The sequence below is a fragment of the Delphinapterus leucas genome, unplaced genomic scaffold (genome assembly GCF_059928025.1).
Source record: "Delphinapterus leucas isolate spDelLeu-1000000601 "Yukka" unplaced genomic scaffold, BTC_Dleu_Yukka2 spDelLeu_asBTCV2_sq25, whole genome shotgun sequence".
NCBI lineage: Eukaryota > Metazoa > Chordata > Mammalia > Artiodactyla > Monodontidae > Delphinapterus > Delphinapterus leucas.
In genome coordinates, this window is record NW_028322234.1 from 10,894,561 (window position 1) to 11,038,739 (window position 144,179).

A 144,179-nucleotide genomic window follows, 5' to 3' on the forward strand; every position below is an offset into this window, starting at 1 on the left:
GAAGGAAAGAAATCATAAAGATCAGAGCAGAAATAAAGGAAATAGAAACAAAGAAAACAATAGCAAAAATCAATAAAACCAAAAGCTGGTTCTTTGAGAAGACAAACAATATTGATAAACCATTAGCCAGACTCATCAAGAAAAAGAGGGAGAGGACTCAAATCAATAAAATTAGAAATGAAAAAGGAGAAGTTACAAGAGACACCGCAGAAATACAAAGAATCCTAAGAGACTACTACAAGCAACTTTATGCCAATAAAATGGACAATCTGGAAGAAATGAACAAATTCTTAGAAAGGTATAACCTTCTAAGACTGAACGAGGAAGAAATAGAAAATATGCACAGACCAATCACAAGTAATGAAATTGAAACTGTGATTAAAAATCTTCCAGCAAACAAAAATCCAGGATCAGATGGCTTCACAGGTGAATTCTATCAAACATTTAGAGAAGACCTAACGCCCATCCTTCTCAAATTCTTCCAAAAAATTGCGGAGGAAGGAATACTCCCAAACTCATTCCATGAGGCCACCATCACCCTGATACCAAAACCAGACAAAGATACTACAAAAAAAGAAAATTACAGACCAATAACACTGATGAATATAAATGCAAAAATCCTCAACAAAATACTCGCAAACAGAATCCAACAACACATTAAAAGGATCATACATCATGATCAAGTGGGATTTATCCCAGGGATGCAAGGATTCTTCAATGTATGCAAATCAATCAATGTGATACACAATATTAACAAACTGAAGGAGAAAAACCATATGATCATCTCAATCGATGCAGAAAAAGCTTTTGACAAAATTCAACACCCATTTATGATAAAAACTCTCCAGAAAGTGGGCATAGAGGGAACCTACCTCAACATAACAAAGGCCATATACGACACACCCACAGCAAACATCATTCTCAATGGTGAAAAACTGAAAGCACTTCCTCTAAGATCAGGAACAAGACAAGATGTCCACTCTCACCACTATTATTCAACATAGTTTTGGAAGTCCTAGCCATGGCAATCAGAGAAGAAAAAGAAATAAAAGGAATACAAATTGGAAAAGAAGAAGTAAAACTGTCACTGTTTGCAGATGACATGATACCATACATAGAGAATCCTAAAGATGCCACCAGAAAACTACTAGAGCTAATCAATGAATTTGGTAAAGTTGCAGTATACAAAATTAATGCACAGAAATCTCTTGCATTCCTATACACTAACGATGAAAAATCTGAAAGAGAAATTAAGGAAACACTCCCATTTACCACTGCAACAAAAAGAATAGAATACCTGGGAATAAACCTACCTAGAGAGACAAAAGACCTGTATGCAGAAAACTATAAGACACTGTTGAAAGAAATTAAAGATGATACCAACAGATGGAGAGATATACCATGTTCTTGGATTGGAAGAATCAATATTGTGAAAATGACTATACTACCCAAAGCAATCTATAGATTCAATGCAATCCCTATCAAATTACCAATGGCATTTTTTACGGAACTAGAACAAAAAATCTTAAAATCTGTATGGAGACACAAAAGACCCCGAATAGCCAAAGCAGTCTTGAGGGAAAAAAACGGAGCTGGAGGAATCAGACTCCCTGACTTCAGACTATACTACAGAGCTACAGTAAGCAAGACAATATGGTACTGGCACAAAACAGAAATATAGATCAATGGAACGAGATAGAAAGCCCAAAGATCAACTCACAAACCTATGGTCAACTGATCTATGACAAAGGAGGCAAGGATATACAATGGAGAAAAGACAGTCTCTTCAATAAGTGGTGCTGGGAAAACTGGACAGCTACATGTAAAAGAATGAAATCAGAACACTCCCTAACACCACACACAAAAATAAACTCAAAATGGATTCGAGACCTAAATGCAAGACCAGACACTATCAAACTCTTAGAGGAAAACATAGGAAGAACACTCTTTGACACAAATCACAGCAAGATCTTTTTTGATCCACCTCCTAGAGTAATGGAAATAAAAACAAAAATAAACAAATGGGACCTAATGAAACTTCAAAGCTTTTGCACAGGAAAGGAAACCATAAACAAGACAAAAAGACAACCCTCAGAATGGGAGAAAATATTTGCAAACAAATCAACGGACAAAGGATTAATCTCCAAAATATATAAACAGCTCATGCAGCTCAATATTAAAGAAACAAAAAACCCAGGCCAAAATTGGGCAGAAGACTTAAATAGACATTTCTCCAAAGAAGACATACAGATGGTCAAGAAGCACATGAAAAACTGTGCAACATCACTAATTATTAGAGAAATGAAAATCAAAACTACAATGAGGTATCACCTCACACCTGTTAGAATGGGCATCATTAGAAAATCTAGAAACAACAAATGCTGGAGAGGGTGTGGAGAAAAGGGAACCCTCTTGCACTGTTGGTGGGTATGTAAATTGATACAGCCACTATGGAGAACAGCATGGAGGTTCCTTAAAAAACTAAAAATAGAATTACCATATGATCCAGCAATCCCACTACTGGGCATATACCCAGAGAAAAGCATAATTCAAAAAGACACATGCACCCCAATATTCATTGAAGCACTATTTACAATAGCCAGGTCATGGTAGCAACCTAAATGTCCATCGACAGACGAATGGATAAAGAAGATGTGGTACATATATACAATGGAATATTACTCAGCCATAAAAAGGAACGAAATTGGGTCATTTGTAGAGATGTGGATGGATCTAGAGACTGTCATACAGAGTGAAGTCAGAAGGATAAAAACAAATATTGTATATTAACGCATATATGTGCAACCTAGAAAAATGGTACAGATGAACCGGTTTGCAGGGCAGAAATTGAGACACAGATGTAGAGAAGAAACGTTTAGGCACCAAGGGGGGGAAAGCGGTGGTGGTGGTGGTGGTGATGGTGGTGTGATGAATTGGGCTATTCGGATTGACATGTATACACTGATGTGTATAAAATTGATGACTAATAAGGACCTGCTGTATAAAAATAAATAAAATTAAGAAAAAAGAGAACTGGCTCAATCAACATACAAGAAACACACATGATAAACAGAAAACCTAAGATAAATGTAAAATAAGGTGGCAAAAGTACATTAAACATATCAATAATCACATTAAATGTAAGTGGATTAAGTTCCCCTGTTAGAAGAGAGTTACTTTCAGACTTCGTTAAAAAACAAAATCCAGCTACGTACTATTTCTTTTTTCTTTTGTTTCTTCAGCTATGTACTATTTATTAAAAAACATCAATTAAGAGAAAATGACAAAGAGGTTGAAAACAAGAGACATATCAGACAAATACTAACAACAAGAGCAAGAAGATGTTATGGCAATGTTAGACTAAAATTAAAGGCCAATTTTAAAAAGGGAACAGGGGGAGATTTTATACTGATATAAGGTTATGTCATCAAAAACTATAATGATAGTAGCCAATATTTATTGAGCACTTATAACATGTCAGGTATTATGATAAGTGTTTTGCATATAGGCATTATATCATCCAATCCTCAGTGCTATCTCATTATTGCCCCCACTCAACAGTTTAGGAAACTTGAGGCACAGAGAAATTAGGTAGGTCACAGGTTGGCTAGTTAAGTATTAAAAACCAGTACTCTTAACCATTGGGCTATGCAACTGATACCATACCTTTGAAAAATATAAAGCAAAATCTGTTAGGAATACTATTCCTATACTTTCATCTAATATCTTAAAGTTCTTTTTTACGTTTGAGTCAGTCTTCCTGGAATTTATTGTTGTGAATGATGTGAAATGGGGATCTAAGAACTTAATCCTTTAGCCAATTGTCCCACTGCCTCCTTCCCCCATTGATTTGAAATACTACCTCCTAACCCATACTAAAAGTCCATACATGCCTGAGTCTGCTTCTGAGCTATTGTTTCTTTGATCTATTTGTGTATTCCTGTGACAGTAACACACACAAAGAGCTTTAATCTCTAGCCATAACTCATTACTCAGTGTTCCCAGAACATGTATTTCCCCCTTGCCTCTTTTTGCTCACACTATATCCCCAAGTTGCAACATTTCTCACCCACTGCACTAACCATTCTCCATGACTTGATATTCATCCTTTGAGATCTACTTTCAACCAACTATGCCAAATTTCTTTATTTCTCTTCCACATCTCCTTATCAGTTAAAAAAATTCTGCTAATACATCACATATGACAATGTGTTGAGTTAGTTTTATTGGAATGGATCAATCTCATCTCTCTCTCCACATCTTCCCTCCAATCCTCCACTTGTAGCACGCTTGCAGGAAAGGGCTTTGTAACCTTAGCATGTAGCAATCAACTGATACTCTGTAGGTTACTTATTGAGAAAAATAATACACGCAGTACTTGAAATATAAACGATATCAGGGAACTGGTCACAGTGGTTGTTTCTGGGGAGGAAAACTTAGGGATGGAGGGAGATCCCCCATTTGAACTTTTCCTATATGTATGTATTATCTGTACGACATAACAAATACATAATTTTAAAAAGAACAGTCAGATCTATCTATTGTCTTGAATAGAGTTTCACATTTTATTTTTAGTGAGAAAGGCAAATTGTAGAAGAAGTAGAATATATAATCTTATTTTTAGAAGAAATCAGAAATTCTGAACAAAACAATCTTACTTATGAGTCTGTTTTTTCAGGGCATTGGGTTAAGGCAAAGGAGAAGGCAGGGCGGTGCAGGGTGGGGGGGAAGGAAGGGGGAGAGGAAAGTAGAACATCGAGCGTGCCAACGAGCCAGCAAGGCCCCGCCTCTATCCCGCCCACCAAGCCCTGGCCCTTCCCCAATCCCCGCCCATCGGGCTTCAGCTCTGTCCTTAGCCCCGACCAGTCGGCATACACTCCGCTCCAACCCCACTCTTTAGGCCCGGTCAGACCCCACCGCAGAGCTTAACCTCGCCCGCAGCCCTGGGGAAGGAAACTAGAATTTTTCCTCCAAGGTTGGATGAAGGAGTCAACCTTTCCGCCACTGCCCGGAAGTCCTCTGGCCCTGAGGGCCGGTGCCCCGGCCACTTCCGCTCCCGGCGGCCCTGACACCGGAAGCAGAAGTGCGCAGCGGCGGCGGATGGTGGCTGTTGTACGGGGCCGCACGGCGCGCTGCGGTGGGAGTGTCTCCGGCCGTTCTGCAGGTGCGGCCTGGCCCCTCGGGAGGGCGGGGAGGGCTCGGCGGGCGCGGGGAGAGGCCGGAGGGCCTAGGACGGCTGCCCGGGCCGAGGTGCTTCCTCCCCGCGGTAACCCCGGGGCCGGGATGGGAGCCCGCACAGCTCGGCTCTGCAGCCGGGCTCCCCCTGTTCGGTCTGTCGCTCTCAGGTACCCCTTGTTCGGGCCAACAGGACTGCCATCCGCCTATTGAAGGAGAAGTCAGGAAGTACAGCCCAGGTCCCGCAGCTAACAAGTGGTGACACCAGCCGGCCCCAGTACTCACCCGTCTTCCCCGATTTGTAGGCCTACCGTATCTCCCATATGTAGGATAACTGTTTATTAATAAATCACGTTTTATTTCATATTACGTTTCAGGTTATCTAGCTCTGCAAATGGAAATTTAGGTCTGAGTCTACATGTGCAAACTGGCTTGAGTGACTTGGCATGTGAATTTAAAAAATGGAATGTACCCTCTATCAAGGGATGAATTAGTTGGGTGACTGACAATTTGCACTTGCTTACCTTAGGGCCTGTTAACTTAGCTTTCTTTTCCTTTTCCTTTCCCCTCCCTCCCTCCCTCCCTTCTGACTTTTACTTTGTATCAGTTTTCTTAACTGTAAGGGGAGCATGTTCTAATAAAAGCTATTTCTCACTTATGTCACAAGTCTTATTAACATCAAAGAAAAGTAAGACTATTCAGTTCTTTTCAAGTTGGCTCCAGCCTGTAAATCGCCATAAGGCTTCAAAAGATGGGACTCCAGGAAAAAGAACATGAGCTTTGTTAGTACAGGGAATTGAAATTGAGTTGGCAGTAAATGGGATGTATTTTTTTTTTTGCGGTACGCGGGCCTCTCACTGTTGTGGCCTCTCCCGTTGCGGAGCATAGGCTCCGGACGCGCAGGCTCAGCAGCCATGGCTCACGGGCCCAGCCGCTCCGTGGCATATGGGATCTTCCCGGAACGGGGCACGAACCCGTGTCGCCTGCATCGGCAGGCGGACTCTCAACCACTGCGCCACCAGGGCAGCCCGGGATGTCTTTTTTAAATCATAGGGTTAAGACTCACTTCTAATGAGAAATGGAGAAAAAATTAATTCTGGAGGAAAATTAAGCATCAGATTTCAATTTGATGAGTGTGGTGTTTGTTTTTAGAGAGGATTCATGTCCCACCTTGTCTTTTTAGAAAGAGTTGACGTTTCTTAAAGACAGCTGAAATCTAGTGTTGTGATTTTTGTTATATGAACAGGCATTTTAAGTCATTTTTAGTTTTGACTTGTGGTGTTGTCTTTGTGTGTGTGTGTGTGTGAGTGTGTGAGTGTGCATGTGGGCACATGCCTTCTTAGTCTAACTATATTGAGTTATTCTTGAGGAGTGTTGATTGTTTGGCACATTTTCATTGGGGGTGCCCTCAATGAGCCGGGCCCTGTACAGGGGAAACAATGTGACTGAAATAGATTTAATGCTTGCCCCTGTGGACGTTATATTCTAGCTGGGAAGACAGATTTTAAATTAATAATGACAAGGGTGATGTAGAAACACAGAACAGGGGAACTTGAGGAGGAGATCAGCAAAAATATCTTAAACGGGACAAATGTTTGAACTTAAAAGATGAGTTTTATGTAGCTAGACAGGGGTCAGGCTGTGGAGTCGGAGTGGGGAGGAGATTTGAAAGAACGGTGGATGCGTAATCCGTCAGGCAGTACAAAGCCTGGTGTATTCCAGGAGCTGAGAAAATCTAAAACACAGAAGACAAAGTACCGAATGGAAAAGCCGGGAGGAGAGGAGGGCAGGGCCCTGAAGGCCATGGTAAACTTTGGACCTTGTTCTAAGGCCAGTGGGAAGCCACTGAATCAGAGTTTTAAGTAGGGAGTAATATGATTTTGTTTGTGATTTAAACAAACCACCAACTCCTGGGTTGAGCATGGTGTTTAGGATGGACAAGAATGAATGCAAAGTCCACACATATAGCAGCTTGGGTTATAGTTCAGGACTCAGAAGATTGTGGAGTTGGAAAAGTTGGGGCTTGGTGGTGATCGTGGAATTGAAAACGTTGGAATGTTTGCGATGCATAAGAGGTAGAACAGAGAATTTGGTGCTCGATGTATTCTCTCTACAACATGATATAGAGTAGGGCTTGGCAAACTGTGGCCTGTGGGCAAATCTGCCCCGGTGCTGGTTTCTATTAATAAGGTTTTATTGGAACACGTGTTTATGTGTTCCCTGTGGCTGTTTCTGTGCTATAACCACAGTTAAATAGCTGCCATACATGTGGCCCACAAATTTTAAGATTTTTACTGTCTGGCCTTTTACAGAAAGTTTGCCAACTTAGTACTTATCAAGTGCAGTTCTGGTAGCAGGATTTGGAGTCCTGAAAAAAGTGGACACAGGTCTGTACCTCGAGAGTTTACATCGTGGTTGGAGAGAGAGAGGCAAACTTACCTATACAAATACATATTAAAAAATCACAGCTTGATAAGGGCAGTGGAGGAAATGTAGAGGATGTTAGAGGTGTTTTGAGGGAGGATAAGAGGAGAAATGATCCTTTTATTAGGTGACTGGAGCCAGTAGAAACGGTCAGGGCCTGTGGTGTGAAAGGTGGCTCAGGGCCCAATATGTTCCTTATTGAGATAATTTCCGGGTAAGCATGTTTCGCTTGGCCGCCTTGCTGGTCCACGGAAATGGAATTATCTGGGCCAAACCCCTGCTTGGTGTTCTGCTTCCACTCTCATTTCTTCTTTTACCTCTGTCTCTCTTATTGCAGGAAGGACACCTACTGAAACTTTAAACCCTGGCGCTGGTGTCATGGTGAGGGGGAAGGAGGTGGTTAGGATGGTTGGGGGGGGGAATAATTATGTACTCTGGGCCCTGTCTCCTCTCTGCCTGCCTCCCAACTGAGGAAGAAAGAAGAGGGAAGTGTGGAGCATCTTTAGCCCCGTCCCCAGGACCTGGCAACCTCTTTCAGTACATGACCTCCGGAGGGAACTGCTTTGGGTGGAGGGTTCCCAAAGAGACCCTGGGGTTCTGTGCCTAATTCCAGAGGCTGACTGCAGTGCGGGGCTCATTTAGAGCCGGCAGCAGCAGAGCTCCAGGGCCATCCCTGCCATCACTCGTGAGACCTACCAAAAACAAATGGCTCTATACAGTAAAATTAAAATCCAACAAAATTAAAACCTCAGTTACTGTCACCCAAAGTACATTTCTCAAGTGCTTAGTAGCCACACGTGCCAGTGGCTGCCTTTTTGGAAAGTGCAGACATAGAACATTCCCATTGAGCTTTACCAGTCAGTGCTGTTGTAGAGAATTCTGAGATTAAAAGGCCATCAAGTTTCTCAGATGCAATGGAAGTCCTATTTTAACAAGCATAAAAAATGACTAAATGCTTATCTATGTCTTGGGTGGCGTCCTAGGGACTTCATGAAAATTAAAAGATCAAACCCAAACTTTTGATGTCTTAAATAAGGAGTTTAGGAAAAGCTCTATAAAGCTGAGAAGAACAGGCTCCGCCATCACTGGTTAGTGGAGTGACAGAGAGCCAAAGTTTATACTTTTGGATCTGTCCAAATGTTAAAAGAAAGTCAATATTTTCTGCTGGGTGTGCCATATGAGCTCTGTCCCAGCAACTCCTCAATTCTGCCCTTGTAGCACAAAAGCTGCCATAGAGATAAACAAACGGGTGTGGCTGTTTGCCAGTAAAACTTTATTCAGACAAACAGGAGGCAGGCCGGGTTTGCTAAGCCCTGCTTTGGAGAGAACACTCTCTGAATGTTCTTGCATTGGGTCTACCTTCCCCAGGGATAACCCCTCGTCCTGCAGAATGGTGAGGGTGGTCCTTTCTGAGCCAGAATATGTGTGCTGTCTTAGGAATCAGTCACCTTGGAGGATGTGGCAGTGGGGCTCATCCAGGAGTGGGCGTTGCTGGATGACACTCGGAGGAATCTGTACAGATACGTGCTGCTGGACAACTGCAGGACCCTGGCCCCCCGGGGTAAGGCTGGTGCTACTCCGGTCCTTCCTGTATGCAAATGCTTTTTAAGCGCCTGCCACATGACCACAGTGATGTAGTGTGGGTTTCCAGTTCATGGGCTTCCACAGGATAACAGCTCCATGCATTGCTTTTACTTAATTCTCTCCATAGTCACTTGTGTGGGTCTCACCGACCTTGACCTTGGGCTTTGGGACTTAGAGAACCTCAGTTCCATGGGGCAGAGAGGGAGCGTTTGTAGTTTGGGCCCTTGTGAAAGAACCTCACTGAGTTCATTAAAAACTGGATGTGATCACTTAGGTACCCCACATACTTGCTCGGGGTCAGGAGCTGAGGTCCAGGTGGAGGGCGGGCAGGCAGGGGAAGCATTTATTTTCCTCTGCAAGCCCTCCCTTCCCTCAGCACATATGTTTTTCTCCACCAGCAGGGACTCCATCCTGCAAAGCCTGTCTGGTCTCCCAGGTGGGGCCAAGAGAAGAGCTGATGACAGCAGAACAAGGCATTCTCTGTGCCACGGGTGTGGGTGAGTACCAGGGGGCGTAGCACATTGTGACCCATCCAGACCGGGGTTTGAGGGTGGGTGCTGCTGGGAAGTGTCAGTCTGAGGGCATTTTTAAGGTTCTTTATTCTGAGGGGAAATAAGGTTTTTTGGGGTGAGTTCCTTTAGCTCTTCTTTTTTCACTTTTTAATTCTCTTACTTTTTGTTGGTTTCAGAAAAAGATCTGTTCCAATTTCTCTTTTTTAAAAAAAAATTTGAGATACATACTGTAAAATTCACCCTTTTAAAGTGTACAATTCAGAGGTTTTTAGTATATTCACAGAATTGTGCAACCATCACCACTATCTATTTCCAGAACATTTCTATCACCTCCAAAAGAAACCCTGTACTTATTAGCAGTCCCCCCCATCCCCCTTCCTGCAGCCCCCAGCAACCACTAACTCACTTTCTGTCTCTGTGGATTTGCCTGTTCTGGACATCTCATATAAATGGAATCATACGTCTGTATCTGTCTTCTTTCACTCAGCATCATGTTTTTGAGGTTCTTCCATGTAGTAGCATGAAATGCTTCATTCCTTTTTAAGGCTGAGTGATATTCCATTGTGTGGATGCACCACATTCTGTTCATCCATTCATCAGATGATGGCCATCTGGCTGGTTTCCACTTTTCGGTGATTGGGAGTAGTACTACTCTGAACATTCATGTATAAGAATTTATGTGGAGCAAACATCATTCTCAATGGTGAAAAACTGAAAACATTTCCTCTAAGATCAGGAACAAGACAAGGATGTCCACTCTCACCACTATTATTCAACATGGTTTTGGAAGTCCTAGCCATGGCAATCAGAGAAGAAAAAGAAATAAAAGGAATACAAATTGGAAAAGAAGAAGTAAAACTGTCACTGTTTGCAGATGACATGATACTATACATAAAGAATCCTAAAGATGCCACCAGAAAACTACTAGAGCTGATCAATGAATTCGGTAAAGTTGCAGGATACAAAATTAATGCACAGAAATCTCTTGCATTCCTATACACTAATGATGAAAAATCTGAAAGAGAAATTAAGGAAACACTCCCATTTACCATTGCAACAAAAAGAACAAAATACCGAGGAATAAACCTACCTACGGAGACAAAAGACCTGTATGTAGAAAACTAAAAGACACTGATGAAAGAAATTAAAGATGATACCAACAGATGGAGAGATATACCATGTTCTTGGATTGGAAGAATCAATGTTGTGAAAATGACTCTACTACCCAAAGCAATCTACAGATTCAATGCAATCCCTATCAAATTACCAATGACATTTTTTACGGAACTAGAACAAAAAATCTTAAAATTTGTATGGAGACACAAAAGACCCCGAATAGCCAAAGCAGTCTTGAGGGAAAAAAACGGAGCTGGAGGAATCAGACTCCCTGACTTCAGACTATACTACAAAGCTGTAGTAATCAAGACAATATGGTACTGGCATAAAACAGAAACATAGATCGATGGAACAAGATAGAAAGCCCAGAGATCAACCCACAAACCTATGGTCAACTAATCTATGCCAAAGGAGGCAAGGATATACAATGGAGAAAAGACAGTCTCTTCAATAAGTGGTGCTGGGAAAACTGGACAGCTACATGTAAAAGAATGAAATTAGAACACTCCCTAACACCATACACAAAAATAAACTCAAAATGGATTAGAGACCTAAATGTAAGACCAGACACTATCAAACTCTTAGAGGAAAACATAGGAAGAACACTCTTGGACATAAATCACAGCAAGATCTTTTTTGATCCACCTCTTAGAGTAGTGGAAATAAAAACAAAAATAAACAAATGGGACCTAATGAAACTTCAAAGCTTTTGCACAGGAAAGGAAACCATAAAGAAGACGAAAAGACAACCCTCAGAATGGGAGAAAATATTTGCAAACAAATCAACGGACAAAGGATTAATCTCCAAAATATATAAACAGCTTATGCAGCTCAATATTAAAGAAACAAAAAACCCAATCCAAAACTGGGCAGAAGACCTAAATAGACATTTCTCCAAAGAAGACATACAGATGGTCAAGAAGCACATGAAAAACTGTGCAACATCACTAATTATTAGAGAAATGAAAATCAAAACTACAATGAGGTATCACCTCACACCAGTTAGAATGGATATCATCAGAAAATCTACGAACAGCAAATGCTGGAGAGGGTGTGGAGAAAAGGGAACCCTCTGGCACTGTTGGTGGGAATGTAAATTGATACAGCCACTGTGGAGAACAGTATGGAGGTTCCTTAAAAAACTAAAAATAGAATTACCATATGATCCAGCAATCCCACTACTGGGCATATACCCAGAGAAAACCATAATTCAAAAAGACACATGCACCCCAATGTTCATGGCAGCACTATTTACAATAGCCAGGTCATGGTAGCAACCTAAATGTCTATTGACAGATGAATGGATAAAGAAGATGTAGTACATATATACAATGGAATACTACTCAGCCATAAAAAGGAACGAAATTGAGTCATCTGTTGAGATGTGGATGCATCTAGAGACTGTCATACAGAGTGAAGTAAGTGAGAAAGAGAAAAACAAATATTGTATATTAACGCATGTATGTGGAACCTCGAAAAATGGTACAGATGAACCGCTTTGCAGGGCAGAAGTTGAGACACAGTTGTAGAGAGCAAACGTATGGACACCAAGGGGGGAAAGCCATGGTGGGGTGGTGGTTGTGGTGTGCTGAATTGGGCGATTGGGATTGACATGTATACCCTGATGTGTATAAAATTGGTGACTAATAAGAACCTGCTGTATAAAAAAATAAAATAAAGTTCAAAAAATAAAAAAAAAATCATGTGGATATGTTTTCATTTCTCTTGAGTATATACTTAGGTGTGGAATTGCTGGGTCATTTTTCAAACTTTTTGAAGAACCGCCAAACTGCTTTCTAGAATAGTCACACTATTTTACCTTCCCACCAGCGGTGCGTGAGGGTTCCAATTTCTCCATATCATACAAACAATTATTGTCCAATTCCTCTTTAAACCAAACATTTCTTTGTGTGTTCCTTGTCTAATTGCTTCTTACTTGTTTGCCTGATAACACTGTCTGATAACGTCACTTGCAATCTCCACGGATTCCTTTGCTGGGAAAAAAGTCTCTCATTTCCACCTCATTCCCATCACTGCCCAATTCCTACCCTTAGAGCCTCACTTTCTCACTGATACCTTCTTCCATTTTAGTACTGACCCAAGTTTAGGGTCAATATTAAAAAAAAAAACATGTTGTATGTGTCAATATCATGCCACTACTTCTTTCTGAAAGAAGGTAATTTTTTTTTTTCCAATTCATTTTAGACTGGGAATCTCAACTTAAACCCAAAGAGTCTACTCCTCTGCAGGATATTTTGGAGGAACATTCATCCCATGATTTGCAAATGGTAAGATTCACAGGTGATGATTCTTTACTTCCTCTCATAGAAGAAGTTGAGGAATACGTGAGTTGGACACGCACACCAGGGCCGGGCAGGTATTTGAGCCAGGGCTTTTCCTCAAGGACATGAAGCGTCTGGAGGGAGCATCCATGACCCATGAATTTGGGCAAATCCCACCTATCACTTAAGTTTCTTTCTTCTTAGAAAGTTCCCCTGAGTAAACATTTCCATCAGTGAGAGTCAGACATCGATTGTATGCAGTGTGATTTACTCTTCAACAGTGATCAGAAACACGCTGTCTGTTAGAGATGCCCCATGTAAGTTCAGGATGTGAGAAAGCCTAGTGGTGGAACCTGCAACACCCTGGAAGAACTTGACCTGTCTGAACAAGGCGCACCTTTGAAAATGCTGAAAACGTGCCCCTGACAAGGAGCATCCCTGGGTGACCTTTTTGTCATCATCCACTGCTTGTCAGGAGCAAACTCCTCCTGGAGAGAAGCCACCTGCTGATTTAACTGTGGTGAGAAAGGCTCCTGGAGGAATTATAACTTGGATCTGAACAAGAGGACCTGCAGGAGAGGGCCACTCTGATTGTAAAGAATGTGGGAAAGTTGTCAGGGGTCCCACAGCCCTAGGGAGACAAGTTGAGACCCCACACTGGAAGGAAGCCCTTGTCAAAGAGTGGAAAATCATTCAGAACCAGCTTGCACAGTATGGTGTGTGAGAAAATGCAGAGTCCTGCCATCCCCCCTTTGACCCTGAATTCCTGCCTTCCTAAACTACCGAGCCTCCACGTTTGAGTTCCCATTCTTGGGGTTTTGAAGCTTAGGGTTAGGGCTAAGATTTGGATAGAGGGACAGACAGAGCCCAGCTTCACCCCCAGGCTGGGCCTCTTTGTCCCAGAGCCAATGAGGTATCTAGCTTCCCTCAGTATGTGCCTCTCCACCTCTATCACGGATGGTGTCAGCCTCGGAGTGTCAGAGACACTGGCACAGTGCATGGGGTGGTGAGGCCGGGGTAGTAGAGACCCCTTTTCCATTCCTGTGCCCTGAGCACACGGAGCCTCAACCCTGCACAGCCTCGTGAGGAGTGGACTGCCAGGCAGCTGAAACTCTCGCCCCTGCATGGCTGGCATCAGACCCCAAGGCAGCTGAGCCCTCTCCTTAGTGCCCAGATCCTCCTTGTCCTTGGTTTACACTCTTGTTTCGGAAGAGAATGTCCTCCACTAGCTGCTTGGGAAAGGGCGCTGGCTTTTGAGACCTTAAGATCTGCAAATGTCTTACTGGAGCTGCTGGATCCCAGGGGATCCCCTCATCTGATGTTGTTGTTGCAGTAACCCCATTATAGAGTGTTCTGTGCGCCATTATGGAGCTCTCGATTGATGCCTGTTGAATGAAGGAGTGAACAGATGGGTGCTGGTAAAGACGGCTCCAGGCCCCTACCGGCACCATGCCTCCATCAGCAGATGGACCGTGTGAGGGAGGGAGTACGGGCCATGAGGGATGGGTGTCCTCTGTGGTTTCTGTGGGCTCTTTCCTCTCAGTATGGGGTTCCAGCACTTTCCACAGAACTTCACTGCCAGCTCAGTAGTGAGTACTGAGTGTGGGAGAGGAGGGGCTTCTGCTGCATCTGGAAACACAGGCAGTCACAGAATGTTCTGAGTGGGCATAAGTGGTCCACTTCCTTCTATATAGAGGAATCCCACTACAGTTCCTTCTGTGTAGAGGAATCAAGCAGTTCATCCCTGAATATGCCCCTAAGTGGTCCAGCATATGTGAGGTCGGGAGTCAAATGCAGGCCTGTCTCTAGAGACCGCGTCTTAGCCACCAGGGTCTTCTGCTTGAGGATCGCACATCCTGATACTTGGTCGATGTGGCTGAACCTTTGGTTATCCCTTCTAGGCCATGTGGGTGTCACTGAGCCTTGTCGCAATCACTGGGGCCCCTTATGGCAGCTCTGAGGTCACGTGTGAATAAGCGCTGGTGGCCAGGGACAGACCAAGGCCCTGTAGCCCCAAAGAATGGGCATCTCCAGGCTCAGCCTTCCTACTGTCCCAGAGCCACCCACGCCACCTCTCCTGCACAACACCCAGCTCCTCAAGGCTCTGGTTTCACCTCTTCTGTTTTCTGCTGGATCCACAGTGCCTGTACTAGCAGTGCTCAATAAGTACGTGTTGAGCAAATAGGCGGAACTCCTAAAAACCTTCAAGAAGAGTGATCTGTGTCAGAATTATTCTGATGAAAACATTTGTCTCAAAATGGTACCCCTGGGATTTCAGTTTACGGAGGTGACTGAGTGATGACATGGAGAGGCCAGTGACAGTGACTTACATTTCTTGAGAGGAGGGGGCTGGTCACGCCACACAGGGCCACACGAGGAAGCACCAGCATCAGTCAGGAGGCTGACAGGAGTGAGGAGAGACTCTAGGCCAGAGCCTTCACTGGTTTTCTGTAGGAAAGGCAAGGCAGGGCAGGGTAAACAGCTTAGGACTGGTGAGTTTGAGTAATAATTCTGGGGGATCTTGAGGCACAGGGGCTGTCCCCAGTTGTCTGGTACCTGGCCTTGGTGATCTAGGGCAGGGGGAATGTTGGCTTGGTGTGTGAGAACTAGATAAAGGAGGTGGTTCGGAGTACGAGCTGTGGATCACGGGGGAGATGTAAACAGCTGTGGCCATTAGTTTGGCCCTGTGATTGATGGATGCCAGGGGCATCCTCAAATATGGAATCTAAGAAAACATAGAATGAAGTTCATATTCAGAGCCAAGGGCTCCCAGCCTTTCTATAGAAACCTTTCTAGTTAAACGTCTTGTAGCGCCTCCAAGGGCTTGTGGCCTGACCTCCAGACAGGGCCTCTCCAGAACCAGAAAGGGGTCAGGTCTGTCTCCAAGTCTCTGGCATGATCAGTCCTCGTTGGTGGCAGGGGCCCACAGTGCAATGGGGGGAGTCACGAGGTCTGAAACTACCAGGCCCACGTTCCCCAGATTCTGATGGCACGAGCCCCAAACTTAGGGTCTCTGAGGGTGAGAACAGCCTCCATACCGCCTCTGTCCTGCTCAGCACCCTGCATGCCTTTTCCCAGGGGCTGGGGCTGGACCTGAGGATGCAGATCAAGCCCATGATGGGAGAGAGGGGGACACCTCTGACTCCAGGGGACCGGTCAGCTCTCCAGGAGTCACCTTGGTCTTCTGAGGACACAGTAAGCCTGGGAAGTGGTTTGCTGGGAGGGCCCCAGCCCCAGCCAGGAAAGCCTAGGGTTCAGGAGTTTTGTTAGGCGGGGAGGCAGGAGGGAGGGATGAATCTAGGGCCAACTGCCAACTGTTGGGGGAATTGGGAACATGGTGGAGGCCCAGGCTTACCTCCTGGTAGGAACTGCTGGACATGCCGTGGCGTTTCTGCGTTGAATGTAAATATCCCTAGTGTGATGTCAGGCCCAGAGCAGTCCTAGGGGAGGGGCTAGCACCTAGGGTTCAGGCCCTGCCTCTCTGGGCCAGCCTTTCTTTGTCCAGTCCTTCCACCCTCATTCCCACCCTGTCCATGGCCAGGAAACCTATAGGAATGAGTGGGTCCAAGGGCTGTGTGAAGAGTGTCCAGGCCGGTAACCAAGCTCTTGGCTCAGGGCCTTGTGTTTTGGTACTGAGGTGGACAGAGTTACAGAGAAGGACACTTTAAGGTGTGCTATGAGCCCCGCGCTGAGGAGGAGGGCCCTCCTCTCACCTGTCCCTGCCCGTCACCTGCCCTGAGGGACCTGCCACATTTACTTCCCATCCACCACCAAGTCCTACAAACTTTTCCTCCAAAATATAAACCTACCTCTGACTGCTCCTTCTGTTCCTGGTGCCACCACCCTGCCCAGAGCCACCGTTATTTCTCCTGGACCCCCGGGAACTGCTCCTGACAGGCTCCTGCTGCCACTGGGCATCACCCTGGACACCGAGGCCAGAGGCATCCCTTAGAAATGCAAGTCAGTTCAAATACCCTTCCCAAGGGAGTGGCTGGCGGTAGAGGAGAGTTCAGGTTCTTTCTCCCACAGCAGGGCTTCCCCTCCGGAATAGTTTACTAATGTCCCCTCATTTGCAGGGGTCCACCTCTGCATCCTCCCTCTACCCCTCAATCTGCTGGCTGTCCACTGCCCCTCTCTGCTCCAGCATTTCCCCCACTACCGGAGGCTGCTCAGAGGAGGCCTCCCTTACCCAGGCCCCCTCTCTCCATCCCATCTTGGAGTTGAAATTCCACGACAGTGGTTAACTTTATACTGAAGAATTGTAAACCTGGACAAGGGAACAGGGCCTGTGCCTGTATGTTCAGTGTGTTTCCCCAAAGCAGGGCCAGTCATGCCAATTCAGTCTGGGTGAGCAGGTGTGAGTGGATCCCACCGACTGTGTGACTAATATGTTCCTGTCACTCTGTCCAGGGGCTGAAGGTGGCTGTGCAGATTCAGAAGGTGGCCACGCCAGAGCCTGCGCTGCGCCTCCTCAACCTGTTGGGGGCTGGGGGTTCTGGTGAGTGAGAGCTGGGTGGAATTGACAGCCAGAGGGCCCCGCTGTGCTGTGTTGTGTCTGGGAACTTGCATCCGCCGCCTTTTCCTATGACTGCAGTCATTGCCATAGGGAGAGAATATATGAAGCAATCTCTCATTATTTACATATGCACGGGGAAAGGCACTTTCTAGGGATTGTGGGCTGGGATTCTTTTTTTGTTTTTTTTAGTCTCAGATCTTTCTGTTATGGAAGAGCAGTCCCCACTCAAAGGCCAGACCTCTCTTGGGGCACGGTTAAATTCTCCACTGCGCAAGCATGTCGATGCTGAAGGTTACAGTTGAATTTACTATAAGTGGCACATGTTTGAACTGAGCTTTTAAAAAATGAGGCTAAAAGCCATATCTCCTGAGAAGTGGGGGGAAAAATTAATTCTGGAGGACAAATAACATTGTAGCTTGTACTGCAAGGCGTTTGTTTCCTTCCATCTTACCTTATTGTAAGAATAATAAATTTTGTTTATTAATCATATCATCCAGTCTTGCATTTGGACTCTGTATTATGCCACTGACAGGAAGTAATTCTTAGATTTGGGTTATATGTTGTTGTTCTATAGATTTTTGGTACGCCTTCTGGGCCAGGCTCTGCCATAATGTACTCGTTTTATTTATTCATTTATTTTTAAAATTTTTATTAGAGTATAGTTGATTTACAATGTTGTGTTACTTTCTGCTGTACAGAAAAGTGAATCAGTTACATATATCCATATATCCACTCTTTTTTAGATTCTTTTCCCTTTTAGGTCATTACAGAGTATTGAATAGAGTTCCCTGTGCTATACAGTAGGTCCTTATTAGTTATCTGTTTTATATATAGTAGTGTGTATATGTCAATCCCAGTCTCCCAATTTATCCCTTCCCCCCTTTCCCTCCTGGTAACCATAAGATTGTTTTCTACATCTGTGACTCTATTTCTGTTTTGTCAATAACTTCATTTGTACCGTTTTTTTAGATTCCACATATAAATGATATCAATGATATTTGTCCTTCTCTGTCTGACTTACTTCACTGAGTATGACAATCCCTAGGTCAATCCATGTTGCTGCAAACGGCATTATTTCATTCATTTTTATGGCCGAGTAATATTCCATTGTATACATGTAGCACATCTTCTTTATCCATTCCTCTGTTGATGGACATTTAGGTTGGTTCCATGTCCTGGCTATTGTAAATAGTGCTGCAGTGAACATTGGGGTGCATGTATCTTTTCAAATTATAGTTTTCTTCGGGTATATGCCCAGGAGCAGGATTGCAGGATCATATGGTAGCTCTATTTTTAGCTTTTTAAGGAACCTCCATACTGTTCTCCATAGTGGCTGTACCAATTTACATTCCCACCAGCAGTGTAGGAGGGTTCCCTTTTCTCCACACCCTTTCCAGCATTTATCGTTTGTAGACTTTTTAATGGTGGCCATTCTGACCTGTGTGAAGTGATACCTCATTGTAGTTTTGATTTACATTTCTCTAATAATTAGTGATGTTGAGCATCTTTTCATGTGCTTTTTGGCCATCTGTGCCATAAAGTACTGTTGAAGTACTTGGTGTGCTCTGTGCTTTTGAAGTACTCTGGAAGGTACTCTTGAAGTACTCACCACTGTCATCCTGTGGTGAGATGGGCACTGGGAAACAATTGCAGACCAAACCCTGAGGCCCTCCCCCATGGAGTTCACAGTCTGGCTTGGTGGTCAGATTTTTCAATGGAGACTGGAATGCAATGGAAGCATATAACAGGAGGGCTTTATCTTGGGGGGCAGAGAGGAGCTCTGGGAAATTTAAGTTTAGACCAAGTTTCTCAACTGCAGCACTCCTGATACAGGGGCTGGATCTCTGTGGTGGGGGCCGTCCTGCATGTTGTAGGATGTTTAGCAGCATCCCTGGCCACCACTCACTAGCTGGCAGTACCACCTCCCCCTGTATTAGTTTGCTAGGGCTCCCATAACAAAGTACCACAGGCTGCGTGGCTTAAACAACAGAACTTTGTTTTCTCACAGTTTTGGAGGACAGAGGTCCAAGATCAAGAGGGCCGTGATCTGTTCTTTGGCTTGTTGATGTCCGTCTTCTTCCTGCATTTTCCCTCTGTATGTGTCCGTGTCCAAATTTCCACCAATTACATTGGATTAGGACCCATCCTACTGACCTCATTTTAATTTAATGACCTCTGAAAAGACCCTATGTCCAAATACAGTTATATTCTGAGATTCTAGGGGTTAGGACTTCAACATATGAATCTTTGGAGGGACACAATTCAGCCCATAACACCCTAGTCATGAGGACCAAAGACATCTTCAGGTGCTATGGATTGTCCCCCTCTAATGCATATGTTGATGCCGTAACCTCCCATGTGGCTGTATTGGAGACAGGGCCCTGAAGGAGGTTGTTAGGGTTAAATGAGGTCTTAAGGGTGGAGCCCTGATCCCATAGAACTGGTGTCCTTATAAGAACAGGAAGAGAAAAAGCAGAGTTCTCCACCATGTGAGGACACAGTGAGAAGGCAGATGTCTGCTAGCCAGGAAGAGCATTCTCACCAGAGCCGGACCATGGTGGCACCCTGATCTCAGACTTCTAGCCTCCAGAACTGTGAGAAAATAAATTTCTGTTGTTTAAGCCACCCAGTCTGTGGTATTTTGTTACAGCTGCCCGAGCTAAGATACTAGACACTGCCACCTGACCTCTGGGGACAGGGGTGGCTTAAGACCATAATAATTACTGTATCGTTTAGATGTTGGTCTGTTTGGAGGTTTGGGGAGAGGAGTTCAGGCCTAGGAATGGCATCTGTAAAATCCACTGGGCACCGGGGAAGAAGAGCCTGGTCTTTCAGCACCTGGGAGGAGGATGGGCCTCGGGAGGATATGAGTGGTGGGTGGAGGCAGTTAGGAAAAGGATGGTGGTGGCCTAGACTTGGGGGTGAGTGTGGAGTAGGTGTGTCAGGGGTCCTTAAGACCACTCCCAGGTTTGACGATTTGCTAGGAGGACTCAGGACTTAGCTTACAGTTGTACTCATGGCTATGATTTATTCCACTGAAGGGATGCAAAGCAAAATCAGCAAAGGGAAAAGGCTCATTTGGTGAAGTCTGGAGGAATTCAGGCACAAGTTTCTGGAGTCCTCTCCCAAGGGAGTCGCATGGGACACGCTTAATTCCCCCAGCAACAAGCTGTGACAACACGTGTGCAGTGTTATCTACAGGGAAGTTCATTAGAGACTCAGAGCCCAGGGTTTTCCCTGGGGGCTGGTCATGTAGGCACCCTCTGCCCAGCACATACCTAAATTCCAGACTTCCAGAAGGAGAACAGGCATTCAGCATAAACCGCACTGTTTGTACGAACAGTTTAAGCAGCGAGTGAGCCCCTCCTATCAGTTAGGGTGGTGGGAGCCCTCTCGAAATGCAAGTTCCCAGAGGCCAGCTAAGGGTCAGCCTTGCTGGCAGGCCTTGCTGAGGAGAGCAGTCAGGCCCGCTGTGTTAACTCTTATCTGCACAGCAGGTAAGCTAGGAACCATGTAAGATGTACACAGGAGGTCGAGTTGAGATAGTTTGGTGAGTCATGTGTGCATTCATTTACCAGACATTCCAGGGCGTTTTTTTTTTTTTTTTACATCTTGATTGCGGTATAATTGCTTTACAATGGTGTGTTAGTTTCTGCTTTATAACAAAGTGAATCAGTTATACATATACATATGTTCCCATATCTCTTCCCTCTTGCGTCTCCCTCCCTCCCACCCTCGCTATCCCACCCCTCCAGGCGGTCACAAAGCACCGATCTGATCTCCGTGTGCTATGAGGCTTCTTCCCACTAGCTATCTACCTTACGTTTGGTAGTGTATATATGTCCATGCCGCTCTCTTGCTTTGTCACAGCTTACCCTTCCCCCTCCCCAGGGCATTTTTATATGCCAAGCACAGTTGGGGGGTGAGGGTGTAGCAAAAGGAAAAGGACCCCAGGCTTTTTCTTCCGAAGCTGCCAGTCCATTGGGGGAGACGGAAGATAATCACCTAAGGAAGCAAAAAAAAAAAAGTAGCTGGTTATAGATAAGTAAGGGCTGTGAAGAAAGGAGAGGGTCTTTTTAGAGAAAAGAAGGGTATTGGGGAGGAGAGACTCTCCGAAGGAGTGACATTTAAGTGGGTCCAAATGAGAAGGTATGATATAGGCGTTCCCCATAGCAGGGACAGGGTGGGAGGAAGGGGAATGGGGTGGGTGGAGGTGGGGAGGTGGGTGTAGAAATGTCATCACTGATTTTTTTTTTTTTTGACTGTTGGGGTCAGAGGGGGAGGGATTGCTCATCTGAGATCAGGGACATTGGAAGAAGGACAGGCTTTGAGAAGAAGGTGATAAGTGCATTTTTTTTTTTTTTTTTTGGATGGAGTGGGTGAAACAACAGAAATTTATACCTCACAGTTCTGAGGTCAGAAGTCTGAAATCAAGGTGTCGGCAAGGCCATGCTTCCTGTGAAACCTGTAGGGAAATAATCTTTCTTGCCTCTTCCTAGCTTCTGGTGGTTGCTGTAAGCCTCGGTATTCCTTGGCTTGTGGATGCATCGCTCCCATCTCTGCCTGCCTTGCCACGTGGCTTTCTCCCCTCATTCGGTATCTCTTCTCCTCTTATAAGGACACCATTTGTATTGGATTAAGGGCCCTCTACTCCACCATAACTTTATCTTAACATCTACAAAAACCCTATTTCCAAGCAAGGTCATATTCTGAGGTACTGGGGGTTAGGACTTGTTATTTTTTGGGGGGACACAGTTCAACTCATAAAGTCTGCTCTCTGGACCCCCCAAATTCATATCCTCCTTACATGCAAAATACAGTCACATGATCCCAACATCCCCAAAGTTTTTACCCATTCCAGCATCAACTCTGTCTAAAATCTCATCTAGATATTGACTCAAAATATCCCAGATCTTGTCATCTAAATAATCTAAATCAGGTATGGTGAGACTGGGGGTGTGATCCATCCTGGGGGCATAATTCCTCTCCATTTGTAAATTGGTAGAACCAGAAAACAGGTTCTCTGCTTCCAAAATACAATGGTGGGGCAGGCATTGGATAGACATTCCCATTCCCAAAGGGAGAGGAAACAAGGGTCCCGGGTCTCACGTACGTTTGAAACCCAGCAGGGCAAGTTCAAAGCCTGAGAATGATCCTCTGTGGGTTGAATCTCTGTCCTCCACCTCCTGGGGCAACAGCTCCCCCCATCTAGCTCATTTTGGATGTTTCATTCGTATTCCCCCAGGTAGATGAGTGGAGATATCGGAGCCAATGGTTGTGTATATGGGTCTGGAGTGCAGATGTGAGAGTCAGCCTGGAGATTTGGGCCTTGTCAGGTAGTTGGGAATTGACACCCAGAGCCGGGGACGGTGCCTTCCGAGGCGGAGACTACAAGGTGAGAAGAGGAAGGTGTGCACCTTGGGGACACCAGCAAGTGATGGAGGAGGAGCCTATACAGGAAACCGGGAGGGAGGCTGCGGGGTGGGGGTGGGCACTGAAGCCCAGGGGGGTGGGTTTTAAGATGGAGGGATTGGATGACTGAACATGTCAACTAGATCCCCACTCTGGATGGAGGTCACAGGTGATCCTAGTGAGGTGCTGGTCCTTGGAATGGTGATGTTGGGAAGTGAGTAGGAGGTGAGAAAATGGATACAGAGATTGCCCACGATGGGGAACAGAGAGATAGAACAGTAGCTAGAGGGAAGTGTGGAGTATTACAGCTTGAATTATGACCACCCCCAAAAAAGCTATATTGAAGTCCTAACCCTCAGTACCTGTGAATGTGACCTTATTTGGGAATAGGGTCTTTGTAGATGCCATCAAGTTAAGATGAGGTCATGATGGTGGGCCCTAATCTAATATGAATGGTGCCCTCGTAAGAAGGGGAAAATGCCATGTGAAGACAGGAACACACAGGGGGGAGGACAGCCATGTGATGACAGAGGCAGAGATTGGAGGGACACGCAGTTACAAGCCCAGGATTGACCTTCACCACCAGAAGCCAAGAAGAGGCAAGGAAGGACTCTACCCAGAGTCTCAGAGAGAGTGTGACCCTGCCCACACCTTGATTTTGGGCTTCTGGCCTCCAGAACTCTGAGAGAATACATTTCTGTTGCTTTAAGCCACCCAGGTGTGGTATGTTTTTACACCAGCCCCGGGAAACTAATGACATGGGGTCAGGGATTGGATGTGATTCAGGTTTAATTACCAAGGGGAAAGGTCCCATCGAGAGGGGAGGTGAGGGTGCAGGGAGACAAGGCTTGGCTGGGGAATCACTTGCTCCTCTGTAACAGGCCAGAGTGAGGAGGCCTGGTGCGGATGAGGGATGTTATTGATTTGAAGGCAGGAAAGGAAGGATGCTTCCTTCTCAGGCACACTCACAGGGAGGTGGCAGTTTCTCTGTCCCCTACTTGTGGTAAGTCCTGGGGTGCTATCGGCCCTGCAGAGTTGGGGCAGAGGAAGGGGCCCAGCAGCTAAGGCAGGACAGCTGACCCAGGGCTGAATCAAGGGGGAGAAAGGGGTGCCCCAGAAACTTCAGAGTCTGTTGGTGAATTGAGACTGTGGCTCCAGAGATTTGGAACAGAGGAAACGTGTGTGTGCGTGCATGCGTGTGTGCATGCATGTGTGTATGTCTGTATATTTCTGTGTGTTTGTGCTTGTCAGTGTGGGTATGCGCATACTGGGTATGCGTGGTGTGTATATAAACATTTGTGTGAGTGTATGCATGCATGTGTACTGGTGTGTGTGAGTGTACATGTGTGCCCAAGCAGCTGGGAGTGTGTGCAAGCATATGTGCATGCATCTCTCTGTGTACATTACATGTGTGTGTCCCTGGGAGTGTGTGCATGTGTGTGTGCACATGCGGTCATTCACAGGGTGGGCAGCCCTTGGCCCTGCAAGTGGGGTCACTGGGCCAGGCCCAGACCCTAACGGCTCCCCTCTTCTCCTCCAGCAGTGCCTGCTCAGGACCCCACCTGGCTCCAGGAGGAGAGCACAGAGGAAGAAGCCGTGGCTCCTGGGACACTGAACACTTGTCTGCAGGTAAGTAACAAATACTTGTTCTTCTTGCTTTGCCTCCTTGTCCCCTTCCCCTGTCTGGGAGTTTCTTGACCCCAGAGGACTGGTCTCCAGGCTTCCAGGCACTGGGCCTCTAGTGGTGGGTGGGCAGTGACCCCACTCCCTCATTCAGGCCTTCCCCCAGTTATCAAGGGCCATGTTCAGCTGAATGTCAGGAGGGAAAGCAGGGCGAGGACGTGAGCTGTCCTTGTCTTATAGTCATCATGGTCTCCCAAGAGCAAACAGTTGTCATTTACCAAACATTTTTCTCTTGCCTGTAACGCGATCAGGTCTGCTGGACCCTGGGGCTAGAGGGGAAGGACTTCCCAGCTAGTTGTTAATAACTAAGTCCTGTCATGAAGTTTAGGTCCTTTTCTGCCACCCCTTGGGATGCTGTCATTTAGGGAGGGAAGAGTAGATGGAGAAGAGTTCTAGTTCTGAGGCCTGAGCAGAGAGACCTCAGAACTGTGTCTGAACATCTACACGTAAGTGTCCCTTTCCCAGGCCTGCAAGCCCCACACTGTCCTCTTGAGTATTGGTCGGGGTGGCCCCTGGCTGAGCAGGGACGGGTGTGCGTTTTAGGAACCAGTCACCTTTGCGGATGTGGCCGTGCTGTTCACACCAGAAGAATGGCTGTTTCTAGACTCTGCTCAGAGAAGCCTGTACAGAGACGTGATGCTGGAGAACTATAGGAACCTGGCCTCTGTGGGTAAGGCTGGCCTCGCTGTTTCATCCACACACTTGCGCAGCTACTGTGGTTTCCCGGAACTGTGCTGGTTTCGGAAATCGAGAGGTGAAGAGACAGGAAGGTCCTGCCTTTATTGTGCTTATAGTCTAGTGGTTTCTTCTTGGAAATGAAGATCTGTCCATTGTTTCTGGTCTTCTCAAGTTTGTCCCTGAGCCAGGCCCCGGGTTTTGGGGACTGGAGAGTCCCACTGTCCTTCGGGACCCAGTGAGGGAGCTTGTACTTTGGTTCCTTAGTGAAAGAGCTTGGCCATGCCATCAGAATATAGGTGCGCCCATTTTGCTATTCCTATCTCCTGTGACCCTAAAGACTTCAGAATATCGGCTCCTGTTGCATGGCAGGCACAGTTGCTCATACCCTGCATCTTTTCCCATGAGCAGGAGATCAACTCTGCAAAGCCAGTACATTTTCCCATTTGGAGCAAAGAGAAGAGCTGTGTGTCACTGAGAGAGGGATCTTCCCAGGAACCCACTTAGGTGAGCACCAGGCAGATTAGGGGTGCTTAGTGCCCTTGATGGGGAAGGCTGTTGGGTTGAGCTCCCTCAGTAAATTCCACTTTCTTTCCTCTTTCCCTTCCCTTTTTATCCCTAATGCTTTACTTTGGCTTCATAGAAATATTTATCCTACCTCCTTTTCACATTTAGCACGTCCATGTGTATATTTCATCCAGTTCCTCCCCACTGTATGTTCTTACTAATACTTTCTCTCAACATAGTCCCAATCTTCATAGAATCCCTTCTTAGTAAATTATCTACTATTTCCATTCCTTGTTCCTATGATTACGTGACTCCTCACATAGCCAAACACCTTAAAATTTTCCTTTACTCTCTGATACATTCCTCTTATTCATAGATTCTTCCCATATTTAGGATCAGTATCAAAAAAAAATCTGCACATGCCTAGCTTTTTTTGTCATCTTGATCCCACAGTTTCCTTCTCTGTGTGCTTAATATTTCCTCCCCTTAATTCATTCCAGAACCTCAACTTCAACCCCAAGACTCAATTCCTAACCAAGATATTTTTGCAGAGATTCCATCCATTGGCACGAAAAGGGTAAGGCATAAAGGGATTATTCTTGTTCCTCTACAGTAGGAAATGTCTGGGATTGCTGTAGGTGGGAAACACAAGAAACCCAGAGAGAGATTCAAGGCAAGTGGTACTCACCAAGAAGAAAGCAGTTTCTTGGGAGAGAGTCTGTGAATGTCATGAATTGGGGGAAAACTCTAAACGTAGATCAAGATGTGGCTTTACAGAGTTCCCAAAGCTAACCATTTTCATAAATCTGACACAGATGTAGAGCATTTAAAACTTAATATAGCCTTACATAATACAGAAAAAGTCTACATCTAAGAAGCCCCATGAAAGTAATGAAAATGATAGCTGTTTGTGGCAGAGTATCTGCTTGAAGGAACTCAGGGTAGAAATGGTATAAATACACCAAAATGGTAAAATTTTCAGCTATAGGAATGTCTCTTTCCTACACTCAGTTCACTTGGGGGAGAATATCTGTGAATGCAATAAAGCCTCTGGTCTTCCTATTTTCCTCAATTGACAGGAGCAACCTCAGACTGGAGAAAAACTCTATAAATGCAATGTACTAAGGAAACCTATTAACAGCATCAAACCACTTTTTCAGTACCAGAGAATTCCTGCAGGAGGGAACCCCTGTGAATACCGAGAGAGTGGAAAACCCTTCTTCCAGACCGCTCACCTAATCGTGTCTGAGAAAATCCATAGCGGGGATAAAACCTATGCATGTAACAAATGTGAAAAATCGTTCAGATACAGCTCCGATCTCATCAGGCACGAGAAGACTCACACTGTGGAGAAGTGCTTCGAGTGTCAGGAGTGCAGGCAGGCCTTCAAGTATTCCTCAAATCTGCGGCGGCACATGAGAACTCACACTGGAGAGAAACCCTTCGAGTGCAGTCAGTGTGGGAAAACCTTCACGAGGAACTTTAACCTGATCTTGCACCAGAGAAACCACACGGGCGAGAAGCCCTACGAATGTAAGGACTGTGGGAAAGCTTTCAACCAGCCGTCCTCTCTGAGGAGCCACGTGAGAACTCACACCGGAGAGAAGCCTTTTGAATGTGGCCAGTGTGGGAAAGCCTTCAGGGAACACTCATCGCTGAAGACACACCTGCGGACCCACACCAGAGAGAAACCATACGAATGTAACCAGTGTGGGAAGCCCTTCCGGACGAGCACTCACCTGAATGTACATAAGAGGATCCACACAGGGGAGAAGCTTTATGAGTGCGCCACCTGTGGGCAGGTCTTGAGTCGTCTCTCGACCCTTAAGAGTCACATGCGGACCCACACGGGAGAGAAGCCCTACGCATGTCAGGAGTGTGGGCGAGCCTTCAGTGAGCCCTCATCCCTCAGGAAACACTTGAGGACCCACACCGGCAAGAAGCCCTACGCGTGTCAGGAGTGTGGGCGAGCCTTCGGCCAGTCTTCACACCTTATCGTACATGTGAGAACCCACACTGCAGGGAGACCCTACGAATGTAATCAGTGTGAGAAAGCCTTCAGGCACAGCTCTTCACTTACCGTGCATAAAAGGACTCACGCCAGGAGAGAAAACGTCAGGACTGGCGGCCTGCCTTTATCAGTGTCTCTTGCATACGGTGGGCCCCATGCTGATTAACTTCCAATTTGTAAAAACATAAACATCCAAGGCTGTGATCATCTCTCATAGTACTCGTTAAGCGACATCCCAGGTTTTTTTTTTTTTTTTTTTTTTTTTGACATCCCAGGTTTTGATGTATAATATTTTCATTTTGGTTTAATTCTCCATATTGTCTTAGTTTCTTTTACCACTTATTCTTTGACACACGAGTTATATGGAATTAGGTTTTTAAATAAAAGTACATGGGTATATTTTTATAGAGGCATAATTGTAGTGAAATGCATAAATCTTAAGTGTACAGTTGGATGAGTTTGACAGATGTATACTTGTATGTAATCAATACTCCATTCAGGATATAGACTGTTTCTGTCGTCCTGGAAAGTTCCTGCATATATATGGGTGTTTCTTTTTAGTTGCCTTTTTGTTGTTGGTTTCTAATTTAATTACACTCTTAGCAGGGTGTGTGGTCTTTATGTTGTTGAATGTTAAGTATTTGTGGAGATTTGCTTTTAGGTCTAGTGTGGCGCGTCCTGTTAGTTGCCTACCAAAATTGCCCCTTCTTGCTTACCAAAGCACTTAGGTTTTTTTTTGTTCAGATTGGGTCTGTGCACTATTTTTTTTTTTTTTTGTGGCTTAAAACAACAGAATTTTATTCTCTCAGAGTTCTGGAGGGCAGAAGTTGAAATCAAGGTGTCTGCAGGACCACACTCCCTCTAAATGCTCTAGGGGAGGTTCCTTCCTTGCCTCTTCCAACTTTTGGTGGCTCCAGGTGTTCCTTGTCTTGTGGCAGCATCTCTCCCATCTCTGTCTCCGTTTTCAAATGGACTTCTCCTCTGTGTGTCTGTGTCTTCTCCTCTTCTGTCTCTTATAAGGACACTTGTCATTGGATTTAGGGTCCACCCAGATATCCAGGATGGTCTCATCTCGAGATCTTTAATTACATCTGCAAAGACCCTTTTCCAAATCAGATCACATCCATAGTTTCCAGGTGGACATATCTTTTGTGGGGGCATCATTCAAACCACAACACCATCAGGGAATGTGCACTATTAAAACACCTCCATCTTCCTGTCCTTGCTGCCAGGCGAGACCACATCCTCCAGTCCTGGCCAGTATGAGACATCGCTGGGTGTGAGTCCTGGGAAAGATGTTGCAAAGGAGTGGTTTCATTTAGCCAGATCCCTCTCCTTCTTCCGTACAAGCAGACACCGTGTCCAGGGCTAGAGGAGCCATCCAGGGCTCCTGGGCTAGTGAAAGCCACAGGCTAAAGAGAGTGTGGCCAGAAGTCACAACCATCCTGGTTCCCCAGTTGGTGTCCTTGTATGGCTGTACCAGCCCTGGATTGTTTATTTCTGGACATTCTGTTACACGAATAAGATGTACCTCTTGCTGGTACATGACATTGTCTTTTTTGGGGGGAGGCTGGGGGAAGGCAGGGATGGGTTTATTATGGCTGAATGCAGTCTCTAACTGGTGCACTTAGTATATGGTCAATTTTTATAAATGCTTCGTGGGTAGTTGAAATCAATGTATTCTACATATATTCACTAGATGGAGCATATTATTTGTGTTTAAAAGTCTTTTACACATTTTAAAATATTGGTCTCTGTCTTAGCTCAGGCTGCTATAACAAAAATACTGTTGACTGGGTAACTAATAAACAACAGAAATTTATTTCTCACAGTCCTGGAGGCTGGAAGTCCAAGATCAAGGCTGGTAGATTTGACGTCTGGTGAGGGCCCACTTCCTGGTTCATAGATGGCCATACTCTCGCTATGTCCTCATGTGGCAGAAGGGGAGCAAGAGAGCTCTCTGGGGTCTCTATATAAATAAGGGCACTGATCCCATTCATGAAGGCTACATCCCCATGACCTAGTTACCTCCCAAGGGCCCCACCTCTTAATACCATCCTCTTGGGGCTGAGGCTTCAGCATGTGAATTTTGGGGAGCACAAACATACAGTCCTTAGCAGTTTCTGATCTATCATATACTGAGAAGCCTCTCAGTATATGATACTCTCCAACCATAAGTATGGATTACTGAATAAGTCTTGTAATTCTGTCAATTTTAAGTTTCATATATTTTGAAGAAATGGAATTAAATGAAAATATTTTTGACATTTTATGTTTCCAGATAATTGTTCCTTTTATTCTTATAGTGACCATCTTTCTCCCTAGCAATGAATATTCAACCATTCATCATCATATTAGCAAATAATTATTTAGTGCTTATTATTACTAGATAGTAGCTACTACCCTAAACTTCGTATCTTTTAGGTTATTTAGTCCTCACAGACTTTCAGGAAGGTACTGGTTATTATCCCCAATTCACAGATGAGGAAACTGAGGCCTGGAAAGTTGAGGTGAGTTTACAGAGGTATGTAAGGTGGTAAGTGACAGAGTCTGGCTCTTTCTACAGAGCTTCACCCCAGGGGGCCATTCTCCATTTTAACCTGTACTCACATGATTCTATTTTTGTGTTTTAAAGTTCTTTAATTGAGGCATAAATTAGGTAAAATTTCATAAGTTTTAGTGTATACCTTAATGAATTTTATATATGTCTATACCACCCACATCAAATATAAAATATTTTATCTCCCCGGAAGTTTCCCTTGGTCCCTACCCCAGTCAATAAGTCCCATCATCAGAGATAACCAGTATTCTGACTTCTATCACCATAAATCTGTTTTTCCTGTTCAGAGAAATAGAACCACACAGTATGTGGTTCTATTTCTTGTGTCTGGTGCCTGGTGTCTGGTGTTTTCACTTAATATAGTACCCATGAAATTTATCTTTGTCACATTATCAGCAGTTTATTCTTTTTTTTTAAATTAAATTTTATTTTTTTTACATCTATATTGGAGTATAATTGCTTTACAATGTTGTGTTAGATTCTACTGTATAACAAAGTGAATCAGCTATATGTATACATATATCCCCATATCCCCTCTCGCTTACGTCTCCCTCCCAGCCTCCCTATCCCACCCGTCTAGGTGGTCACAAAGCACCGAGCTGATCTCCCTGTGCTATGCAGCTGCTTCCCACTAGCTAGCTATTTAACATTTGGTAGTATATATATGTCAATGCTATGCTCTCACTTCGTCCCAGCTTATGCTTCCCCCTCCCTGTGTCCACAAGTCCATTCTCTACATCTGTGTGTTTATTCCTGTCCTGCTCCTAGGTTCATCAGAACCTTTTTTTTTTTTTAGATTCCATATGTATGTATTACCATACAGTATTTGTTTGCTTTTTCTGACTTACTTCATTCTGTATGACAGACTCTAAATCCATCCCCCTCACTAAAAATAACTCAATTTCATTTCTTTTTACGGCTGAGTAAAATTCCATCGTACATGTGTGCCACATCTTCATTATCCATTCATCTGTTGATCGACACTTAGGTTGCTTCCATGTCCTGGCTATTGTAAACAGTACTGCAATGAACATTGTGGTACAGTCTCTTTTTGAATTATGGTTTTCTTGGGATATATGCCCAGGAGTGGGATTGCTGGGTCGTATAGTAGTTCTATTTATAGTTTTTTAAGGAACCTCCATACTGTTCTCATAGTGGCTGTATCAATTTACATTGCCTCCAACAGAGGGTTCCCTTTTCTTCACACCCTCTCTAGCATTTATTGTTTGTAGATTTTTTGATAATGGCCAGTCTGACCGGCGTGAGGTGATACCTCATTGCAGTTTTGATTTGCATTTCTCTAATGATTAGTGATGTTGAGCATCGTTTCATGTGTTTATTGGCAATCTGTATATCTTCTTGGAGAAATGTCTATTTAGGTCTTCTGCCCATTTTTTGGATTGGGTTGTTTGGTTTTTTGATATTGAGCTGCATGACCTGCTTGTATATTTTGGAGATTAATCCTTTGTCAGTTGCTTCATTTGCAAATATTTTCTCCCATTCTGAGGGTTGTCTCTTCGACTTGTTTATGGTTTCCTTTGCTGTGCAAGAGCTTTTAAGTTTCATTAGGTCCCATTTGTTTATTTTTGTTTTTATTTCCATTTCTTTAGGAGGTGGGTCAAAAAGGATCTTGCTGTGATTTATGTCATTGATTGTTCTGCCTATGTTTTCCTCTAAGAATTTTAGAGTGTCTGCCCTTACATTTCAGGTCTTTAATCCATTTTGAGTTTATTTTTGTATATGGTGTTAGGGAGCGTTCTAATTTCATACTTTTACCTGTAGCTGTCCAGTTTTCCCAGCACCACATATTGAAGAGGCTGTCTTTTCTCCATTGTATATTCTTGCCTCCTTTACCAAAGGTAAGGTGACCATATGTGCGTGGGTTTATCTCTGGGGTTGCTATCCTTTTACACTGATCTATATTTCTGTTTCTGTGCTAGTACCATATTATCTTCATTACTGGGGCTTTGTAGTAGAGTCTGATGTCAGGGCGCTGATTCTGCCAGCTCCGTTTTTTTTTTTTTTTTTCCCTCAAGATTGCTTTGGCTATTTGGGGTCTTTTGTGTCTCCATACAAATTGTGAAGCTTTTTGTTCTAGTTCTGGGAAAAATGCCATTGGTGGTTTGATAGGGATTGCATTGAATCTGTAGATTGCTTTGGGTGTATAGTCATCTTCACAATGTTGATTCTTCCAATCCAAGAACATGGTATATCTCTCCGTCTGTTTGTATCATCCTTAATTTCTTTCTTCAGTGTCTTATAGTTTTCTGCATACAGGTCTTTTTCCTCCTTAGGTAGGTTTATCCTTAGGTATTTTATTCTTTTTGTTGCAGTGGTAAATGGAAGTGTTTCCTTAATTTCTCTTTCAGATTTTTCATCATTAGTGTATATGAATGCAAGAGATTTCTGTACATTAATTTTGTATCCTGCTACTTTACCAAATTCATTGATTAGCTCTAGTAGTTTTCTGGTAGCATCTTTAGGATTTTCTGTGTATAGTATCATGTTACTGCAAACAGTGACAGCTTTACTTCTTTTCCAATTTGGATTCCTTTTGTTTCTTTTTCCTCTCTGATTGCTGTGGCTAAAACCTCCAAAACTATGTTGAATAATAGTAGTGACAGTGGGCAAGCTTGCCTTGTTCCTGATCTTAGAGGAAATGGTTTCAGCCTTTCACCATTGAGAACGATGTTGGCTATGGGTTTGTCATATATGGCTTTTATCTGTTGAGGTAGGTTCCCTCTATGCCTACTTTCTGTAGAGTTTTTATCATAAATGGGTGTTGGATTTTGTCAAAATCTTTTTCTGCACCTACTGAGATGATCATATGGTTTTTATTCATCAGTTTGATAATACGGTGTATCACATAGATTGATTTGCATATATTGAAGAATCCTTGCATTCCTGGGATAAACCCTACTTGATCATGGTGTACAGTCCTTTTAATGTGCTGTTGGATTCTGTTTGCTAGTATTTTGTTGAAGATTTTTGCATCTATGTTCATCAGTGATATTGTCCTGTAGTTTTCTTTTTTTTGTAAAATCTTTATTTGGTTTTGGTATCAGGGTGATGGTGGCTTCATAGAATGAGTTTGGGAATGTTCCTCCCTCTGCTATTTTTGGAAGAGTTTGAGAAGGATAGGTGTTGACTCTTCTCTAAATGTTTGATTGAATTCGCCTGTGAAGCCATATGGTTCTGGGCTTTGGTGTGTTGGAAGATTTTAATCACAGTTTCAATTTCATTACTTGTGATTGGTCTGTTCATATATTCCATTTCTTCCTGGTTCAGTCTTGGAAGGTTATACCTTTCTAAGAATTTGTCCATTTCTTCCAGGTTGTCCATTTTATTGGCATAAAGTTGCTTGTAGTAGTATCTTAGGATGCTTTGTATTTCTGCGGGGTCTGTTGTAACTTCTCCTTTTTCATTTCTAATTTTATTGATTTGAGTCCTCTCCCTCTTTTTCTTGATGAGTCTGGCTAATGGTTTATCAATTTTGTTTATCTTCTCAAAGAACCAGCTTTTAGTTTTATTCATCTTTGCTATTGTTTTCTTTGCTTCTATTTCATTTACTCCTGATCTGATCTTTATGATTTCTTTCCTTTTGCTAACTTTGGGTTTTGTTTGTTCTTCTTTCTCTAGTTCCTTTAGGTGTAAGGTTAGATTGTTTATTTGACATTTTTCTTGTTTCTTGAGGTAGGCTTGTATAGCTATAAACTTCCCTCTTAGAACTGCTTTTGCTGCATCCCATAGGTTTTGGGCCGTCGTGTTTTCATTGTCATTTGTCTCTAGGTATTTTTTGATTTCCTCTTTGATTTCTTCAGTGATCTCCTGGTTATTTAGTAACGTATTGTTTAGCCTCCATGTGTTTGTGTTTTTTACATTTTGTTCCCTGTTATTCATTTCTAATCTCATAGCGTTGTGGACAGAAAAGATGCTTGATATGATTTCAGTTTTCTTAAATTTACTGAGGCTTGATCTGTGACCCAAGATGTGATCTATCTTGGAGAATGTTCTGTGCACACTTGAGAAGAAAGTGTAATCTGCTGTTTTTGGTAGGAATGTCCTATAAACTTATTTTCATGATAGATGAATGTCTTCGGTGAGTCTAGATGTAAACCACTGTGAGCCATCATAGGGTATCACCTGCTTTATACCCAATTATTCAGCATGATAAGCATGTGCTGCTCAATGGATCTTTTAGTGAAGTGCTCTGGGAGCAGTACATGATCTTACCACACTGTGTTTAGAGGGATCCAACAAGGTCTTGCTGGAGAGTGTGTACTCCTCAGACTTGGCTTTGGTTTTCTTCATCCTTTTGAACCATGTCCTGTACTGCTCTTTGACCTGTAGATGCAAAACGTGCTCTGGGTCAGAACAGAGAGGAATGAGGATGGGAAGAGTTTTGAGTGGGAGTCAGACAGTGATACCTGATGGCTTAGGAGGCAGTACACCAGGAAGATGAAGACACCCAGCAGGCTGTTGATGATGGTGAAGAGGTAGGCCATGATGTGGGCAGCCGGTCCCACCTGCAGGATTCCCAGACACCATGTGCATCCCAAGATGAAGAGCTGAGCTGTGGCTTTAAATGTCAGCATCCTGGGTAGGAAGCGAAAGGAGGCTCGTGATGCACCCTGAGCAAAACAATCAAAGCCATTTCTTTTCTACACCATGGATGCCTCTGACTGAGTTGTGGCCACTCTGATATTTACTGTCAATGATTCTCAAAAAGAAATGCTTTTTCGATCCCGGATGGCATTTAGACTTGGACTGAAGTTGGTAGTGACACTTCATAATGTGGGTTTCAGTAATATGATGTTGCATGAATATCCCCAGTTTCAGTCAATTGATATTACTGTGGATGTTCTGTACACCTGGCTGTGTGTTGGACCCTGTACATTAAAAATAACAAGGGCAAGATTTTTGTTTTCACAAACCTTACAGTCTACTGGAAAGCCAAATACAAACGGTCAATGATTAATTTGTGAATGTTAGGTACCTCTGTCCTTGGTCCCTCCAATGCTGTTCCTATCCTTTTCCTCTCTATGAACTGACCCAGAGCATGCTTTGCCCAGATGATTCATTCTTTGTAAACTTGAGGAAAGCAAAGCACATCCCTAGCCTCTTAGAAGATGTGATATGTGGCTAATGAACCTGATTTCTTCAGGTAGCACAGTGTGGTTGAGGGTAGCAGGAGGAGCTTGAATAAAGGTATGGGCATGAAAGGGCATCCTGGGTTCTGGGTCAGGTATGTAATTTCCTAAGTGGTTTATAAGGATGTAAATGTTCTCAGGACCTTTCTCATAGGGCCATGGTAGTAATCCCTGTTTTTCAGAACAAAGTCAATTCTCTTTGTAGCTGAGGTAGTTTCATTCTTGGGTTATAGGCGAATGGAATGTTTTTGGCTTGGGTGTCAGCAGAAAAACACTGTATCTGAACGTCCAAGGTGTGTGGCTGTACATCTTCCCTCAAGTCTGCTTAGAATTCCTGTGAATGTACATCAGGAGCTTGGAACCGTATGGCCTCGCTCCCGGATCATGCTTTTTATGAGGAGCAATGTGTACCTCTGATCCATCTCACCTAGTGATCCAGAGAGTGGACGTCATCAGTGTTGAGTGAGGAGAGCTTGTTTTTCACAATCCAGAAGGTTATCAGGAAGAAAGCTAAATTAATCTGCAGAAACACCATAAGGCATATTGAATACATCCACACCTGCTAAATGTTCCTCCTGGCTCATCCAACACCTAAACCAGCAGGTAGGAAGGTTTTTTATTTCACTACAGTCATAGAACACCAGACCAAACACCCAGTAACTCAGTTTGCATGGGAATTTACATCTTTAAACACTGAAAGTCCTGTGTCTAAGGAAACAATCCTTCCTGGTTTTAAAATGGAAATTCCTGCATCCTGGAGGTCCACTCATTCCTGAACAAACTGGAAAAATTGGTCACTCTGCCTATACTCCTCTTTACACCTCTGCTTTTGATTCACGCTCAACCAGATAGGAAGGATGCTCTGATGTCATCCATTACTCACAGAGAAGATGGTGCAGACAGGGCCAAGAAAGGTCCATATAAATCCTTTGTCTGTGTGGAGCCAGCATCTATGAGAGAGGTGGAAGGAGATTCAAGAATATATTGGCCTTACCAGTCCCCTCCACCAGGAAGTCTACACAAGCCACTGAACCAACATTACTCACTGGGGGCAGACAGCAAAAACAATGGGAACTACAAACCTGCAGCCTGCAAAAAGGAGACGCCAAACACAGTAAGTTAAACAAAATGAGAAGACAGAGAAATATGCAGCAGATGAAGGGGCAAGGTGAAAACCCACCAGAGCAAACAAAAGAAGAGGAAATAGGCAGTCTACCTGAAAAAGAATTTAGAATAATGATACTAAAGATGATCCAAAATCTTGGAAATTGAATGGAGAAAATACAAGAAACGTGTAAAAAGGACTTAGAAGAAGTAAAGAGCAAACAAACAATGGTGAACAACACAATAAATTAAAAAACTTCTCTAGAAGGAACAATAGCAGAATAACTGAGGCAGAAGAATGGATAAGTGACCTGGAGATTAAATAGTGGAAATAACTACTGCAGAGCAGAATAAAGAAAAAAGAATGAAAAGAACTGAGGACAGTCTCAGAGACTTCTGGGACAACATTAAACGCACCAACAGTCGAATTATAGGGGTCCCAGAAGCTGAAGAGAAAAAGAAAGGGGCTGAGAAAATATTTGAACAGATTATAGTTGAAAACTTCCCTAACATGGAAAAGAAAAGAGTCAATCAAGTCCAGGAGGTGCAGAGGGTCCCATACAGGAAAAATCCAAGGAGAAACACACCAAGACACATACTAATCAAACTATCAAAAATTAAATACAAAGAAAAATTATGAAAAGCAGAAAGGGAAAAGCAATAGATAAAAAACAAGGGAATCCCCATAAGGTTAACAGCTGATCTTTCAGCAGAAACTCTGCAAGCCAGAAGGGAGTGGCAGGACATATTTAAAGTGATGAACGGGAAAAACCTACAACCAAGATTACCCAGCAAGGAACTCATTCAGATTAGACGGAGATATTAAAACCTTTCCAGACAAGCAAAAGCTAAGAGAATTCAGCATCACCAAAGCAGCTTTACAACAGCTGCTAAAGGAACTTCTCCAGGCAGGAAACACAAGAGAAGGAAAAAACCTACGAAAACAAACCCAAAACAATTAAGAAAATGGTAATAGGAACACACATATCGATAATTACCTTAAACATATATAAAATAAATGCTCCAACCAAAAGACATAGACTGGCTGAATGGATACAAAAACAAGGCCCGTATATATGCTATCCACAGAGACCTACTTCAGACTTAGGGACACATACAGACTGAAAGTGAGGGGATGGAAATAGATATTCCATGCAAATGGAAATCAAAAGAAAGCTGGAGTAGCAATTCTCACATCAGACAAAATTGACTTTAAAATAAAGACTATTACAAGAGACAAAGATGGACACTACATAATGATCAAGGGATCAGTCCATGAAGAAGATATAACAATTGTAAATATTTATGCACCCAACACAGGAACACCTCAATACATAAGGCAAATGCTCACAGCCATAAAAGGAGAAATTGACAGTAACACAATCATATTAGTGGACTTTAAACCCCACTTTCACCAATAGACATCATCCAAAATGAAAATAATAAGGAAACACAAGCTTTAAATGACACCTTAAACAAGATGAACTTAATTGATATTTATAGACATTCCACCCCAAAACAGCAGAGTACACTTTCTTCTCAAGTGCTCATGGAACATTCTATAGGACAGATCTCATCTTGGGTCACAAATAAACCTTGGTAAATTTAAATTGAAATCGTTTCAACTATGTTTTCCGACCACAACGCTATGAGACTAGATATCAATTAGAGGGAAAAAAATGTAAAAAATCAAAACACAGTGGATGCTAAAAAATATGCTGGGGCTTCCCTGGTGGTGCAGTGGTTGAGAGTCCGCCTGCTGATGCAGGGGACACGGGTCTGTGCCCTGGTCCAGGAAGATCCCACATGCCGCAGAGTGGCTGGACCCATGAGGCATGGCCGCTGAGCCTGTGCGTCTGGAGCCTGTGCTCCGCAACGGGAGAGGCCACAACAGTGAGAGGCCCATGTACCGCAAAAATATATATATGATATATATATATATACATATATGATATATATATATATATGCTACTAAATAACCAAGATATCACTGAAGAAATCAAACAGGACATCAAAAATACCTAGAAAAAAATGACAATGAAAACATGACGACCCAAAACCTAAAGGATGTAGCAAAAGCAGTTCTAAGAGGGAAGTTTGTAGCAATACAATCCTACCTCAAGAAACAAGAAAAATCTCAAATAAACAAACTAAACTTACACCTAGAGCAATTAGAGAAAGAAGAACAAACAAAACCCAAAGTTAGCAGAAGGAAAGAAATCATAAAGATCAGAGCAGAAATAAATGAAATAGAACAAAAAAAAAAACCAAAATAGCAAAGATCAATAAAACTAACAGCTTGTTCTTTGAGAAGATAAAGAAAATTGATCAACCATTGCCAGACTCATCAAGAAAAAAAGGGAGAAGACTCAAATCAAGAGAATTAGAAATGAAAAAGAATTAACAAATGACACTGCAGAAATACAAAGGATCACGAGAGATTACTACAAGCAACTATATGCCAATAAAATGGACAAACTGGAAGGAATGGACAAATTCTTAGAAATGCACAACACTCCGAGACTGAACCAGGAAGAAATAGAAAATATGAACAGACCAATCACAAGCACTGAAATTGAAACTGTGATTTAAAATCTTCCAACAAACAAAAGTCCAGGAACAGGAGGCTTCACAGGCGAATTTATCAAACATTTAGAGAAGAGCTAACACCTATCTTTCTCAAACTCTTCCAAAATATAGCAGAGGGAGGAACACACCCAAACTCATTCTACGAGACCACCATCACCCTGATACCAAAACCAGACAAAGGTGTCACAAAGAAAGGACTCTACAGGCCAATATCACTGATGAACATAGGCGGAAAAATCCTCAACAAAATACTAGCAGACAGAATCCAACAGCCCATTAAAAGGATCGTACACCATGATCACGTGGGGTTTATCCCAGGAATGCAAGGATTTTTCTATATACGGAAATCAATCAATGTGATACACCATATTAACAAAATTAAGGATAAAACCATATGGTCATCTCAATAGATGCAGAGAAAGCTTTCGAAAAAATTCAACACCCACTTATGATAAAACCCCTCCAGAAAGTAGGCATAGAGGGGACTTATCTCCACATAATAAAGACCATATATGAAAAACCCACAGCCAACATCATCCTCAATGGTGAAAAACTGAAACCATTTCCACTAAGATCAGGAACAAGACAAGGTTGCCCACTCTCACCACTATTATTCAACATAGTTTTGGAAGTTTTAGCCACAGCAATCAAAGAAGAAAAAGAAATAAAAGGAATCCAAACAGAAAAGAAGAAGTAAAGCTGTCACTGTTTGCAGATGACATGATACTATAGATAGAGAATCCTAAAGATGCTACTAGAAAACTACCAGAGCTAATCAATGAATTTGGTAAAGTAGCGGGATACAAAACTAATGCACAGAAATCTCTGGCATTCCTATACACTAATGATGAAAAATCCGAAAGTGAAATTAAGAAATCACTCCCTTTTACCATTGCAACAAAAAGAATAAAATACCTAGGAATAAACCTACTGAAGGAGATAAAATGTCTGTATACAGAAAATTAAAAGACACAGATGAAAGAAATTAAAGATGATACAAATAGATGGAGAGATATACCATGTTCTTGGATTGGAAGAATCAACATTGTGAAAATGACTCTACTACCCAAAGCAATCTACAGATTCAATGCAATCCCTATCAAACTACCACTGGCATTTTTCACAGAACTAGAACAAAAAATTTCACAATTTGTATGGAAACACAAAATACCCTGAATAGCCAAAACAATCTTGAGAAAGCAAAACGGAGCTGGAGGAATCAGGCTCCCTGACTTCAGACTATACTACAAAGCTACAGTAATCAAGACAGTATGGTACTGGCACAAAAACAGAAATATAAATCAATGGAACAGGATAGAAAGCCCAGAGATAAACCCACACACATATGGTCACCTTATCTTTGACAAGGGAGGCAAGAATATACAGTGGAGAAAAGACAGCTTCTTCAATAAGTGGTTCTGGGAAAACTGGACATCTACATGTAAAAGAATGAAATTAGAACACTCCCTAACACCATACACAAATATAAACTCAAAATGGATTAAAGACCTAAATGTAAGACCAGACACTGTCAAACTCTTAGAGGAAAACATAGGCAGAACAGTCTATGACATACATTACAGCAAGATCCTTTTTGACCTACCTCATAGAGAAATGGAAATAAAAACAAAAATAAACAAATGGGACCTAATGAAAGTTAAGAGCTTTGCACAGCAAAGGAAGCCATATACAAGGTGAAAAGACAACCCTCAGAATGGGAGAAAATATTTGCAGATGAAGCAAGTGACAAATGATTAATCTCCAAAATTTACAAGCAGCTCATGCAGCTCAATATCAAAAAAACAAACAACCCAATCCAAAAATGGGCAGAAGACCTAAATAGACATTTCTCCAAAGAAGACATACAGATTTCCAACAAGCACATGAAAGACTGTTCAATATCATTAATCATTAGAGAAATGCAAATCAAAACTACATTGAGATATCATCTCACACTGGTCAGAATGGCCATCATCAAAAAATCTAGAAACAATAAATGCTGGAGAGGGTGTGGTGAAAAGGGAACCCTCTCGCACTCTTGGTGGGAATGTAAATTGATACAACCACTATGGAGAACAGTACGGAGGTTCCTTAAAAATCTAAAAATAGAACTACCATACGACCCAGCAATCCCACTTTTGGCCATATACCCTGAGAAAACCATAATTCAAAAAGACTAATGTACCACAATGTTCATTGCAGCTCTATTTACAATAGCCAGGACATGGAAGCAACCTAAGTGTCCATCGACAGATGACAGGATGAAAAAGATGTGGCACATATATACAATGGAATACTACTTAGCCATAAAAAGAAACGAAAATGAGTTATTTTTAGTGAGGTGGATGGACCTTGAGTCTGTTATAGAGAGTGAAGTAAGTCAGAAAGAGAAAAATACCATATGCTAACACATATATATGGAATCTAAAGAAGAAAAATAATGGTTTTGACAAACCTAAGTGCAGGACAGGAATAACGATACAGACGTAGAGAATGGACTTGAGGACATGGGGTGTGGGAAATGTAGGTTGGGAGTAAGTTAGAGAGTAGCGCTGACATATATACACTACCAAATGTAAAATAGATAGCTACTGGGAAGCAGCCGCATAGCATAGGGTGATCAGCTCAGTGCTTTGTGCCCACGGAGAGGGGTGGGATATGGAGGATGGGAGGGAGACCCAAGAGGGTGGGGATATGGGGATATATGTATACATATAGCTGATTCACTTTGTTATACAGCAGAAACTAACACAACATTGTAAAGCAATTTTACTGTAATAAAGATGTTAAAAATAAAAGAATATATTGGCCTTTGTGGATAAAGAATTGATAAATAAACATATCCCTCATCCTCCAAAGTATTTTTCTGCCTCCGTTATTAATAATAATAATAAATATTATTATTGCTTTTTTTGGTAAGAATAGTTCACATAAGAGCTACACCCTTAGCAAATTTTAAATATACAACACACTATTATTAGCTATAGGCACTATGCTCTGTAGTAGAGCTCCTGAAGTTATTATTTTGCAGAATTGAAAGTTTGTGTATGCCCTTTAGTTTGGTAAGGGACATGGCTGTATACTTATTCCCAATTCATCAGGCTGTATACATGAATTATGTGCAGCTTTTTACATGTACAGCAAAGTTAAAAAGTGGTTTTAAAAAAAGAAAAAATTTTTTAAAAGGTGTTTTAAGTTTTGGTCTTCAGATACACTGGCAGAAAAATATACATGTTTTAAAGAAAAAAATGAATAGAGAAGATAATTTATGGTTTATTGGAGCAATATTGAGTGTCTCCTCCTGTATAAGGATTTGTACTTGGTTTTGAAGGCCCAGTTCTTGTTAAGATAGAGTGATGTCTGTCATCAGGGAGTTCCTAGCTAGGTGGGCACATCAACAATCAGAAAATAGAAACAATCAAAATGATGAAGTTTACAATCAAATATGAGGAGCTGTCTGAACATGTAGCTGGATCTATAACCTAGTCAGGGTTATAGGAGATTCAGATATTGGGAAGGATTCCCTGAGAGAATTGAACTGTGTTTATGCTGAGATGTGGATAATGAGTAGGTGTAGATAGGATAAAAACATTTGGGACAGCCAAGGAGAGAGAGAGCGAGAGAGTATGAGAGAGAGAAACAACAGTAAGCCTGACACTGCTATGGCAGGGTTCATGTGCATTATGTAATTTATACTTCATGACAACATAGGTAATCAATTGATCACAGGTCAGACATCTGAGGCATAAGGATACAAAGTCAGTAACTGAAGTTCACACTAATAGAAATGATCAAGTTGGTGTTTCATCCCAAGTAGGGAATTGTGAATGATTTGGGAGGTGTGAGGACCATGGAGAGGGTTAGCTGGATCCACCAGGAAGAACCTAAGAGAGAGCTACTAAGGCAGGAGTTAGCAAACTGCAGCCTGTGGTCCACGTTGGGCTGCTGTCTGATTTTGGAAATGTGTTTTACTGAGTCACAGTCACATTCATTTCTTATAGCTTTTCTGTGGCTGCTTTTGAGCTACAAGGATAGAGGTGAGTCATTACAACAGAGACCATATGACCCACAAAGCCAAAATACATACTATCTTGCCTTTCACAGAGAAAGTTTGCTGACATTTTTGCTAAGATATCTAGGAAGGCCGGCATGCCAGGGCCCATCTGATGCAGGTTAACATTTTTATCAGCATAGGACTTTGTTGTGGGTGACAGTCTGCACTTGCTCACATCTCTGCTACTGATAACCTGATTTAAAAATGGCAGGGGAGCTGAATAGACATTTTTCAAAGAAGACATAGAGATGGCCAGCAGGCACATGAAAGAATGTTCCACATCACTAATGTTAGGGAAATGTAAATCAAAACCACAATGAGATATCCCAGCACAGCTGTCTGAATGGCTCTTACCAAAAAGGCATGAAATAACAGTGAGGATGTGGAGAAAAGGGAACCCTTATATTACTGTTGGTAGGGATGTAAATTGGTGCAGCCACTATGGAAGACAGTATGGAGATCCTCAAAAAGAAATTAAGAATAGAACTGCCATCTGATCCAGGTATCTCACGTCTAGATACTTATCCAAAGACTACAAAAACACTAACTCAAAATGATATATGGACCTTTATGTTCACTGCAGCATTATTTACAATAGATAAGATATGGAAGCAACCTAAGTGCCCATCAACAGATAAAGAAGGCATGATACACACACACACACACACACACACACACACACACACACACACACACACAGCCACACCAGCCATGGAGTACTACCCAGCCATAAAACTGATGAAATCTTGCCATTTGTGACAACATGGATGGACATTGGGGGTATTGTGCTAAGTGAAATAAGTCAGGTGGAGAAAGACAAATACAGTCTGATTTCATACATATGTGGAATACAACAAACTATAAACCAACAAAAGAAATGAACAAACCAAACCAAACAAGCCTCCTCCCCCCGTAGATACAGAGAACAGAGTACTGGCTGTCACAGGGGAAGGGGCATGGTTGAGGGGAGGCAAAATGGGTAAAGTGGGTCAACTTTATGGTGATGGATGGAAACTCTATTTCTGGTGGTGAGCAAGTTGTAGGTATACAGAAGTAGAAATATAAAGTTGTATACATGAAACGTATATAGTGTTACAAAACAATGTTACTTCAATAAAAAATATATCTTAAAAAACTAAAGTGCTATGTTGGTTCTATGATGGCCATGGTCATGCTGGAGAAGATAAGTACAGTGGAGATTTGCTTTTACCGGGTGGGTATTCCATAAAGATGGGGCCTGGATGCTGCAGAAATGGCCACAATCACAGCCGAGACTCCGTAGCCCACTGGGAATGTGAGTTTCTTCATGAACTTGTTGACACTAGAGTAGTTGACCACTGTCAGGTTGTGTACAGTGAGGAAGAGGTGCAGGCCTTCCAGCAGCATCCAGGTGAAGGAGGCCAGGTAGAGATAGTGCAAGGCATCTGCGATGATGGCACATAGCACCTGGGGAAGGAGGAAGGTGTAACCAGGAGGGATTGTCAGGGTGTAGCATGACCCCAGGACCTCTTCTATACTTCATCACTGGGGAGAACTCTGACGTATATGAAGGAGTTGTCAGTGGAGTATTTGTCTTCTAATTGTGCCAGTCAATGCGAAATTGGCTACTTACATATCTAACTTTACCTGGAATGCCATTTTATTAAGGAGTCCAAGGTAGCATGGCTTCATGAACTCAGCGTCCCCTGGGGCAGAGCAGGGGTATTTTGGGACAGTATAAGTACCTTGATCTCAGTTCTATCGATGGCTGTTAGGAAGAGCAGGTGGGCCAGGAAGAGGCAGAGTGAGAGCTGCAGGTGGAGCGAAGTGCTGGTGTTCTGGATGGCTTTGCACAGCAGGAAGGTGAGGGCTGCCAGGAGGAGGCACAGCAGAGATAGGCTCAGCCCCATGTAGGTGATCACAGTCAGTGCAGGATCCTCCTCCTGGGACACATCAGAGAGGACATCACAGTCACCCTTTCCTGCTCTGGGGTAATGATGCTTCCACCATTTTTGTTTTTATCTTTAGGCATATAAAAACCAGGAATGGAGGAGCCAAGTAGATATGTGATGTTTATGGCTAACTTTCTACAGGTTCAGAATGTTAGAATTTTATGGGATCTGATATGATTAATTTTGTCTCTGGAAGGATTGAGGGACAGGAGAGTCCTTAGTCAAGACCAAGCCCTGGAACTTACAAGGGTTTATTTTCCTTTAGACTTTTGGGCGTGACTAAGCTTATGGGTCACCACAAGAGGGTCACATAGGCATGTAGTTCCATATTGAGCAAGCCTCCATCCCCATCATGTGGTGGTGTGTGACATAGTCTGTACCTGGAGTCATGATGTCCAGGTATAAACCGTGACCCTGAACTCCACACACCTCATCCTGTAATAATTGTTCCTGGCTCGTCACAAATCCTTACAGATTTAGAATTAAATCCTTGGTTAAAAGAGGAAAACTGATACATTTTGTTGACGGTGGTGGGTTAAAATTCATATTTTTCTGCCACTTTTTGGAATACATCCTAAAATCCCTGAGGACAAGGAAAAAAACCCTCACCAATTCCCTTTTAGTGTAAGTCAGGGAAGGAGAGAGATCGAGAGATGGAGAGAGGTGGAGAGAGAGAGACAAAGAGAGGAAAGGATAAAGGAGAAAATGAAGATTAAAACATTCAAAGTAGGTGCATCTGGATAAAGAGCAATTGAGTATTTTTAGCACAAATTTTATTTTGCAACATATCTCTAAGTTTGATTTTGTTTAGGAATAAAATGTTTAAAAATAAATATTGAGGCCACCAGATGATTTTGATGAACTATAAATTTTGAGAATATTTGGTTTATTGAATAAAACTAATTTTCCTACTGTATTAAGAGCTCCCCCAAATCCATAAGAAACTTACCAACAAGACAGTGGAAACATATACCAAGGATGTGAACAAATTGTTTCCAGAGACAGAAATACTAATAGCTCCTAAATGAAGATGTTACAGTCCATTAATAATAAAAAACACACACAGTTTTTCCTAGATACGATATTTACGTCTCAGATGGGTAAACATCCGAAAATTTGCTAGTAAACTTGTGGTAATGGTGTGAGGAATCACAAACTTTTACATAATACCTGTGTCCGTGTCCACAGGTGCGACCTCAAGATGTTGAAATACGGAAATATCTACCAACATGCAATTGTGAATTTGACCCAGTATCCATTCTAACTGCATATTCAAACATGAGATCAATGAGGTAAGTGTAAACAGTTACAACATTATGTGTATTAGTAAGTGATCTAATAAAAACGCCCATTATGAGAGGCCTTGATATAGAATTTACAGCACATTCACACAACAGAATGTATTTGGCCAGAAAATAATGAAGAATCCTTTGACGACTCAAGAGAATAATCTATCAGCTGTGTGAAAAAAGGAGAGCCAAAGAAGAAATACATATACTATATTTATATGTGTAAAATATCTATTGAAATTTGCAGGAGAAATTAACAACTTTGGTTGTTGAAGCAAGAGGAACTAAGTGTCTGGGGCTAAGATTGAGATGGAGAATCTCCAGTGTTTCCTCTCTTGTTCTGTTGGAATTCAAAACTCAACTATCTGAACTCTTCAATAAACAGGAAGCAGTATACAAGTAAAAGTATGAATATTGTGGTATTTAGGGACATGGCTGTAGGAAACATGGACTCGGAGTATCGTTCAAACTTCTGGGGGCTCCTATGAGGTCTGACCATGGTGCTGTGATCATTTCCATGCTTACTTTCATGTGAGTGCCACCTTTATTTCAGTAAATTCCCCATTACTTGAGATCACCAGAGAGTATTTGGTTTTGGTGAACCAGAGAAAGTAAGCGGCTCACCTGGCCAGGTGAGGAGGCAAAGATTTCTCCTGACCCACCTGTACTCACTGGCTCCCTTGGCCCCATCTGCTATCACCAAATCTTCCTTTATGCAGCCCCTGTGCGTCCCTGGTCTGAAGACCCCTGTGGTAAGCAGAATTCTAATTGGCAATCATATCCCATCCCCTGAGGTACACATAACCACTTCCAGGTTTGAAGTCAAATGCCAATGTAGGTTCTGCTGTGAAGGGATTTGCAAATGAAATTCATGTCCCACATTAACTGATGTTAAGAAAGTTTATCCTGCATGGGCTTGCCTTAATCATGTGAGCTCCTAAGAGATCTGGGCTTTTTATTGGAGAAAAGATTCAAAGTTTGAGAGAGTTTTGATGTGAGGAAGCTTCTCTTGCTGGCCTCCAGATAGGAACACTGATACACTGTGAGAGGGCCCAGGAGAGGTCCACATGCGAAGGAATTCAGGTAGCCCCTGAGAGCTAAACCTGGACCCCTGCTGATAGATAGGAGACAAGGAGACCTCAGTCCTACCATCACAAGGCACTGAATTGTACCCAGAATCAGAAGGTTAGAGGAGGACCCCAAGCCTCAGATGAGAGTGCAGTCCAGGCTGACAGAATGATTTCAGCCTTGTAAGAAGCTGAGCAGACAACCTAGCTATACCATGCCAGATTGCTGATCAGCAATAACTGTGAGATAATAATTCTTTCAGGTTTTACATATGGGGGAATTTGTTACACAGCGGTTGACATTGAATGCAGCCCTTCTCAGGGCTCTCACCTGCACATCGTATTGGGCCCTGAGGACAGCAAAGCTGCTGGGGTGGGTGCATTGGTAGATGGTGCTGTTGTCTCTGGTGCTGGCCATCCTGCAGCCTTTGGTGGCCCAATGACCAATTCCATTCTGGCCACACTCCCAGAAAACACAGCATATCTTCTCCCTTGGCCCAGGGATCACTGACTTTAGGAACAGGAAATAGGTGTGAGATGGTCGTTCTGTAACTCAGAAATGCTGACCCAAATCTGGCTCATGAAGGGCTTTCCTGGGGATATTATGTACCCATGGGGGAGCCCCCTGAAGCCCAAGGCTGTGCCCAGGACACAGGTGTCTTCCACCCCACAGGTCCATCCCACCTGGACTCACATGTTGGAAGACAAAGGTGACTGGGGAGCTGAGGTTCTGGGTGTTATTGCTGGTGATAAAGGTGGATACAACATCTGACAGCAGGATGTGGGAGATTTCTTGCAGCAAACCCTTGTGTGTCTCATGCAGAACTGCCTGTTCTTCAGTATCCAGGACCAGGGGGACTTTATCCAACAACTTCCCTATCCCCGGGGTGGAGACAAGGCCCACCACAATAGTACCTGCAGGATAAGAGCAAGGTTGACATCTTGGGGGTGCCCAACATGACCCCTCCTTTAGATGGACTCTTTCCTTGTGGCCCCACCATAACCCACAATTCCCTTTAAAGTTTAGTTTTCTGTTTGTCACTTCTTTGTGTATCTTTTCCCACTGTGAATCCTCAGGGACCGTTTCCCTGCCTCAACCATTACCTGAGTCATTAGATTCGTGCACTGTATCCCAGGTAGCATCATCTGTGTCTGATTCTGAATGAAGGTGATATTCCTGTCTTCTTCCTCCAACACCTTCAGGGAGAGTTCTAAGAGTTGTGGGGGTTATACAAGGAAGTTAGATTAGCAATTGTGCCTACAGTGGTAAACATAATACTATTATTTGTATATATAAGAAAATGTTTTACTATATTATATAAATATGTAAATACTTTATATATTACATAACATATATTATATATAATGGTATTATTTGTTATAATAACATTTGGTACACATAATAATGGTATATCTGTATATCTTTTGAACCTACAAAGGATTATAATAGAACACTATAAGAAATTTATTCCACAACAAGTTAGGCAACCTAGATGAAAAGGAGAAATTCCTAGAGACACACAAAATACCAAAAGTGACTTAAGAAAATGGAAAATCAGAATGATCTGGTAACAGGTAAGCAGGTTGAATCAGTATCCAAAACTTCCCCAAAAGAAAAGAACAGAACAGATGGCTTCTATGTTGAATTCTCCCAGCCATTCATGGAAGAATTAACACTAATCCTTTGTAAACCTCTCCATAGAATAGAAGAGAAAGGAACACTACCTAAATATTTCTATGAGACCATCATTACCCTATAAATAAAATAAGATAAAGACATCACAAAAACCCCATAGACCAATATCCGTTATGAACATGGATACACAAATAGTCAATAAAATATTAGGAAAAATTTTATCCAAGGAAACTCAAGACATATACTGAAAACTACAAAAGATTGTTGAAAGAAATTAGAAACCCTAAATATATCATAAGACATCCTATGTTCATGGATTGGAGAGTTCATATTGTTAAGGTTCATATTGTTAAGATGGCAGTAGTCCCCAAAGTGGTCTATAGATTCAGTGCAAGCCATATCAAAATTCTGACATCATTAAATTAATTTTTTGGCAGAAATGGAAAGCTCATCCTAAAATTCATAGGGAATTACGAGTGGCCTGGCTATGCAAAGCATCTTGAAAATGAAAAACAAATTCGGAGGAGTTACAATTCCTCATTTCAAAACTTACTACCAATCTATGTTGCAGCCACTCTGGGGTCCATGTGTTTGTGGTCAGCATACAGTTAACTTCTTCCACCTGGTGGGAGTTTTATTATCAGGAAAACAACTCAAAGATACAGCTCAGATTATTATATATACCCTCGAGGAGGAACTCAGGTCCTTGGCTTTGTTTTCTGGCTGAACTATTATTATTTTGTCTTGCTTGACCCTTTTCCTTTCTTTCAGCATTCTCCCCCTTCTCTTATTAAATTTGCTCTTTGGAACTCCGGGAAGGCCTAGGAGGCTAAAGATTTTCTACAATATAAGTATCAGGTGGGGGATACAGGGGTCTGTCCCCTGTAAAGTCCCCACAGGTTCTGCTTGGTTTGATATGGACTGAATATTAGATGATACCAAAATAGCCTTAACTTTTGAAGCGTGGTATTGGTATTATGGTTACATAGGACAATGTCCTGATTCTGGGTGATTCAAGCTGAAATATTTAATGGTGAAGTGTCATGATATTTTCAACTTTCAAATGGTTCAGAAAAAAATTATATCTACATCTACATGCAGTCAGTTCTGCTATAATGCTTGTTTTGAAAACATGATATTTTTCTGGGTATTGATAAATTTGGAAACAATTTGAGCATAATGTTAATTTCATGTTTGCTTATGTGCAATTTCATCTGCAAGGCACACAAGAGAAACAGGAGTTAACTGCAGAAAACTGCACCCAGGTGAACCTAGCTGCTCAGAAATACACAAAACACATGCTCACAGCTCAAGACACTGCCAGCGCATTCAGTGCCTCTCAGGTGTTATGAAGGATCCCAATATCCATCTGGGTTCTGACTTTGTCTGAATTTAGGTAACTCTCCTTCCACCTCTCACAAGTGTCAATCCTGATGATCACTTCTACAAGCAAAGGACAGGCCTCTTTCAAGGTAAAGTGCTCTGTTTCTTGTAGTGCTTTTGTATTTCTTAATTATTCAATATATGTAAGATGCTGTTTTCTTAGATTCCTTTTTTTTAAATGTCAGTGACAAGTTTTGAGTGTTGAACCCCACCCAATCCCATTTTTCCCATAAGCCCTGTGGCTTTCACTGTGTGATTATGCACAATATTGGTTAGGAACACCTATGAAAAAGTCTTGTTTAAAAGCAAACTTCCCTGGAGGGGGCAAGTTCCAGCCCACTGGCTGAAACTCATTATGTTCAACCACGTGACCTTCTGCCTTGTTGTCAATCAGGGAAAGGGGGTGGGTTCTCATGAACTGTCCAATCAGGGGCGCAGCACGGGAAGGTGGGTGGGGTAACACTTAGCCGACCACTTAAAGGCTCCTGTAGCAGCTCGGCGTCAAGTTTCATCTGCTCTCCCGGTGCCAGGTGTCTCTCTGTAGCGTATATGATCCTGTGAACTACAGAGGCGGCAGGAGTGGAACGGAGGACCCCAGGGGGACCCCAGAAGCCAGGAAATGGTGAGTTGAGGGGCCAGGTGTCCCAGGACAGGGAGGAGGGGTTGAGTCGGAACCTGCCACTGTGGGACCCGGACCCTGCTGCGGTCAACTCCGGAGTCTGCAGACCGAAGTCCGCCCGGGGCTCAGCTCAGACCTAAGCCCCCTCCAGCTCTCAGCGCGGGGGCTGGGCCAGCAGCCGAGACTTCGGGCGTCCTGTCCCATCACTGTGCGTGGTGACTTTGGCCCCGGAACCTCTCTGGGCAGCTCTGCACCCGCAACCCGTCTCTCCTCAGGTTGTGCATTGACCTCGGGTAGAGTCTTCAGACTCTGTGTCTGGTCTTTAAGTGTGGGTGGAGCTTTTGTCTGTGGGGACCCCTGTGCCAGTTTTCTCCCCAAGAGGACCCGTTTTCTCCTGAGTTTTCCAAATGTTTGGGGAAGCAGAGTCTCAAATGCACGAACCTGTCGCCCCAGCCTAGCTCTTCCTAGGGCTGGCATTAAATCCATAAATTCCAGGTCCCTCCCCGCCTTCCCAAAGCCAACTGCGTCTCTAATTCACAGTATCATTATCAACTATTTGTCCTCCGTGGTGCATGTCAAACAGACGCCGTATTTTTCTTTCCAGGGCAGAAAATTTGTGTGTTCATTTATTTAATAATAAAATCAGGGCTTCCCTGGTGGCGCAGTGGTTGGGAGTCCGCCTGCCGATGCAGGGGACGCGGGTTCGTGACCCGGTCTGGGAAGATCCCCCATGCCGCGGAGCGGCTGTGCCCTGTGAGCCATGGCCGCTGAACCTGCGCGTCCGGAGCCTGTTGCTCCGCAACGGGAGAGGCCACAACAGTGAGAGGCCCGCGTACCGCAAAACAAACAAAACAAAACAAAATAATAAAATCAATAGTATTATTAATGGAAATAAAAATTATTTAATGCTCACCATATATCAGGGACTGTGCAAACACCTTACACAGATCTCATTTAATCCTAACATGCAATAAATATTAAGCTCGCTTTTTAGAAGCAAACATTGAAGGATCCAAGAAGTTAAATCCTTACACAGGGTCCCACAGCCACTCTTTGGCAGAGGGGGATGCAGAATTTTGTCATTTTCCCACAGCCAATGAGTGGCTCATGTTTAAAGGTGTAGTTTTTGGTTTTCCTCTCTTTACCATGAGAGGAAAGCAGAGAATAACCACCTGTATCTAGGCTGTGTGAAACCCTTGGGTGTCTCCCCCCAGAGTCTTTGCTGGGCACAGACATCCTGTATCCTATGGGAAGCCCTTGGGTGTAGCTACCCCCTGAGAAATGTTTCTGCTCCTCCATGGGTTTGTCACCCTAAAAAGTTTTATTCACTTTTTAGTCACCGTTTTACAGTAATTGTAAACTAAAGAAAGAGGTGAATTTCAGAAAAGTATAATATAACATTAGTACATTGCCTGTGTTAAAATTTGTTTCCCTTTTTTCCTGCCCTTAGCGGGTGTTTCTGAAGTCTTTTGCTTACTTTTGGGTGCTTTCAAATGTATCAGTAATTCCAGGGCTTAGGCTTGCAGAGCAGAAGTGCTCAAGTATGATTGTTTACAAAAGTTCCTTGTCATGGAAATAAAACCAGCATCATTATTTTCTGGAGTCAATAGATACTCGTGGCTTTTCTTGTTGAGCTAGCAGAATGCCTTACAATCTTCTTTTTTTTTTCCTTCTTCATTTTTCATGAAGTGTTGTGTTGCTGTCTTTGCATTTGAAGAAACAGTCACCTCCTCCAGTTTTTGCTGACTGGCTTTGGGATAGAAACACCTTTACCATTCAACCCAGATGGATATTCTGAGCTTCTCTCAGGCTTTTTCTGTGGATGCCCACTTCATGCCTCTTGTTCCCTCTTTTGGACAGAATTCTTAAGATTCTATGCCTTTCCTTGATCCCTCACATCCAGGCTGGGTGCTGTGTTTGCTTCCCCTGAAATGCTCAGGTCTGTATGTCTTCCCAATCCCACCTAGTCATGTGTGTGCTTATGAGCTACATGTGTGTGCTTACTGTGCAGTCTTGCGCTCCTCATCTGGGGGTCATGTGAGGAACCAGACATAGGGTGGGGGTTGACGTATATGGAGCATTGGGTGTGCCCATGGCCAGTTGGAAGTGTCTGCAGGCAGAGTATCCCAAGCAGCTGGTGTGCAAGGCTCCTGATGGATTCAGTGAGCAATTAGTAGGGTCTGCAGCCCTTTTTTGGACTTCAAGCCCTGGTTGGTGTGAGTCCTCTTGACTTCCTGGTACCAGCCTTTCAGCCACTCATCCATGCTGACCCCCTTGGTATTCTTTTTTATTTATTTATTTTTGGCTGCGTTGGGTCTTCTTTGCTGCATACAGGCTTTCTCTAGTTGCGGTGAGTGGGGGCTACTCTTAGTTGCGGTGCATGAGCTTCTCATTGCGGTGGCTTCTCTTGCTGCGGAGCACTGGCTTTAGGGCACGTGGACTTCAGCAGTTGTGGCTCACGGGCTCTAGAGCGCAGGCTCAGTAGTTGTGGTGCACGGGCTTAGCTGCTCCATGACTTGTAGGATCTTCCCGGACCAGGGCTGGAACCCATGTCCCCTGCATTGGCAGGTGGATTCTTAACCACTGCGCCACCAGGGAAGCCCAGTTTTGTTTTGTTTTTTAATCTACTGTGACAGGTTTTTTTGGTTTCACTTATTGTATTTAGACCACTGATGTTTAAAGTGATTATTGATATAGCTGGATTAATACCTACCATATTTTAACATTTTTTATTTGTTGCCCTTGTTCTTTGTTTCTTTTTTGTCTTCCACTTCTCTTCTGTCTTCTCTACCTTTTAGGGGACATTTTACTTGATTCCATTTTTCCTCTTCTCTTAGCATATCATTATAACTTTTTTTTTTTTTTTTACATTTTTGGTCATTGCCCTTGAGTTTGTAGTATACATTTACAACTAACCCAACTCCTCTCTGAAGTAATACCATAGCATTTCACTGGATGTGCAAATTCTCTCCCTTGCCCCTTGTAACATTTCTGTCATTCATTTCACTCATCCAAAAGCTATAATTACTGAATATGTTGCTGCTATTATTATTTTCAACAAAATGTTATGTCAGATTAAGAATAACAAAAACAAATGATTTTATTATTACCTTCATTTGTTCCTTCTCTAACACTTAATCTTTATCATTTACCTTCTTCCTGATGAATTTCTTTTAAATTTTTTTGCAAAGCAGGGATTTTGGTGACAAATTCCCTCCATTTCTTTGGAAGTCTTTATTTCTCCCCCACTTGAAAGATAATTTTGCTTGACACAAAATTCTAGTTGGCAGGTTTCTCTTTCAATGCTGTGTTTCACAAAACTCTCTTCCTGCTTGCATGGTTTCTGAAAAGAAAAGTCCAATTTACTTCTTATCCTTGTTTCTCTGTAACTAAGGTTTTTTTTCCCCGACTTCTTTCAAGATTTTTTTTGTTTTTGATTTTTCTTGAGTTTGAATATATATTTCTAGGTGTGCATTTTTAGGGTTTTTATCCTGTTTGGTGACCTCTGAGCTGCCTACATCTGTATTTTGGTATCCATTATTAATTTGGGGGAAAATCTCATTATTATTTTATGTATCCTGTTTATTTCTTCTCCTTCATGTATTCCCATGTTGTATATGTTACACCTTTTTTAATTGTCCCAAAGCTCTTGGATTTCTGTTCTGTCTTATTACCCTTTTCTTATCTTTGCATTTCAGTTCAGAAGGTTCTAGTGACAGCTCCTCAAGGTTGCCGACTCTTTTTTCTCACACATTTCCACTCTAATGATAAGGTCCCCCAAAAAGGAATTCTTTACTTTTGTTCTGTTCTTTTGCTTTTTAAAAAAAATTTCTTTGATTTCCCTTTGGTTCTTTTTTAGAGTTTCCAGCTCTGCACATGTTACCTATCTGTTCTTGCAGGTCATCCATTATTTCCACTAGAGCACTTAGCATATGAATCATGGTTGCTTTAAATTACTGGTCTGATAATTCCAGCATATCTGCTACATCTGAATCAGGTTCTTTTGCTTGTCCTAATCCCAGAGATGTGTTGGGGTGGTTTTTTTTCTCTCTCCCCCCTTTTTGTTATTTTTTTAGGAGATGTGTTTTTTAAGTCTTTTATTGTGCCTTTTAATCTTTTGTTGAATACCAGACATGACGTACCGTGAAAAGGAACTGAGGTTTTTAGGCCTGTAGTATGAGATTTTAGGTTTATCTGACTAGGGTTTGGACTTATTATTTGCTGTGGCTGTCAGAGGCTAAAATATCTTCAGGTGTCCTTGCTTTTGTCTCCCATGTCATCTTTAGGAGTACTATAGAGACTTGTAAATGAGTTCTGAAACATACAGTTCTGTCAGTGTTTTATACTATTATTAGGTGTCTTCTTGATGTGGTGGTACGTTGAGGGTGGAAAGGAAATGTTTTATAGTCCCATGATTGGGTCTCAGTATGTGACCATGGACTGTGAACTTCTGTGGTATAAGAAGGATATTTGGCCTTTGTCCATGGTTCTTAACAAAGACCTCCTAAAGCCCTTGGAATTTCCCATGTGATAAGGGTGATAGTAGCATCTTATGTTCTAATGAGGCAACTGTTTCCAGACCCATAGATGATTTCATGATGGGGGATGGTTACCAGGAAGAACAAAGCTATGATTAGAGGCTTAGAACTTTCAGCCCAGCCCACCCTCAAGCCCCCAGTGTTGAAAACTCCATCAAAACCCCTAAACTTCGGGATTCAGAGATATCTGAGTTGGTGAACACATCACTGTGCTGGGAGGCTGTCATGCCAGGAGAGGGCATGGAACCTTCCTACCCCTGTTTGCCTACTTTGCTCTGTGCACCCTGTCCATTTGGCTGTTCCTGACTTGTATCTTTTCAAATAAACTGATAATAATAAGTAAAGCATTTTTCTTAGTTCTAATAGTCGTTCTATCAAATTAACAGACATGAGGGGTTATAGGGAACTTCCGAATTTGTAGTCAGCCATCCAGAAACGTGTGTGGCCTGGGCCTTGCATTTGTAGCTGGCATCTGACATGGGGGCAGTCTTGTGGTGTTGCAGGAAGGGGAACCCCTTCCAGGGCCTGAGAATGGGCTCTTGTCTAACACTCAGAAATGAATTGTCCAAGGAGGCACACATGCTGACAAAGCGAGAGATTTCACTGGGAAGGGGCGCCCAGCTGGAGAGCAGCAGGGTAAGGGAACCCAGAAGAACTGCTCTGCCACATGGCTCAAAGTCTCACATTTTATAGTAATGGGGTTCGTTTCTGGGTTGTCTCTGGCCGATCATTCTGACTCAGGGTCCTTCCTGGTGGCACGCCCATCGCTCAGCCAAGATGGAGAAGGATTCTGGGAGGTTGGTAAGATATACAGACTGACATCTCTTCTCTCCTTTTGACCTTTCTTGAATGCTTACGGTTGGTGGTAGCTTGTTAATTCTGCATTCCTTACCAGCACCTCCTGTTGTAAGATAACTCATTCAAGTGGTTACTATCGTGTCTGGCCAGGGTGGGCAGTTACGGTCAGTGGTTCCCCCAACAACAGGACTGGGCCCTTCAACTGTGGAATCTGATGTTAACTTTGGTTAGTGGTAGAATTGAGTTGTAAGACACTCAGTTGGAATTGGAGAGCTGGTGAAGTGGTTTCGGAAAACACGCCACGTGTTTGCTATTGGGGTTTAAACAAAACAAAACTCTCAACCTCACAAGTCTTTCTGAGGTCTCTCTCTCCCTCAGCTTAGGTCAGGCAGAAAGGCTAGAGGGGACTCAAGTTAGCAATTTCCCCTGTTGCCAAAAAATCTTGGCTGTCTGTGCACTGATGCTGAACAGGAATATGGAGACAGAGTCTTTGGAGGAAAAGAAAGATAGTTTTTAATTCTTTGCCAGGCAAAGGGGAAAACACAGCAGGCTAGCGCCTCAAGAACTGTGCCTTCACTTCCCGAGGAGTCAGAGGAGATCTTATAGGTGGGGCTCGAAGTCCGGGGGTGTATGATAAGGATCCAAGTCATGAAGGTCTTGCATTTTTCTTCTTCTTGCATTATTTCAAAACAGTCACAGCTGGCGTCAGGCGGCGCGGCCAGTAACTGGGCCTGTTTGTCTCTGGTTTATTGGCCTGTGCCCTTCTTTCTGAAATGCAAAGAGCGACAAGGGGTGACTTGTAACAAGGGAGTGCAGGGAGCTTAAACACCAGGTGCAGGATGTAATTTACATCACACAGAGTTAGGGGGTGATAGGTGCAGGATGTAATTCACATAGTGTCAGGTAGTGATAGGTTAGCTTTGTGAAGGACTAATCTAGTTACAGACACTACAGATTAGTACCAGTTAAAATATAGCTAGAAGTGATTAACTCTTTCAGACATGTTGGTTTCTTCTCTAGCCTGATCACTGTTCCCTTTACTTTCCTTGTTCTCAGGAGAGGGAAAACTTCATTTCTATTTTTGCTGCAACACACTCCCCACTGCTAGTTCATTCCCTCCATACCAGTGGAGGAAGGGAAACGGGCATCATTCTTGTCTGGCTGAGGACAAAACTTCAGTTTTGCTTCACTTGACAAACACCAGCTGTCTGGCCCAGGGGCCCATCTATCTCCTACTTCACCCTCCCACCATGTCAGTTAGGCACTGATAAAACAGAATCTTTTGAGGACAGGCATTGTTAAGAGCAGAATATTATGGGCATATTTCAAAATTGCTATTTTACTGTCTCTCCAATTTTGGAGACAGCAGTCAGCCCTGTGACTAATGGTTTGATAGATCTGAGTTGTTAATTTTAAGTTTGTTTGCTTTTTTCTGGTGAGGATTATAGGAATGTCCCCTTCTAAGCTCTTTGCATGCCAGATGAGAATTTAGAAGTCTGACTCCGTTTTTTTATGTTTGACTGCTGAAAACTTTTAAAGCCTCATCCTTCCTTCTCCTGGTGCCCCACATCTGTACAAGATGACAAGAAGCCCTGAGTGCTTACTTCTTTGGTGCTGGTAAGAGATTAAATCCTTGGTAGCCTCTGCCTTTATGTGCAAAATCTCACACTAGTCCACCTCCTAATCTCAATTTAAACAAACAAAAAAAAACCTCAGGCAAAAATTGCAGCAACATGGATGGACCTAGAGATTCTCATACTGAGTGAAGTAAGTCAGACAGAGAAAGACAAATATCATATTATATTGCTTATATGTGGAATCTAAAAAAATGGCACAACTGAACTTATTTATAAAACAGAAATAGAGTCACAGATGTGAAAAGCAAACATGGTTACTGGGGGGAAAGGGGGGTGGGGAAGGTTAAATTGGGAGATTGGGATTGACATATACACACAAACATATATAAAATAGAGGGACTTCCCTGGTGTCCAGTGGTTAAGACTCTCCACTTCCAATGCAGGAGGCACAGGTTCAATCCCTGGTCTGAGAACTAGACCCATGTGCTGCGTGGTGCGGCCAAAAATTTTGTTTTAATTAAAATAAATAAAATAGATAACTAATAGAGACCTACTGTATAGCACAGGGAGCCCTACTCAGGACTCTGTAATGACCTATATGGGAAAAGAATCTAAAAAAGAGTGGATATATGTTTATGTATAATTGATTCACTTTGCTGTACAGCAGAAACTAACACAACATTGTAAATCAACTATACTCCAATAAAAATTAAAAAAACAAAAAACTCAGGCCAGGCTCCTTTCCTTGTTCTGTCAAGGCACTTCCCACCTACTTAAGAGGCCTTCCCTGCCCTCCCCAGACACTTCCATTATGGAAGTAATAAACTCTTTCATACGTTCCTGGCAGTAATGTGTTGTCAATCAAACCTAGGGTAGGGACCCACCTAACACAGTCGGTTACCGTAACAGTTATAGAAGGGGTAAGGTATTGTCAACTGAAAAAAAAATATTCACAACCTGAAAGTTGAGGGTTATGTTTTCTTCAGTGGACATACTGAGGACTTCAAGTCCGGAGGCAGCATTTCAAGTAACCCTGAGAAAACTGCTCTGAGGAGGCGAGAGGGGAGCTAGGATATATAGGAGTTTTGCAACAAAGGGCAGGTAGTAGGAACAAAAGATTACTGTTAATAAAAGAAAACTAGGTACAGTAAGTCGCTACATAAGAACGAGTTCTGGTTCTGAGAGCACGTTCATCAGTCCGATTTGTTTGAAAGTCCAACAAAGTTAGTCTAGGTATCCAACTAACACCATCGGCTATATGGTACTGTACTGAAATAGGTTTATAATACTTTTCACACAAATAATACATAAAAAACAAAGAATAAATAAAACATTTTAAATCTTACAGTACAGTCCCTTGAAAAGTACACTAGTACAGTACAACAGCTGGCATACAGGGCTGGCATCGAGTGAACAGGCAAGAAGAGTTACTGGAGGAGAGGGAGGAGGTGGGAGATGGTAGAGCTGAAGGACCTCAGCAGTAGGAGGTGGAGGGCAAGCTGCAGTTTCACTCACGCCTAACGTTGATGGAACGCTCATTTGCATCTTTGAAAGTTCGCAACTTGAAGGGTCGTTTGCAGGGACTTACTGTATCTCAAGTTAAGGAATTTAGCACTTTTCTTTGTGTGGGAAGATGCAAGAGTCTGGGCTCACTGAAACCATTCCTTTGATATGCACCTCAGCTATCTGGGGTCAGTATCCTGTGTTTTCACATCCTGAGTTTCCTCCGGGCTCACTGGCTCACCTTTTCTGGCGCTGCAATCCCTGATGACTGTGACATCCTTTGCTTACTGATATGGCAGGCAATATTTTATTTCTCAGTATCTTTATGAATACACTTTGCTTAATTGTTCTATTGATAAATACTCCAGATTTTTACGTATCAATGCACGCCACCCTTTATTTTTAAAAGGTACAAATGATGATGAATTTATGTAATCCATTTTTTCTAAATATTGGGTTGGCCAAAATGTTCGTTTGGGTTTTTCCATAAGGTGGAAAAACCCAAACGAACTTTTTGACCAACCCAATAGATACATGGCTTGTTACTGTGGATGAAAAATGCTGCCTGCCATATCAATAAACAAAGGATGTTGCAGCCATCAAGTCATCAGCCATCAAGCCATCCCCAACTGTGCACCCTGAGGGGATTCAGGATGGAAAAAAGGATACTGGCCCTAGATAGTTAAGGTGCATATCAAAGGAATGTTTTCAGTGAGCCCAGACTCTCGCATCTTCCCACATGTAGAAAAGCGCTAAATTCATTAACTTGAGATATCTGGTTTTCTTTAATTAACAGTAATCTTTTGATGTTCCACTACCTGGTTTCTATCGCAAAACTCCTGTATATCCTGGCTTCTCCCTTACGTCTTTGGAGCAGTCCCTCAGAGCTACCTGAGAGATGGCCTCCCAAGCTTGAGTCCTCAGAAAGTCCGCCAAATAAAACATAATTCTCAACTTTTATCTTGTGCATTTTTTCAGTCGATATTACTAATTTTTGCTGCCAAAACCATGAACGAAAACTCAGATTGCCACCTGACAGGGCAAACAAACATATACAAATTATGTTACTTTCCAAACTGAATTTCTTCTTAAAATTTTTATCATAAAATATATTCAGGGAAAAATGTACAAAATGTTTTGTGGTAAGATTTAGTAATATACATATCCTTGGAATCATCATGAAGATTCTTAAATGGCCTGTGGGCAGTGGTGAGAGTGTCCTGATGTTCCCATTCCTGACTTATCTCCATCCTGCCCCATTCATGACCACTGTCCTGATTTTTTGTTTCTCTACATACCCTTACCATCTAAATATTATTTTTCACTCAGCAGTGGTCTCTCAGTTTTACCTGCTTTGACCTTTCGACAATCGAGTATTAATGGAATTCCACTGAAAAGGTTTTCCGGTGGTTTCTCTGCCTGTGTTTCACACATGCTAGTGTCTGAGGCTTCAGGGCTGGTCTAGGACTGTGGGGTTCATCCTCCCACCGGAGCCAAGTGCCCCTGAGGCAAGGGGACTTTTTAAAGTACCAAATGAGTGGGGGTGGGGAGGGAGGGACAGAATTCTCCTAAAGGAAATGGTGAAAAGATGAAAGTAGAACGGAGCAGTCTTTTTTTTGGTGGGGCGGGGGAGTGGGAGAGCTGCTCTGAGGGGCTTGCGGGACTTTGGTTGCCAGACCAGGGATCCAACCCATGCCCCCTGCAGTGGAAGCACGGAGCCCTAACCACTGGACGGCCAGGGAATTCCTGGAACAGCCTCATTATTACCGAATAGTGAGGACACAGAAGTGTCCATGTTTGTGAAGGGTCACAGTTCTGTGCCAGGCCTCAGTGGCCTTATGGTTTGACGCTGGGTCCTTGGAGAGAACATTTCCCACCCAGTGGCAGGACAAGGTCGGCTCAAAGACGCGACCTCCGACCTCCTGTCACTCAGGCACGGGAGGGTGGGGCCCTGTGAACTATCCAAACAGGGGAGTCACCAATTATTTTATGGGGCGGTGCTGCTACGATGACGGCGGAGGCGTGGACTGCATGCTCAGTGCCGCTGGCTCTGGCAGTGGCCGCATCAGCTCCTGCTGCCCTTAAAGGCTCCAGGTGGCTATGCCGCACTCTGTGTCGCTGTGACCGGCATGCCGCGGCGGTCATGGGGTGGACAATCGGAAACTGCAGAAACCGAAAAATGGTGAGTGTGCGGGGTCGGGTGTTGGGAGAGGGAGGCGGTGGGACTGATGGAACCGGGCCTCCTGCGCGGCCAACTCCAGAGTCTGCGGACCCGAGTCAGCCGGTGGCGTGCCACACAGCCTTAGGGGCTGCGTCGACAGCCGGAACCCCCGGGTGTCCTGTCCTGTCCCGCGAACCCGAGTCTCCCCCACACGGCGCGGTGGCCATAGGGAGGGACTCGGGGCATTCGGGACTCGGTCTCTGGGGTACACGTGTGGGAGCAGCTGTGGTCTGGGGGTGTCCGGTTCCCCGTTTCTCTCCAGGGGAATCATTTTACTCTCACTTTTTAAAATGTTTGAGGAACAGGATCTCAAATCCACGACCCTGTCCCCCCAGCCTAGCTCTTCCTAGGGCTGGCAATAAATCCCTAAATTTACAGATGTTTCCCCGCATTCCCAAATGCCATCTTCCCCTCTGCAGTTCATAGTGTCACTATTAACTGTTTTTCTCCGTGGTGCGTTTCAAACCGATGCAGTATTTTAATTGTTTAATCATTTATCAATAGAGCCATGGATGGCTCTTTAATTTAAAGATTTATTTTTATGCCTATTTTACTTGAGAGGAAAGCAGAGAACCACCACCTGGAATATGTTATATGGAATGCTTGCGCCTCTCCTCTCAAAATCTTCCTTGGTCACGGACATCCTATGGGAAGACCTTTGGGTGGAGGTCTTGAGAAACTTTCCTGGGTGATCTTTTTTCAGCACAGCCTCCGTTCCTGAGTTTCTCTCTTTGAAAAGATTTATTCACTTATTTGAGACTCAGTTTTTCAATAAGTGTAAATTTTATTTATTCAGTAGACCTGGGGAGACAGTATAAATTTTTTCCAAAGAGGCAAGAAAGGTGAATTTTGGAAAAGTATTTCATTATTACATTCTGTGTATGAAAATTTTGTTTCCCCCTTTTTTTTTCCCCACCCTGAGCGGATGTAGTAATATTCTGAGGTCCTTTGGGTGATTTCCAATGGCATATCAGGACTTAGACTTGCAAAATCTAGAAGTGTTCCAATATGATTGTTTACAAATCAGTTTCTCTTTTTGGAAATAAGTCATTGACATCTTCATTTTCCGACAGGAATAGATGTTTTGGGATTTTCCTGTTGAAAAAATAAAATTGCCTTACAGTCTTCTCTCTGCCTTTACACATAAACACTGGATTGAGTGATTTTTCTGGATTATTGAAACACTGGGTTTATGTCATTTAAATTATCAGTGGTGATCCAAAGTACTGTGACTGGAGCAGAGGCCTGAGGCCAGTGACTCCAAACTAAAGTTCCCATCTGGAGCTGGCAGTGTGGTGGTGGTGGGGGGTTTCTTTGGCCTAGAAGTTTTATGTTTGAGTTCTGCATCCATGATATAGGTGCACCCAGAGTGTATTTTGTGTATTAAAAAAGCCTGTGGTCAGGAGTTCTGTCTCCTGGACAAAAAGTTTATGAATTTGGGAGTTTGAGTCGGATGTTAAACTGAATCTGCCTGAGAGTTTCCTCACGTGAGAATGTGAGGAGAGCTCTCTCCGGTGACTGCTCGGGTGTCCCTACCCTCCTTCACCAGGGACTGACCCACCTTAGGGGCTGTATCTCAACCTGGGTATCTAGACCCCAAGCTTGGGAATGTGTTTAACTTTCTGAATGTGGGTTTTCGGTCTTAACTGTGGGTAAGCAGGCTTCTTACCTGAGCTGTTTTGAATATTTGTGTTTCTTTTCTTTAGATGCCTTTATCTATTGGATATTTCAGTCCTTTAACTCTAGGTTCCCTTAGCAGTTTGAAATTTTATTTCCTTGGTGAGTGTATATGATTTTTGATTTCTTGGACTTTGAAAAATATAAGTTGATTGAAAAATATGTGTTTAAGGCAAGAAAATCCTGGAACCAAACAGAATTTCTGCGCCTTTTAGGCAACAGAATCTTAAGCTGTGAGATGGGTATGTTTAGGTTCTCAGGCACATTTTTCATTTTTAGATCAGTTTTTGTATGTGCTTGTCCCTAGAGAACTTTGATATTTAAAAGGCCGTACAATTCTTAAGGCAAGTGAATTTCTACTTGTATTGATGAGTGAGAAAAACTATTGAATTTCTGTTTTAATTGATATGATAAAAACTACTCAAACTTAGGGGAATCTCTGAAAATCCTAGTAGGTTTCTTCATGGATTAAATGCAAACCCCTAATGCATTATAATACGATACTCATTCCTGACCATATCCTGAGTGTGAAATATAGTGGAGGGACAAACTATGATGTCATTTGTCCTTTTAGTTAGAAAGACATTTGAAGTCTTTCACTTTCTACAGTTTGCAGTTTTATACCCAATAGTGTTTAAAGAATTAAATTTAGAATGATTTCCTTTGTAGAAAAGTTAAAATTAATTTTAAAATAAATTTAAAGTAGCAAAAGGTAATTAAAAACAGACTACTAGGTAGGAAAGTATGGTGTATATAAATTTCTCTTAATTTTAAATAATGTTTATAAAGGATTTATAAAATTGTAAAATACGAAACAGTGAGATTTCCGGTTTTTTAGGACATTTTAGGCTTACAGAAAAATTGATCAGAAAGTACAGAGAGTTCCCACTTGACCCCTCTGCATCCACACAGTTTGTACTGTTTTTTTACATCTCATATTATTATGGTATATTTGTTACAATCGATGGACCAATATTGATGCTATAAAGTCCACTGTTTATATTAGCCTTGACTCTGTGTTATACAATGTAGGGGTTTTGGCAAAGGTATAATGACATGTATCCATCATTTCTGTATCATATAGAATAGTTTAATTTTGCTAAGGATACCCTGTGCTTCACCTATCCATTCATCCCTCCCTCAAACCCCCAAATCCTTCCCAAGCAAAGATCTTTTTACTGGCTCATAGTTTTATCTCTTCCAGAATGTCCTATACTTGGAATCATACAGTATGTAGCCTTGTCAGAGTGTCTTCTTTCACTTAGCGATATGCTTCTAAGTTTCCTGTTTCATTCAGGCAAATTATGCTCAGAGACTGAGACTGTCTTTGCCAGTAGTTTATTTAACACAGGTTCACTGCAGGAATTATAATTTATAATATTTCACAAGCCAATAGCAAATAGGATAATGTCTCTTAATAAGCCAGTAAAGAAATAACATACCCCAAACCAGTGATAGTTTAATTACACTGTTGTTCCAGACAAAGGGAAGATGAAAGAAATAAAGTCCAAATTTAGTTGAGTTGCACCTTTATATGAATTGGTTCTTGATAGCGTCAGTCCTTCCAACTAAAAGCTGGGTGTCAGATGCCCGCTTAGATCCCTCCCTGCTGGGCAAAGGCACTAGTGTTGTCAGGCAAGGTAGGCTGCTTGGTCCAGGGACCATTTCATGGCTTGCACCATTGCCTATGAGGAGTAGGCTCGCCAAGGCAGAAACAAATATGTCCCTTCTCTTCCTGAGACTGCTGCTTGGTTTAACTCCACTGCTGGAGTTAACTCCACTGCAACTCCACTGCAAGAGTAACCTGGCCACAGCAGGAGCAAGTGTCTCGTGATCCTCTGAGAGCTTTTTAGATTAACAAAGAGTAGCCTTACCCAGACTGAACACTCAACTTAAGTCCTCACAGATTCTTGGTGTTTAAAGTTTAAATGTCCATCACATGATTGTCACTCCTCCACATGTTCATAATGATAAGCACAATTTTGATGGCGTCATCCTGACATGGCTTCCCAAAGTAAACAAATTCACTCTTGGACCAAAACATCTTTACTTGAGCCATAAACAAGTAGATCAAAACAACTTCACTTAAGCCATAAATGCGTAAATTTAAAATTACAACAAACGAATACACAGCAGTTTCCTCCTTGTCTGTTCATGGCTTGATAGCTCATTTCTTTTTATCACTGAAAAATAGTTTATCATGTGGATATACCACTGGTTGTTTATTCATTCTACTATTGAAGGATATCTTGCTTAACTCTAAGTCTTGGCAATTATGCATAAAACACCTGTAAACACTAATTTGCATATTTCTGTGTGAAGACAAGTTTTCAACTCATTTGGGTAAATATAAATATACAAGGAGTATAATCTAGGAGCTAGATCCTGTGATAAGGGTATATTTAGTTTTGTGAAAAAACTGCCTGTCTTCCAAAGTAGGCATACCATTTTCCATTCCCATCAGCAATGAGTAAGGATTCCTGTAGCTTTATATCTTCATCAATATTTGGTATTCTGAGTGTTTTGTATTTTACCCGTTGTAATAACCGTTTAGTGGTATCTATTTGTTTTATTTGCAATTTCCTAATGACATTTGATGTTGAGTTTCTTTTCATATGCTTATTTAACATCTGTATATCTTTATTGATGTGTGTGAAAATCTTTTGCCCATTTTCTCCCCCATGTTTGGGACTTTATTTTTTTCCCCCAGGGACTCTTGTTTTATTTTCAATTTTGCCCCCTTTTTTTTTTTGGCTGTGCCACACAGCATGTGGGATCTTAGTTCCCCAACCAGGGATCAAACCCGCGCCCCCTGCATTGGAAGCGTGGAGTCTTAGCCACTGGACCACCAGGGAAGTGTCCCGAATTCTGCCCATTTTTTAACTGGATTGTTTGTCATCTTACTGTTCCATTTTAAGAGTTCTTTAGACATGTTGGATACCAGTCCTTTGTCAGATCAGTGTTCTGCAAAGATTTTTTTCCCAATCTGTGACTGTCTTTATATTCTCTTACCACTGTCTTTTGTAGCACAGGGGATTTTAATGAAGTGAAGCTTATTGTTTTCTTTCTTGGATCTTGCTTTTGGTGTTGTATCTTAAAATTCATCAATTAACACAAGGTAACCTTGATTTTCTCCTACGTTATCTTCTAAAAGTTTTTTACTTTTGCATTTTACATTTAGAGCTATGGTCTATTTTAAGTTTTGTGTAAGGTCTGTGTCTAGGTTTACTTATTTGTTTTTTGCATGTGGATATCCACTATTTCCAGCACTGTTTGTTGAAAAGACTTTCTTTTTTCCATTGAATTGCCTTTTAGTCCTTTATCAAAGATCAGTTGGCTATATTTCTCTGGTTCTATAAGAAAGCAGTTGACTTCTGTATTCTCAGTCTTTCTATACTCTCATTAATTCCTGGAGTGATCTCTGGTGTTACGGTTTCTTTCAGATAGTTTACATAGAAAATCATGTCATACACGACAAAGACAGTTTTCTTTCTTTCTTCCCAATCTGTATACATTTTATTTCCTTTTCTTGCCTTGTTGCATTAGGTAGGTCTTCCAGTACAGTGTTGAATAGGAGTGGTGAGAGGAGACTTCCTTACCTAGTATCTTATCTTACAAAACAAAAAAAGCATCTAGTTTCTCACCATTGTGATGTTGCCTACAAGTTTCATGAAGATGTTGTATCTCAAGAGCCTGAACTCCCCTCTGTCTCTAGTGTGTTATCATAAGTGGTTGTTAGATTCTATCAAATGCTTTTCCATTTTACTTAACACTCCTTTTATTCCTGATATTACTAACTTCTGTCTACCCTCTTTTCTCAGTTAGCTTGACTAGACCTTTATCAATTTTACTGATTATTTCAAAGCGCACCAGCTTTTGGTTTTGTTGATAGTCTGTATTCCTGCAATTTTTATGTCTTCCATACTTATTTCTTTTTTTGGTCATTTTACTTATTTTTATTGAGATATAATTGACATATAATATTGCTTTTAAGTGTACAACATAATGACTTGATATTTGTATACATTGTGAAGTATTACCACAATAAGTCTAGTTAACTAGACTAACATCATCACACATAGTTTTTTTCTTGTGATGAAAATTTTTGAAATTTCCTCTTTTCAACTTTCCAATATGCAATAAAGTATTATTAATTATAGTCACAATGCTGCACATTATATCCCCTGACTTATTTTATAACTGAAAGGTTGTAACTTTTGATCTGCCTTCACCTATTTCACCCACGCCTTGACACACACACCCCCACACACACCTTCACGTCCCACCTCTGGCAACCACCAATCTGTTCTCCATTTCTGTGAACTTGGGTTTTTTGGTTTATTTGTTTGTTTTGCTGCATGGCTTGCAGGATCTTAGTTCCCTGAACAGGGATTGAACCCAGGCCCATGGCCGTGAAAGCACCACGTCCTAATCACTGGACTGCCAGGGAATTCCCAGGGTTTTCTTTCTTTGTTTCAGATCCCATATATAGGTGAGAGCATATGGTATTTTTCTCTCTGACTTATTTCACTTAGCATAATACCCTTAAGGTATATCCATGTCACAAATGGCAAGATTTCCTTTTTTATGACTAATATTCCATTGTGTGTGTGTGTGTGTACATTTTAAAAATCCATTCATCCATCATTGGGCACTTAGGTTGTTTCCATGTCTTGGCAATTGTAAATAGTGTTGCAGAGAACATGGGGGTGCAAATATTGGGTTGGCCAAAAAGTTTGTTTGGATTTTTTGATTTTTTTGAGGAACCTCCACACTGGTTTCCATAGTGGCTTCATCAATTTACATTCCAACCAACAATGTGCAAAAGTTGCCTTCTCTGCACTTCCTCACCAACACTTGTCAGTTTTTGTCTTTTTGATAATAGTCATTCTAACAGGTGTGAGGTGATACCTCATTGTGGCAGTAATGTTGAGCACATTTCGTGTACCTACTGGCCATCTGTATGTCTTTGGATAAGTATCAGTTCAGATCCTCTGTTCACTTTTCTTAATCATATAGTTTATGTGCAGTTGAGTTGTATGAGTTCTTTATATATTTTGGATAGTAATTCCTTATCAGATATGATTGCAAGTATTTTCTCCCACTCAGTAGTTTGCTTTTTCATTTCATTGATGGTTTCCATTGCCGTGCAGAAGCTTTGTAGTTTGATGTAGTCCCACTTGTTCACTTTTGCTTTTGTTGCCTTTGTTTTTGGTGTCAAAACCAAAAAAATCATCTCCAAGACTGATGTCATAGAAGTTACTGCCTGTGTTTTCTTCTAGGATTCTTACGGTATTGAGGCTTATGTTCAATCCTGCCATTTAAAAATTTTTTTTAATTGGAGTATAGTTGATTTACCATGTTGTGTTAGTTTCAGGTGTATAGCAAAGTAAATCAGTTATAAACATATCCACTTTTCTTTAGATTCTCTTCCCATATAGGTCATTTCAGAGTATTGAGTAGAGTTGCCTGTGCTATACAGTAGGTCCTTATTATCTTTTTTTAAAAATAAATTTATTTTTCGCTGTGCTGGGTCTTCATTGCTGCATGTAGGCTTTCTCTAGTTGCAGCGAGCGGGGGCTACTCTTCGTTGTGGTGCACAGGCTTCTCATTGCAGTGGCTTCTCCTGTTGCGGAGCATGGGCTCTAGGCGTGCAGGCTTCAGTAGTTGTGGCACGTGGGCTCAGTAGTTGTGGCTCGTGGGCTCTAGAGAGCAGGCTCGGTAGTTGCGGTGCACAGGCTTAGTTGCTCTGTGGCATGTGGGATCTTCCCGGACCAGGGATGGAACCTGTGTCCCCTGCATTGGCAGGTGGATTCTTTTGAGTTGATTTTTGTGTATGGTGTAAGATAGTGGTCCAGTTTCATTTTTCTGCATGTAGCTGTCCAGTTTTCCCAGTCTGTTTATTGAAGAAACTGTCCTTTCCCCGTTGTAAATTCTGGGTTCCTTTGCCAAAAATTAATTAACCATATAAGCATGGGGTTTTTTCCTTAGACTCTTTATTCTGTTCCGCTAATCTATATATGTCTGTTTTACGCCAATATCATACTGTTTTGATTACTTTAGCTTTGTAATGTAGTTTGAAATCAGGACGCATTATGCTACCAGATTTGTTCTTTCTCAAGATTGCTTTGGCTATTCAGGGTCTTTGTGGTTCCATACAAGTTTTAGTATTGTTTGTTCTATTTTGGAAGGTGCCATTGAAATTTTGATAGGGATTGCATTGAATTGTTCATTGCGTTGGGTAGTATGGATATTTTTCCAATCCATGAGAGCAAAATATCTTATTTGTATCTCAATTTCTTTCATCAGCACCTTATAAATTTCAGTATACAAATCTTTCACGTCCTTGGTTAAATTTATTCTCAGGTATTTTATTCTTTTTAATGCAGTTGTAAATAGGATTGTTTTCTTTCTTTTTTTGTCATTGAAGTAGAGATTTTTTTGTTTTTTTGCAAAAGATAAAATTTAAATTTATACTGATGTTTCCACGGGACTACAGGATTTTAGTCTCTCTACTAAATGTGTATCTCTTTTTTCTCAGACTGAAATTCCTGGTTTTCAAGAGTTTGATCTAATCAGAATCTTATCTGATTTGCTAATTACTAATTTGCTTTTTTTAAAAAATTGAAGTATACTTGATTTACAATGTTGTGTTTCAGGTATACAGCAAAAGTGACTCAATTATATATAATCCTTTTTCACATTATTTCCCATCATAGGTTATTACAAGATATTGAATATAGCTCGTTGTGCTAAATAATAGGTCCTTATTTATCTATTTTCTGTATAGTAGTGTGTATCTGTTAATACCAAACTCCTAATTAGTATTGTTTTCTTAATTTCTTTTTTTGATAATTCATTGTTAGTGCATAGAGATAGATTTTTGTATACTGATATTATATCCTGCAGCTTTACTGAATTCGTTTATTGGTTCCAACAGCTATGATGGAGTCTTTAGAGCTTTCTATATATGATGTCATGTCATCTTCAAATAGTGACAGTTTTACTTCTTTCTTTCCAATTTGGATGCCTTTTGTTTCTTTTTCTTGCCTAATTGTTGTAGCTTATCATCAATACTATGTGGTGGGCATCTTTGTCTTGTTCCTGATCTTAGAGGAAAAACTTTCAGCTTTTCTGTATATTAATTTTGTATCCTGAAACTGTACCAAATTCATTAATGAGCCCTAGTAGTTTTTTTGGTGATATCTCTGGGATTTTCTATGTATAGTGTTATGTCATCTGCAAAAAGTGACAATTTTACTTCTTCCTTTCCAATTTGGATTCTCTCTCTCTCTCTCTGATTGCTGTGGCTAGGACTTCCAATACTATGTTGAATAAAAGTGGCAAGAGTGGGCATCCTTGCCTTGTTCCTGATCTTAGAGGGAATACTTTCAGCTTTTCACTGATGAGTATGATGTTAACTGTGGGCTTGTAATATATGGTCTTTATTATGTTGAGGTACATTACCTCTATTCTCACTTTATTGAGAATTTTAATCATAAATAGATGTTGGATTTTGTCAAACGCGTTTTCTGCATCTATCGAGATGACCATGTGATTATTATCCTTCATTTTGTTAATGTGGTGTATCACATTGATTGATACATAGCTGTTGAACCATCCTTGCATCCCTGGAATAAATCCCACATGAACATGGTGTGTGATCCCTTTAATTTGTTGTTGAACTTCGTATAATAATAGTTTCTTCAGGATTTTTATATCTATGTTCTTCCTGACCTGTAATTTTCTCATGGAGTCCTTGTCTGGTTTTGGTATGAGCAGAATGTTGGCCTTGTAAAATGAGTTTGGAAGTGTTCTGTCCTGTTTTTTTTGGAAGAGTTTGTAAAGGATTGATCATAGTTTTTCTCTAAATGTTTGTTAGAATTCACAAGTGAAGCCAGCTGGCCCTAGACTTTTCTTTGATGGGAGGTTTTAGATTACTGATTGAATCACCTTACTAGTAATTGGCCTGTTCAGATTTTCTATTTCTTCATGATTCAGCCTTGGTAGGATGTATGTTTCTAGGAATTTCTTCTAGGCTGTCCAATTTTGGGGGTGTGTAATTGCTCATAGAAGTATCTTCTGATCCTTTGTATTTCTGTGGTACCCATTGTTACATCTCTCATTTCTGATTTTATTTATTTGGATTTTCTCTTTTTTGTATTCGTGAGTCTAGCTAAAGCTTTTTCAGTTTATTTTATATCTTATTTTTTTAACATCTTTATTGGAGTATAATTGCTTTACAATGTTATGTTAGTTTCTACTGTATAACAGTGAATCAGCTATACATATACATATATTCCCATATCCCCTCCCTCTTGCAGCTCCCTCCCACTCTCCCTATCCCACCACTCTAGGTGGACACAAAGCATGGAGCTGATCTCCCTGTGCCATGTGGTTGCTTCCCACTAGCTATCTGTTTTACATTTTGTAGTGTATATACATCAATGCCACTCTCTCACTTCATCCCAGCTTACCGTGCCCCCTCCCCGTGTCCTCAAGTCGATTCTCTACGTCTGCTCTTTTATTCCTGTCCTGCCCCTAGGTTCATCAGAACCTTTTTAGATTCCATACATGTGTGTTAGCATACAGTATTTGTTTTTCTCCTTCTGACTTACTTCACTCTGTATGACAAACTCTAGGTCCATCCACCTCACGACAAATAACTCAATTTCGTTTCTTTTTATGGCTGAGTAATATTCCATTGTATATATGTGCCACATCTTCTTTTTCTACTCAACTATCAATGACACTTAGGTTGCTTCCATATCCTGGCTTTTGTAAATAGTGCGGCAGTAAATATTGTGGTACGTGACTTTTTTTGAATTATGTTTTCTCAGGGTATATGCCCAGTAGTGGGATTGCTGGGTCATATGGTAAAACTAAAAACTATTTTTAGTTTTTTAAGGATCTTGCATACTGTGTTCCATAGTGACTGTATCAATTTACATTCCCACCAACAGTGCAAGAGTGTTCCCCTTTCTCCACACCCTCTCCAGCATTTATTTTTTCCAGATTTTTTGATGATGGCTATTCTGAATGGTGTGAGGTGATACCTCATTGTAGTTTTGATTTGCATTTCTCTAATGATTAGTGATGTTGAGCATCCTTTCATGTGTTTGTTGGCAGTCTATCTTCTTTGGAGAAATGTCTATTTAGGTATTCTGCCCATTTTTGGATTGGGTTGTTTGTTATTTTGATATTGAGCTTCATGAGCTGCTTGTATATTTTGGAGATAAATCCTTTCTCCATTGCTTTGTTTGCAAATATTTTCTCCCATTCTCAAGGTTTGTCTTTTGGTCTTGTTTATGGTTTCCTTTGCTGTCCAAAGGCTTTTAAGTTTCATTAGGTCCCATTTGTTTATTTTTGTTTATATTTCCATTTCTCTAGGAGGTAGGTCAAAAAGGATCTTGCTGTGATTTATGTCATAGAGTGTTCTGCCTATGTTTTCCTCTAAGAGTTTGATAGTGTCTGGCCTTACATTTAGGTCTTTAATCCATTTTGAGCTTATTTTTGTGTATGGTGTTAGGGAGTGTACTAATTTCATACTTTTACATGTACCTGTCCAGTTTTCCTAGCTCCACTTTTTGAAGAGGGCTGTCTTTCCTCCATTGTATATTCTTGCTTTATCAAAGATAGGGTGACCATAGGTGTGTGGGTTTATCTCTGGGATTTCTATCCTGTCCCATTGATCTATATTTCTGTTTTTGTGTCAGTACCATATGTCAGTACCCCATAAAAAAGGGGTTTTTTTCCCCTTCTTTCTCTAATTGCTTTACGTGCAAGTTTAGGTTGTTTATATCAGATGTTTCTTTTTTCTTAAGGTAGGATTGCATTGCTATAAACTTCCTTCTTAGAACTGCTTTGCTGCATCCCGTAGGTTTTGGGTCGTCGTGTTTTCATTGTCATTTGTTTCTAGGTATTTTTTGATTTCCTCTTTGATTTCTTCAGTGATCACTTAGTTATTAAGTAGTGTATTGTTTAGCCTCCATGTGTTTGTATTTTTTAAAGACTTTTGGCTGTAATTGCCTGTATTGTAGCTTTGTAATATAGTCTGAAGTCAGGGAGCCTGATTCCTCCAGCTCCGTTTTTCGTTCTCAGGATTGCTTTGGCTATTCGGGGTCTTCTGTGTTTCCATACAAATTGTGAAATTTTTTGTTCTAGTTCTGTGAAAAATGCCAGTGGTAGTTTGAAAGGGATTGCATTGAATGTGTAGATTGCTTTGGGTAGTAGAGTCATTTTCACAATGTTGATTCTTCCAGTCGAAGAACATGGTATATCTCTCCATCTATTTGTATCATCTTTAATTTCTTTCATCATTGTCTTATAATTTTCTGCATACAGGTCTTTTGTCTCCTTAGGTAGGTTTATCCCTAGATATTTTATTCTTTTTCTTGCAGTGGTAAATGGGAGTGTTTTCTTGATTTCACTTTCAGATTTTTCATCATTAGTGTAGAGGAATGCCAGCGATTTCTGTGCATTAATTTTGTATCCTGCTACTTTACCAAATTCATTGATTAGTTCTAGTAGTTTTCTGGTAGCATCTTTAGGATTCTCTACGTATAGTAACATGTCATCTGCAAACAGTGAAAGCTTTACTTCTTTTCCGATTTGGATTCGTTTTATTTCCTTTTATTCTCTGATTGCTGTTGCTAAAACTTGCAAAACAATGTTGAATAATAGTGGTGAGAGTGGGCAACCTTGTCTTGTTCCTGATCTTAGTGGAAATGCTTTCAGTTTTTCACAATATAGGATGATGTTGGCTGTGGATTTGTCATATATGGCCTTTATTATGTTGAGGAAATTTCCCTGTATGCCTACTTTCTGCAGGGTTTTTATCATGAATGGGTGTTAAATTTTGTCGAAAGCTTTCTCTGCATCTATTGAGAAGATCATATGGTTTTTCTCCTTCAATTTGTTAATATGGTGTATCACGTTGATTGATTTGCATATATTGAAGAATCCTTGCATTCCTGGAATAAACCCCACTTGATCATGGTGTATGATCCTTTTAATGTGCTGTTGGATTCTGTTTGCTAGTATTTTGTTGAGGATTTTTGCATCTGTGTTCATCAGTGATATTGGCCTGTAGTTTTATTTCTTTGTGACATCCTTGTCTGGTTTTGGTATCAGCGTGGTATCAGCCTGTAGTTTTCTTTCTTTGTGACATCCTTGTCTGGTTTTGGTATCAGCGTGATGGTGGCCTTGTAGAATGAGTTTGGGAGAGTTCCTGCCTCTGCTATATTTTGGAAGAGTTTGAGAAGGATAGGTGTTAGCTCTTCTGTAATTGTTTGATAGAATTCGCCTGTGAAGCCATCTGGTCCTGGGCTTTTGTTTGTTGGAAGATTTTTAATCACAGTTTCAATTTCAGTGCTTGTGATTGGTCTGTTCGTATTTCCTATTTCTTTCTGGTTCAGTCTCGGCAGGTTTGCATTTCTAAGAATTTGTCCATTTCTTGCAGGTTGTCCATTTTATTGGCATAGAGTTTCTTGTAGTAATCTCTCATGATCCTTTGTATTTCTGCAGTGTCAGTTGTTACATCTCCTTTTTCATTTCTAATTCTATTGATTTGAGTCTTCTCCCTTTGTTTCTTAATCAGTCTGGCTAATGGTTTATCAGTTTTGTTTACCTTCTCAAAGAACCAGCTTTCAGTTTTATTGATCTTTGCTATCGTTTCCTTCATTTCTTTTTCATTTATTTCTGATCTGATCTTTATGATTTCTTTCCTTCTGCTAACTTAGGGTTTTTTTCCCCTTCTTTCTCTAATTGCTTTACATGCAAGTTTAGGTTGTTTATATCAGATGTTTCTTTTTTCTTAAGGTAGGATTGCATTGCTATAAACTTCCTTCTTAGAACTGCTTTTGCTGCATCCCGTTGGTTTTGGGTCGTCGTGTTTTCATTGTCATTTGTTTCTAGGTATTTTTTGATTTCCTCTTTGATTTCTTCAGTGATCACTTAGTTATTAAGTAGTGTATTGTTTAGCCTCCATGTGTTTGTATTTTTTACAGACTTTTGCCTGTAATTGACATCTAGTCTCATAGCGCTGTGCTCGCAAAAGATACTTGATACCATTTCAGTTTTCTTGAATTTACCAAGGCTTGATTTGTGACCCAAGATATGATCTATCCTGGAGAATGTTCCATGAGCACTTGAGAAGAATGTGTATTCTGTTGTTCTTGGATGAAATGTCTTATAAATATCAATTAAGTCCATCTTGTTTAATGTATCATTTAAAGCTTCTGTTTCCTTATTTATTTTCATTTTGGATGATCTGTCCATTGGTGAAAGTGGGGTGTTAAAGTCCCCTACTATGAATGTGTTACTGTTGATTTCCCCTTTTATGGCTGTTAGTATTTGCCTTATGTATTGAGGTGCTTCTGTGTTCAGTGCAGTTGTTGTCTCTTCTTCTTGGATCGATCCCTTGATCATTATGTAGTGTCCTTCTTTGTCTCTTATAATAGTCTTTATTTTAAAGTCTATTTTGTCTGATATGAGAATTGCTACTCCAGCTTTCTTTTCATTTCCATTTGCATGGAATATCTTTTTCCATCCCCTCACTTTCAGTCTGTATGTGTCCCTAGGTCTGAAGTGGGTTTCCTGTAGACAGCATACACACGGGTTTTGTTTTTGTATCCATTCAGCCAGTCTATCTATGTCTTTTGGTTGGATCCTGTAATCCATTTACGTTTAAGGTAATTACCAATATGTATGTTCCTATTCCCATTTTCTTAATTGTTTTGGGTTTGTTATTGTAGGTCTTTTCCTTCTCTTGTGTTTCCTGCCTAGAGAAGTTCCTTTAGCATTGTTGTAAAGCTGGTTTGGTGATGCTGAATTCTCTTAGCTTTTGCTTGTCTGTGAAGGTTTTAATTTCTCCATTAAATCTGAAAGAGATCCTTGCTGGGTAGAGTAATCTTGGTTGTAGGTTTTTCTCCTTCATCACTCTAAATATGTCCTGCCACTTCCTTCTGGCTTGCAGAGTTTCTGCTGAAAGATCAGCTGTTAACCTTATGGGGATTCCCTTGTGTGTTATTTGTTGTTTTTCCCTTGCTGCTTTTAATATTTTTTCTTTGTATTTAATTCCTGACAGTTTGATTAATATGTGTCTTGGCGTGTTGCTCCTTGGATGTATCCTGTATGGGAGTCTCTGTGCTTCCTGGACTTGATTAACTACTTCCTTTCCCATATTAGGGAAGTTTTCAACTATACTCTCTTCAAATATTTTCTCAGTCCCTTTCTTTATCTCTGCTTCTTCTGTGACCCCTGTAATTCGAATGTTGGTGCGTTTAATGTTGTCCCAGATGTCTCTGAGACTGTCCTCAATTCTTTTCATCCTTTTTCCTTTATTCTGCTCTGCAGTAGTTATTTCCACTATTTTATCTTCCAAGCCACTTATCCGTTCTGCCTCAGTTATTCTGGTATTGATCCCTTCTAGAGAGTTTTTAGTTTCATTTATTGTGTTCATCATTGTTTGGTTGCCTTTTAGTTCTTCTAGTTCCTTGTTAAACGTTTCTTGTGTTTTCTCTATTCTATTTCTAAGATTTTGGATCATCTTTACTGTCATTATTCTCAATTCTTATTCAGGTAGACTGCCTATTTCCTCTTCATTTGTTCGGTCTGGTGGGTTTTTACCTTGCTCCTTCATCTGTGATGTAGTTCTCTGTCTTCTCATTTTGCTTAACTTACTGTGTTTGGGGTCACCTTTTCACAGGCTGCAGGTTCATAGTTCCCGTTGTTTTTTGTGTGTGTCCCCAGTGGCTAAGGTTGGTTCAGTGGGTTGTGTAGGCTTCCTTGTGGAGGGGACTAGTGCCTGTGTTCTGGTGGATGAGGCTGGATCTTGTCTTTCTGGTGGGCAGGTCCACGTCTGGTGGTATGTTTTGGGGTGTCTGTGGCTTTATTATGATTTTAGGCAGCCTCTACGCTAATGGATGGGGTTGTGTTCCTGTCTTGCAAGTTGTTTGGCATAGTGTGTGCAGTGCTGTAGCTTGTTGGTCGTTGTGTGAAGCTGGGTCTTGGCATTGAGGTGGAGATCTCTGGGAGATTTTTGCCATTTGATACTACATGGAGCTGGGAGGTCTCTCGTGGACCAGTGTCCTGAAGTTGGATCTCGCACCTCAGAGGCACATCCCTGACTCCTGGCTGTAGCACCTAGACCCTTTCATCCACATGGCTCAGAATAAAAGGGAGAAAAAATAAGAATGAAAGAAAGAAGGAAAGAAGGAAAGAAAGAAAGAAGATAAAATAAAATAAATTTATTAAAATTAAAAATAATTATTAAGAAAAAAATTTTTTAAAGTAAAATCAAAAAACGGACGGACAGAACCCTAGGACAAATGGTAAAGGCAAAGCTATACAGACAAAATCATACACAGAAGCATACACGTACACACTCACAAAAAAGTGAAAAAGGGGAAAAAATATCTATTCTCCCCAAGTCCACTTCCTCAATTTGGATGATTTGTTGTGTATTCAGGTATTCCTCAGATGCAGGGCACATCAAGTTGATTGTGGAGATTTAATCCGCTGCTCCTTTGGCTGCTGGGAGATATTTCCCTTTCTCTTCTTTGTTCGCATGGCTCCCGGGGTTCAGCTTTTGATTTGGACCTGCCTCTGCGTGTAGGTCACCTGAAGGCGTCTCTTCTTTGCTCAGACAGGACAGGGTTAAAGGAGCAGCTACTTCAGGGACTCTGGCTCACTCAGGCCCGGGGGTGGGGAAGAGGGAGGGTCACGGAATCCAGGCTGAGCCTGCGTCAGCAGAGGCCTGTGTGACGTTGCAACAGCCTGAGGCATGCCTTGCATTCTCCCGGGGAAGTTGTCCCTGGATCACAGTACCCTGGCAGTGGCAGGCTGCACAGGCTCCCGGGAGGGGAGGTGTGGAGAGTGATCTGTGCTTGCACACAGGCTTCTTTATGGCTGCAGCAGCAGCCTTAGCATCCCATGCCTGTCTCTGGGGTCCACGCTGATGGCCGCAGCTCACTCCCATGTCTGGAGCTCCTTTAAGTGGCGCTCTTAATCCCCTCTTCTGGAGCAGCAGGAAACAAAGAGGGAACGAAAAGTCTGTTACCTTTTTGCCAGCTCGACTCTTTCCCAGACTCCCTCTCACCTAGTTGTGGTGCACTAGTCTCTTCAGGCTGTGTTCGCACAGCCAAACCCAGTCCTCTCCCTGGGATCCAAGTGAAGCCGAGCCTCAGCCTCCAGACCCGCCCGCCCTGGTGGGTGAGCAGACAAGCCTCTCGGGCTGGTAAGTGCTGGTCGACACCGTTCCTCTGTGCGGGAATCTCTCCGCTTTTCCCTCCGCACCCCTGTTGCTCCGCTGTCCTCTGTGGCTCCGAAGCTTCCCTCCTCCACCCCCCGCAGTCTCCGCCCACGAATTGGCTTCCTAGTGTGTGGAAACCTTTCCTCCTCCACAGCTCCCTCCCACTGGTGCAGGTCCCGTCCCTAATTTTTGTCTCTGGTTTTTCTTTTTTCTTTTGTCCTACCCAGGTACGTGGGGAGTTTCTTGCCTTTTGGGAGGTCTGAGGTCTTCTGCCATCATTCACAAGGTGTTCTATAGGAGCAGTTCCACGTGCAGATGTATTTCTGATGTAGTTGTGGGGAGGAAGGTGATCTCCGCGTCTTACTCTTCCGGCACCTTGAAGCTCCTCCCTTTCTTTGTTTCTTCTTCTTCTGGGACCCATATAATTCGAATGTTGGTACATTTAATGTTGTCCCAGAGTTCTCTGAGACTGTCCTCAATTCTTTTTTTTTTTATTCTGCTCTGCAGCAGTTATTTCCACTATTCTATCTTTCAGCTCATTTATCCTTTCTTCTGCCTCATTTATTCTGCTAATGACTCTTTCTGGGAATTTTTAATTTCATTTATTGTGTTGTTCATCATTGTTTGTTTGCTCTTAGTCCTTCTACATCTGTGTTACACATTTCTTGTGTTTTCTTCATTCTATTTCCAAGATATTTGGATCATCTTTTCTATCATTAGTCTGAATTCTTTTTCAGGTAGACTGCCTATTTCCTCTTCATTTGTTTTTACCTTGCTCCTTCACTTGCTGCATATTTCTCTGTCTTCTCATTTTGTTTAACTTACTGTGTTTGGTGTCTCTTTTTCGCAGGCTACAGGTTTGTACTTCCCGTTGTTTTTGGTGTCTGCCCCCGGTGGGTAAGGTTGGTTAAGGGGCTTGTGTAGGCTTCCTGGTAGAGAGGACTGGAGCCTGTGTTCTGATGGGTGGGGCTGGATCTTACTGGTGGGCAGGGCCGTGTCCAGTGGTGTGTTTTGGGGTGTCTGTGAACTTAGTATGATTTTAGGCAGTCTCTCTGCTAATGGGTCGGGTTGTGTTCCTGTCTTGCTAGTTGTTTGGCATGGGGTGTCCAACACTGGAGCTTGCTGGCCGTTGAGTCAGCTGGGTCTTAGGGTTGAGACACAGATCTCTTGGAGAGCCCTCGCAGATTGATATTACATGGGGCCCAGATGTCTCTGGTGGTCCAGTGTACTGAACTCAGCTCTCCCACCTCAGAGGCTCAGGCCTGACAGCAGGCCAGAGCACAAAGACCCTGTCAGCCACATGACCGGGTACATGGGGAGTTTCTTGCCCTCTGGGAAGTCTGAGGTCTTCTGCCTGCGTTTAGTAGGTGTTCTGTTGTTGTTCAACATGTAGATGTATTTGCGGTGTATTTGTGTGGCGGAGGGTGATCTCCACGTCTTATTCCTCTGCCATCTCTACTGGATATCTATCTCATATTTTAAAAGCTCTTAGTTTCATTGATTGTTTTTCTCCTCTCTTTTTAATCTTTTTCATTTATTTCCACTGTTATGTTTGTCATTTCCTTCATTTTACTAACTTTGACGTCTGCTCTTTCTTCTTTTCCTAGTTCCTTGATATGTAAAGTTAGGTTTTTTGAGATCTTGTTTGTTTCTTGATTTATCACTATCACTATGAACTTCCCTCTTGGAAATTCTTTTGCTGCATCCTGTAAGTTTCAGTATGTTGTACAATAGTCCCCCTTTATCTGCAGTTTTGCTTTTTACAGTTTCAGTTACCTGCAGTCAACTGTGGTCTGAAAATATTAAATGGAAAATTACAGAAGTAAACATTTTTTAAATACTTTAAAATAGAATTTTGAATTGTGCATTTTCCTGAGGAATGCAATAAAACTTTGTGCCACCCTTCTTCATCTTGCCTGGGATATGAATCATCCCTTTGTCCGTTGTATACACACTGTGTGTGCATGTGTATGTATAGGAAAAGACATAATATTTGTGGGTTAATTACTATTAATGGTTTCAGGCATCCACTCAGTGTCTTGGAATGTATCCCTCACAGATAATGGGGTTCTACTATATTTCCATTTCATTTCTCTCAAGGTACTTTTAAAATTTTCTTTTGATTTCTTTAACCTATTGGTTGTTCAGTATCATTTTTAACCTCCACATGGGAATTTTCCAGTTATCTTCTCATAATTGATTTCTAGTTTTATTACATTGTGGTTGGGAAACATGCTTAATATGACATTAATCTTTCAAAATTTATTAAGACTTGTATTGTGGCCTAACACATTCTGTCTCCTGGAGAATGTTCCATGTGCCCTTGAGAAGATTGTGTATGCTGTTGCTTTTGGATGGAATGACTGGCCTAATGTGTCACTGACGGCCAGTGTTTCTTTCTTTTTTTTTTTTAACATCTCTATTGGAGTATAATTGCTTTACAATGGTGTGTTAGTTTCTGCTTTATAACGAAGTGAATCACTTATACATATACATATGTTCCCATGTCTCTTCCCTCTTGTGTCTCCCTCCCTCGCACCCTCCCTATCCCACTTGTGTAGGTGGTCACAAAGCACCGAGCTGATCTCCCTGTGCTATGCGTCTGCTTCCCACTAGCTAACTATTTTACCTTTGCTAGTGTATATATGTCCATGCCACTCTCTGACTTTGTCACAGCTTACACTTCACCCTCCCTATATCCTGAAGTCCATTCTCTAGTAGGTCTGCGCCTTTATTGCCATCTTGCCCGTAGGTTCTTCATGACCTTTTTTCCCCTTAGATTCTATATATATGTGTTCGCATACAGTATTTGTTTTTCTCTTTCTGACTTAACTTCACTCTGTATGACAGACTCTAGGTCCATCCACCCCACTACAAATGACTCAATTTCATTTCTTTTTATGGTTGAGTAATATTCCATTGTATATATGTGCCACATCTTCTTTATCCATTCATCGGTTAATGGACACTTAGGTTGCTTCCATGTCCTGTCTACTCTAAATAGAGCTGCAATGAACATTTTGGTACATGATTCTTTTTTTTTTACATCTTTATTGGAGTATAATTGCTTTACAATGGTGTGTTAGTTTCTGCTTTATAACAGTGTGAATCAGTTATACATACATATGTTCCCTTATCGCTTCCCTCTTGCGTCTCCCTCCCTCCCACCCCTCTAGGTGGTCACAAAGCACCGAGCTGATCTCCCTGTGCTATGCGTCTGCTTCCCACTAGCTATCTGTTTTATGTTTGGTAGTGTATATATTTCCATGCCACTCTCTCACTTTGTCACAGCTTACCCTTACCCCTCCTCATATCCTCAAGTCCATTCTCTAGTAGGTCTTATTCTTTATTCCTGTCTTACCCTTAGGTTCTTCATGTCATTTTTTTCCGTAAATTCCATATATATGTGTTAGCATACGGTATATGTCTTTCTCTTTCTGACTTACTTCACTCTGTATGACAGAGCCTAGGTCCATCCACCTCACTACAAAGAACTCAATTTCGTTTATTTTATGGCTGAGTAATATTCCATTGTATATATGTGCCACATCTTCTTTATCCATTCATCCGATGATGGACACTTAGGTTGTTTCCATTGCCAGACTACTGTAAATAGAGCTGCATTGAACATTTTGGTACATGACTCTTTTTGAATTATGGTTTTCTCAGGGTATATGCCCAGTAGTGGGATTGCTGGGTCATATAGTACTTCTCTTTGTAGTTTTTTAAGGAACGTCTGTATTGTTCTCCATAGTGGCTGTACCAATTCACATTCCCACCAGAAGTGCAAGAGTGTTCCCTTTTCTCCACACCCTCTCCAGCATTTATTGTTTCTAGATTTTTTGATGATGGCCATTCTGACTGGTGTGAGATGATATCTCATTGTAGTTTTGATTTGCATTTCTCTAATGATTAATGATGTTGAGCATTCTCTCATGTGTTTGTTGGCAGTCTGTATATCTTCTTTGGAGAAATGTCTATTTAGGTCTTCTGCCCATTTTTGGATTGGGTTGTTTGTTCTTTTGTTATTGAGCTGCATGAGCTGCTTGTAAATTTTGGAGATTAATCCTTTGTCAGTTGCTTCATTTGCAAATATTTTCTCCCATTCTGAGGGTTGTCTTTTGGTCTTGTTTATGGTTTCCTTTGCTGTGCAAAAGCTTTGGAGTTTCATTAGGTCACATTTGTTTATATTTCCATTTCTCTGGGAGATGGGGCAAAAAGGATCTTGCTGTGATTTTTGTCATAGAGTCTTCTGCCTATGTTTTCCTCTAAGAGTTTGATAGTTTCTGGCCTTACATTCAGGTCTTTAATCCATTTTGAGCTTATTTTTGTGTATGGTGTTAGGGAGTGATCTAATCTCATACTTTTACATGTACCTGTCCAGTTTTCCTCACACCAGTTATTGAAGAGGCTGTCCTTTCTCCACTGTACATTCCTGCCTCCTTTATCAGAGATAAGGTGACCATATGTGCATGGGTTTATTTCTGGGCTTTCTATCCTGTTCCATTGATCTATCTTTCTGTTTTTGTGCCAGTACCATACTGTCTTGATTACTGTAGCTTTGTAGTATAGTCTGAAGTCAGGGAGCCTGATTCCTCCAGCTCCGTTTTTGTTTCTCAAGATTGCTTTGGCTATTCGGGGCCTTTTGTGCTTCCATACAAATTGTGAAATTTTTTGTTCTAATTCTGTGAAAAATGCCAGTGGTAGTTTGATAGGGATTGCATTGAATGTGTAGATTGCTTTGGGTAGTAGAGTCATTTTCACAATGTTGATTCTTCCAGTCGAAGAACATGGTATATCTCTCCATGTATTTGTATCGTCTTTAATTTCTTTCATCATTGTCTTATAATTTTCTGCATACAGGTCTTCTGTCTCGTTAGGTAGGTGTATCCCTAGATATTTTATTCTTTTTGTTTCAATGGTAAATGGGAGTGTTTTCTTAATTTCACTTTCAGATTTTTCATCATTAGTGTAGAGGAATGCCAGCGATTTCTGTGCATTAATTTTGTATCCTGCTACTTTGCCAAATTCATTGATTAGTTCTAGTAGTTTTCTGGTAGCATCTTTAGGATTCTCTATGTATAGTAACACGTCATCTGCAAACAGTGAAAGCTTTACTTCTTCTTTTCTGATCTGGGTTCGTTTTATTTCCTTTTATTCTCTTATTGCTGTTGCTGAAACTTGCAAAACAATGTGAATAATAGTGGTGAGAGTGGGCAACCTTGTCTTATTCCTGATCTTAGTGGAAATGCTTTCAGTTTTTCACAATATAGGATGATGTTGGCTGTGGATTTGTCATATATGGCCTTTATTATGTTGAGGAAATTTCCCTGTATGCCTACTTTCTGCAGGGTTTTTATCATAAATGGGTGTTGAATTTTGTCGAAAGCTTTCTCTGCATCTATTGAGAAGATCATATGGTTTTTCTCCTTCAATTTGTTAATATGGTGTATCACGTTGATTGATTTGCATATATTGAAGAATCCTTGCATTCCTGGAATAAACCCCACTTGATCATGGTGTATGATCCTTTTAATGTGCTGTTGGATTCTGTTTGCTAGTATTTTGTTGAGGATTTTTGCATCTGTGTTCATCAGTGATATTGGCCTGTAGTTTTATTTCTTTGTGACATCCTTGTCTGGTTTTGGTATCAGCGTGATGATGGCCTTGTAGAATGAGTTTGGGAGTGTTCCTGCCTCTGCTATATTTTGGAAGAGTTTGAGAAGGATAGGTGTTAGCTCTTCTGTAATTGTTTGATAGAATTCGCCTGTGAAGCCATCTGGTCCTGGGCTTTTGTTTGTTGGAAGATTTTTAATCACAGTTTCAATTTCAGTGCTTGTGATTGGTCTGTTCGTATTTCCTATTTCTTTCTGGTTCAGTCTCGGCAGGTTTGCATTTCTAAGAATTTGTCCATTTCTTGCAGGTTGTCCATTTTATTGGCATAGAGTTTCTTGTAGTAATCTCTCATGATCCTTTGTATTTCTGCATTGTCAGTTGTTACTTCTCCTTTTTCATTTCTAATTCTATTGATTTGAGTCTTCTCCCTTTGTTTCTTAATCAGTCTGGCTAATGATTTATCAGTTTTGTTTACCTTCTCAAAGAACCAGCTTTCAGTTTTATTGATCTTTGCTATCGTTTCCTTCATTTCTTTTTCATTTATTTCTGATCTGATCTTTATGATTTCTTTCCTTCTGGTAACTTAGGGTTTTTTTCCCCTTCTTTCTCTAATTGCTTTACGTGCAAGTTTAGGTTGTTTATATCAGATGTTTCTTTTTTCTTAAGGTAGGATTGTATTGCTATAAACTTCCTTCTTAGAACTGCTTTTGCTGCATCCCATAGGTTTTGGGTCGTCGTGTTTTCATTGTCATTTGTTTCTAGGTATTTTTTGATTTCCTCTTTGATTTCTTCAGTGATCACTTAGTTATTAAGTAGTGTATTGTTTAGCCTCCATGTGTTTGTATTTTTTACAGACTTTTGCCTGTAATTGACATCTAGTTTCATAGCGCTGTGCTTGCAAAAGGTACTTGATACCATTTCAATTTTCTTGAATTTACCAAGGCTTGATTTGTGACCCAAGATATGATCTATCCTGGAGAATATTCCATGAGCACTTGAGAAGAATGTGTATTCTGTTGTTCTTGGATGGAATGTCTTATAAATATCAATTAAGTCCATCTTGTTTAATGTATCATTTAAAGCTTCTGTTTCCTTATTTATTTTCATTTTGGATGATCTGTCCATTGGTGAAAGTGGGGTGTTAAAGTCCCCTACTATGAATGTGTTACTGTTGATTTCCCCTTTTATGGCTGTTAGTATTTGCCTTATGTATTGAGGTGCTTCTGTGTTCGGTGCAGTTGTTGTCTCTTCTTCTTGAATCAATCCCTTGATCATTATGTAGTGTCCTTCTTTGTCTCTTATAATAGTCTTTATTTTAAAGTCTATTTTGTCTGATATGAGGATTGCTACTCCAGCTTTCTTTTCATTTCCATTTGCATGGAATATCTTTTTCCATCCCCTCACTTTCAGTCTGTGTGTGTCCCTAGGTCTGAAGTGTGTCTCCTGTAGACAGCATATATACGGGTTTTGTTTTTGTATCCATTCAGCCAGTCTATGTCTTTTGGTTGGATCCTGTAATCCATTTACATTTATGGTAATTATCAATATGTATGTTCCTATTCCCATTTTCTTAATAGTTTTGGGTTTGTTATTGTAGGTCTTTTCCTTCTCTTGTGTTTCCTGCCTAGAGAAGTTCCTTTAGCATTGTTGTAAAGCTGGTTTGGTGATGCTGAATTCTCTTAGCTTTTGCTTGTCTGTGAAGGTTTTAATTTCTCCATTAAATCTGAAAGAGATCCTTGCTGGTTAGAGGAATCTTGGTTGTAGGTTTTTCTCCTTCATCACTCTAAATATGTCCTGCCACTTCCTTCTGGCTTGCAGAGTTTCTGCTGAAAGATCAGCTGTTAACCTTATGGGGATTCCCTTGTATTTTATTTGTTGTTTTTCCCTTGCTGCTTTTAATATTTTTTCTTTGTATTTAATTCCTGACAGTTTGATTAATATGTGTCTTGGCGTGTTGCTCCTTGGATGTATCGTGTATGGGACTCTCTGTGCTTTCTGGACTTGATTGACTACTTCCTTTCCCATATTAGGGAAGTTTTCAACTATACTCTCTTCAAATATTTTCTCAGTCCCTTTCTTTATCTCTGCTTCTTCTGTGAGCCCTATAATTGGAATGTTGGTGCGTTTAATGTTGTCCCAGATGTCTCTGAAACTGTCCTCAATTCTTTTCATTCTTTTTCCTTTATTCTGCTCTGCAGTAGTTACTTTCACTATTTTATGCTAATGTCACTTATCTGTTTTTCTTCCTCAGTTATTCTCCTATTGATCAGTTCTAGAGAATTTTTAATTTCATTTATTGTGTTGTTCATCATTGTTTCATTGCTTTAGTTTCAAAACTTTAGTTTTTCTAGGTCCTTGTTAAACGTTTGTGTTTTCTTTATTGTATTTCCAACATTCTGGATCATCTTTACTCTCATTATCTGAATTCTTTCCCAGGTAGACTGTCTATTTCCTTTTCATTTGTTTGGTCTGTTGGGTTTTTACCTTCCTCCTTCATCTGCTGGGTGTTTCTCTGTCCTCTTATTTTGCTTAACTTACTGTGTTTGGGATCGCCTTTTCAATGGCTGCAGGTTCATAGTTACCTTTTTTTTTTTGATGTGTGTCCCCAGTTGGTAAATTTGGTTCAGTGGATTGTGTAGGCTTCCTAATGGAGGGGACTAATGCCTGTGTTGTGTTGGATGATGCTGGATCTTGTTTTTCTGGTGGGCAGGTCCACGTCTGGTGGTGTGTTGTGGCGTGTCTGTGGCCTTATTGATTTTAGGCAGCCTCTCTGCTAATGGATGGGGTTGTGTTCCTGTCTTGCTAGTTGTTTGGCATAGGGTGTGTAGCACTGTAGCATGCTGGTCGTTTAGTGAATCTGGATCTTGGTGTTGAGATGGAGATCTCTGGGAGATTTTAGCCATTTGAAATTATGTAGAGCTGGTTGGTCTTTTGGGGACCAGTGTCCTGAAGTTCGATTTCCCAACTCAGAGGCACAGCCTTGAATCCTGGCTGGAGCACCTAGAGCCTTTCATTCACACAGCATAGAATAAAATGGAGAAAAAATAAGATAGAAAGAAAGAAAGAAGGAAAGAGGAAAAGAGAGAAAAAAAAGATGAAATAAAATAAATTTATTAAAAATAATTATGAAGAAAAATATTTTAAGAAGTAAAAGAAACAAAAAAAAGGACAGAGAGAACCCTAGGACAAATGGTAAAAGCAAATCTATACAGACAAAATCACACACAGGAGCATCCACATACACACTCACAAAAAGAGAAAAAGGGGAAAAATATGTATCTTTGCTCCCCAAGTCCACCTCCTCAGTTTGGGATGATTCGTTATGTATTAACGTATTCCACAGATGCAGCGTACATCAAGTTGATTGTGGAAATTTAATCTGCTGTTTCTTTGGCTTAAGGGAGAAATTTCCCTCTCTCTTCTTTGTTCGCACATCTCCCGGGGTTCAGCTTTGGCTTTGGACCCACCTCTGCATGTCAGTCGCGTGAAGGCATTTGTTCTGCACTCAGAAAGGACGGGGTTAAGGGCGCAACTACTTCAGGGGCTCTGGCTCACTGAGGCCGGGGGGAGGGAGGGGCACAGGAAGCGGGGATAGCCTGCTGCAGCAAAGGCCAGTGTGATGTTGCAACAGCCTGAGGCATGCCGTGCATTCTCCTGGGGAAGTTGTCCCTGGATCACAGGACCCTGGCAGTGGCGGGCTGCACAGGCTCCCAGGAAGGGAGGTGTGGAGAGTGACCTGTGCTTGCACAGAAGCTTCTTTATGGCTGCAGCAGCAGCCTTAGCGTCCTATGCCCGTCTGTGGGGTCTGCGCTGATAGCCGTGGCTCGCGCCCGTCTCTGGAGCTCCTTTAAGGGGCGCTCTTAATCCCCTCTTCTCGCGCACCAGGAAACAAAGAGGGAAGAAATAGTCTCTTGCCTCTTTGGCAGCTCCAGATATTTTCCCAGACTGCCTCCTGGCTAACTGTGGCTCACTAGTCCCTTCAGGCTGTGTTCCCACAGCCAACCCCAGTCCCCTCCCTGGGATCCAACCAAAGCCCGAACCTCAGCTCCCAGCCCCCGCCCACCCCGGCTGGTGAGCATACAAGCCTCTCGGGCTGGTGAGTGCTGATTGGCACCATTCCTCTGTGCAGGAATCTCTCCACTTTGCCCTCTGCACCCGTTGCTGCTCTCTCCTCCATGGCTCCCAAGTTTTCCCCCTCCGCCACCCACAGTCTCTGCTCACGAAGGGGCTTCCTAGTGTGTGGAAACCTTTCCTCCTTCACAGCTTCCTGCCACTGGTGCAGGTCCCGTCCCTATTCTTTTGTCTCTGGTTTTTCTTTTTTCTTTTGGCCTACCCAGGTAGGTGGGGAGTTTCTTGTGTTTTGGGAAGTCTGAGGTCTTCTGCCAGCGTTTAGTAGGTGTTCTATAGGAGCAGTTCCATGTGCTGATGTATTTCTGATGTAGTTGTGGGGAGCAAGTTGATCTCTGTGTCTTACTCTTCCGCCATCTTGAAGCTCCTCCCTTTCTTTTATTCTTCTTCTCATGGGACCCCTATAATTCGAATGTTGGTACATTTAATGTTGTCCCAGAAGTCTCTGAGACTGTCTTGAAATCTTTTCATTCTTTTTTCTGTATTCTTCTTTGCAGCAGTTATTTCCACTATTTTATCTTCCAGATCATTTATCCTTTCTTCTGCCTCATTTATTCTGCTCTTTATTCCATCTAGGGAATTTTAAATTTCATTTATTGTGTTGTTCATCGTTGTTTGTTTGCTCTTTAGTCCTTCTAGGTCCTTGTTAAACATTTCTTGTATTTTCTCCATTTTATTTCTAAGATTTTTGGATCATGTTTTCTATCATTACTCTGAATTCTTTTTCAGGTAGGCTGCCTACTTCCTCTTCATTTGTTTGGCTTGGTGAGTTTTTACTTGTGCTCCTTCATCTGCTGCATATTTCTCTGTCTTTTCATTTTGTTTAACTTACTGTGTTTGGTGTCTCTTTTTCACAGGCTACAGGTTCGTAGTTACCATTGCTTTTGGTGTCTGCCCCTGTTGGGTAAGATTGGTTAAGGGGCTTGTGTAGGCTTCCTGGTACAGAGGACTGGTGCCTGTGTTCTGGTGGGTGGGGCTGGATCTTTCTGGTGGGCAGGGCAGTGTCCATTGGTGTGTTTTGGTGTATGTGTGAACTTAGTATGATTTTATGCAGTCTCTCTGCTAATGGGTCGGGTTGTGTTCCTGTCTTGCTAGTTGTTTGGCATGGGGTGTCCAGCACTGGAGCTTGCTGGCTGTTTAGTGGAGCTGGGTCTTAGGGTTGAGACAGAGATCTCTGGGAGAGCCCTCACCGATAGATATTACATGGAGTCGGGAGGTCTCTGCTGCTCCAGGGTACTGAACTCAGCTCTCCCACCTCAGAGGCTCAGGCCTGACAGCAGGCCAGAGCACCAAGACCCTGTCAGCCACACAGCTGGGTACATGGGGAGTTTCTTGCCCTCTGAGAAGTCTGAGGTCTTCTGCCAGCGTTTAGTAGGTGTTCTGTAGTTGTTCCACATGTAGATGTATTTGCGGTGTATTTGTGTGGAGGAAGTTGATCTCCACATCTTATTCCTCCACCATCTCTACTGGATATCTATCTTATATTTTAAAAGTTCTTAGTTTCATTATTGTTTTTCTCCTCTCTTTTTAGTCTTTTTCATTTATTTGCACTGTGATCTTTGTTATTTCCTTCATTTTGCTAATTTTGGCATTTGCTTTTTCTCTTTCTACTTCCTTGATATGTAGTTAGGTTTTTTGAGATATTTTTTGTTTTATAACTATCACTATGAACTTCCCTCTTGGAAATGCTTTTGCTGCATCCTGTAAGTTTCAGTATGTTGCACAGTACTCCCCCTTTATCTGCAGTTTTGCTTTTTACAGTTTCAGTGACCTGCAGTCAACTGTGGTCTGAAAATATTAAATGGAAAATTACAAATATAAACATTTTTTAATACTTTAAGTATTTTTTAAAATAAAGAATTGTGCAGTGTCCTGAGGAGTGTGATAAAACTTTGTGCCATTCTGCTCCATCTTGCCTGAGATATGAATCATCCCTTTCTTCGTTGTATACACACTGTGTGTGCATATGTATGTATAGAAAAAAAGCATAGTATTTGTGGGGTTAATTACTATTCATGGTTTCAGGCATCCACTCAGTGTCTTGGCATGTATCCCTCACAGATAATGGGGTTCTACTATATTTCCATTTCATTTGTCTCAAGGTACTTTTAAAAATTTCTCTTTTGATTTCTTTAACCTATTGGTTGTTCTTGTATCATTTTTAATCTCCACATGGGAATTTTCCAGTTATCTTCTCATAATCGATTTCTAGTTATATTGCATTGTGGTCGGGAAAGACGCTTAATATGACTTTAATCTTCTTAAATTTATTAAGACTTATTTTGCGGCCTAACATATGCTCTGTCCTGGAAAATGTTCCATGTGCCCTTGTGAAGATTGTGTATACTGCTGCTTTGGGATGGAATGACTGGCCTCATGTGTCACTGAAGGCCAGTGTTTCTTTTTTTTTAAAACATCTGTATTAGAGAATAATTGATTTACAATGGTGAGTTCGTTTCTGCTTTATAACAAAGTGAATCAGTTAAGCATATACATATGTTCCCATATCTGTGTTCTCTTGTGTCTCCCTCCCTCCCACCCTTCCTATCCCACTCCTGTAGGTGGTCACAAAGCAGCGAGCTGATCTCCCTGTGCTATGCATCTGCTTCCCACTAGTGATCTATTTTACGTTTGCTAGTGTGTATATGTCCATGGCACTCTTTCACTTTGTCACAGCTTACTTTTCCTCCTCCCCATATCCTAACGTTCATTCTCTAGTAGGTCTGTGTCATTATTCCCATCGTGCCCCTAGGTTCTTCATGACAATTTTTATTTTTTCCATTTATATATGTTAGCATATGGTACTTGTTTTTTTCTTTCTGACTTACTTCACTCTGTATGACAGACACGAAGTCCATCCACCTCACTACAAATAACCAATTTCGTTTCTTTTTATGGCTGAGTAATATTCTATTGTATATATGTGCCACATTTTCTTTATCCATTCATCTGTTGATGGACTCTTAGGTTGCTTCCATGTCCGGGCTATTGTAAATAGTTCTGCAATGAACATTTTGGTACATGACTCGTTTTTTTTTTTTCTTCTTTTTCTTTATTGGGGTAAAATTGCTTTATAATGGTGTATTGGTTTCTGCTTTATAACAAATTAATAAATTATAAATATACATATGTTCCCATATCTCTTCCGTCTTGGGTCTCCCCCCCTCCACCCTCCCTATCCCACCCCTGTAGGTGGTCACAAAACACTGAGCTGATCTCCCTGTGCTATGCATCTGCTTCGCAGAAGCTACCTATTTTACATTTGGTAGTGTATATATGTCCATGCCACTGTCTCACTTTGTCACAGCTTACCCTTCCCCATCCCCATATCCTCAAGTCCATTCTCTAGTAGGTCTATGTCTTTATTCCCATGTTGCCCCTAGGTTCTTCATGACCTTTTTTCTTTTTTCCTTAGATACCATATATATGTGCTAGCATACGGTACTTGCTTTTCGCTTTCTGACTTACTTCACTCTGTATGACAGACTCTAAGTCCATCCACCTCACTACAAATAACTCAATTTTGTTTCTTTTTATGGCTGAGTAATATTCCATTGCATATATGTGCCACATCTTCTTTATCCATGCATCTGTTGATGGACACATACATTGCTTCCATGTCCTCGCTATTGTAAATAGAGCAGCAATGAACACTTTGCTACATGATTCTTTTTGAATTATGGTTTTCTCAGGGTATATGCCCAGTAGTGGGATTGCTGGGTCATATCGTAGTTCTATATTTAGTTTTTAAGGAACCTCCATACTGTTCTCCGTAGTGGCTGTATCAATTTACATTCCCACCAACAGTGCAAGAGTGTTCCCTTTTCTCCACACCCTCTCCAGCATTTATTCTTTCTAGATTTTTTGACGGTGGCCATTCTGACTGGTGTGAGATGATATCTCATTGTAGTTTTGATTTGCATTTCTCTAATGATTAATGATTTTGAGCATTCTTTCATGTGTTTGTTGGCAATCTGTATGTCTTCTTTGGAGAGATGTCTAAGTTTTCTTCCCATTTTTGGATTGGGTTTCTTGTTTTCTTGATATTGAGGTGCATGAGCTGCTTGTAAATTTTGGAGATTAATCCTTTGTCAGTTGCTTCATTTGCAAATATTTTCTCCCATTCTGAGGGTTTTATTTTGGCCTTGTTTATGGTTTCCTTTGCTGTGCAAAAGCTTTTAAGTTTCATTAGGTCCCATTTGTTTGTTTTTATTTCCATTTCTGTAGGAGGTGGGTCAAAAAGGATCTTGCTGTGATTTATGTCATAGAGTGTTCTGCCTATGTTTTCCTCTAAGAGTTTGATAGTGTCTGGCCTTACATTTAGGTCTTTAATCCAATTTGAGTTTATTTTTGTGTATGCTGTTAGGGACTGTTCTAATTTCATACTTTTACATGTACCTGTCCAGTTTTCCCAGCACCAATTATTGAGGAGGCTGTCTTTCCTCCACTGTATATTTTTGCTTTCTTTATCAAAGATAAGGTGACCATATGTGCGTGGGTTTATCTCTGGTCTTTCTATCCTGTTCCATTGATCTATATTTCTGTTTTTGTGCCAGTACCATACTGTCCTGATTTTGTAGCTTTGTAGTGTAGTCTGAAGTCAGGGAGCCCGATTCCTCCAGCTCCACTTTTCGTTCTCAAGATTCCTTTGACTATTCGGGGTTTTTTGTGTTTCCATATAAATTGTGAAATATTTTGTTCTAGTTCTGTGAAAAATGCCAATGATAATTTGATAGGGATTACATTAAACCTGCAGATTGCTTTGGGTAGTAGAGTCATTTTCAGAAGGTTGATTCTTCCAATCCAAGAACATGGTGTATCTCTGCATCTATTTGTATCATCTTTAATTTCTTCCATCAGTGTCTTATTATTTTCTGCACACAGGTCTTTTGTCTCCTTAGATAGGTTTATCCCTAGATATTTCATTCTTTTTCTTGCAATGGTAAATGGGAGTGTTTTCTTAATTTCCCTTTCAGATTTTTCATCATTAGTGTATAGGAACGCCAGAGATTTCTGTGCATTAATTTTGTATCCTGCTACTTTACCAAATTCATCCATTAGCTCTAGTAATTTTCTGGTAGCATCCTTAGGATTTATATGTATAGTATCATGACATTTGCAAACAGTGACAGCTTTACCTCTTCTTTTCCAATTTTGATTCCTTTTATTTCTTTTTCATCTCTGATTGCTGTGGCTAAAACTTCCAAAACTATGTTGAATAATAGTTGTGAGAGTGGGCAACCTTGTCTTGCTCCTGATCTTAGTGGAAATTTTTTCAGTTTTTCAACATTGAGCACGATGTTGGCTATGGGTTTGTCATATATGGCCTTTATTATGTTGAGGAAAGTTCCCTCTGTGCCTACCTTCTGCAGGGTTTTTATCATAAATGGGTGTTGAATTTTGTCAATAGCTTTCTGTGCATCGATTGAGATCATATGGTTTTTCTCCTTCAATTTGGTAATATGGTGTATCACATTGATTGATTTGCGTATGTTGAAGAATCCTTGCATTCCTGGAATAAACCCCACTTGATCATGGTGTATGATTCAATGTGCTGTTGGATTCTGTTTTCTAGTATTTTGTTGAGGATTTTTTCATCTATGTTCATCAGTGATAGTGGCCTGTAATTTTCCTTCTTTGTGACATCTTTGTCTGGTTTTGGTATCAGGGTGATGATGGCCTCGTTGAATGAGTTTGGCAGTGTTCCTCCCTCTGCTATGTTTTGAAAGAGTTTGAGAAGGATAGATGTTAGCTCTTCTGTAAATGTTTGATAGAATTCACCAGTGAAGCCATCTGGTCCTGGGCTTTTTTTTTGTTGGAAGATTTTTTTTTGTTAGTTTTTTGTTTTCTGGTACGTGGGCCTCTCACTGTTGTGGCCTCTCCTGTTGTGGAGCACAGGCTCCGGACGCACAGGCTCAGTGGCCATGGCCCACGGGCCCAGCCGTTCCGCAGCATGTGAGATCTTCCCAGACCAGGGCACAAACCCACGTCCCCTGCATTGGCAGGCAGACTCTCAACCACTGCGCCACCATGGAAGCCCTGTTGGAAGATTTTTAGTCACAGTTTCAATTTCAATGCTTGTGATTGGTCTGTTCAATTTTTCTATTCATGATTCAGTCTTGGCAGGTTGTGCATTTCCTAGATTTTTTCCATTTCTTCCACGTTGTCCATTTTATTGGCATAGAGTTGCTTGCAGTAATCTCTCATGATCTTTTGTATTTCTGCAGTGTCAGTTGTTACTTCTCCTTTTTCATTTCTAATTCTGTTGATTTGAGTCTTCTCCCTGTTTTTCTTGATGAGTCCTGCTAATGGTTTATCAATTTTGTTTATCTTCTCAAAGAACCAGATTTAATTTATTGATCTTTGCTATCGTTTCCTTCATTTCTTTCTGATCTGCTCTTTATGATTTCTTTCCTTCTGGTAACTTAGGGGTTTTTTCTGTTCTTCCTTCTCTAATTGCTTTAGATGCAAGGTTAGGTTGTTTATTCGAGATGTTTCCTGTTTCTTAAAGTAGGATTGTATTGCTATAAACTTCCCTCTTAGAAGTGCTTTTGCGGCATTACATAGGTTTTGGGTCGTCATGTCTCCATTGACATTTGTTTCTAGGTATTTTTGGATTTCCTCTTGGATTTCTTCAGTGATCACTTGGTTATTAAGTAGTGTATTGTTTAGCCTCCATGTGTTTATATTTTTTACAGATCTTCTCCTGAAATTGATATCTAGTCTCATAGCATTGTTGTCAGAAAAGATACTCTATACAATTTCAATTTTCTTGAATTTACCAAGACTTGATTTGTGACCCAAATGTGATCTATCCTGGAGAATGTTCCATGAGCACTTGAGAAAAATGTGTATTGTATTGTTTTTGGATGGACTGTCCTATAAATATCAATTAAGTCCATCTTGTTTAATGTATCATTTAAAGCTTCTGTTTCCTTATTTACTTCCATTTTGGATGATCTGTCCATTGGTGAAAGTGGGGTGTTAAAGTCCCCTACTATGAATGTGGTACTGTTGATTTCCCCTTTTATGGCTGTTAGTATTTGCCTTATGTATTGAGGTGCTCCTATGTTGGGTGCATAAATATTTACAGTTGTTATATCTTCTCCTTGGATCAATCCCTTGATCATTATGTAGTATCCTTCTTTGTCTCTTCTAATGGTCTTTATTTTAAAGTCTATTTTGTCTGATATGAGAATTGCTACTCCAGCTTTCCTTTGGTTTCCATTTGCATTGAATATCTTTTTCCATCCCCTTACTTTCAGTCTGTATGTGTCCCTAGGTCTGTAGTGGGTCTCCTGTGGACAGCATATATACAGGTTTTGTTTTTGTATCCATTCAGCCAGTCTATGTCTTTTGGTTGGAGCCTGTAATCCATTTACATTTAAGGTAATTATCCATATGTATGTTCCTATTCCCATTTTTAAATTGTTTTGGGTTTGTTATTGTAGGTCTTTTCCTTCTCTTGTGTTTCCTGCCTAGAGAAGTTCCTTTAGCATTTTTGTAAAGCTGGTTTGGTGATGCTGAATTCTCTTAGCTTTTGCTTGTCTGTGAAGGTTTTAATTTCTCCATTAAATCTGAAAGAGATCCTTGCTGGTTAGAGTAATCTTGGTTGTAGGTTTTTCTCCTTCATCACTCTAAATATGTCCTGCCAGTCCCTTCTGGCTTGCAGACTTTCTGCTGAAAGATCAGCTGTTAACCTTATGGGGATTCCCTTGTGTGTTATTTGTTGTTTTTCTCTTGCTGCTTTTAATATTTTTTCTTTGTATTTAATTCTTGATAGTTTGATTAGTATATGTCTTGCCATTTTTCTCCTTGGATTTATCCTGTATGGGGCTCTCTGTGCTTCCTGGACTTGATTAACTACTTCCTTTCCCATATTAGGGAAGTTTTCAACTATACTCTCTTCAAATATTTTCTCAGTCCCTTTCTTTATCTCTGCTTCTTCTGTGAGCCCTATAATTCGAATGTTGGTGCGTTTAATGTTGTCCCAGATGTCTCTGAGACTGTTCTCAATTCTTTTCATTCTTTTTCCTTTATTCTGCTCTGCAGTAGTTATTTCCACTATTTTATCTTCCAAGCCACTTATCCGTCCTGCCTCAGTTATTCTGCTATTGATCCCTTCTAGAGAGTTTTTAGTTCCATTTATTGTGTTGTTCATCATTGTTTGGTTGCCCTTTAGTTTTTGTAGTTCCTTGTTAAACGTTTCTTGTGTTTCCTCTATTCTATTTCCAAGATTTTGGATCATCTTTACTATCATTATTCTCAATTCTCAGGTAGACTGCGTATTTCCTCTTCATTTGTTCAGTCTGGTGGGTTTTTACCTTGCTCCTTCATCTGCTGTGTGTTCTCATTTTGCTTAGCTTACTGTGTTTGGGGTCTCCTTTTCACAGGCTGCAGGTTCACAGTTTCCGTTGTTTTTGGTGTGTGTCCCCAGTAGCTAAGGTTGGTTCAGTGGGTTGTGTAGGCTTCTTAGTGGAGGGGAGTAGTGCCTGCGTTCTGGTGGGTGAGGCTGGATCTTGTCCTTCTTGGGGGCAGATCCACGTCTGTTGGTGTGTTTTGGGATGTCTGTGGACATACTATGAATTTATGCAGCCTCTATGCTAATGGATGTGGTTGCATTTCTGTCTTGTAAGTTGTTTGGCATAGTGTGCCCAGCACTGTAGCTTGCTGGTCATTGAGTGAAGCTGGGTCTTGGTGTTGAGGTGGAGATCTCTGGGAGATTTTTGCCATTTGGTATTACATGGAGCTGGGAGGTCTCTCATGGACCAGTGTCCTGAATTTGGACCTCCCACCTCAGAGACACATCCCTGACCCCTGGCTGGAGCACCTAGCGCATTTCATCCACACGGCTCAGAATAAAAGGGAGAAAAAATAAGAAGGAAAGAAGGAAAGAAAGAAAGAAAGAAGATAAAATAAAATAAATTTATTAAAGTTAAAAATAATGACTACGAAAAAAATTTTTAAATTAAAAAAACAATAAAACAGAAGGAAAGAACCATAGGACCAATGGTAAAGGCAAAGCTATACAGACAAAATCACACAGAATAGCATACTCATACACACTCCCAAAAAAGTGAAAAAGGGGAAAAAATTATATATCTTTGCTCCCCAAGTCCAATTTGGATGATTCGTTATGTATTAATGTATTCCACAGATGCAGGGTACATCAAGTTGATTGTGGAGATTTAATCCACTGCTCCTTTGGCTGCTGGGAGAGATTTCCCTTTGTCTTCTTCGTTCACACAGTTCCCGGGGTTCAGTTTTGGATTTGGACCCGCCTCTGCGTGTAGGTCGCCTGAAGGCGTCTATTTTTGCTCAGACAGGACAGGCTTAGAGGAGCAGCTACTTCAGGGACTCTGGCTCACTCAGGCCTGGGAGGGGAAGGAAGGGCATGGAATGCAGGGCAAGCCTGCATCAGCAGAGGCCTGTGTGACGTTGCAACAGCCTGAGGCATGCTGTGCATTCTTCCAGGGAAGTTGTCCCTGGATCACGGGACCCTGGCAGTGGTGGGCTGCACAGGCTCCCGGGATAGGAGGGGTGGAGAGTGACCTGTGCTTGCACACGGTCTTCTTTATGGCTGCAGCAGCAGCCTTAGCGTCCCATGCCCGTCTCTGGGGTCCACGCTGATAGCCGCAGCTCGCTCCCGTGTCTGGAGCTCCTTTAAGTGGCGCTCTTAATCCCCTCTTCTGGAGCAGCAGGAAACAAAGAGGGAACGAAAAGTCTCTTACCTTTTTGCCAGCTCCAGACTCTTTCCCAGACTCCCTCTCATCTAGCTGTGGTGCACTAGTCTCTTCAGGCTGTGTTCGCACAGCCAACCCCAGTCCACTCCCTGGGATCTAAGTGAAGCCGAGTCTCAGCCTCCAGCCCCCACCCACCCTGGTGTGTGAGCAGACAAGTCTCTCAGGCTGATAAGTGCTGGTTGACACCATCCCTCTGTGCGGGAATCTCTCCGCTTTTCCCTCCGCACCCCTGTTGCTCCGCTTTCCTCTGTGGCTCCGAAACTTCCCCCCTCCACCCCCCGCAGTCTCTGCCCACACAGGGGCTTCCTAGTGTGTGGAAACCTTTCCTCCTCCACGTCTCCCTCCCATTGGTGCAGGTCCCGTCCCTATTTTTTTTTCTTTTTTCTTTTGGCCTACCCAGGTACGTGGGGAGTTTCTTGCCTTTTGGGTGGTCTGAGGTCTTCTGGCAGCGTTCAGTAGGTGTTCTATAGGAGCAGTTCCACGTGCAGATGTATTTCTCATGTAGTTGTGGGGAGGAATGTGATCTCCGCATCTTACTCTTCCACCATCTTGAAGCTCTTCCCTTTCTTTTTTTCTTCTTCTCCTTGGACCCCTATAATTCAAATGTTGGTACATTTAATGTTGTCTCAGAGGTCTCTGAGACTGTCCTCACTTCTTTCTTTCTTTTTTAATTCTGCTCTGCAGCAGTTATTTCCACTATTTTATCATCCAGGTCATTTATCCCTTCTTCTGCCTCATTTATTCTGCTAATGATTCTTTCTAGGGAATTTTTAATTTCATTTATTGTGTTGTTCATCGTTGTTTGTTTGCTCTTAGTCCTTCTACGTCCGTGTTAAACATTTCTTGTGTTTTCTCCATTCTATTTCCAAGATATTTGGATCATCTTTTCTATCATTAGTCTGAATTCTTTTTCAGGTAGGTTGCCTATTTCCTCTTCATTTGTTTGGTCTGGTGGGTTTTTACCTTGCACCTTCATCTGCTGCATATTTCTCTGTCTTCTCATTTTGTTTAACTTACTGTGTTTGGTGTCTATTTTTCACACGCTACATGGTCGTACTTCCCGTTGCTTTTGGTGTCTGCCCCCGGTGGGTAGGTTTCGTTAAGGGGCTTGTGTAGGCTTCCTGGTAGAGAGGACTGGAGCCTTGTTCTGGTGGGCGTGGGTGGATCTTATTGGTGGGCAGGGCCGTGTCCAGTGGTGTGTTTTGGGGTGTCTGTGAACTTAGTATGATTTTAGGCAGTCTCTCTGCTAATGGGTCGGGTTGTGTTCCTGTCTTGCTAGTTGTTTGGCATGGGGTGTCCAGCACTGGAGCTTGCTGGCTGTTGAGTCAGCTGGGTCTTAGGGTTGAGACACAGATCTCTTGGAGAGCCCTCACAGATTGAAATTACATGGGGCCTGGAGGTCTCTGGTGGTCCAGTGTACTGAACTCAGCTCTCCCACCTGAGAGGCTCAGGCCTGACAGCAGGCCAGAGCACCAAGACCCTGTCAGCCACACAGCCGGGTACATGGGGAGTTTCTTGCCCTCTGGGAAGTCTGAGGTCTTCTGCCTGCGTTTAGTAGGTGTTCTGCTGTTGTTCAACATGTAGATGTATTTGCGGTGTATTTGTGTGGTGGAGGGTGATCTCCACATCTTATTCCTCTGCCATCTCTACTGGATATCTATCTCATATTTTAAAAGCTCTTAGTTTCATTGATTGTTTTTCTCCTCTCTTTTTAATCTTTTTCATTTATTTCCACTGTTATGTTTGTCATTTCCTTCATTTTACTAACTTTGACGTCTGCTTTTTCTTCTTTTCCTAGTTCCTTGATATGTAAAGTTAGGTGTTTTGAGATCTTGTTTGTTTCTTGATTTATCACTATCACTGTGAACTTCCCTCTTGGAAATTCTTTTGCTCCATCCTGTAAATTTCAGTATATTGCACAATAGTCCCCCTTTATCTGCAGTTTTGCTTTTTACAGTTTCAGTTACCTGCAGTCAACTGTGGTCTGAAAATATTAAATGGAAAATTACACAAATAAGTATTTTTCAAATACTTTAAAATAGAGTTTTGAATTGTGCATTGTCCTGAGGAATGCAATAAAGCTTTGTGCCATCCTTCTCCATCTAGCCTGGGATATGAATCATCCCTTTTTGCATTTTATACACACGGTGTGTGCATGTGTGTATAGGAAAAAACATAATATTTGTGGGGTTAATTACTATTCATGGTTTCAGGCATCCACTCAGTGTCTTGGCATGTATCCCTCACAGATAATGGGGTTCTACTATATTTCCATTTCATTTGTCTTAAAGTAATTTTTTAAATTTCTCTTTTGATTTCTTTAGCCTATTGGTTGTTCAGTATCATTTTTAATCTCCACATGGGAATTTTCCAGTTATCTTCTCATAATCAATTTCTAGTTATATTGCATTGTGGTTGGGAAACATGCTTAATATGACATTAATCTTTTAAAATTTACTAAGACTTGTTTTGTGGCCTAACATATGCTCTCTCCTGGAGAATGTTCCATGTGCCCATGCAAAGATTGTGTATGCTGTTGCTTTTGGATGGAATGACTGGCCTAATGTGTCACTGAAGGCCAGTGTTTCTTTTTTTTTTTTTTAATCTTTATTGGAGTATAATTGCTTTACAATGGTGTGTTAGTTTCTGCTGTATAACAAAGTAAATCAGTTATACATATGTTCCCATGTCTCTTCCCTCTTCTGTCTCCCTCCCTCCCATGCTCCCTATCCCACCTGTGTAGGTGGTCAGAAAGCACAGAGCTGATCTCCCTGTGCTATGCGTCTGCTTCCCACTAGCTATTTATTTTACGTTTGCTAGTGTATATATGTCCATGCCACTGTTTCACTTTGTCACAGCTTACCCTTCACCCTCCCCATATCCTCAAGTCCATTCTCTAGTAGGTCTGTGTCTTTATTGCCATCTTGCCCATAGGTACTTCATGACCTTTTTTTTTCTTAGATTCAATATATATGTGTTCGCATACGGTATTTGTTTTTCTCTTTCTGACTTATTTCACTCTGTATGACAGACTCTAGTTCCACCCACCCCACTACAAATAACTCAATTTCATTTCTTTTTATGGCTGAGTAATATTCCATTGTATATATGTGCCACATCTTCTTTATCCATTCATTGGTTAATGGACACTTAGGTTGCTTCCGTGTCCTGTCTACTGTAAATAGAGCTGCAATGAACATTTTGGTACATGACGCTTTTCTCTGTTTTTACATCTTTGTTGGAGTATAATTGCTTTACAATGGTGTGTTAGTTTCTGCTTTATAACAAAGTGAATCAGTTATACATACATATGTTTGCTTACCTCTTTACTCTTGTGTCTCCCTCCCTCGCACACTCCCTATCCCACCCCTCTAGGTGGTCACAAAGCACCGAGCTGATCTCCCTGTGCTATGCATCTGCTTCCCACTAGCTATGTGTTTTACGTTTGGTAGTGTATATATGTCCGTGCCACTCTCTCGCTTTGTCACAGCTTACCCTTACCCCTCGTCATATCCTCAAGTCCATTCTCTAGTAGTTCTGTTTCTTTATTCCTGTCTTACCCTTAGGTTCTTCATGACATTTTTTTCCCTTAAATTCCATGTATATGTGTTAGTATACAGTATTTGTCTTTCTCTTTCTGACTTACTTCACTCTGTATGACAGAGTCTAGGTCCATCCACCTTGCAACAAAGAACTCAATTTTGTTTATTTTATAGCTGAGCAATATTCCATTGTATATATGTGCCACATCTTCTTTATCCATTCATCCGATGATGGACACTTAGGTTGTTTCCATTTCCGGGCTATTGTAAATAGAGCTGCAGTGAACATTTTGGTACATGACTCTTTTTGAATTTTGGTTTTCTCAGGGTATATGCCCAGTAGTGGGATTGCTGGGTCATATGGTAGTTCTCTTTGTGGTTTTTTAAGGAACCTCCATCCTCTTCTCCATAGTGGCTTTACCAATTCACATACCCACCAGAAGTGCAAGAGTGTTCCCTTTTCTCCACACCCTCTCCAGCATTTATTGTTTCTAGATTTTTTGATGACGACCATTCTGACTGGTGTGAGATGATGTCTCATTGTAGTTTTGATTTGCATTTCTCTAATGATTAATGATGTTGAGCATTCTTTCATGTGTTTGTTGTCAGTCTGTATATCTTCTTTGAAGAAATGTCTATTTAGGTCTTCTGCCGATTTTTGGATTGGGTTGTTTGTTCTTATATTCTTGAGCTGCATGCACTGCTTGTAACTTTTGGAGATTAATCCTTTGTCAGTTGCTTCATTTGGAAATATTTTCTCCCATCCTGAGGGTTGTCTTTTGGTCTTGTTTATGGTTTCTTTTTCTGTGCAAAAGCTTTGGAGTTTCAATAGGTCTCATTTGTTCATTTTTGTTTTATCTCCATTTCTCTGGGGGGTGGGTCAAAAAGCATCTTGCTGTGATTTTTGTCATAGAGTGTTCTGCCTATGTTTTCCTCTAAGAGTTTGATAGTTTCTGGCCTTACATTCAGGTCTTTAATCCATTTTGAGCTTAATTTTGTGTATGGTGTTAGGGAGTGATCTAATCTCATACTTTTACACGTACCTGTCCAGTTTTCCATGCACCAGTTATTGAAGAGTCTTTCCTTTCTCCACTGTACATTCCTGCCTTCTTTATCAGAGATAAGGTGACCATATGTGCATGGGTTTATCTCTGGGCTTTCTATCCTGTTCCATTGATCTATCTTTCTGTTTTTGTGCCAGTACCATACTGTCTTGATTACTGTAGCTTTGTAGTGTAGTCTGAAGTCAGGGAGCCTGCTTCCTCCAGCTCCGTTTTTCGTTCTCAAGATTGCTTTGGCTATTCAGGGTCGTCTGTGTTTCTATACTAATTGTGAAATGTTTTGTTCTACTTCTGTGAAAAATGCCAGTGGTGGTTTGATAGGGATTGCATTGAATCTGTAGATTGCTTTTGGTAGTAGAGTCATTTTCACAATATTGATTCTTCGAATCGAAGAACATGGTATATCTCTCCATCTATTTGTATCCTCTTTAATTTCTTTTATCAGTGTCTTATAATTTGCTGCATACAGGTCTTTTGTCTCCTTAGGTAGGTTTATCCCTAGATATTTTATTCTTTTTGTTGCAATGGTAAATGGGAGTGTTTTCTTAAGTTCCTTTTCTGATTTTTCATCATTAGTGTATAGGAATGCCAGAGATTTCTGTGCATTAGTTTTGTATCCTGCAACTTTACCAAATTCATTGATTAGCTCTAGTAGTTTTCTGGTAGCATCCTTAGGATTCTCTGTGTATAGTATCATGTCATCTGCAAACAGTGACAGCTTTACTTCTTCTTTTCTAATTTGGATTCCTTTTATTTCCTTTTCTTCTCTGATTGCTGTCACTAAACTTCCAGAACTATGTTGAATAGTAGTGGTGAGAGTGGGCAACCTTGTCTTTTTTCTGATCTTAGTGGAAATTGTTTCAGTTTTTCACCATTGATGATGATGTTGTCTGTGTGTTTGTCATATATGACCTTTATTATGTTGAGGAAAGTTCCCTCTATGCCTACTTTCCGCAGGGTTTTTATCACAAATGGGTGTTGAATTTGTCGAAAGCTTTCTCTGCATCAAATGAGATCGTCATATTGTTTTTCTCCTTCAGTTTTTTAATACAGTGTATCACATTGATTCATTTGCGTATACTGTAGAATCCTTACATTCCTGAAATAAACCCCACTTGATCGTGGTGTATGATCCTTTTAATGTGCTGTTGGCTTCTGTTTGCTAGTATTTTGTTTAGGATTTTTGCATCTATGTTCATCAATGATATTGGCCTTTAGTTTTCTTTCTTTGTGACATCTTTGTCTGGTTTTGGTATCAGGGTGATGGTGGCCTTGTAGAATGAGTTTGGGAGTGTTCTTCCCTTTGCTATATTTTGAAAGAGTTTGAGAAGAATAGGTGTTTGCTCTTTTCTAAATGTTTGTTAGAATTCGCCTGTGAAACCATCTGGTCCTGGGGTTTTGTTTGTTGGAAGATTTTTTTTTTCTTTTGCCGTACGTGGGCCTCTCACTGCTGTAGCCTCTCTTGTTTAGGAGCACAGTCTCTGGACGCACAGGCTCAACAGCCATGTCTCACGGACCTAGCTGCTCCACGGCATGTGGGATATTCCCAGACTGGGGCAAGAACACATTTCTGCTGCATCAGCCAGCAGACTCTCAACCACTGCGCCACCAGGGAAGCCCTGTTGGAAGACTATTAATCACAATTTCAATTTCAGTGCTTGTGAGTGGTCTGTTCATATTCTCTGTTTCTTCCTGGTTCAGTCTCGGCAGGTTATGCATTTCTAAGAATTTGTACATTTCTTCCAAATTGTCCATTTTATTGGCATAGAGTTGTTTGTAGTAATGTCTCATGACCCTTTGTATTTCTGCAGTGTCAGTTTTTACTTCTCCTTTTTCATTTCTAATTGTAGTGATTTGAGTCTTCTCTCTTTTTTTCTTGATGATTCTGGCTAATGGTTTATCAATTCTGTTTCTGTCTCAAAGAGCCAGCTTTTAGTTTTATTGATATTTGGTATTGTTTCCTTCATTTCTTTTTCATTTATTTCTGATCTGATCTTTATGATTTCTTTCCTTCTGCCAACTTTGGGGTATTTTTGTTCTTTCTCTAATTGCTTTACATGCAAGGTTAGGTTGTAATTTCAGATGTTTCTTTTTTCTTAAGGTAGGATTGCATTACTGTAAACTTCCCTCTTAGAACTGCTTTTGCTGCATCCCATAAGTTTTGGGTCATCGAGTTTTCATTGTGATCTGTTTCTAGGTATTGTTTGATTTCATCCTTGATTTCTTCATTGATCACTTTGTTATTAAGTAGTGTATTGTTTAGCCCCCATGAGTTTGAGCTTTTACAGATTTTTGCCTGTAATTGATATCTAGTCTCACAGTGCTGTGGTTGGAAAAGATACTTGATACGATTTCCATTTTCTTGAATTTACCAAGGCTTGATTTGTGACCCAAGATATGATCTATCCTGGAGAATGTTCCATGAGCACTTGAGAAGCATGTGTATTCTGTTGTTTTTGTATGGAATGTGCTATAAATATCAAGTCTATCTTGTTTAATGTATCATTTAAAGCTTGTGTTTCCTTATTTATTTTCATTTTGGATGGTATGTCCATTGGTGAAATTGGGGTGTTAAAGTCCCCTACTATGATTGTGTTACTGTCGATTTCCCCTTTTATGGCTGTTAGTATTTGCCTTACGTATTGAGGTGTTTCTGTGCTGGGTGCGTAAAAATTTACAATTTTTTTATCTTCTTCTTGTATTGATCCCTTGACCATTATTTGGTGTCCTTCTTTTTCTCTTGTAATAGTCTTTGCTTTAAAGTCTATTTTGTCTGATATGAGTACTGCTACTCCAGCTTTCTTTTGATTTCCATTTGCATGGAACATCTTTTTCCATCCCCCCACTTTCAGTCTGTATGTGCCCTTAAGTCTGAAGTAGGTGTCTTGTTGACAGCGTATATACGGGTCTTGTTTTTATATCCATTCAGCCAGCCTATGTCTTTTGGTTGGATCATGTAATCCGTTTACATTTAAGGTAATTATCAATATGTATGTTCCTATTCCCATTTTCTTAACTGTTTTGGCTTTGTTATTGTAGGTCTTTTCCTTCTCTTGTGTTTCCTGCCTAGAGAAGTTCCTTTGGCATTTATTGTAAAGCTGGTTTGGTGGTGCTGAATTCTCTTAGCTTTTGCATGTCTTTCAAGGTTTTCATTTCTCCTTTGAATCTGAATTTGATCCTTGCTGGGTAGAGTAATCTTGGTTGTAGGTTTTTTTTCTTAGTCACTTTAAATATGTCCTGCCAATTCCTTCTGGCTTGCAGAGTTTCTGCTGAAAGATTAGCTGTTAACCTTATGGCGCCTCCGTTGTGTGTTATTTGTTGTTTTTCCCTTGCTGCTTTTAATATTTTTCCTTTGTATTTAATTTTTGATAGTTTGATTAATATGAGTCTTGGCGTGTTTCTCCTTGGATTTATTCTCTGTGGGACTCTCTGTGCTTTCTGGACGTGATTAAATATTTCCTTTCCCATAATAGGGAAGTTTTCAACTATAATCTCTTCAAATATTTTCTCAGTCCCTTTCGTTTTCTCTTCTTCTTCTGTGACCCCTATAATTCGAATATTGGTGTGTTTAATATTGTCCCAGAGGTCTCTGAGACTGTCCTAAGTTCTTTTCATTCTTTTTTCTTTATTCTGCTCTGCAGTAGTTATTTCCACTATTTAATCTTCCAGGTCACTTATCTGTTTTTCTTCCCCAGTTATTCTGCTATTGATCCCTTCCAGAGAATTTTAAATTTCATTTATTATGTTGTTCATCAGTGTTTGGTTGCTCTTTAGTTCTTCTAGGTCCTTGTTAAACGTTTCTTGTGTTTTCTCTATTGTATTTCCAAGATTCTGGATTATCTTTACTATTATTATCTGAATTCTGTCCCAGGTAGACTGCCTATTTCCTCTTCATTTGTTCAGTCTGGTGGGTTTTTACCTTGTTCCTTCATCTGCTGTGTGTTTCTCTGTCTTCTCATTTTGCTTAACTTACTGTGTTTAGGGTCTGCTTTTCACAGGCTGCAGGTTCATAATTCCCATTGTTTTTCATGTGTGTCCCCAGTGGGTAAGGTTGGTTCAGTGGGCTGTGTAGGCTTCCTAATGGAGGGGACTAGTGCCTATGTTCTGTTGGATCATGCTGGATTTTGTCTTTCTGGTGGGCAGATCCATGTCTGGTGGTGTGTTGTGGGGTGTCTGTGGCCTTATTATGATTTTAGGCAGACTCTCTGATAATGGATGGGGTTGTGGTCCTGTCTTGCAAGTTGTTTGGCATAGGGTGTCTAGCACTGTAGCATGCTGGTTGTTGAGTGAATCTGGATCTTGGTGTTGAGATCGTAATCTCTTGGAGATTTTCGCCGTTTGATATTATGTGGAGCTGGGAGGTCTCTTGTGGAACAGTGTCCTTAAGTTTGCTCTCCCACCTCAGAGGCACAGCCCTGCCTACTGGGTGGAGCACCTAGGGACTTTTGTCCACATGGCTCAGAGTAAAAGGGGGAAAAATAAGAAAAAAAGAAAGAAGGAAAGAAGAAAAGAAAGAAAATGAAATGAAATAAATTTATTAAAATAAAAAAATTATGAAGAAAAATAATTTAAAACGTAAAAAAAAAACGGATGGACAGAACCCAAGAACAAATGGTAAAAGCACATCTATACAGACAAAATCACACACAGAAGCATACACACTCACAAAAAGAGAAAAAGGGGAAAATATGTATCTTGGCTCCCCAAGTCCACCTCCTCAATTTGGGATGATTTGATATGTATTCAGGTATTCCACAGATGCAGGGTACATCAAGTTGATTGTGGAGATTTAATCTGCTGCCTCTTTGGCTTCTGGGAGAAATTTCCCTTTCTCTTCTTGTTCACACAGCTCCTGGGGTTCAGCTTTGGATTTGGACTTGCCTCTTCATGTAGGTCGCCTGAAGGAGTTTGTTTTTGCTCAGAGAGGATGGGGTTAAAGGAGCAGCGACTTCAGGGGCTCTGGCTCACACAGGCCAGGGGAAGGGAATGGCATGGAAAGTGGGGATAGCCTGTGGTGGCAGAGGCTGGTGTGACATTGCAACAGCCTGAAGCATGCCATGCATTCTCCCGGGGACGTTGTCCCTGGATCACGGGACCCTGGCAGTGGTGGGCTGAACAGGCTCCCAGGAGGGGAGGTGTGGAGAGTGACCTGTGCTTGCACACAGACTTCTTGGTGGCTGCAGCAGCAGCCTTAGCGTCCCATGCCCATCTCTGGGGTCCGCACTCATACCCGCGGCTCACACACGTCTCTGGATCTCCTTTAAGCGGTGCTCTTAATCCCCTCTTCTCGCGCACTAGGAAACAGAGGGAAGAAATAGTCTCTTGCCTCTTTCGCAGCTCCAGATATTTTCCCAGACTCCCTCCCGGCTAAATGTAGCTCACTGGTCTCTTTAGGCTGTGTTCCCACAGCCAACCCCAGTCCTCTCCCTGTTATCCAACCGAAGCCCGAGCCTCAGTTCGCAGCCCCCACCCGTCCCAGCGGGTGGGCATACAAGCCTCTCAGGCTGGTGAGTGCTGATTGGCACCATTCCTCTGTGCAGGAATCTCTCCACTTTGCCCTCTGCACCCATTGCTGCTCTCTCCTCCATGGCTCCGAAGTTTCCCCCCTCTGCCACCCACAGTCTCTGCCCACGGAGTGGATTCCTAGTGTGTGGAAACCTTTCCTCCTTCACAGCTCCCTGTCACTGGTGCAGGTTCCATCCCTATTCTTTTGTCTCTTTTTTCTTTTAGCCTACCCAGGAGTAGGGTTTCTTGCCTTTTGGGAGGTCTCAAGATCTGAGATCTTGCCTTTTGGGAGGTCTGAGATCTTCTGCCAGCGTTTAGTAGGTGTTCTATAGGAGCAGTTCCATGTGCTGATGTATTTCTGATGTAGTTGTGGGAAGGAAGGTGATCTCCGCGTCTTATTCTTCCGCCATCTTGAAGCTCCTCGTGTTTTTTATTCTTCTTCTGGGACCTATATAATTCGAATGTTGGTAGATTTAATGTTGTCCCAGAGGTCTCTGAGACTGTCTTCAATTCTTTTCATTCTTTTTTCTGTATTCTTCTTTGCAGCAGTTATTTCCACTATTTTATCTTCCAGGTCATTTATCCTTTCTTCTGCCTCATTTATTCTGCTCTTTATTCCATTTAGGGAATTTTTAATTTCACTTATTCTGTTTTTCATCATTGTTTGTTTGCTCTTTAGTCCTTCTAGGTCCTTGTTAAACATTTCATGTATTTTCTCCATTCTATTTCCAAGATTTTTGGATCATGTTTTCTATCATTACCCTGAATTCTTTTTCAGGTAGGCTGCCTATTTCCTCTTCATTTGTTTGGTTTGGTGAGTTTTTACTTGTGCTCCTTCATCTGCTGCATATTTCTCTGTCTTTTCATTTTGTTTACCTTACTGTGTTTGGGGTCCCTTTTTCACAGGCTACAGTTTCATAGTTACCGTTGCTTTTGTTGTCTGCCCCTGGTGGGTACGATTGGATAAGGGGCTTGTGTAGGCTTCCTGGTAGAGAAAACTGGTGCCTATGTTCTTGTGGGTGGGGCTGGATCTTGTCTTTCTGGAGGGCAGGGCCATGTCCATTGGTGTGTTTTGGTGTATGTGTGAACTTAGTATGATTTTATGCAGTCTCTCTGCTAATGGGTCGGGTTGTGTTCCTGTCTTGCTAGCTGTTTGGCATGGGGTGTCCAGCACTGGAGCTTGCTGGCTGTTTAGTGGAGCTGGGTCTTAGGGTTGAGACAGAGATCTCTGGGAGATCCCTCGCCGATAGATATTACATGGGGTCGGGAAGTCTCTGGTGGTCCAGTGTACTGAACTCAGCTCTCCCACCTCAGAGGCTCAGGCCTGACAGCAGGCCAGAGCACCAAGACCCTGTCAGCCACACGGCCGGGTACATGGGGAGTTTGTTGCCCTCTGGGAAGTCTGAGGTCTTCTGCCAGCATTTAGTAGATGTTCTGTAGTTGTTCCACATGTAGATGTATTTGCAGTGTATTTGTGTGGAGGAAGGTGATCTCCACATCTTATTCCTCCACCATCTCTACTGGATATCTATCTTGTATTTTAAAAGCTCTTAGTTTCATCATTGTTTTTCTACTCTCTTTTTAGTTTTTTTCATTTATTTCCACTGTGATCTTTATTTCCTTCATTTTACTAATTTTGGCATTTGCTTTTTTTTTTCTACTTCCTTGATATGTAAAGTTAGGTTTTTTGAGATCTTTTTTCTTTTTTGATTTATCACTATCACTATGAACTTCCCTCTTGGAAATGCTTTTGCTGCATCCTGTAAGTTTCAGTGTGTTGCTCAACAGTCCCCCTTTATCTGCAGTTTTGCTTTTTACAGTTTCAATTACCTGCAGGCAACTGTGGTCTGAAAATATTAAATGGAAAATTACAGAAATAAAGTTTTTAAATACTTTAAACATTTTTTAAAATAAAGTTTTGAATTGTGCATTGTCCTGATGAGTGTGATAAAACTTTTTGCCATCCTGCTTCATCTTGCCTGGGATATGAATCATCCCTTTGTTCATTTTATACACACTGTGTGTGCATGTATATGTATAGGAAAAAAACATAATATTTGTGGTGTTAATTACTATTTATGGTTTCAAGCATCCCCTCAGTGTCGTGGCATGTATCCCTCACAGATAATGGGGTTCTACTATATTTCCATTTCATTTCTCTCAATGTAATTTTTCAAATTTCTTTTGATTACTTTAACCTATTGGTTGTTCTTGTATCATTTAATATCTCCACATGGGAATTTTCCAGTTATCTTCTCATAATCGATTTCTAGGTGTATTGCATTGTGGTCGGGAGAGATGCTTAATATGACTTCAATCTTCCTAAATTTATTAAGACTTGTTTTGTGGCCGAACATATGCTCTGTCCTGGATAATGTTCCATGTGCCCTTGTGAAGATCGTGTATACTGTTGCTTTTGGATGGAATGACTGGCCTCATGTGTCACTGAAGTGCAATGTTTGTGTTTTTTTTAAACATCTTTATTAGACTATAATTGATTTACAATGGTGTGTTAGTTTCTGCTTTATAACAAAGTGAATCAGTTATACATATACATATGTTCCCATATCTCTTCCCTCTTGCATCTCCCTGCCTACCACCCCTCCTATCCCTCTCCTGTAGGTGGTCACAAAGCACTGAGCTGATCTCCCTGTGCTATGTGTCTGTTTCCACTAGCTATCTATTTTACGTTTGCTAGTGTATATATGCCCATGTCACTGTCTCACTTTGTCACAGCTTACCCTTCCCCCTCCCCATATCCTCAAGTTTATCCTCTAGTAGGTCTGTGTCTTTATTCGCATCTTGCCCCTAGTTTCTTCATGACTGTTTTTATTTTTTCCATAGAACCATTTATATATGCTAGCATATGGTACTTGCTTTTTTCTTTCTGACTTACTTCACTCTGTATGACAGACTCTAAGTCCATCCACCTCACTACAAATGACTCAATTTCGTTTCTTTTTATGGCTGAGTAATATTCCATTGTATATATGTGCCACATCTTCTTTATCCATTCATCTGTCAGTGGACGCTTAGGTTGCTTCCATGTCCTGGCTATTGTAAATAGATATGCAGTGAACATTTTGGTACATAACTCTTTATTTTCCTTCTTTTTCTTTATTGCAGTATAATTGCTTTACAATGGTGTATTACTTTCTGCCTTATAACAAAGTAAATCATTTACAAATATACATATGTTCCCATATTTCTTCCCTCTTGGGTCTCCCTGCCACCCTCCCTATCTCACCCCTGTAGGTGGTCACAAAACACCGAGCTGTTTTCCCTGTGCTATTCATCTGCTTCCCACTAGCTATCTATTTTACGTTTGGTAGTGTATATATGTCCATGCCACTCTCTCACTTTGTCACAGCTTACCCTTACCCCTCCTCATATCCTCAAGTCCATTCTCTAGCAGGTCTATGTCTTTATTCCCATCTTGCCCCTACGTTCTTCATGACCTTTTTTCTTAGATTCCATATATATGTGCTAGCATATGGTACTTGCTTTTCTCTTTCTAACTTACTTCACTCTGTATGACAGACTCTAGGTCCATCCACCTCACTACAAATAACTCAGTTCCTTTCTTTTTATGGCTGAGTAATATTCCATTGCATATATGTGCCACATCTTCTTTATCCATGCATCTGTTGATGGACAGTTATGTTGCTTCCATGTCCTCACTATTGTAAATAGAGCAGCAATGAACATTTTGGTACATGATTCTTTTGATTTTGGTTTTCTCAGGGTATATGCCCAGTAGTGGGATTGTTGGGTCGTATGGTAGTCCTATATTTAGTTTTTAAGGAATCTCCATACTGTTCTCCATAGTGGCTGTATCAATTTACATTCCCACCAACAGTGCAAGAGTGTTCCCTTTTTTCCACACCCTCTCCAGCATTTATTCTAGATTTTTTGATGGTGGCCATTCTGACTGGTGTGAGATGATATCTCATTGTAGTTTGGATTTGCATTTCTGTAATGATTAATGATGTTGAGCATTCTTTCATGTGTTTGTTGACAATCTGTATATCTTCTTTGGAGAGATATTTATTTAGGTTTTCTGCCCATTTTTGGATTGGGTTGTTTGTTTTTTGATATTGAGCTGCATGTGCTGCTTGTAAATTTTGGAGATTAATCCTTTGTCAGTTGCATCATTTGCAAATATTTTTCTCCCATTTTGAGGGTTGTCTTTTGGCCTTGTTTAAGGTTTCCTTTGCTGTGCAAAAGCTTTTAAGTTTCATTACGTCCCATTTGTTTGTGTTTTTATTTCCATTTCCCTAGGAGGTGGGTCAAAAAGGGTCTTGCTGTGAATTATGACATAGAGTGTTCTGCCTATGTTTTCCTCTAAGAGTTTGATAGTGTCTGGTCTTACATTTAGCTGTTTAATCCAATTTGAGTTTATATTTGTGTATGGTGTTAGGGAGTGTTCTAATTTCATACTTTTACATATACCTGTATGGTTTTCCCAGCACCAATTATTAGGGAGGCTATCTTTCCTCCACTGTATATTCTTGCCTCCTTTATCAAAGATAAGGTGACTGTATGTGCGTGGGTTTATCTCTGGTCTTTCTATCCTGTTCCATTGATCTATATTTCTGTTTTTGTGCCAGTACCATACTGTCTTGATTTTGTAGCTTTGTAGTGTAGTCTGAAGTCAGGGAGTCCAATTCCTCCATCTCCGTTTTTCGTTCTCAAGATTCCTTTGGCTTTTCGAGGTCTTTAGTGTTTCCATACAAATTGTGAAATATTTTGTTCTAGTTCTGTGAAAAATGCCAATGGTAGTTTGATAGGGATTGCCTTATTAAACCTGAAGATTGCTTTGGGTAGTAGAGTAATTTTCAGAATGTTGATTCTTCCAATCCAAGAACATGGTATATCTCTGCATCTATTTGTATCATCTTTAATTTCTTTCATCATTTTCTTATAATTTGCTGCACACAGTTCTTTTGTCTCCTTAGGTAGGTTTATCTCTAGATATTCTATTCTTTTTGTTGCAATGGTAAATGGGAGTGTTTTCTTAATTTCCCTTGCAGATTTTTCATCATTAGTGTATAGGAATGCCAGAGATTTCTGTGCATTAATTTTGTATCCTGCTACTTTAACAAATTCATTGATTAGCTCTAGTGGTTTTCTGTTAGCATCTTTAGGATTCTCTATGTATAGTATCATGTCATCTGCAAATAGTGACAGCTTTACTTCTTCTTTTCCAATCTGGATTCCTTTTTTTTTTTTTTTTGTCTCTGATTGCTGTGGCTAAAACTTCCAAAACTATGTTGAATAATAGTGGTGAGAGTGAGCAACCTTGTCTTTTTCCTCATCTCAGTGTAAATTGTTTTAGTTTTTCACAATTGAGCACGATGTTGTCTATGGGTTTGTCATATGTGGCCTTTATTATGTTGAGCAAATTTCTCTATGCCTACCTTCTCCACTGTTTTTATCATAAATGGTGTTGAATTTTGTTGAAAGCTTTCTGTGCATTGATTGAGATCATATGGTTTTTCTCCTTCAATTTGGTAATATGGTGTATCACAATGATTGTTTTGCGTATGTTGAAGAATCCTTGCATTCCTGGAATATACCCAACTTGATCATGGTGTATGATCCTTTTAATGTGCTGTTGGATTCTGTTTGCTAGTATTTTGTTGAGGATTTTTTCATCTATGTTCATCAGTGATACTGGCCTGTAGTTTTCTTTCTTTGTGACATCTTTGTCTGGTTTTGGTATCTGGGTGATGGTGGCTTCGTAGAATGAGTTTGGCAGTGTTCCTCCCCCTGCTATATTTTGGAAGAATTTGAGAAGCAAAGGTGTTAGCTCTTCTGTAAATCTTTGATAGTATTTGCCTGTGAAGCCATCTAGTCCTGGGCTTTTGTTTGTTGGAAGATTTTTAATCAGTTTCAGTTTCAGTGCTTGTGATTGGTCTGTTCATATTCTCTATTTCTTCCTGGTTCAGTCTCAGCAGGTTGTGCATTTTTAAGAATTTATCCATTTCTTCCAGATTGTCCATTTTATTGGCATAGAGTTGCTTGTAGTAATCTCTCATGATCTTTTGTATTTCTGCAGCGTCAGTCGTTACTTTTCCTTTTTCATTTCTAATTCTATTGATTTGAGTCTTCTCCCTTTTTTTCTTGATGAGTCTGGCTAATGGTTTATCAATTTTGTTTATCTTCTCAAAGAACCAGCTTTTCGTTTTATTGATCTTTGCTATCGTTTCTTTCTTTTTCATTTGTTTCTGATCTGATTTTTATGATTTCTTTCCTTCTGCTGTCTTTGGGGTTTTTTTGTTCTTCTTTCTGTGATTGCTTTAGGTGCAAGGTTAGGTTGTTTATTCGAGACGTTTCCTGTTTCTTAAGGTAGGATTGTATTGCTATAGACTTCCCTCTTAGAACTGCTTTTGCTGCATCCCATAGGATTTGGGTCATCGTGTCTCCATTTTCATTTGTTTCTAGGTATTTTTTGAATTTCTCTTTGATTTCTTTAGTGATCACTTAGTTATTAAGTCGTGTATTGTTTAGCCTCCATGTGTTTGTATTTTTTACGTATCTTTTCTTGTAATTGATATCTAGTCTCACAGTGTTGTGGTCGGAAAAGATATTTGATACAATTTCAATTTTCTAAACTTTACCAAGGCTTGATTTGTGACCCAAGATATGATCTGGCCTGGAGAATGTTCCATGAGCACTTGAGAAAAATGTGTATTCTGTTGTTTTTGGATGGAATGTCCTATAAATGTCAATTAAGTCCATCTTGTTTAATGTATCATTGAAATCTTGTGTTTCCTTATTTTCATTTTGGATGATCCATCCATTGGTGAAAGTATGGTGTTAAAGTCCCCTACTATGATTGTGTTAGTGTCGATTTCCCTTTTCATGGCTGTTAGTATTTGCCTTGTGTATTGAGGTGCTCCAATGTTTGGTGCATAAATATTTACAATTGTTATATTTTCTTCTTGGATGGATCCCTTGATCATTATGTAGTGTCCTTCCTTATCTCTTGTAATAGTCTTTAAAGTCTACTTTTCTGATATGAAAACTGCAACTCCAGCTTTCTTTTCCTTTCCATTTGCATAGAATATCTTTTTCCATCCCCTCACTTTCAGTCTGTATGTGTCCCTAGGTCTGAAGTGGGTCTCTTGTAGACAGCATATATATGGGTCTTGTTTTTCTATCCATTCAGCAAGTCTGTGTCTTTTGGTGGGAGCATTTGATCCATTTACATTTAAGGTAATTATCGATATGTATGTTCCTATTCTCATTTTCTTAATTGTTTTGTGTTATTGTAGGTCTTTTCCTTCTCTTGTGTTTCTTGCCTAGTGAAGTTCCTTTAGCATTTTTTGTAAAGCTGGTTTGGTGGTGCTGAACTCTCTCAGCTTTTGCTTGTCTGTAAAGTTTTAATTTCTCCATCACATCTGAATGAGATCCTTGCTGGCTAGAGTAATCTTGGTTGTAGGTTTTTCTCCTTCATTACTTTAAATATGTCTTGCCACTCCCTTGTGGCTTGCAGAGTTTCTGCTGAAAGATCAGCTATTAACCTTATGGGGATTCTCTTCTGTGTTATTTGTTGTTTTTCCCTTGCTGCTTTTAATATTTTTTCTTTGTATTTAATTTTTGATAGTTTAATATGTGTCTTGGTGTGTTTCTCCTTGGATTTATCCTGTATGGGACTCTCTGTGCTTCCTGGACTTGATTATTTCCTTTCCCATATTAGGGAAGTTTTCAACTATAATCTCTTCAAATATTTTCTCAGTCCCTTTCTTTTTTCTTCTTCTGGGCCCACTATAATTCAAATGTTGGTGCATTTAATGTTGTCCCAGAGGTCTCTGAGACTGTCCTCAGTTCTTTTCATTCTTTTTTCTTATTTCTGCTCTGCAGTAGTTATTTCCACTATTTTATCTCCAGGTCACTTATCTATTTTTCTGCCTCAGTTAATCTGCTATTGATCCCTTCTAGAGTATTTTTTTCTTTTTTTGTTTTCTCTTTTTTTGCTGTACGCAGGCCTCTTACTGTTGTGGCCTCTCACGTTGTGGAGTAGAGGCTCCAGACACACAGGCTCCAGATATGCAGGCACAGCAGCCATGGCTCATGGGCCCAGCTGCTCCGCAGCATGTGGGATCTTCCCAGACTGGGGCATGAACCCGTGTTCCCCGCATTGACAGGCGGACTCTCGACCCCTGCGCAACCAGGGAAGCCCCTCTAGAGTATTATTAATTTCATTTATTGTGTTGTTCATTGTTTCCTCTTTCGTTCTTCTAGGTCCTTGTTAAGTGTTTCTTGCATTTTATCTATTCTATTTCCAATATTTTGGATTATCTTTACTATCATTCTGAATTCTTTTTCAGGTAGACTGCCTATTTACTCTTCATTTGTTCTGTCTGGTGGGTTTTTACCTTGCTTCTTCACCTGCTGTGTGTTTTTCTGTCTTCTCATTTTTCTTATCTTACGGTGTTTGGGGTCTCCTTTTTGCAGGCTGCAGGTTCGTAGTTCCCATTGTTTTTAGTGTGTGTCCCCAGTGGCTAAGGTTGCTTCAGTGGGTTGTGTAGATTTCCTGTTGGAGAGGACTAGTGCCTGTGTTTTGGTGGATGAGGCTGGATCTTGTCTTTCTGGTGGGCAGGTCCATGTCTGGTGGTGTGTTTTGGGTTGTCTGTGGCCTTATTATGATTTTTGGCAGCCTCTCTGCTAATGGGTGGGGTTGTGTTCCTGTCTTGCTAGTTCTTTGTTGTAGGGAATCCAGCACTGTAGCTTGCTGGTTTTTGAGTGAAGCTGGGTGTTGGCTTTGAGATGGAGATCTCTGGGAGATTTTCACGGTTTGATACTACGTGGAGCTGGGAGGTCTCTTGTGGACCAGTGTCCTGAATTAGGGTCTCCCACCTCAGAGGCAGAGCATTGACTCCTGGCTGGAGCACCAAGAGCCTTTCATCCACATGTCTCACAATAAAAGGGAGAAAATGTAGAAGGAAAAGAAAGAGGATAAAATAAAAATAAAATAAAGCAATATTTAAAAAATAAAGTTATTAAAATAAAAACTAATCATTGGGCTGCCCTGGATGTGCACTGGTTGAGGGTCCACCTGCTCATGCTGGGGACATGGGTTTGTGCTCCAGTCCAGGAAGATCCCACGTGCCATGGAGCGGCTAGGCCTGTTACCTGTGACCACTGAGCCTGTGCGTCTGGACCCTGTGCTCCACGATGGTAGAGGCCTCAACCGTCACAGACCCGTGTACCACAAATAAAAATTTTAAAAATTAAAAATTATTAAGAAAAAATGTTTTTTAAAAGTAAAAGAAAAAAGATGGGCATACAGAACCCTAGGACATATGGTGAAAGCAATGCTATACAGACAAAATCTCACACAGAAGCATACACATACACACTCACAAAAAGAGGAAAAGGGGAAAAAATCATAAATCTTGCTCTCAAAGTCCACCTCCTTATTTTGGGATGATTCATTGTCTATTCATGTATTCCACAGATGCAGGGTACATCAGTTTGACTGTGCAGCTTTAATCTGCTTCTGAAGCTGCTGGGAGAGATTTCCCTTTCTTTTCTTTGTTCTCACAGCTCCCAGGGTTCAGCTTTGGATTTGGCCCCGCCTCTGCCTGTAGGTTGCTTGAGGGTGTCTGTTCCTTGCTCAGAGAGTATGGGGTTAAAGGAGCCGCTGATTTGGGGGCTCTGGCTCTGGCCAGGGGGAGGGAGGGGTACAGATGCCCAGAGAGCCTGCGGCGGCAGAGGCTGGTGTGATGTTGCACCAGTCTGAGGCGTGCTGTGCGATCTCCCTGGGATGTTGTCCCTGGATCACGGGACTTTGGCAGTGGCAGCTACACAGGCTCCTGGGAGGGGAGGTGTGGAGAGTGACCTGTGCTTGCACACAGGCTTCTTGGTGGCTACAGCAGCAGCCTTAGCATCCCATGCCCATCTCTGGGGTCTGCGCTGATAGCTGCGGCTCGCGCCCATCTCTGGAGTTCCTTTAAGCGGTGCTCTTAATCCCCTCTTCTCATGCACCAAGAAACAAAGAGGGAAGAAAAAGTCTCTTGCCTCTGCATCAGCTCAAGACTTTTTCCCAGACTCCCTCCCAGGTAGCTGTGGTGCAGTAGTCCCTTCAGGCTGTGTTCACACAGCCAACCACAGTCCTCTCCCAGGGATCCAACTGAAGCCCGAGCCTCAGCTCCCAGCCCCCGCCAGCCAGAGCAGGTGAGCATACAAGCCTCTCGGGCTGGTGAGTGCCGGTTGGCACCATTCGTCTGTGTGGGAATCTCTCTGCTTTGCTCTCCACACCCCTGTTTCAGCGCTCTCCTCTGTGTCTCTGAAGCTTCCCCCCTCAGCCACCGGCAGTCTCTGCCCACGAAGTGGCTTCCTAGTGTGTGGAAACCTTTCCTCCTTCACAGCTCCCTCCCACTGGTGCAGGTCCCGTCCCTATTCTTTTGTCTCTGTTTTTTCTTTTTCCCTACCCAGGTACGTGGGGAGTTTCTTGCCTTTTGGGAGGTCTGAGGTCTTCTGCCAGTGTTCAGTAGGTGTTCTATAGGAGCAGTTCCACATGCAGATGTATTTGTGATGTAGTTGTGGAGAGGATGGTGATCTCCACGTCTTACTGTTCCGTGATCTTGAAGCTCCTCCCTTTCTTGTTTTCTTCTTCTGGGACGCCTATAATTCGAATGTTGGTACATTTAATGTTGTCCCAGAAGTCTCTGAGACTGTCCTCAATTTTTTTCATTCTTTTTTCTGCTCTGTAGCAGTTATTTCCAATATTTTATCTTCCAGGTAATTTATCCTTTCTTCTGCCTCATTTATTCTGCTATTGATTCTTTCTAGGGAATTTTAAATTTCGTTTATTGTGTTGTTCATTGTTGCTTCTTTGCTCTTTAGTCCTTCTAGGTCTTGTTAAACATTTCTCGTATTTTCTCCATTCTATTTCCAAGGTTTTTGGATCATCTTTTCTGTCATTACTCTGAATTCTTTTTCAGTTATGCTGCCTATTTCCTCTTCATTTGTTTGGTCTGGTGAGTTTTTCCTTGTGCTCCTTCATCTGTAGCATATTACACTGTCATCTCATTTTGTTTAACTTACTGTGTTTGCTGTCTCTTTTTCACAGGCTACAGGTTTATAGTTCCTGTTGCTTTTGGTGTCTGCCCCTGGGGGGAATGTTGGTTAAGGGGCTTGTGTAGGCTTCCTGGTAGAGAGGACTGGTGCCTGTGTTTTGGTGGGTGGGACTGAATATTGTCTTTCTGGTGGGCAGGGCTGTGTCCAGTGGTGTGTTTTGGGGTGTCTGTGAACTTAGTATGATTTTAGGCAGTCTCTCTGCTACTGGATTGGGTTGTGTTCCTGTCTTGCTAGTTGTTTGGCATGGGGTGTCCAGCACTGGAGCTTGCTGGCCATTGAGTGGAGCTCGGTCTTAGGGTTGAGACAGAGATCGCTGGGAGACCCCTCGCTGATAGATATTACATAGGGTCGGGAGGTCTCTGGTGGTCCGGTGTACTGAACTCGGCTCTCCCACCTCAGAGGCTCAGTCCTGACAGCAGGCTGGAGCACCAAGACCCTGTCAGCCACACAGCCAGGTATGTGGGGAGTTTCTGCCCTCTGGGAAGTCTGACGTCCTCTGCCTGCATTTAGTAGGTGTTCTGTAGTTTCTCCACATGTAGATGTATTTGCGGTGTATTTGTGAGGAGGAAGGTGATCTCCACGTCTTACTCCTCCACCATCTCTATTGGATATCTATCTTATATTTTAAAAGCTCCTAGTTTCATTGCTTGTTTTTCTACTCTCTTTTTAGTCTTTTTCACTTATTTCTACTGTGATCTTTTTTATTTCTTTCATTTTACTAACTTTGCATTTGCTTTATCTTCTTTTTCTAGTTCCTTGATATGTAAAGTTAGGTTTTTTGAGATCTTTTTTGTTTCTTGACTTATCACTATCACTGTGAACTTCCCTCTTGGAAATGCTTTTGATGCATAATGTAAGTTTCAGTTTGTTGCACAATAGTCCCCCTTTATCTGCAGTTTTGGTTTTTACAGTTTCAGTTACCTGCAGTCAACAGTGGTCTGAAAATATTAAATGGAAAATTACAGAAATAGACATTTTTTAAATACTTTAAACATTTTTTAAAGTACAGTTTTGAATTGTGCATTGTCCTGAGGAGTGTGATAAAACTTTGTGCCATACTGCTCCATCTTGTCTGGTATATGAATCATCCCTTTGTTCATTGTATACACACTGTGTGTGCATGTGTATGCATAGGAGAAAACATAATATTTGTGGGGTTAATTACTATTCATGGTTTCAGGCATCCACTCAGTGTCTTGGAATGTATCCCTCACAGATAATGGGGTTCTACTATATTTCCTTTTGATTTGTTTAACCTAACCTATTGGTTGTTCAGTATCATTTTTAATCTCCACGTGTGAATTTTCCAGTTATCTTCTCATAATGGATTTCTAGTTGTGTTGCATTGTGGTTGGGAAAGATGCTTAATATGACTTTAATCTTCTTAAATTTATGAACACTTGTTTTGTGGCCTAACATATGCTCTGTCCTGGAAAATGTTCCACGTGCCTTTGAAAAGATTGTGTATTCTGTTGCTTTTGGATGGAATGACTGGCCTAATGTGTCACTGAAGGCCAGTGTTCCTTTCATTTTTTTTTAACATCTTTATTGGAGTATAATTGCTTTACAGTGGTGTGTTAGCTTCTGCTTTGTAACAAAGTGAATCAGTTATACATATGTTCTCATATCTCCTCCCTCGTGCGTCTCTCTCCCTCCCCCCTCTGTAGGTGGTCACAAGCACCAAGCTGATCTCCCTGTGCTATGCAGCTGTTTCCCACTAGCTATTTATTTTACGTTTGGTAGTATATATATGTCCATGCCACTCTCTCACTTTGTCACTGCTTATCGTTCCCCATCCCCATATCCTCAAGCCCATCCTCTAGTAGGTCTGTGTCTTTATTCCCGTCTTGCCCCTAGGTTCTTCATGACCTTTTTTTTTTCCCTTAGATTCCATATATATGTGTTAGCATCTGGTATTTGTTTTTCTCTTTCTGACTTACTTCACTCTGTATGACAGACTCTAAGTCCATCCACCTCACTACAAATAACTCAATTTCGTTTCTTTTCATGGCTCAGTAATATTTCATTGTATATATGTGCCACATCTTCTTTATCCATTCATCCGATGATGGACACTTAGGTTGCTTCCATGTCCTGGCTATTGTAAATAGAGCTGCAATGAACATTTTCGTACATGTCTCTTTTTGAATTATGGTTTTCTCAGTGTATATGCCCAATAGTGGCATTGCTGGGTCGTATGGTAGTTCTATTTTTAGTTTTTTAAGGAACCTCCATACTGGTCTCCATAGTGGCTGTACCAATTCACATTCCCATCAGTAGTGCAAGAGTGTTCCCTTTCCTCCACACCTTCTCCAGCATTTATTGTTTCTAGAGATTTTGATGATGGCCATTCTGACTGGTGTGAGATGATATCTCATTGTAGTTTTGATTTGCATTTCTCTAATGATTAATGATGTTGAGCATTCTTTTAGGTGTTTGTTGGCAGTCTGTATATCTTCTTTGGAGAGATGTCTATTTAGGTCTTCTGCCCATTTTGGGGTTGGATTGTTTAGTTTTTTGATATTGAGCTGCATGTGCTACTTGTAAAATTTGCAGATTAATCCTTTGTCAGTTGCTTCATTTGCAAATATTTTCTCCCATTCTGAGGGTTGTCTTTTGGTCTTGTTTATGGTTTCCTTTGCTGTGCAAAAGGTTTGAAGTTCATTAGGTCCCATTTGTTTTTGTTTTTATTTCCATTTCTCTGGGAGGTGGGTCAAAAAGGATCTTGCTGTGATTTATGACATAGAGTATTCTGCCTATGTCTTCCTCTAAGAGTTTGATAGTTCTGGACTTACATTTAGGTCTTTAATCCATTTTGAGCTTATTTTTGTGTATGGTGTTAAGGAGTGATCAAATCTCATTCTTTTACATGTACCTGTCCAGTTTTCCCAGCACCAGTTATTGAAGAGGGTGTCCTTTCTCCACTGTACATTCCTGCCTCCTTTATCAAAGATAAGATGACCGTATGTGCATGCATTCATCTCGGCTTTCTATCCTGTTCCATTGATCTATCTTTCTGTTTTTGTGCCAGTACCATACTGTCTTGATTACTGTAGCTTTGTAATATAGTCTGAAGTCAGGGATTCTGATTCCTCCAGCTCCACTTTTCGTTCTGAAGATTGCTTTGGCTATTCTGGGTCCTTTGTGTTTCCATACGAATTGTGAAATTCTTTGTTCCTGTTCTGTGAAAAATGCCAGTGGTAGTTTGATAGGGATTGCATTAAGTCTGTAGATTGCTTAGGGTAGTAGAGTCATTTTCACAATGTTGATTCTTTGAATCCAAGAACATGGTATATCTCTCCATCTATTTGTATCATCTTTAATTTCTTTCATCAGTGTCTTATAATCTTCTTCATATTGGTCTTCTGTCTCCTCAGGTAGGTTTATTCCTAGATATTTTATTCTTTTTGTTGCACTGGTAAATGGGAGTGTTTTCTTAATTTCCCTTTCAGATTTTTCATCATTAGTGTATAGGAATGCCAGAGATTTCTGTGCATTAATTTTGTATCCTGCAACTTTACCAAATTCATTGATTAGCTCTAGAAGTTTTCTAGAGCTACTAGTTAGCTTCTAGGTAGCATCTTTAGGATGCTCTATGTATAGTATCATGTCATCTGCAAACAGTGACAGCTTTACTTTTTTTCCGATTTGGATTCCTTTTATTTCCTTTTCTTCTCTGATTGCTGTGGCTAGAACTTCCAAAACTATGTTGAATAAGAGTGGTGAGAGTGGGCAACCTTGTCTTGTTCCTGATCTTAGTGGAAATGCTTTCAGTATTTCACCATCGAGGATGTTGTTGGCTGTGGGCTTGTCATATATGGCCTTTATTATGTTGAGGAAAGTTCCCTCTGTGCCTACTTTCTGCAGGGTTTTTATCATAAATCGGTGTTGAGTTTTGTCGAACACTTCTTCTGCATCTATTGAGATGATCATGTGGTTTTTCTCCTTCAATTTGTTAATATGGTGTATCACATTGATTTATTTGCGTATATTGAAGAATCCTTGCATTCCTGAAATAAACCCCACTTGATCATGGTGTATGATCCTTTTAATGTGCTGTTGGCTTCTGTTTGCTAGTATTCTGTTGAGGATTTTTGCATCTGTGTTCATCAGTGATATTGGCCTGTAGTTTTATTTCTTTGTGACATCTTTGTCTGGTTTCGGTATCAGGGTGATGGTGGCCTCGTAGAATGAGTTTGGGAGTGTCCCTCCCTCTGCTACATTTTGGAAGAGTTTAAAAAGGATAGGTGTTAGCTCTTCTCTAAATGTTTGATAGAATTCGCCTGTGAAGCCATCTGGTCCTGGGCTTTTGTTTGTTGGAAGATTTTTCATCACAATTTCAATTTCAGTGCTTGTGATTGGTCTGTTCATATTTTCTATTTCTTCCTGGTTCAGTCTCGGCAGGTTGTGCATTTTTAAGAATATGTCCATTTCTTCCAGGTTGTCCATTTTATTGGCATAGAGTTGCTTGTAGTAATCTCTCATGATCCTTTGTATTTCTGCATTGTCAGTTGTTACTTCTCCTTTTTCATTTCTAATTCTATTGATTTGAGTCTTCTCCCTTTTTTTCTTGATGAGTCTGGCTAATGGTTTATCAATTTTGTTTATCTTCTCAAAGAGCGAACTTTTCGTTTTATTGATCTTTGCTATCCTTTCTTTCATTTGTTTTTCATTTATTTCTGATCTGATCTTTATGATTTCTTTCCTTCTGCTAACTTTGGGGGTTTTCTTGTTCTTCCTTCTCTAATTGCTTTAGGTGCAAGGTTAGGTTGTTTCCTTGAGATGTTTCTTGTTTCTTAAGGTAGGACTGTATTGGTATAAACTTCCCTCTCAGAACTGCTTTTGCTGCATCCCATAGGTTTTGGTTCGTCGTATTGTCATTGTCATTTGTTTCTAGGTATTTTTTGATTTTGATTTCTTCAGTGATCTCTTGGTTATTAAGTAGTGTACTGTTTGGCCTCCATGTGTTTGTATTTTATTACAGATTTTTGCCTGTAACTGATATCTAGTCTCATAGCGCTGTGGTCGGAAAAGATACTTGATATGATGTCAATTTTCTTGAATTTACCAAGGCTTGACTTGTGACCCAAGATATGATGTATCCTTGAGAAGTTTCCATGAGCACTTGAGAAGAAAGTGTATTCTGTTAAGTCCATCTTGTTTAATGTATCATTTGAAGCTCGTGTTTCCTTATTTGTTTTCATTTTGGGTGATCTGTGTACTGGTGAAAGTGGGGTGTTAGGGTCCCCTACTATGATTGTGTTACTGTTGATTTCCCCTTTTATGGCTGTTAATATTTGCCTTATGTATTGAGGTGCTCCTATGTTGGGTGCATAAATATTTACAATTGTTATATCTTCTTCTTGGATCGATTCCTTGATCCTTATGTAGTGTCCTTCTTTGTCCCTTCTAATAGTCTTTATTTTAAAGTCTATTTTGTCTGATATGAGAATTGCTTGTCCAGCTTTCTTTTGATTTCCATTTGCATGGAATATCTTTTTCCATCCCCTCACGTTCAGTCTGTATGTGCCCTTATGTCTGAGGTAGGTGCCTTGTAGACAGCGTATATACAGGTCTTGTTTTTGTATCCATTTAGCCAGTCTGTGTCTTTTGTTTTGGAGCATTTAATCCATTTACATTTAAGGTAATTATCAATATGTATGTTGCTATTCCCATTTTCTTAATTGTTTTGAGTTTGTTATTTTAGGTCTTTTCCTTCTGTCCTGTGTCCTTCCTAAAGAAATTCCTTTAGCATTTGTTGTAAAGCTGGTTTGGTGCTGCTGAATTCTCTTAGCATTTGCTTGTCTAAGAAAGTTTTAATTTTTCCATTAAATCTGAATGAGATCCTTCCTGGGTAGAATAATTTGGTTGTAGATATTTCTCCTTCATCACTTTAAATATGTCCTGCCACTTCCTTCTGGCTTGCAGACTTTCTGCTGAAAGATCAGCTGTTAACCTTATGGGGATTCCCTTGTGTGTTATTTGGTTTTTTTTCCCTTGCTGCTTTTAATATTTTTCTTTGTATTTAGTTTTTGATAGTTTGATTAATATGTGTCTTGTCGTTTTTCTCTCCTTGAATTTATCCTGTATGGGACTCTCTGTGCATTAAACTCTGTGCATCAACCCCACTCCTCTCCCTGGACTTGACTATTTCCTTTCCCATATTAGGGAAGTTTTCAAGTATACTCTCTTCAAATATTTTCTCAGTCCCTTTCTTTTGCTCTTCTTCTTCTGTGACCCCCATAATTCGAATGTTGTTGCGTTTAACGTTCTCCCAGAAGTCTCTGAGCCTAAGTTCTTTTCATTCTTTTCTCTTTATTGTGCTCTGCAGTAGTTATTTCCACTGTTTTATCTTCCAGGTCACTTATCCATTCTTCTGCCTCAGTTATTCTGCTATTGATCCCTGCTAGAGAGTTTTTACTTTCATTTATTGTGTTGTTCATCATTGTTTGGTTGCTCTTTAGTTCTTCTAGGTCCTTGTTAAACGTTTCTTGTGTTTATTCTATTTCCAAGAGTTTGGATCATCTTTACTATCATTATTCTGAATTCTTTCTCAGGTAGACTGCCTATTTCCTCTTCATTTGTTCGGTCTGGTGGGTTTTTACCTTGCTCCTTCATCTGTGATGTAGTTCTCTGTCTTCTCATTTTGCTTAACTTACTGTGTTTGGGGTCTCCTTTTCGCAGGTTGCAGGTTCGTAGTTCCCGTTGTTTTTGGTGTGTGTCCCCAGGGGCTAAGGTTGGTTCAGTGGGTTCTGTAGGCTTCCTAGTGGAGAGGACTAGTGCCTGTGTTCTGGTGGATGAGGCTGGATCTTGTCTTTCTGGTGGGCAGATCCACGTCTGGTGGTATGTTTTGGGGTGTTTGTGGCCTTATTATGATTTTAGGCAGCCTCTCTGCTAATGGATGGGATTGTGTTCCTCTCTTGCTACTTCTTTGGCATAGGGTGTCCAGCACTGTAGCTTGCTGGTCGTTGAGTGAAGCTGGGTCTTGGTGTTGAGATGGAGATCTCTGGGAGATTTTCACCATTTGATGTTATGTGGAGCTGGGAGGCCTCTTGTGACCAGTGTCCTGAAGTTGTCTCTCCCACCTCAGAGGCACAGCCCTGACTCCTGGCCGGAGCACCTAGAGCCTTTCATCCACACAGCTCAGAATAAGAGGAAGAAAAAATAAGAAAGAAAGAAGGAATGAAAGAAAGAAGATAAAATAAATTTATTAAAATAAAAAAATATTAAGAAAAATATTTTTGAAAGTAAAAAAAACGGGATGAACAGAATCCTTGGACAAATGGTAAAAGCAAAGCTATACAGACAAAATCACAGAAAGAAGAATACACATGCACACTCACAAAAAGAGGAAAAGGGGAAAAAATATATATCTTTGCTCCCCAACTCCACCTCTTCAATTTGGGATGATTCGTTGTCTATTCAGGTATTCCACCGATGCAGGGTACATCAAGTTGATTGTGGAGATTTAATCCGCTGCTCTTGAAGCTGCTGGGAGAAATTTCCCTTTCTCTTTTTTGCTCACACAGCTCCCGGGGTTCAGCTTTGGATTTGGACCTCCCCTGCGTGTAGGTCGCCTGAAGGCGTCTGTTCTTTGCTCAGACAGGACAGGCTTAAAGGAGCAGCTACTTCGGGGTCTCTGGCTCACTCAGGCCGGGGGGAGGCAGGGGCACGGAATCGGGGCTAGCCTGCATTGGCAGAGGCCTGTGTGACGTTGCAACAGCCTGAGGCATGCTGTGCGTTCTACCGGGGAAGTTGTCTCTGGATCGCAGGACCCTAGCAGTGGCGGGCTGCACAGCCTCCCGGGAGGCGAGGTGTGGAGAGTGACCTGTGCTTGCACACAGGCTTCTTGGTGGCTGCAGCAGCAGCCTTAGCATCCCATGCCCGTCTCTGGGGTCCGCGCTGATAGCCGCAGCTCACGCCCGTCTCTGGAGCTCCTTTAAGGGGCACTCTTAATCCCCTCTTCTAGAGCGCACCAAGAAGCAAAGAGGGAATAACAAGATTCTACCAGGGAATAACAAGATTCTACCCTCTGCGGCAGCTCCAGAGTTTTTCCCAGACTCCCTCCCGGCTACCCGTGGTGCACTAGTCCCTTCAGGCTGTGTTCTCACAGCCAACCCCACTCCTCTCCCTGGAATCCAGCCAAAGCCCGAGCCTCAGTTCCCAGCCCCCGCCAGCCCTGGCGGGTGAGCAGACAAGCCTCTCGGGCTGGTGAGTGCTAATCAGCACCGTTGCTCTGTGCGGGAATCTCTCTGCTTTGCCCTCCACACCCTTGTTGCTGCGCTCTCCTCCACGGCTCCAAAGCTTGCCCCCTCCGCCACCCACAGTCTCCACCCGCAAAGGGGCTTCCTAGTGTTTGGAAACCTTTCCTCCTTCACAGCTCCCTCCCACTGGTTCAGGTTCCATCCCTATTCTTTTGTCTGTTTTTTCTTTTGGCCTGCCCATGTATGTGGGGAGTTTCTTGCCTTTTGGGAGGTCTGCGGTCTTCTGCCAGCATTCAGTTTGTGTTCTATAGGAGCAGTTCCACGTGCAGATGTATTTCTGATGTAGTTGTGGGGAGGAAGGTGATCTCTGCGTCTTACTCTTCCACCATCTTGAAGCTCCACCCTTTCTTGTTTTCTTCTTCTTCTGGGACCCCTATATTTCGAGTGTTGGTGCATTTAATGTTGTCCCAGACGTCTCTGAGACTGTCCTCAATTCTCTTCATTTTTTCTTTATTCTGCTCTGCAGCAGTTATTTCCACAATTTTATCTTCCAGGTCATTTATCCTTTTTTCTGCCTCATTTATTCTGCCATTGATTCTTTCTAGGGAATTTTTAATTTCATTTATTGTGTTGTTCATTGTTGTTTCTTTGCTCTTTAGTCCTTCTAGGTCTTGTTAAACATTTCTCGTATTTCTCCATTCTATTTCCAAGATCTTTGGATCATCTTTTCTGTCATTACTCTGGATGTTTTTCAGGTAGTCTGCGTATTTCCTCTTCATTCGTTTGGTGTTCTGGGATTGTTTTTTTTTTTTTTTTTTGCGGTATGCGGGCCTGTCACTGTTGTGGCCTCTCCTGTTGCGGAGCAAAGGCTCCGGACGCACAGGCTCAGCAGCCATGGCTTATGGGTCCAGCCGCTCTGCGGCACGTGGGATCTTCCTGGACCGGGACACCAATCCGTGTCCTGTGCATGAGCAGGTTGACTCTCAACCACTGCGCAACCAGGGAAGCCCTGGTCTGGTGCGTTTTTATCTTGCTCCTTTATCTGCTGCATATTTCTCTGTCTTTTCATTTTGTTTAACTTACTGTGTTTGGTGTCTCTTTTTCACAGGCTACAGGTTCATAGATCCCGTTGCTTTTGGTGTCTGCCCCCAGTGGGTAAGGTTGGTTAAGGGGCTTGGGTAGGCTTCCTGGTAGAGAGGACTGGTGCCTGTGTTCTGCTGGGTGGGGCTGGATCTTGTCTTTCTGGTGGGTAGGGCCGTGTCCAGTGGTGTGTTTGGGGGTGTCTGTGAACTTAGTATGATTTTAGGCAGTCTCTCTGCTACTGGATTGGGTTGTGTTCCTGTCTTGCTAGTTGTTTGGCATGGGGTGTCCAGCACTGGAGCTTGCTGGCCATTGAGTGGAGCTCGGTCTTAGGGTTGAGACAGAGATCACTGGGAGACCCCTCGCTGATAGATATTACATAGGGTCGGGAGGTCTCTGGTGGTCCGGTGTACTGAACTCGGCTCTCCCACCTCAGAGGCTCAGTCCTGACAGCAGGCTGGAGCACCAAGACCCTGTCAGCCACACAGCCAGGTATGTGGGGAGTTTCTGCCCTCTGGGAAGTCTGACGTCCTCTGCCTGCATTTAGTAGGTGTTCTGTAGTTTCTCCACATGTAGATGTATTTGCGGTGTATTTGTGAGGAGGAAGGTGATCTCCACGTCTTACTCCTCCACCATCTCTATTGGATATCTATCTCATATTTTAAAAGCTCCTAGTTTCATTGCTTGTTTTTCTACTCTCTTTTTAGTCTTTTTCACTTATTTCTACTGTGATCTTTTTTATTTCTTTCATTTTACTAACTTTGCATTTGCTTTATCTTCTTTTTCTAGTTCCTTGATATGTAAAGTTAGGTTTTTTGAGATCTTTTTTGTTTCTTGACTTATCACTATCACTGTGAACTTCCCTCTTGGAAATGCTTTTGATGCATAATGTAAGTTTCAGTTTGTTGCACAATAGTCCCCCTTTATCTGCAGTTTTGGTTTTTACAGTTTCAGTTACCTGCAGTCAACAGTGGTCTGAAAATATTAAATGGAAAATTACAGAAATAGACATTTTTTAAATACTTTAAACATTTTTTAAAGTACAGTTTTGAATTGTGCATTGTCCTGAGGAGTGTGATAAAACTTTGTGCCATACTGCTCCATCTTGTCTGGTATATGAATCATCCCTTTGTTCATTGTATACACACTGTGTGTGCATGTGTATGCATAGGAGAAAACATAATATTTGTGGGGTTAATTACTATTCATGGTTTCAGGCATCCACTCAGTGTCTTGGAATGTATCCCTCACAGATAATGGGGTTCTACTATATTTCCTTTTGATTTGTTTAACCTAACCTATTGGTTGTTCAGTATCATTTTTAATCTCCACGTGTGAATTTTCCAGTTATCTTCTCATAATGGATTTCTAGTTGTGTTGCATTGTGGTTGGGAAAGATGCTTAATATGACTTTAATCTTCTTAAATTTATGAACACTTGTTTTGTGGCCTAACATATGCTCTGTCCTGGAAAATGTTCCACGTGCCTTTGAAAAGATTGTGTATTCTGTTGCTTTTGGATGGAATGACTGGCCTAATGTGTCACTGAAGGCCAGTGTTCCTTTCATTTTTTTTTAACATCTTTATTGGAGTATAATTGCTTTACAGTGGTGTGTTAGCTTCTGCTTTGTAACAAAGTGAATCAGTTATACATATGTTCTCATATCTCCTCCCTCGTGCGTCTCTCTCCCTCCCCCCTCTGTAGGTGGTCACAAGCACCAAGCTGATCTCCCTGTGCTATGCAGCTGTTTCCCACTAGCTATTTATTTTACGTTTGGTAGTATATATATGTCCATGCCACTCTCTCACTTTGTCACTGCTTATCGTTCCCCATCCCCATATCCTCAAGCCCATCCTCTAGTAGGTCTGTGTCTTTATTCCCGTCTTGCCCCTAGGTTCTTCATGACCTTTTTTTTTTCCCTTAGATTCCATATATATGTGTTAGCATCTGGTATTTGTTTTTCTCTTTCTGACTTACTTCACTCTGTATGACAGACTCTAAGTCCATCCACCTCACTACAAATAACTCAATTTCGTTTCTTTTCATGGCTCAGTAATATTTCATTGTATATATGTGCCACATCTTCTTTATCCATTCATCCGATGATGGACACTTAGGTTGCTTCCATGTCCTGGCTATTGTAAATAGAGCTGCAATGAACATTTTCGTACATGTCTCTTTTTGAATTATGGTTTTCTCAGTGTATATGCCCAATAGTGGCATTGCTGGGTCGTATGGTAGTTCTATTTTTAGTTTTTTAAGGAACCTCCATACTGGTCTCCATAGTGGCTGTACCAATTCACATTCCCATCAGTAGTGCAAGAGTGTTCCCTTTCCTCCACACCTTCTCCAGCATTTATTGTTTCTAGAGATTTTGATGATGGCTATTCTGACTGGTGTGAGATGATATCTCATTGTAGTTTTGATTTGCATTTCTCTAATGATTAATGATGTTGAGCATTCTTTTAGGTGTTTGTTGGTAGTCTGTATATCTTCTTTGGAGAGATGTCTATTTAGGTCTTCTGCCCATTTTGGGGTTGGATTGTTTAGTTTTTTGATATTGAGCTGCATGTGCTACTTGTAAAATTTGCAGATTAATCCTTTGTCAGTTGCTTCATTTGCAAATATTTTCTCCCATTCTGAGGGTTGTCTTTTGGTCTTGTTTATGGTTTCCTTTGCTGTGCAAAAGGTTTGAAGTTCATTAGGTCCCATTTGTTTTTGTTTTTATTTCCATTTCTCTGGGAGGTGGGTCAAAAAGGATCTTGCTGTGATTTATGACATAGAGTATTCTGCCTATGTCTTCCTCTAAGAGTTTGATAGTTCTGGACTTACATTTAGGTCTTTAATCCATTTTGAGCTTATTTTTGTGTATGGTGTTAAGGAGTGATCAAATCTCATTCTTTTACATGTACCTGTCCAGTTTTCCCAGCACCAGTTATTGAAGAGGGTGTCCTTTCTCCACTGTACATTCCTGCCTCCTTTATCAAAGATAAGATGACCGTATGTGCATGCATTCATCTCGGCTTTCTATCCTGTTCCATTGATCTATCTTTCTGTTTTTGTGCCAGTACCATACTGTCTTGATTACTGTAGCTTTGTAATATAGTCTGAAGTCAGGGATTCTGATTCCTCCAGCTCCACTTTTCGTTCTGAAGATTGCTTTGGCTATTCGGGGTCCTTTGTGTTTCCATACGAATTGTGAAATTCTTTGTTCCTGTTCTGTGAAAAATGCCAGTGGTAGTTTGATAGGGATTGCATTAAGTCTGTAGATTGCTTAGGGTAGTAGAGTCATTTTCACAATGTTGATTCTTTGAATCCAAGAACATGGTATATCTCTCCATCTATTTGTATCATCTTTAATTTCTTTCATCAGTGTCTTATAATCTTCTTCATATTGGTCTTCTGTCTCCTCAGGTAGGTTTATTCCTAGATATTTTATTCTTTTTGTTGCACTGGTAAATGGGAGTGTTTTCTTAATTTCCCTTTCAGATTTTTCATCATTAGTGTATAGGAATGCCAGAGATTTCTGTGCATTAATTTTGTATCCTGCAACTTTACCAAATTCATTGATTAGCTCTAGAAGTTTTCTAGAGCTACTAGTTAGCTTCTAGGTAGCATCTTTAGGATGCTCTATGTATAGTATCATGTCATCTGCAAACAGTGACAGCTTTACTTTTTTTCCGATTTGGATTCCTTTTATTTCCTTTTCTTCTCTGATTGCTGTGGCTAGAACTTCCAAAACTATGTTGAATAAGAGTGGTGAGAGTGGGCAACCTTGTCTTGTTCCTGATCTTAGTGGAAATGCTTTCAGTATTTCACCATCGAGGATGTTGTTGGCTGTGGGCTTGTCATATATGGCCTTTATTATGTTGAGGAAAGTTCCCTCTGTGCCTACTTTCTGCAGGGTTTTTATCATAAATCGGTGTTGAGTTTTGTCGAACACTTCTTCTGCATCTATTGAGATGATCATGTGGTTTTTCTCCTTCAATTTGTTAATATGGTGTATCACATTGATTTATTTGCGTATATTGAAGAATCCTTGCATTCCTGAAATAAACCCCACTTGATCATGGTGTATGATCCTTTTAATGTGCTGTTGGCTTCTGTTTGCTAGTATTCTGTTGAGGATTTTTGCATCTGTGTTCATCAGTGATATTGGCCTGTAGTTTTATTTCTTTGTGACATCTTTGTCTGGTTTCGGTATCAGGGTGATGGTGGCCTCGTAGAATGAGTTTGGGAGTGTCCCTCCCTCTGCTACATTTTGGAAGAGTTTAAAAAGGATAGGTGTTAGCTCTTCTCTAAATGTTTGATAGAATTCGCCTGTGAAGCCATCTGGTCCTGGGCTTTTGTTTGTTGGAAGATTTTTCATCACAATTTCAATTTCAGTGCTTGTGATTGGTCTGTTCATATTTTCTATTTCTTCCTGGTTCAGTCTCGGCAGGTTGTGCATTTTTAAGAATATGTCCATTTCTTCCAGGTTGTCCATTTTATTGGCATAGAGTTGCTTGTAGTAATCTCTCATGATCCTTTGTATTTCTGCATTGTCAGTTGTTACTTCTCCTTTTTCATTTCTAATTCTATTGATTTGAGTCTTCTCCCTTTTTTTCTTGATGAGTCTGGCTAATGGTTTATCAATTTTGTTTATCTTCTCAAAGAGCGAACTTTTCGTTTTATTGATCTTTGCTATCCTTTCTTTCATTTGTTTTTCATTTATTTCTGATCTGATCTTTATGATTTCTTTCCTTCTGCTAACTTTGGGGGTTTTCTTGTTCTTCCTTCTCTAATTGCTTTAGGTGCAAGGTTAGGTTGTTTCCTTGAGATGTTTCTTGTTTCTTAAGGTAGGACTGTATTGGTATAAACTTCCCTCTCAGAACTGCTTTTGCTGCATCCCATAGGTTTTGGTTCGTCGTATTGTCATTGTCATTTGTTTCTAGGTATTTTTTGATTTTGATTTCTTCAGTGATCTCTTGGTTATTAAGTAGTGTACTGTTTGGCCTCCATGTGTTTGTATTTTATTACAGATTTTTGCCTGTAACTGATATCTAGTCTCATAGCGCTGTGGTCGGAAAAGATACTTGATATGATGTCAATTTTCTTGAATTTACCAAGGCTTGACTTGTGACCCAAGATATGATGTATCCTTGAGAAGTTTCCATGAGCACTTGAGAAGAAAGTGTATTCTGTTAAGTCCATCTTGTTTAATGTATCATTTGAAGCTCGTGTTTCCTTATTTGTTTTCATTTTGGGTGATCTGTGTACTGGTGAAAGTGGGGTGTTAGGGTCCCCTACTATGATTGTGTTACTGTTGATTTCCCCTTTTATGGCTGTTAATATTTGCCTTATGTATTGAGGTGCTCCTATGTTGGGTGCATAAATATTTACAATTGTTATATCTTCTTCTTGGATCGATTCCTTGATCCTTATGTAGTGTCCTTCTTTGTCCCTTCTAATAGTCTTTATTTTAAAGTCTATTTTGTCTGATATGAGAATTGCTTGTCCAGCTTTCTTTTGATTTCCATTTGCATGGAATATCTTTTTCCATCCCCTCACGTTCAGTCTGTATGTGCCCTTATGTCTGAGGTAGGTGCCTTGTAGACAGCGTATATACAGGTCTTGTTTTTGTATCCATTTAGCCAGTCTGTGTCTTTTGTTTTGGAGCATTTAATCCATTTACATTTAAGGTAATTATCAATATGTATGTTGCTATTCCCATTTTCTTAATTGTTTTGAGTTTGTTATTTTAGGTCTTTTCCTTCTGTCCTGTGTCCTTCCTAAAGAAATTCCTTTAGCATTTGTTGTAAAGCTGGTTTGGTGCTGCTGAATTCTCTTAGCATTTGCTTGTCTAAGAAAGTTTTAATTTTTCCATTAAATCTGAATGAGATCCTTCCTGGGTAGAATAATTTGGTTGTAGATATTTCTCCTTCATCACTTTAAATATGTCCTGCCACTTCCTTCTGGCTTGCAGACTTTCTGCTGAAAGATCAGCTGTTAACCTTATGGGGATTCCCTTGTGTGTTATTTGGTTTTTTTTCCCTTGCTGCTTTTAATATTTTTCTTTGTATTTAGTTTTTGATAGTTTGATTAATATGTGTCTTGTCGTTTTTCTCTCCTTGAATTTATCCTGTATGGGACTCTCTGTGCATTAAACTCTGTGCATCAACCCCACTCCTCTCCCTGGACTTGACTATTTCCTTTCCCATATTAGGGAAGTTTTCAAGTATACTCTCTTCAAATATTTTCTCAGTCCCTTTCTTTTGCTCTTCTTCTTCTGTGACCCCCATAATTCGAATGTTGTTGCGTTTAACGTTCTCCCAGAAGTCTCTGAGCCTAAGTTCTTTTCATTCTTTTCTCTTTATTGTGCTCTGCAGTAGTTATTTCCACTGTTTTATCTTCCAGGTCACTTATCCATTCTTCTGCCTCAGTTATTCTGCTATTGATCCCTGCTAGAGAGTTTTTACTTTCATTTATTGTGTTGTTCATCATTGTTTGGTTGCTCTTTAGTTCTTCTAGGTCCTTGTTAAACGTTTCTTGTGTTTATTCTATTTCCAAGAGTTTGGATCATCTTTACTATCATTATTCTGAATTCTTTCTCAGGTAGACTGCCTATTTCCTCTTCATTTGTTCGGTCTGGTGGGTTTTTACCTTGCTCCTTCATCTGTGATGTAGTTCTCTGTCTTCTCATTTTGCTTAACTTACTGTGTTTGGGGTCTCCTTTTCGCAGGTTGCAGGTTCGTAGTTCCCGTTGTTTTTGGTGTGTGTCCCCAGGGGCTAAGGTTGGTTCAGTGGGTTCTGTAGGCTTCCTAGTGGAGAGGACTAGTGCCTGTGTTCTGGTGGATGAGGCTGGATCTTGTCTTTCTGGTGGGCAGATCCACGTCTGGTGGTATGTTTTGGGGTGTTTGTGGCCTTATTATGATTTTAGGCAGCCTCTCTGCTAATGGATGGGATTGTGTTCCTCTCTTGCTACTTCTTTGGCATAGGGTGTCCAGCACTGTAGCTTGCTGGTCGTTGAGTGAAGCTGGGTCTTGGTGTTGAGATGGAGATCTCTGGGAGATTTTCACCATTTGATGTTATGTGGAGCTGGGAGGCCTCTTGTGACCAGTGTCCTGAAGTTGTCTCTCCCACCTCAGAGGCACAGCCCTGACTCCTGGCCGGAGCACCTAGAGCCTTTCATCCACACAGCTCAGAATAAGAGGAAGAAAAAATAAGAAAGAAAGAAGGAATGAAAGAAAGAAGATAAAATAAATTTATTAAAATAAAAAAATATTAAGAAAAATATTTTTGAAAGTAAAAAAAACGGGATGAACAGAATCCTTGGACAAATGGTAAAAGCAAAGCTATACAGACAAAATCACAGAAAGAAGAATACACATGCACACTCACAAAAAGAGGAAAAGGGGAAAAAATATATATCTTTGCTCCCCAACTCCACCTCTTCAATTTGGGATGATTCGTTGTCTATTCAGGTATTCCACCGATGCAGGGTACATCAAGTTGATTGTGGAGATTTAATCCGCTGCTCTTGAAGCTGCTGGGAGAAATTTCCCTTTCTCTTTTTTGCTCACACAGCTCCCGGGGTTCAGCTTTGGATTTGGACCTCCCCTGCGTGTAGGTCGCCTGAAGGCGTCTGTTCTTTGCTCAGACAGGACAGGCTTAAAGGAGCAGCTACTTCGGGGTCTCTGGCTCACTCAGGCCGGGGGGAGGCAGGGGCACGGAATCGGGGCTAGCCTGCATTGGCAGAGGCCTGTGTGACGTTGCAACAGCCTGAGGCATGCTGTGCGTTCTACCGGGGAAGTTGTCTCTGGATCGCAGGACCCTAGCAGTGGCGGGCTGCACAGCCTCCCGGGAGGCGAGGTGTGGAGAGTGACCTGTGCTTGCACACAGGCTTCTTGGTGGCTGCAGCAGCAGCCTTAGCATCCCATGCCCGTCTCTGGGGTCCGCGCTGATAGCCGCAGCTCACGCCCGTCTCTGGAGCTCCTTTAAGGGGCACTCTTAATCCCCTCTTCTAGAGCGCACCAAGAAGCAAAGAGGGAATAACAAGATTCTACCAGGGAATAACAAGATTCTACCCTCTGCGGCAGCTCCAGAGTTTTTCCCAGACTCCCTCCCGGCTACCCGTGGTGCACTAGTCCCTTCAGGCTGTGTTCTCACAGCCAACCCCACTCCTCTCCCTGGAATCCAGCCAAAGCCCGAGCCTCAGTTCCCAGCCCCCGCCAGCCCTGGCGGGTGAGCAGACAAGCCTCTCGGGCTGGTGAGTGCTAATCAGCACCGTTGCTCTGTGCGGGAATCTCTCTGCTTTGCCCTCCACACCCTTGTTGCTGCGCTCTCCTCCACGGCTCCAAAGCTTGCCCCCTCCGCCACCCACAGTCTCCACCCGCAAAGGGGCTTCCTAGTGTTTGGAAACCTTTCCTCCTTCACAGCTCCCTCCCACTGGTTCAGGTTCCATCCCTATTCTTTTGTCTGTTTTTTCTTTTGGCCTGCCCATGTATGTGGGGAGTTTCTTGCCTTTTGGGAGGTCTGCGGTCTTCTGCCAGCATTCAGTTTGTGTTCTATAGGAGCAGTTCCACGTGCAGATGTATTTCTGATGTAGTTGTGGGGAGGAAGGTGATCTCTGCGTCTTACTCTTCCACCATCTTGAAGCTCCACCCTTTCTTGTTTTCTTCTTCTTCTGGGACCCCTATATTTCGAGTGTTGGTGCATTTAATGTTGTCCCAGACGTCTCTGAGACTGTCCTCAATTCTCTTCATTTTTTCTTTATTCTGCTCTGCAGCAGTTATTTCCACAATTTTATCTTCCAGGTCATTTATCCTTTTTTCTGCCTCATTTATTCTGCCATTGATTCTTTCTAGGGAATTTTTAATTTCATTTATTGTGTTGTTCATTGTTGTTTCTTTGCTCTTTAGTCCTTCTAGGTCTTGTTAAACATTTCTCGTATTTCTCCATTCTATTTCCAAGATTTTTGGATCATCTTTTCTGTCATTACTCTGGATGTTTTTCAGGTAGTCTGCCTATTTCCTCTTCATTTGTTTGGTGTTCTGGGATTGTTTTTTTTTTGTTTTTTTTTTTGCGGTATGCGGGCCTGTCACTGTTGTGGCCTCTCCTGTTGCGGAGCAAAGGCTCCGGACGCACAGGCTCAGCGGCCATGGCTTATGGGCCCAGCCGCTCTGCGGCACGTGGGATCTTCCTGGACCGGGACACCAATCCGTGTCCTGTGCATGAGCAGGTTGACTCTCAACCACTGCGCAATCAGGGAAGCCCTGGTCTGGTGCGTTTTTATCTTGCTCCTTTATCTGCTGCATATTTCTCTGTCTTTTCATTTTGTTTAACTTACTGTGTTTGGTGTCTCTTTTTCACAGGCTACAGGTTCGTAGATCCCGTTGCTTTTGGTGTCTGCCCCCAGTGGGTAAGGTTGGTTAAGGGGCTTGGGTAGGCTTCCTGGTAGAGAGGACTGGTGCCTGTGTTCTGCTGGGTGGGGCTGGATCTTGTCTTTCTGGTGGGTAGGGCCGTGTCCAGTGGTGTGTTTGGGGGTGTCTGTGAACTTAGTATGATTTTAGGCAGTCTCTCTGCTACTGGATTGGGTTGTGTTCCTGTCTTGCTAGTTGTTTGGCATGGGGTGTCCAGCACTGGAGCTTGCTGGCCATTGAGTGGAGCTCGGTCTTAGGGTTGAGACAGAGATCGCTGGGAGACCCCTCGCTGATAGATATTACATAGGGTCGGGAGGTCTCTGGTGGTCCGGTGTACTGAACTCGGCTCTCCCACCTCAGAGGCTCAGTCCTGACAGCAGGCTGGAGCACCAAGACCCTGTCAGCCACACAGCCAGGTATGTGGGGAGTTTCTGCCCTCTGGGAAGTCTGACGTCCTCTGCCTGCATTTAGTAGGTGTTCTGTAGTTTCTCCACATGTAGATGTATTTGCGGTGTATTTGTGAGGAGGAAGGTGATCTCCACGTCTTACTCCTCCACCATCTCTATTGGATATCTATCTCATATTTTAAAAGCTCCTAGTTTCATTGCTTGTTTTTCTACTCTCTTTTTAGTCTTTTTCACTTATTTCTACTGTGATCTTTTTTATTTCTTTCATTTTACTAACTTTGCATTTGCTTTATCTTCTTTTTCTAGTTCCTTGATATGTAAAGTTAGGTTTTTTGAGATCTTTTTTGTTTCTTGACTTATCACTATCACTGTGAACTTCCCTCTTGGAAATGCTTTTGATGCATAATGTAAGTTTCAGTTTGTTGCACAATAGTCCCCCTTTATCTGCAGTTTTGGTTTTTACAGTTTCAGTTACCTGCAGTCAACAGTGGTCTGAAAATATTAAATGGAAAATTACAGAAATAGACATTTTTTAAATACTTTAAACATTTTTTAAAGTACAGTTTTGAATTGTGCATTGTCCTGAGGAGTGTGATAAAACTTTGTGCCATACTGCTCCATCTTGTCTGGTATATGAGTCATCCCTTTGTTCATTGTATACACACTGTGTGTGCATGTGTATGCATAGGAGAAAACATAATATTTGTGGGGTTAATTACTATTCATGGTTTCAGGCATCCACTCAGTGTCTTGGAATGTATCCCTCACAGATAATGGGGTTCTACTATATTTCCTTTTGATTTGTTTAACCTAACCTATTGGTTGTTCAGTATCATTTTTAATCTCCACGTGTGAATTTTCCAGTTATCTTCTCATAATGGATTTCTAGTTGTGTTGCATTGTGGTTGGGAAAGATGCTTAATATGACTTTAATCTTCTTAAATTTATGAACACTTGTTTTGTGGCCTAACATATGCTCTGTCCTGGAAAATGTTCCACGTGCCTTTGAAAAGATTGTGTATTCTGTTGCTTTTGGATGGAATGACTGGCCTAATGTGTCACTGAAGGCCAGTGTTCCTTTCATTTTTTTTTAACATCTTTATTGGAGTATAATTGCTTTACAGTGGTGTGTTAGCTTCTGCTTTGTAACAAAGTGAATCAGTTATACATATGTTCTCATATCTCCTCCCTCGTGCGTCTCTCTCCCTCCCCCCTCTGTAGGTGGTCACAAGCACCAAGCTGATCTCCCTGTGCTATGCAGCTGTTTCCCACTAGCTATTTATTTTACGTTTGGTAGTATATATATGTCCATGCCACTCTCTCACTTTGTCACTGCTTATCGTTCCCCATCCCCATATCCTCAAGCCCATCCTCTAGTAGGTCTGTGTCTTTATTCCCGTCTTGCCCCTAGGTTCTTCATGACCTTTTTTTTTTTCCTTAGATTCCATATATATGTGTTAGCATCTGGTATTTGTTTTTCTCTTTCTGACTTACTTCACTCTGCATGACAGACTCTAAGTCCATCCACCTCACTACAAATAACTCAATTTCGTTTCTTTTCATGGCTCAGTAATATTTCATTGTATATATGTGCCACATCTTCTTTATCCATTCATCCGATGATGGACACTTAGGTTGCTTCCATGTCCTGGCTATTGTAAATAGAGCTGCAATGAACATTTTCGTACATGTCTCTTTTTGAATTATGGTTTTCTCAGTGTATATGCCCAATAGTGGCATTGCTGGGTCGTATGGTAGTTCTATTTTTAGTTTTTTAAGGAACCTCCATACTGGTCTCCATAGTGGCTGTACCAATTCACATTCCCATCAGTAGTGCAAGAGTGTTCCCTTTCCTCCACACCTTCTCCAGCATTTATTGTTTCTAGAGATTTTGATGATGGCTATTCTGACTGGTGTGAGATGATATCTCATTGTAGTTTTGATTTGCATTTCTCTAATGATTAATGATGTTGAGCATTCTTTTAGGTGTTTGTTGGTAGTCTGTATATCTTCTTTGGAGAGATGTCTATTTAGGTCTTCTGCCCATTTTGGGGTTGGATTGTTTAGTTTTTTGATATTGAGCTGCATGTGCTACTTGTAAAATTTGCAGATTAATCCTTTGTCAGTTGCTTCATTTGCAAATATTTTCTCCCATTCTGAGGGTTGTCTTTTGGTCTTGTTTATGGTTTCCTTTGCTGTGCAAAAGGTTTGAAGTTCATTAGGTCCCATTTGTTTTTGTTTTTATTTCCATTTCTCTGGGAGGTGGGTCAAAAAGGATCTTGCTGTGATTTATGACATAGAGTATTCTGCCTATGTCTTCCTCTAAGAGTTTGATAGTTCTGGACTTACATTTAGGTCTTTAATCCATTTTGAGCTTATTTTTGTGTATGGTGTTAAGGAGTGATCAAATCTCATTCTTTTACATGTACCTGTCCAGTTTTCCCAGCACCAGTTATTGAAGAGGGTGTCCTTTCTCCACTGTACATTCCTGCCTCCTTTATCAAAGATAAGATGACCGTATGTGCATGCATTCATCTCGGCTTTCTATCCTGTTCCATTGATCTATCTTTCTGTTTTTGTGCCAGTACCATACTGTCTTGATTACTGTAGCTTTGTAATATAGTCTGAAGTCAGGGATTCTGATTCCTCCAGCTCCACTTTTCGTTCTGAAGATTGCTTTGGCTATTCGGGGTCCTTTGTGTTTCCATACGAATTGTGAAATTCTTTGTTCCTGTTCTGTGAAAAATGCCAGTGGTAGTTTGATAGGGATTGCATTAAGTCTGTAGATTGCTTAGGGTAGTAGAGTCATTTTCACAATGTTGATTCTTTGAATCCAAGAACATGGTATATCTCTCCATCTATTTGTATCATCTTTAATTTCTTTCATCAGTGTCTTATAATCTTCTTCATATTGGTCTTCTGTCTCCTCAGGTAGGTTTATTCCTAGATATTTTATTCTTTTTGTTGCACTGGTAAATGGGAGTGTTTTCTTAATTTCCCTTTCAGATTTTTCATCATTAGTGTATAGGAATGCCAGAGATTTCTGTGCATTAATTTTGTATCCTGCAACTTTACCAAATTCATTGATTAGCTCTAGAAGTTTTCTAGAGCTACTAGTTAGCTTCTAGGTAGCATCTTTAGGATGCTCTATGTATAGTATCATGTCATCTGCAAACAGTGACAGCTTTACTTTTTTTCCGATTTGGATTCCTTTTATTTCCTTTTCTTCTCTGATTGCTGTGGCTAGAACTTCCAAAACTATGTTGAATAAGAGTGGTGAGAGTGGGCAACCTTGTCTTGTTCCTGATCTTAGTGGAAATGCTTTCAGTATTTCACCATCGAGGATGTTGTTGGCTGTGGGCTTGTCATATATGGCCTTTATTATGTTGAGGAAAGTTCCCTCTGTGCCTACTTTCTGCAGGGTTTTTATCATAAATCGGTGTTGAGTTTTGTCGAACACTTCTTCTGCATCTATTGAGATGATCATGTGGTTTTTCTCCTTCAATTTGTTAATATGGTGTATCACATTGATTTATTTGCGTATATTGAAGAATCCTTGCATTCCTGAAATAAACCCCACTTGATCATGGTGTATGATCCTTTTAATGTGCTGTTGGCTTCTGTTTGCTAGTATTCTGTTGAGGATTTTTGCATCTGTGTTCATCAGTGATATTGGCCTGTAGTTTTATTTCTTTGTGACATCTTTGTCTGGTTTCGGTATCAGGGTGATGGTGGCCTCGTAGAATGAGTTTGGGAGTGTCCCTCCCTCTGCTACATTTTGGAAGAGTTTAAAAAGGATAGGTGTTAGCTCTTCTCTAAATGTTTGATAGAATTCGCCTGTGAAGCCATCTGGTCCTGGGCTTTTGTTTGTTGGAAGATTTTTCATCACAATTTCAATTTCAGTGCTTGTGATTGGTCTGTTCATATTTTCTATTTCTTCCTGGTTCAGTCTCGGCAGGTTGTGCATTTTTAAGAATATGTCCATTTCTTCCAGGTTGTCCATTTTATTGGCATAGAGTTGCTTGTAGTAATCTCTCATGATCCTTTGTATTTCTGCATTGTCAGTTGTTACTTCTCCTTTTTCATTTCTAATTCTATTGATTTGAGTCTTCTCCCTTTTTTTCTTGATGAGTCTGGCTAATGGTTTATCAATTTTGTTTATCTTCTCAAAGAGCGAACTTTTCGTTTTATTGATCTTTGCTATCCTTTCTTTCATTTGTTTTTCATTTATTTCTGATCTGATCTTTATGATTTCTTTCCTTCTGCTAACTTTGGGGGTTTTCTTGTTCTTCCTTCTCTAATTGCTTTAGGTGCAAGGTTAGGTTGTTTCCTTGAGATGTTTCTTGTTTCTTAAGGTAGGACTGTATTGGTATAAACTTCCCTCTCAGAACTGCTTTTGCTGCATCCCATAGGTTTTGGTTCGTCGTATTGTCATTGTCATTTGTTTCTAGGTATTTTTTGATTTTGATTTCTTCAGTGATCTCTTGGTTATTAAGTAGTGTACTGTTTGGCCTCCATGTGTTTGTATTTTATTACAGATTTTTGCCTGTAACTGATATCTAGTCTCATAGCGCTGTGGTCGGAAAAGATACTTGATATGATGTCAATTTTCTTGAATTTACCAAGGCTTGACTTGTGACCCAAGATATGATGTATCCTTGAGAAGTTTCCATGAGCACTTGAGAAGAAAGTGTATTCTGTTAAGTCCATCTTGTTTAATGTATCATTTGAAGCTCGTGTTTCCTTATTTGTTTTCATTTTGGGTGATCTGTGTACTGGTGAAAGTGGGGTGTTAGGGTCCCCTACTATGATTGTGTTACTGTTGATTTCCCCTTTTATGGCTGTTAATATTTGCCTTATGTATTGAGGTGCTCCTATGTTGGGTGCATAAATATTTACAATTGTTATATCTTCTTCTTGGATCGATTCCTTGATCCTTATGTAGTGTCCTTCTTTGTCCCTTCTAATAGTCTTTATTTTAAAGTCTATTTTGTCTGATATGAGAATTGCTTGTCCAGCTTTCTTTTGATTTCCATTTGCATGGAATATCTTTTTCCATCCCCTCACGTTCAGTCTGTATGTGCCCTTATGTCTGAGGTAGGTGCCTTGTAGACAGCGTATATACAGGTCTTGTTTTTGTATCCATTTAGCCAGTCTGTGTCTTTTGTTTTGGAGCATTTAATCCATTTACATTTAAGGTAATTATCAATATGTATGTTGCTATTCCCATTTTCTTAATTGTTTTGAGTTTGTTATTTTAGGTCTTTTCCTTCTGTCCTGTGTCCTTCCTAAAGAAATTCCTTTAGCATTTGTTGTAAAGCTGGTTTGGTGCTGCTGAATTCTCTTAGCATTTGCTTGTCTAAGAAAGTTTTAATTTTTCCATTAAATCTGAATGAGATCCTTCCTGGGTAGAATAATTTGGTTGTAGATATTTCTCCTTCATCACTTTAAATATGTCCTGCCACTTCCTTCTGGCTTGCAGACTTTCTGCTGAAAGATCAGCTGTTAACCTTATGGGGATTCCCTTGTGTGTTATTTGGTTTTTTTTCCCTTGC

General features: G+C 41.2%; 2 protein-coding genes across 7 annotated transcripts; one reads left to right on the plus strand and one right to left on the minus strand.

The window, feature by feature from the left end:
- The first annotated feature begins 4,702 nt into the window (after nt 1-4,702).
- Nucleotides 4,703-32,488, plus strand: ZNF333 (zinc finger protein 333). Of its 6 annotated transcripts, none has more exons than XM_089905433.1 (13): nt 4,707-5,164; nt 7,937-7,980; nt 9,037-9,160; nt 9,582-9,680; nt 13,017-13,099; nt 16,172-16,288; nt 17,504-17,591; nt 24,562-24,650; nt 25,248-25,374; nt 25,791-25,886; nt 26,387-26,463; nt 27,047-28,136; nt 28,173-32,488. In XM_089905433.1, the coding sequence occupies exons 1-12, from the start codon at nt 4,981-4,983 to the stop codon at nt 28,061-28,063; spliced, it is 2,145 nt and encodes a 714-aa protein (XP_089761559.1). In that variant the 5' UTR covers nt 4,707-4,980; the 3' UTR covers nt 28,064-28,136; nt 28,173-32,488. The 6 variants fall into 6 exon arrangements, with proteins under 6 accessions (XP_089761561.1, XP_089761560.1, XP_089761559.1 ...); XM_089905431.1 differs by having other exon boundaries at nt 4,709-5,164; nt 24,565-24,650; nt 26,966-28,136; XM_089905430.1 differs by having other exon boundaries at nt 4,710-5,164; nt 26,966-28,136.
- Nucleotides 32,435-61,840, minus strand: ADGRE2 (adhesion G protein-coupled receptor E2). The gene is given in 11 exon segments (XM_089905889.1): nt 32,435-34,801; nt 34,885-35,088; nt 36,056-36,127; nt 36,491-36,557; nt 44,565-44,800; nt 45,079-45,276; nt 47,973-48,152; nt 48,336-48,556; nt 48,746-48,778; nt 48,781-48,852; nt 61,675-61,840. Coding segments are annotated over 11 exon segments (1,596 nt in total). The 3' UTR covers nt 32,435-34,654.
- Nucleotides 61,841-144,179: the final 82,339 nt, after the last annotated feature.

What these genes read in the sequence shown, in the direction of transcription:
- ZNF333 (XM_089905430.1), top strand. Translation starts at nt 4,981, where the DNA reads ATGAAGGAGTCAACCTTTCCGCCACTGCCCGGAAGTCCTCTGGCCCTG. An exon ending in TCTCTGTGCCACGGGTGTGG is followed by an intron (nt 9,681 to 13,016) that starts GTGAGTACCAGG and finishes AATTCATTTTAG; the next exon opens with ACTGGGAATCTCAACTTAAA. An exon ending in GTTGGGGGCTGGGGGTTCTG is followed by an intron (nt 17,592 to 24,561) that starts GTGAGTGAGAGC and finishes CTTCTCCTCCAG; the next exon opens with CAGTGCCTGCTCAGGACCCC.